The sequence below is a fragment of the Erigeron canadensis genome, chromosome 1 (genome assembly GCF_010389155.1).
Source record: "Erigeron canadensis isolate Cc75 chromosome 1, C_canadensis_v1, whole genome shotgun sequence".
Classification (NCBI taxonomy): domain Eukaryota; kingdom Viridiplantae; phylum Streptophyta; class Magnoliopsida; order Asterales; family Asteraceae; genus Erigeron; species Erigeron canadensis.
Genome location: NC_057761.1, coordinates 51,181,324 through 51,316,604, shown reverse-complemented (window position 1 = coordinate 51,316,604; position 135,281 = coordinate 51,181,324). Strand labels below are relative to the sequence as shown.

Here is a 135,281-nt window from a genome sequence, read left to right as displayed (position 1 = left end):
TCTTGTAGGACTAATGTTAACACGTGGATTAATAAAAGGAGACGTTGATCAACCAATAATTCGGACCATGTGACTGGTGACCTTGTAGGACTAGTTGTTAGCATGGTTACTTAGGAGTTTGGACCCAAATAAGGCCCAAGCAAGAGTAGTGTAGTTACAGATAACAGATCTACTACAAAACCATATCTGCTATTTGTTTTGTATACTTGAATTCCTTTGTATATTATACTTATAAAAGAACATACATAATTTGGTTAGAAAGTGTATCATTAAGACCGGAACTAACTAATTACCCGACTGAGATTAATACACGAATGCTTGCAACTTGGAAGATGTCAACCCTAAAGCTAAAAGGTAAACTAACAGAGTAACAGGCCAGAAATCATGACTCTGTCTCTGTTGTATTAAAATAAAATAAAAAATAAAAAAAACTCTTAATATACTTGAAATATCGTTATTTTAAAAGACATAAGCCTTGCATTCCCGGCTGGCTAAAGGTTATTTACAACAATTGTCTCCAGTGAGACTGATTTTCTCAACCAAACTTACAACCTCTTGTTTCTCAACAATTGGCTCGGTTCAAACAATGTTACAAGGAGGCAGGACTTGTCTAGTACTCGATCGGAGTGACATGTCGAGTTTGAACACCACGCATCTCGCACTCTTAAGTAATTAATCGAATTGCCTAACTAGTTTTTTTAACAACATTACCGAGTAACTACTTACCAAAAACTATATGCATTTTCAAACTTGCCCACTTAAAAAGAAAAGCTGTAAAGCATTCTGTGATAGATTAGGATTGTAATGTATCCTGTTGTTTTCATGTGTGAAAATAGAAGTAGAAAAGGTGTCAAATTTGTTGTCAATTTTTGAATGGCAAACAGATCTTACTTAGTACGCACACTACAGAAGTCTCCCATTAGAGAATGAGAAATGGACTGAGGGCTCTACGCCTCTACCACCAAAACGATTTTAAGTATTCGACACCACATAACACCTTACTATACAATGGTGAAGTTTTGCACGTATGCTAGATTACTAGATGTAGACCATGAGTCGTTACAGATAATTCAGGGAAAACCGAGAGACTTGTCACTTCAAAAAATCAAACTCAAAAACTATACAAAAAACTTGAGATACATCTACCAGTTGAGCTGACTTCATTTGCTCTATCACCGAATAAATATGGAATCCATTGCCATTGTGGGTGATTAGACCATATCAATGCACATGAACCAAACCTAGTGGACCATGTATATTATCCTAATAATTGTTATTTCTTTCAGTTCAATCTCATCATGATATATGCAACTTCAATATTTCAAATGGGACCTTTTTGTAAAGTGAAAATTCAATTATGCTTTCTATTTCATGTAGCCAAGTTAATTAACTAGCATATATATATATATGGTAAAGTTATTTTGAAAACTTTTTTTTGCGAGAACCTTTGAAAACAAATCAAGCCCAACCGATGATTGTTCTTTACATGAAAATTGTTTTTTAATTGTTTTCTGAATAACTTATGTTTAATTTTGAAGTTTATAATTGTGTGGAGTATGGATTATCATCCGTTATACAATTATGTGGAGATTTGGATTCTTGATCACATGTGCACGAATATTGTTATGATCACATCTATGCAAGTCGATCACATGTAATCATAGCAATATTCGTGCATATGTGATCAAGAATCCAAATCTTTGTATAACGGATCATAATCCATGCCTCCACACAATTATAAACTTCAAAATTACACATAAGTTATTCAGAAAACAATCAAAAAACAATTTTCATGTAAAGAATAATTATCGGTTGGGCTTGATTTGAAAAGTTCTCAAAGGTTCTCGCAAAAAAATTGAAGTATATATATATCTAGGGTAAAGATCCTGGAAGAAGGTGTCTTAAGGAGAGAAGGTCCTATGAACCAATCAGAACGCGACATGTGTCAAAATGAAAAAATGCGCGGTGGCATTTTGGTAAATAAATCAAAATTTTCTGAAGTGATCAACCTGGGTTCCGATCAGCTTGGGTCTGGGTCAGCTTGGGTTCTGATCAGCTTGGTTGGTCAGCTTGGTCAGCCTGGGTTCTGATCAGTTTGGGTCTGGGTCAGCTTGGTTGGTCAGCATAATCAGTTTGGTCAGCTTGGGTTTGGGTCAGGTTGAGTCAGGTTGGGGTCTGTTCAGGTTGGGTCAGCTTGACACAATTTACACATAATCTACACAAATGTAGATTATGGGTTTTGGGTCAGCTTGGGTTCTGGGTTGGGTCAGCTTGGGTCAGGTTTGGGTCAGCTTGGGTTCTGATTAGCTTGGTTGGTCAGCATGATCAGTTTGGTCAGATTGGGGTCAGAGTCTGATTGGGTCAGGTTGGGTCAGCTTAGTTAGCTTGGGTTGGGTCAGGTTGACACAATATACACAAATGTAGATTATAGGTTTTGGGTTAGCTTGGGGTCAGATTGGGTCAGCTTGGGGTTGGGTTGGGTCAGCTTGGGGTCTGGTTCAGGTTGGATCAGATTGGGTCAGCTTGGTTAGCTTGGGTTGGGTCAGCTTGACACAATCTACACAAATGTAGATTAATCTACACAAATGTAGATAATGGGTTTTGGATCAGCTTGGGGTTGGGTTGGGTCAGCTTGGGGTCTGGGTCAGGTTGGGTCAGCTTGGTTAGCTTGGGTTGGGCCAGCTTGACACAAAACTACACATAATCTACATAAATGTAGATCCCAAGCTGACCCAGATTCCAGGTTGACCAAGCTGACCCATAACCCAGGCTGATCAATTTGACCCAACAAAGTTGACCAAGCTGACTAACCAAGTTGATCAGAACCTAAGCTGACCCAGAACCCAAACTGACCAACCAAGATGACCAAGCTTACCCAACCAAGCTGACAAACCAAGCTGATCATAACCCAAGCTGACCCAGACCCAGGCTGACAAAAGTTTGATTTATTTACAAAAATGTCACCGCGTTTTTTTTTAAATCCACATGTCACGTTCCGATTGGTTCATAAGACCTTCTCTCCCTTCTCTCCTTAAGTCACCTTCTTATTTGGTCTCTCTCCTATATATATATATATATATATATATATAGGGACAATCAAATAAGAACAGTTTTAAAATAAGAACGGTGAGAACACCTTAGAATTATCATTTTGATGCATTAAAAGTCCATAAAACTGACATAGTGCATAACTAATTATCATTATTTAAGTGTTTAACAACACATTGATTCATCAAAATCGAAAAAATCACGTTTTTTGTTGGATGCATCATTTTGATGAATATGCATCCAAGATGGATGCACAAAACAAATAACATGATTATTTCGATTTTGACGGATGAATGTGTTGTTAATCACTTAAATAATGATAATTAGTTATGCACTATGTTAGTTTTATGGACTTTTAATGTATAAAAATGATGTTTTTAAGGTGTTCTCACCGTTTTTATTTTAAGAGTGTTCTTACTGGAGTGTTACCCTATATATATAAATATATATATATAGTGGTCGTAAAAAACCTATCAAATTGTCATTGTGGTTTAAGAAAAGGCACTGGGTAACACCAGGTCAACGGTCAACCCCACCAGGGTATTAGCGGCGACGTTGCCGCTAATAGTGGGACCCCCGACAACCTGCAACGATGACAACGATGATGACTGACAAACCACGTGCCATGTCACCACTATTTGCGACGACGTCGCGAATAGTGGGCCCCCCACCGACTGACAAACCAGGAAAGTCTCGGGAATGGTTATTTGTCATACTTGATAGGATAAAATGATGCCATACTTGATAGGATAAAATGATGGCAGCCATCGTTTTCAAACACTATATGTAGTCGTTGTTTTCATAACGCAAATTGTATCTTTCCTTTTCAAGCGTATTGTGTCTTTCGTTTTCAGACATTACTTTTTCCTTTTCATAGCCGCTGGCAATTTCGTTTTCATAGTTGCTGGTATATTGATGTATGTTTATATATATATATATGTTATGAATATAGATATAGATATTATACATATGTGTAAATATATATATATATATATATATAGTATGGACACCATCAATAATTAATGAACTAGATGTTTACTTGAATTGTTTTAGATGGATAGTTTGGAGGATATTTGGGCAAACCCAGAAAACGTACGTATTGAAGTGCCGGATAATGTGTTTGAGCAACCTGATGCAGACGGTGAATTTGAATGTGAAGCTAGGGACTTTGAAACCGATGAGGTGTTCTGTTCCGTTGAAGAATTGACGGAGTGGGCTCAAAGAACAGCAATGGATTTGGGTTATGTTTTAGTCATACGGCGGACGAACAAAAACTCAAAAGAGGTGGTCAATAAAGTGACACTTATATGTCACCACGGTGGAGCGCGTGATGCAAGGTTAATTGGGCCACCCAAACGGTCCAGTAAGATAGGTTGTCCCTTCACTTTAATAGGCCGCCCTGGGCGTGATGGTGGTTGGAGGGTAACTGTCAAGGACTGGAGACACAATCATGATCCAACTACCGATCTGCAAGGGAATGCGTACGCGAGACGGATGACGGATGAAGAAAAGGAATATGTGGGGAACCAATCGGATCGCGGTTTGTACCCACATCAGATCTTGGTAAACCTCAAACTTGAATTTTCGGGAAACCTGACTCGGAAATGAGACATTACCAACTTCCTGAAATCGAGACGGAGGTCGGGCCAAGCAGGGCGTACTCCAATGCAGGTACAAACATCAAATTAGTGATTATGTACTACGTTGTTGGAAGTGACTTATTTACTATATCTTGTTCACTTTTCGCAGGTTATGTTCTCACTGTTGCAGGAGAAAAGGTACTTTTACCAGTTCACCACAAATAACAAAAATGGACGTTTGGAGAACCTGTTTTTCATTCATCCAACATCAATGACCCTATGGCGCGCATTCCCCTGGGTTATTGAAATAGACTCCACGTACAAAACCAACATCTACAACATGCCGCTAGTTGAGATCGTCGGCGTGACTTCAACGGGCAAGACCTTCAGTTTAGCATGTGCGTTTATCGTAAACGAGCAGGAGGCGAATTATTAATGGGTGTTACGATGTCTCAAGTCCACCCTTGCTGAAAGCTTTGCCGTTCGTGTCGTTCTTACTGACAGGGAGCTGGCCCTGATGAGAGCTTTGAAGGTTGTTATGCCGGAAGCGAAACACCTGTTGTGTAGGTACCACATATGGCAAAACATAATCAAGCACTGCGAACCGGCATTGCAAATGAAGAAAGATGTTAACATTGACAGGCTTAACGACCGGTGGAAAAAAGTCTATCAATCTCAGACTTTTGATGAGTTTAAGTCACACAAGAAGGAGTTAAAGAATAAACTTGCAGCTTTCCCAGGCGTCTACAAGTACCTGACTGATAATTGGTTGTCCTGTACCGAGAGCAGTTTGTGTCCTGTTCGGTCAATGAACACCTCAACTACCAAAACCACACCACAAACAGAGTCGAGGCCGAGCACCACCTACTGAAGGAAGAATTGAGGGGGAAATGCACATTTACTAGAATCCTGCAATGTGTTGATTCTGTCCTGATCGGTCAAGAGACAGAGATAAGGGGCCAACTGGGGTACAACAACGGGACCCGGAAGGGGAGTCATAATTACAACTGTATGAAGGACCTGTTGGGAAAGGTTTCACATAAAGCTTTAGACATCATGGCTGGTGAAATTGTACGCTTAGACAAAGTCCTTAAAAGACATGTAAAAAAATGCGGGTGCAAGGTTCAGTCAAGTTGCGGGCTACTATGTGCCTGCAAGATTGCCGAGTACATGCAGCGCGGTTAGTATGTTTTATTACTTTTTTTTTCCATCAAAAGGACATAATTTTGTATACTTATTGATATCAAAAAAATGTAGGGACTCGTATTCAGCCTCATGTGATAGACCCGTTTTGGAGAAAGCTTGACTTAACACCGTGGACATGCGTAGAAGACGAAGACGATGAAGACGATGTCCATAAAGTCGTCGATGGTCTTACGAATTTCTTGGATTAGCAACCCAAGGCCCAAAAGAAACATTGGTTGTCAAAGATTAAAGACATGTTTAAGCCCGGTAAGACACAAGTGAAAGATCCTCTTGTTCAAAAGAGCACACGCGGAAGACCTGTCGGGTCGAAACAAAAGCCGCCAAAGGTATACAAAATACATCATAAATTTTTCTATCTGATTCAAGAAATACATCATATATAACTACCTCAGTTTAGGTAATTGATTCTTACTAATGGTGTAGGTGCCGGATCTCAACAAAAACCCACCTGGGCTTCGAAAATCCAAGTCTAGTCGACCGAGGGAAAACAAGGTGCCCGATTTGAACAAACCCCCACCTGCGCAGCCCGCCAGACAAAGTGAGTACCCCCCACCACATCACGGTTCGACAACACACATGATTATTTTGATGACCTAAATGGTGCGCGACACAGTATGTACGAGCCGTCTCAGTCCTGTCGTTATCCCGAGAAACGAAACTTGTTCGGGGAGCAGTCCCACCCCGAGGTAGAGTGGGTCAAGGATAATCCTGACTTTTTTGGAAACCTGCACCCATATCCAGGTCTTGATGATATATATACATTCGGGGAGCCGTCCCAATCCTACGGGGTCGGGGAAACACCATATGTGACACAAAAATTATATGGCTTCGGGGAAACGTCCCAATCCCATTGGCTCAACTATGACCAACCGTATTCCAACTTAGTTGATGACTTCTTCGGGGCACCACCGACACAACCTAACTATAAACCCATATATGAAACAACGCAAGAGCAGGTGTCAGATCCAGAGTCAGAGGCACAATCCTCGGCCAGTTGGGTTGGGTATGTTGTGGAACCGTATAACGCCAGTCTTTCCAAAAATTACGATTGGGTACTAGATGAGCTACCATCGTACTTACGCCCGTATGTTGTAGGCGCACAAAATGTCAAAGGAGATGGTAATTGTAGATTTCGAGCTACCGCTGTTGCTTTGGGGCTAGATGAGGAGATGGGTGCAGAGTGGGTTCGTATGCAGATGCTCGCGGAGTATGAATCTGACCTCGATGGGTATATGCGAATGTTTGGGCAAACTGAGGGCACCCGCATGTTGTCGGCGCTGCGAACATCTTATTGTGGAAGAAGCCGTCCCAGAGATCATTGGATGAGTAAAGTGTGGTTCCATATCCTCCTGGACTATAAGCTAGGTATAATAATCAACTGCATAAGCCTACGTGACCCCCGCACAGTATTCCCGATGCATCACGGCTTGGATCAACTATTATTCCAGCAACCGATAATTATTGCTCTCATAAATGGTGAAACCCATTTTGTTGCAGTGCAATTAGCAGGCGACTACCCAATGGCTTACAAGAATCCAGAGTGGGATTTCCACGCAACCGGCCCTGCACGTTGACTAGCATCAATATTCGCGAATCAAGAACAAGCGTATCAAAATTGGATGTATGCAAACATACCAAGAGTACCACCTGGGCCTCCTATAGTAATAAATGATTAAATTCGTTCGATGTTGTATATAGGTTGTATGTTTGTGTATTTTTTTGTTGTATATATTTTTTATGTTCGAGTTTTCGTTGTTTCAAAACAAGTTTACAATCATTAATTTTTTTGTAAAGTTGATACCCATCGTATTTTTATAAGCCGCATCGGATCATATTTTTATAATATTTTTTTTATCAACAAAGGTATACAAACATAAAAAATACAAATGATCAGATCACGCAAATTAAGATTATAAAAGAAAATCGAACTTCAGTTAAACCATGAATACAAACATAAACGAACAAGTTCGTAAAAATTAAAAACTAATCACTTTCACTATCACTATCAGTACCCAACCGCTGTGTGGGGGCCCGTGACGTGCCTGGCCCAGCCTGGGATGATGACGTGCTAGGCCCGACCTGGAATGATGCCTAGCTCCAAGGGCTAACCTGGGCGAACATATCACTCACGTTAAAGGACGGTGACTGCTGGGCAGGGAGAGGTTGCTCTATATCCTCTGGGAGGGGGACATTCAGTCCACGTGTTCCCCTAACGACACGCCCAACCACACGAGTATGTCCCGATCGGGTCCCTAAAGCATCCACAAATGTCTGCGTAGGCAGGGTATTGGGCACTTGGGAAAGTCTATGGTGGGTATCAACAAGCCGCTCCTGTACCACATGAACAAAAAATTACAAAAAACTACCAATTAGTTATACTTAATAGAAAATTACAAAAAATTACGAATTTAAGTGTTGTGCGAGAACTTACATAAATGGGCATAGCTGCGTTCTGCACCGTCCCATCTCGTCTCGTGTGGGCCCGCAAATAGAACTCAGGCGGCTCCTCACGTCACCCATCGTTATCTTCCTGTATATACATTAATCAAAGTTATATATATGTATGTGTATCTCTCTATAGATATATGTATACATATGTGGATATAAATATTTACGTATAACTTACAGCGTAACGCCATTCACGCTGAGCGTATGACTGCCGACCGTGAATACTGACAATATTATCTTGTTGCTGCCTGTTAGTCGTGTTTCTTTAGGCAACAATCATCCGGGGCTCGCTGGTCCAGTAACGCAGTAGATAACTCCAGACCTGTGGAGGCATTCCATACGGCGGTTGACCCTCCAATTCTGCCAGCCTCTGTGACCCACCCCTGTCGGTGAACCAAGTCTTCTTGAATTTTGATTTTTTGTCCCTGTAGATCTTCAGGGCATCCTGACGAATCATCTTGGTCATGGCCTCTCGTAAGGGGTGAGTATCTGGGTGATCTAGATAGGGTTCCAAGTAGAACCGTCTCTGCAATTTTGTAGTAATAGTTAGCATCAACCCTATTTTTTTAATGACGTATTTAAATTGTAAAAAATAATGTTTTATACCATAAGCCATTTAGTAAGTCCATCCTTGATGGGCTGGGGCACCTGATCCCATGACTCGTAATTATGTGGGACGGTAGCGACATAGGTCCCCAAATAGCTCTTGTCTCATTTGGCGTGGTCCCCGATGGCCTGCCATCTACTAAGATCGTTATTAAGCATAAGAGAGATACGACGTCCGGAATTCTGAAACTCCCGCTCCAGATCATTGTTAACAGCGGCAGCTCTCCCTGTGCTAATACCTGCAAAACAAAATAAAATAACAAATATATCTACATATATAATATATTTATATGCTTAATACATCAATATATACTTACCACCCGTACGCCTACAACCCCATTCAGGATTCCACCCCCAATTTGGAGGGTCATTGCCACCATCTCCGCCGTGAATGGCAGCCAATTTAACCTACATCAGTATACACAACTTATAAAATAATATAAACAATCATAAATGTCAAAAAAAAAGGCGCAAATTAAATTAACATATTTTGAACACAAAATTGTTTTTCAAACTTATTATACCTAAAATGACCACATTTTTCCAACTTATTTTTCAAACCTTCTTTTCTAACATTAATACTAACCTAATAACAACTATATTAACAATTACAATCATACTAACAAGTGTTTTCTAACATAATACTAACAATCATATTAACAATAACCATAAATTTTCTAACAATCATATAATTTTTAACTATAATAATATAACATTTTAAACAATAATTCTAACTACCAATAATTCCTAAAAATCAATTAATTTCAATAATCATATCATTTCTAACTATAATAACATAATCTTTCTAACAATCATATTCTACAAAGTTTTTACAATCAAACTAACAAACATATATTTCCTAACTATAATACTATAACATTTCTATAACTGATACTTTCTAACATATATTTTCTAACACTTGTTTTTTAACATATATTTTCTAACATGTATTTTCTATAACAAACATATATTTTATAACATTAAACTATAACATTTCTATAACTAATATTTTCTAACACATATTTTCTAATATTTATTTTCTATAACTAATAATTTCTATAACAAACTAATATTTGATAACATTTTTATATATTAAAATAAAAACAACAATTTAAAGGGTAAATGAGTGTTACCTCGTCTGAACACTGGTTCACCGAAAAAATGAGTAGTCGAAAAATGCAATCTGTCAGTGGGACCCACTATTTGCGACGACGTCACCGCTAATAGTGGGTGGTGGGGCTATTCTTTGCCTGGTCGTGTTACACGCTTCGTAAGAAAATCATCCAATTAATTGACTTGGCCCGTTTTCATGTTACACATTATTACCACATGACGTCATGACATCGATCTAATGTCGATAGATTCAAACGATTTGCCGCGTCATCATATTTGACTAGTAATTTTGAAAGTCATATCATTACCAAAAAGTTGTACTTTTACAAGTCATGCCCTGATGGCATATCACTAGTAATCACTAGTAATCAAAGTTGTAAAATCTTATATGAATTTACTACTAATTAAGCAATCATGGTGAACAACAAACAGTTTATAAGGTTGTTTAGTAAATTGTATTCGAAAGGTAAATTACAAGTTTCAAAGGCGTATTGTATGGGAATTAAACGTATTGTGATATTCTTATGTTTTGAGTGGAAAAGTCAAAAACATATTCCTTCCATTTGTATTTAAATGACTTAGCTTGACTTTTAATTTGGAGTTTTCTCCATGTTTGACTGTAAATTTTTTATTGGTTTTGTATATATAATAATTGATTAAAAGTTTTAGGGTTAAATATTTGGAGATATATGTAACTTTTATAATTTTTTTATTGTGTGAAAAAAAAACTTTCATTCGGTTTATTGTATGTAATTAACTTGCAAAATTAAACAAATCGTGTAAATAACATGCTAAATGTTGATGTCGAGGTCACTCATTGTGTCACTTCTCATATGCCAAATGGTGCCGCGTCAACATATTTTTACACTAATTGTTCAATTTTGTAAATTGATTAATGAACATATTTTTCACACAATTAGGAAAGTGTAAAACCTAGTTGGTTTATATGTCACAACGTATTGTGTAATATGAACAAATGTAAAATATTTATGGTTAAGTTTTTATAAAAAGGGTACAAAGTGTGTCTCACACTCTCACCCTCATTGCTAACCGACGCCATCCACCGAAGTGGCCGTTTCAACGACATCACCTGACCAGCATTTGTTAGTTTTAACCAACGCTTGTCGAATGAGCGATTTTAGAGCCTAAACTCAATTTTATATCTTCATGACTCATGAGTATTACTGTATTAGGTGTTTGGAGATTCTATAAATTTGGAAACACGTATCTACAACTACAAGGGTACGGGGTAGGGGTAGGGGTAGGGGTACCCTACGTATTGTAAATTCAAGAGACTGATGAAAATGACGGCCCAACTATCAAATTTTTAGGGCCATGAGTGTTGCAAGACCCATTTAGCAGGAGATATACTTTTCATGAGCACCACTGTGGTCCACTGGATATGTTATATTAAAAGTTTAGGGACCTTGATTCTTGAATACCAAAGTTTAGAAGAAGTCATATGGCTCTTGATCCTAAGCTATCCACGAGTTACTCATATGTTTTAACTTAGAGGAATATTGGACGAATTCTATAAAATTTTTGTTTATTCCATCATGATAGGTAATTAAGTTCTTAAAATTAAGTACTTTCACAAAGTAAATTTTCTTGCATTTTTTTGAAAGGCAAAATTTTTCTGATATATTTTGAAAAAAAAAAATAATCTATGTTATATATTCTTTAAATATATATAGTTTGAGGTTGGGTATTATAAAACAAGTATTAAAAAAAACAAATAAGACAAGATCTTGATCATTAGATCATAGTTAAATTGATGCACGATGATTTTCATAATGCACGGTGATCTTCAATGAAGAGAGACCTGTTGTTTTATTTGTTTTACTTTAATACTTGTTTTATTTAATCTAAAACCTATATAGGTTAGAGACTTTAGATGAAAGTTGTTTAAAGAGAAAACGAAAAAAAAGTTTTTACCTTATAAACAAAAACTTGACATGTAATTTTTTTTTTAAAAAATGCAGTGACATTTGGCTAATTTTACTTACTTTCAAATGTATAAATCAGTGCATTCTGATTTTGATAACTAGATTTCACCTGTGTAAGTTATACAACATATACATATATAAGATTGGTTCTGAATAAGAATAACTTCTAGTCATTACTCATGTGTACATTGAATCCTCAAATTAACATCTAATCTATACTTTAAAAGTTATAGCCTTTCTATTTTTGAAAATATTAAAAGTTATTATATGCGATATGACATAAATCAATATTTTCTTTATTTGCTAATTTAAATATCACCATTAATATACCTAAAGTATACTTAATGACATAAATTACACCATCAGTCTCTCAAATATTAAAATAACTACATTGACCATTATATTAATTACATTTACATCAATAGCTTACGCTACCCTACGTTACCATCACCAGTCATCGTCGCCGCCGTATTACGCGAACCCTATGATAGTACTCACAATGTTGATAGTATTATTCTCAAAATCAAATGCATATATTTACACATGTACAAGTAAATAAAAAATGTCCACAACAATATTATCGCGTCACTTTTTAAAATGCCACCGTATTTTTTTTATAATGCTACATGTTAGGTTTTGGTTAGGTAAAAATTTTATATAATTTGGAATTTTATATATACAGAGTAATTTATATAGTTATAAAATTTTATATGGATAACTTTGCGAAATTCATATTTTATCAAAAATTACTTAAAATAATTTTCTTCAAAACTATACATGGATTTGGAAGACCGTGAATATAAAAAAAATTAACTAATATAAATTTTATTGAGCAATTTTTTAGTTTTTCTAATATATTTCTTGGATTTTATTATGTAGTGTATCTGTATTTTATTTATATTTTTTTATGTTTGATTTTACTATATAGACAAACAAACTTGGATAAACATCGAAATTTAACACAATTGTCTTTCACTAATACTGTATTAAGTTTAAAGTTTAGTACCGGCCAAATGTGTTTAGCTTATGCGCAATGATCAATTGATTAATTTACCCACAATGTTGAAAGTTGAATATCATAGGGGATAAATTATAATAATGCACACTCAATCATATTGTATATCTGGGTGTGAAAAAAATATTAACCACATGCCACACCTAATTTGTATGATAGTATATGATATTAAATTATTGTACCATTTGACAAAATGTGGAGTATTTCTTTTAGCGCCTTCTAATTATTTATTTATACAGTGTGAAATAAGTACAATATTATTAATTAAGAATCATACAAGCCATGCATAATTTACATGCTAACAAAATGATGAAAAGATGGTATAATAAACAGAGTTAGAGAAAAGGGTGAGAAGAAAGAAATTAAATACATTGTGATTTTGTGTTTCCATGTTATGAGGCCGCTACTTCACGTTTTTTAATAAAACGAGATATATCACCCGGGCGTTGCCCCGAGAGATATTATATTTATTGTATTTCATACGAGGTAAAATTTATAACATGTTTTTAGAAACATTATATAGTTTGAATAACTGAGTTGATATTGATCTTTTAATAAATAAGCTATTATTAAGCAAAGAAATTTGGCAATATAAATCATAAACTAAAATAAATCTAAAACTAATAAGTATTACAAATTAATAGTCGGAAATGATTACGTGTATATATCTGAAGCGTACCTACTACTGTTACTTATAGTTTACTTATATAGAACGTAATAGTTTACGTCTAATAAGATGAGATAATCTTAAAAATGTAACAAACTAAGAAAAATGAAACTCCGTAATATACAATTAAAATAAGTCATCTTTGGAAACAATTTAAAAGATCAAACAAAACATAAGGGCCAAAACAAACTAAATATGTTCGGCCTAAAATTAAAAAACTAAAAGTGGACCCAGATAAAAATAAAGTTGGGCTGTTAGTCAAGCCCAAATTTAAAAAACTAAAAACAGACCCAAATGAAATGAATGGCCCATTAAGAAAATGAAACCAGGCCAAAAAAAATAAAAGTGGCCCGATACTATTCTTTACACGCAAACCAAAGATTTGTTTTTAATATATATACTAATTTGCTAGTTATTGCATTAAGTATGCCATGTCACCACGTGATTATTTGGGATTGTGGTCTGTGGTGTGACTGGTGTCCGTGTGGATGGGATACATTTGGCTATGATAAACCAAGAAAAAATTGTACGTATAAACACCGATCTTCGTGATTTTACAAATTTTTCAAGCAAAGTTTGTATAAACACCACTTACTTCGAAACTGTTCGTATCCATACAAAATTTTCTATAAGCCTTTCGATAAACCAACAGGCAACGGGGATGGAATAAAAATGGGCTAATCTTTATCTTAAAAACGGGTTCATTTGTTATGGGATGATGGGCTGTGATGGAAAAACTGATTTAACAAATTATAGGACTCTATACTTAATTAATTAAATAAACAAGGAAAAATTGGGGAGGAAAAAGGAAATTGTTATACATTCATTTCTTTTTCGTGGCATTATAGGAAAATATTTTTAGTTTTTTTTTTCTTCCTGTGAATCCTTCCAAAAATCATACGAATTTTGCTTAATAGCTTATATCTTAGAATTTCGCCATGTACCAAAAAGGTAGATCGTTCTTTTAGGCCCTTGCCAACAGTGCGTCGACGGCCTCGTCGACCCACCCGTCTATGAGGAAGCTATTGGGAGCGATCTTGTCGATGGGGTTGTCATAGATGACCGTCGGTGGGTGGATGAGAGTCGACAAAAAGGAGAGCATGCGTGTGGATCAGCAGCAACGTTGAGTTTTTTTTCTTTTAAATGGCTAAAACTAATAAAATTTAAAAAATTACCTTATTTAATCCACCGCGTATTCAACCATTCTCATTCATTTCATTTCATTAAAAAATTATATAAAATCGCACACTTTTTCAAAAACAAATTACCATCTCCTAAACTAAACACGTCGACTTTCGACAAAGATTCAACTTCATACATTCGTAAGTATACTATAGATCCTGAAATGTTGAACACATTTCTTGCTTTTTTTAGAAGATGAAGAAAGGGAAGCCTAACATTGAATAGATCCCATCAAACGTATCTTGTACGCTTGTGTGATTTTGCACAACATGATCATTGAATATAACACTTGTGCAATCAATCTTTTAGATTTGGAGTTAATTCCACCTACAAGGCCAATACGTACGTGGAAGGAATAAGTTGGAACACAGACACAATTACGTATGATGAAGGAGTTACGTGATAAAACAATGCACAATTGTCTTTGAGGCATTCTAGTCGAACACATTTAAAACTTACCAAAAAATCAATGTGAATGTTGAATTAGTTATTTCCCAATAATGTAAGACTTCTTTTTTTAAATGTAATGTGTTTTTTAAATGTTCATTGTAACGTAGTTTATATTAATGTAATGGTTAATTTTAAATTAAAGTAAGTTTTATTTATTTTAAGTGAATATAAAATAAAAATAAAATACGTTAAGGAAGAGATGAAAAAGAAGTGTTATTGGTAATGGGTATGGAAGAGGTTAATAAGAAAAAAAAATTGATGTAACAATAAAAAAAAAATGAGGAATAGCCTCTACTGAGAATGGCCTTAGAACGTCTCTTTGAATTATTACTAATCAAACCTACACAAACATTCATATATATACAACTCAATTACCATACTGTTGTAGAAAACATATTGTCATTTGGATAGGCTATGTTGTCGTATTTTACTATTCATGATGGCAAACTCGTTATTATGTTCAAACTTTTGGGCCATATAAATATAGAACAACACATATAAGCAAGTTTAGCTACCAAACAAAAATATATTTCCAATTCATGAAATCGATTTATACGTATTTGATTATCTACCTTTTAATTTGTCTTTAAACATTAAGAAAAAATGTAACTGTTCAGTGTCGTCTTCTGTGGGTTTTGAGCCCCAACACCTCGATGGTGTATAGGGGAGGTTAAGATGTAGGCAGACCTTACCTCAACCTAAGTAGAGAGGCTGTTTTCAGTTTCTACTGAAATGGTAAAAAAAGCCCTCTAACCTTTGCATAGGATAAGGATCGAACTCATGACCTCTGTCTCGAGAGGCAAGGGTGTTTACCACTGATCCAACCATACTGCTTTGTCTTTAAACATTAAGAGCTTGTATTATTCTTCTAAAAAAATCATTAAAAGGGTTTTTTTTTATAAAGTTAGTTTCGATTCAGATGTGCTGGAGACAATTTTAACCAACAAATCGTTGGACTTCCACTCCCTACTCATGGAAAATACCTTGAGATGAGAAACCCAAGACTTAAACCCGACACCTTGGGGAAAACTCACCTCCGGGACCCACATAGTGGATTTAGAAGATAACCCTGATCAATCTACCTAAATGGAGTTGGTTAGTAATTGTTGTTTTAACCCAACAAAATTCATGATTAAATTATCTATAATATACTCGTATAAATTTACACTTCGCCAAAATTAATGTTTGAAAAATTGTTATTACATGTTCTAATTCAACAACAGATTCTTATTGTTGGTTGTTTATATATTCGACAAAGACTATTCAACACAAATTTTATACATATAATTTGTTGTTAACAAAAACCAAACATGACAAATTAACGCAGCGAAGCGCGGGCTATAATTCTGTTTTCGTCCAAAAAGGCTTCTCACGCTTTCGGGTACCCACATTTTCATGAACGAGTTTCAGGCGCGTAGCCCACCTTCCATCCATGCGCATCAGGAGCAAGTGGAGCCTTTTTGGTGAAATTTTCGTAATTTTGTTCGTTATATATCCGATTATGGGCGGACGTATACTTCACATATTTGAAAAGCAAAGTTAATTTTCAGATTTGGAAAATTAATGATGATTAATCTACAATATGGTTGTTGGGTGTTTTCACTGTATGTGTTATATTTGAAAAGCAAAGTTTTTAGATTTGAAAAATCTCCTACAATATTGGTTGTTGGGTGTTTTCATCGCTGTATATGTAATGTAGCATCAGTTAAAAAGTGATCGATCATCCATGACTTTAGATCACGAGTGTACATATATTGTGGCATTCATGCACAAATAAAACCATCTCCCATACTAACCATATATAGAAGAGTTCTGTGAGTCAATTTTTTGATCAAAGAAATTAATATATATACTTCTCAAGGAGCCAAATATTGATAATTATATCATTTTTCATTTGGTCGATACGATTAAAATATTCAATTTGGTCGATACGATTAAAATATTCAAACCCGTGGGGTCAATGATTTCAATCTGACAACTAACTACTTCTCCCTTTAGCTAAAGCAAAAGATTTGTTTAATATTTTCTAGTTGCCATAAGAGACTTCAACTGCTTGTCTGCTATATCTTATATGATGACATGCGATGGCTCTATTTTTTAGTTATATACTCGAAAAATACTAGTTTATTCAAAGTAATATATATAATCAGCAAACCGTAAAATATTGGCATGCTACTTCTGCAAATACAATACAATAGTTACATATATTCATGCACAAAATCTCATAACAATAAATATATTCATGTTAAATTAGTAATAAAAACAATACCATGAATACGAAATACTTAGCACATCATCCAAAATATTGTTTGATATCTCATACGTACCAAAAAGAAAACATATAACATCTTATTATTTCATAATTTGTTCAAGATATACTTAATAAATAATAATATAATCTTTACGCATATGTTTTAAGCAACCGCGACAGAATTAAGAGGTTTGGGATGACGAAAAGATTTCATCGGACTCGGAAAATACCAGCCTTTAGGCTTTGAACTCCCCGGGACTAATCCGTTACCACCTCCAACCGCCACGGATCGCGTTCTCAACATCATTGGAGAGTTATTCGTATCTTCAATTTTAGAATTCGTCAAACCAAAATCGTTACCACTTCCAACCGCTACTGACCTATTCCTCGTCATCATAGGACTATTATTATTATTTACATCTTTAGTAGTAGTATCAAAGTTGTTCTTTACAGCTTTTTTCTCTATTATATCGTGTTGATGTGTATCGGGCTTTTTACTCTTTTGAAGCATAAACATAGACCGAAAACTTATTTTACTACTTTTGTGAACCTTTTGTGGCACATGATCAACCACTACTGGCTGCTTATCACTACTAATTTCGGCCGCAACAACATGAGCTACGACGTTACCGTGATGATGTAGCTCATTAATATTGACTTGGTTTCCAACATACCTAGATCTTGACCTTAGAAAAGGAATTGCAACAGATCTTGATTTCCTTAAAACGGGATCCGATTGATCTAGAGGATTATTAGTTGTCGATGATGATCCATTCTGAGAAGATGAGGTGGTGAAATCATGACGGCTGCCTCCACGAGAGAACGAAAAGAGAGAAAACGACGAAGAGGACGAAGAAGACGACGAGGAAGCTGATTCGAGAGGAGGTGGGCAAGACGGACAAGGCAAAGCAACCGCACAATTAGGGCAAAGTGTAACTAGACGATCACGTAGACATTTAGGACATATACCGCTTTTTCGACGTCTAGATGGATGCTTAGAACACTTGTATATTTGTGCTTCATCAACAAACTCCATATATGGCCGAGTGTTTTTTTATTGCTGTTTTTGTTGTTGGATTTGTTGTAACGGCTTTTTGATTTGGTCCCTAGAAATTATATATGTGATGGATGATGTGAATATATGAGGGTTGGAGGTAGTTATATAGGAATTTGGTGGTGATATTTTAGAGTTGTAGGAGATCGTGGTTATTTTATTATACTCGATCCGTATTATTATAGATGGAAAATGATATCAAAAGTGAGCAACGTTTGGTGGACCAAATATTTTAAATAGCGTGTTAAATGGTTTTTTGTTGATGGTAAAGTTGGTTAAGGTATGTGATTAATTTGTTTCAATATTTACATGTGATGGTACTCTGTTTATGATTTTAGTGTTTTTATAATCTAAGATACTAAAATGATTATCTAATCTTTATAGTATAAACATATATATATATATATATACTGTATATATTTGGTCTAAATATCAATCGTACGTTCATTTAGAGATTTTAATTTTAGTAAACCAGATTTTGCTTAAATAAGGTATACAAACGAAATTTATACATTCACATTAACCAATCATAAAAGAAGAGAAGCTGAAGCAAGTAGAAAAAATAAGTATGCATGTGAGCTTTGTTTGGTTCATATGAGTTTTTTCTTTAAACTCTTTTTTATAAATATGCTTTTCATTCTTTAATTTCTCAACCAAATTACAATGATGCACCAATTTAGAAAAAGTGAATTAATTATAATATGTTACCCACATAATACGGTGGTGATGGCGACGACGATTAGTGTAGGTTGGTGTAAATGTATTTGTGTAAAGATAATAGTAAGAATATTCTAAAAAATAAGGGCTAAGATATAAATTAGTAAGATAATGTTGAGAGTGTAAATTAGTTCATTAATGAAAATTGGGTAATGTATTACGGAGTATGACTCCTTCCAACAAAGGGGTTTATTATGAGCAATTGAGTCATTTTCGAACTAATTCTTGTATAATTGTTTCTAAAAATAAAAGGATGTATAAGTTTTATATAATAATAAAGATAAAGGTTAAATTATTATTATTTTTTAATGACGTTTAAAATTTTATCTTTTATTATAGCAAAATCACAGTTGCTCCAATAACTTATCGACCAATCACATCTCTTGATTTCTTCATGTTGACTTTTGTTTTCAATTTTGACATTAATTTATACTTTTTTGTTTTTCATCACAAATTTACAGTTTTTACCCACTAATTTTAATATAATAAATAAAGAATAATAGTTAATATATATCTAATTAAAATAGTAATTAATATATATCTAATTGAATATTAGCTAATATATATCTAATAAAATAATAGCTAATATATATCCTAATATTACTTTCTATCTCATAAACACAAAAATAAAATAAATAAAATTTAATGTTTATATATTAAGAATTTAAAAGTAATTGTACTATAATCCTTTTTTGAAGTTTTTTTTAGAATTTTCATGACACATATAAAATAACAAAGTATGTAAAAATATCATCTTTATAGAAAACACATATAATATTATCATATTCTAATCCACATATTTAAGATATGTTTCATCTCTGAATAAAATATTATTTCTTTATAGTGCAAAATAAAAATGTAATACGCCATGTATAACAATAAAACAAATAAAATGACATTGACCTGTTATAATTTTTTAATATTTAAATATCGTCAAGAATTTTACGGTCTACAACTTTGATAGATGTATTATGATTTTGTATAATTCAAATATCAATAACTATATCATAGTAAACAGCTTCGATAAACATACTTTTAATTAAAATAAAGTTCAAAGTTTTACATATGGATCAATTTTTTATTGCTAAAAATTTTAAACTAAACTTTAAAATATAATAAATTAATATCTAATATCAGTAATTTTATAAACTCCACTAAAATCTAGTTAAAAGATTACTATTAAAAAACAAGTACAAGGCAAATAAAGATTAAATTATAATCAAATCCACACCCATATCGTTTGATAATAACCGTAGGTGAACTAAGAATGAAAAATAAAACATATGCAATAACTATATATATTCAAAAAAAATTTCTTTAATAATAAAAATATTAATTTTGTTAACAGTTGTTATTAACAAATCCTTAAAATAATTTATCATAGTTATATATTGTCAAGGACTTAGAAATTAAATGCACACTTACAAGTAAGAAGATATAAACAGTTCATCCACGCTTTTGATGATGTAATTTTATTTAAATTTGACATAAAATGTGTGGAAATTTGTACTTAAAGTTATCACGTACGTCACTCTTATTGCGTATGTTCTTTCACATTGAAGTATAGAGACAACGAGATATGTCACCCGGGCGTTGCCCGGAGAAACATTTCATACATTATATGCGATAACATGTTAAAAATTGATATCGACCTGTTTAACATTTTTGATATAAATATTCTCATACGTACTTGTACTTTTGAGGCTGAAAAAATTGTTTTAACTAATCGTATAAATATATAAAATTGACGAAGTGAATAAAATAATATTTGAAAAGTATATGTATATAAAAATTAAAATTAAATAGATATATATGTATTTGGTAAGAGATGTTTACAAAATAATCAATTATATATATTTATATGTCATATACAAAAAGTCAAAAAAGAAAGTAATTAAAAGGTACAAAAATTAATGAATTATGTAAGTAAAAAATACGGCAGCATGTTTCGAATCCCTAACCTCAAAGTCAAAAGCAACCATTTCAACCAACCTACCAAAGTAGCTTGTTGTTAATAGTTTGTGTAGGTATATTATATATATGAAACAAAGTAGTAAACAATTAAAAAAAAAACTGGCACGCAAAACGCTGCAGGGATTTTAGTATATATACTAATAACATTTCTACATATTTGGGTTCACGTTTGCTAGTGCGTGATCAAAATATGGGTCAGCCGGAGAGAAAATAAAGACCGACTCAAACAAGCCGAGACCAATTCAAACTGAAATGTATTGGTCCGATTCACGGTTCTTGAATTTGTGAAAAACCCGGTCTTGGGTCCCGTTCATTCCCAACCACTTTAAACCTGTAAAACCGTTACCCCGCATGCAAGTATACCACGTTGTTCAGGAATAATTTTGACTTTCAGTTTTTTAAGAATAGAAGATATACACTGTTCCTTTCTTCAGATATTAATAAGCTCTTTAGGCTTAAAAATAGTGATCTTTTCCAAAGTTTCAAGAACTTAAGGGGTGTTTGGTAGGAGGGAATCATGAAAAATGAAAATGTAATAGAGAATGAAAATAGTGAGAAAGAAAATGAGTATTTGGAAAGGGAATGGATTCCGTTGTTTGGTACCCACAGAGAATGAATATATATAAAAAATAAAATTTTAAATAATAATACATTTATTACATATAACATCTTCAAAAAAAAAATAATTTTTTGTTCCATTCTCACCCATTTTCCACAATGTGTAGAGAATGGAGAGAATGGAATTAATTTCCTTTTCTCTATTCTCATTCCCTTTCTTCGTCGTAAACAAACAAGGGAAGTCTTTCCCATTCCCTTTCTCCCCTTTCCATTCCATCATACCAAAAACCCCTTTAAATTCTTAAATATTCAAATCGCTTCTGGCTGCAAAAGTTCCATTTTTGCTACTTTGTTCTTCACGACATCATACGTACTAACTTCCTAAGTTGTTAAAAAAAAATGTGTTAAAAAAAAAAGTTTCTTAATTGATCGATGTCTTGTTTTTTAACCCGGTCTGTTACCGAACCTAAACAAAACTGCACCGGAAATACATGTTCCGGTTTATGGTCCTCAATCCTAGGCCATTTTTGTTTTTCGTTTTTGAGCTCGATCATTATCACTTCTTAAGTGCACATACGCAATTAAAATCGTCCATATCATCATATGTGAATTGGATAGATCTTGATCCACCCGTTCCATTATTATAGACTTATAGTATCTAAAATGAAAGTTGTAAATTATAGACTTAATAATAGCTCAATTTCAACTCGTTAAAAAGACTAAAATATCCTCGTGTGAAATACACATGAAGGGACTAATAGAACTACATAAATGTCCGTTAGGATGTGGGGTATGTGATAATACAAAAAATCACCATAGAGGTATGTGATGATACGGAAAAATGAACGAGGTGAAACTTGAAAAAATGGCATACTCCAAAGGTATGTAATGAAACTAACTCTCTATATATACATAGTAGCATAGTACCTGCGTAATCCGATGGCGGTGGTGACAACGACGGTGTGATGATGGCATGGCCGGCTTAGATGGTGGCCAAAGTGGCTGACTGGCCGAGATCCGATTTTTAAAGGGGTCCAATTTTTTCATTTTTAATGTTATATATATTAAAAGTTATGCAGTCATATATGTAATTAACTAAGTCCATTATAAATTCTAACAATAATATAAAATTAATGCATAATTTAACCTGCATACAAGAAGCTAGTTATATACTTTTGTGGATAGTAAAAAGGTCATTCAGTACGTTATCTCATAACTGAACAGTCAAGCCATCATGACATTGTCATTTGATTGTGTACCTATTTTTTACGACATAAGTAGTCGTTTTTCTCATTTATTGTAAACAATACATGTATATATATGAGGTATGGGGAATATGTAGTTGTCACGTACCTAAGTTTATGTATAAAACTCACACATTTTAATTTTTTAATTCATAAAAACATAGAGCTCAATCATTTATTTATTATTATACAAAAAATGTTTAAAAAATTAGTATGTTATGTGTTTTATACCTAAGTTTAGGTACATAACAATCACATATATTCACTTTTCTCATATATTATTTAAGAAAAAAATAGCATAACAGTTTTTTACTTATCGTTTTTCTAAGATTTTTCATATTATTTTGAATATATTGAAATTTATTTATGTTTTAGATTTAGATTTTAGATTTTTTTAAAATAATCTTATATTGTTAATTTTAAACCTCAGATTTAATTATTAAATTATTAATCGCCCCACAGAATAATTTTTGATTGTTAGTTTATTTAATATAATTTGTTATATTTTGCTTATCAGGCCTTTTTTTTTCTCGGACTAAGTCCATAAATCCTTAGAGACGACACTGGATGGTGGGGGTGACATTGATTGATGTTTAATAATGAAATAAAAATAATTGATGTAAAGAATTAATAAAGATATTTTAAAAAAAAATAAAAGACTGATATTGTAATCTAATCATTAGAATTATTTTAGACAATCTCCCATGTAACTTTCAACAGCAGACTATCCTTTTAAAAGTAGATTATATATATATATATATACATATATATATAAAAAAAATATACATATAACAAGGTCCTAACTTCACTTCTAAATAAATATGAACCCTTAGATAGGTTCCATCTAGAGCCATTAGATTATATTTAATTATTTCATCTTTTATTAATGACAGTATTAATACTTATACTTTATATGAATTATCAAAATATATCCTTCTTAGTTATTATGATATGCCATAAATAATAGATAAAAATTATCTATAATATAATTAAAAGAGGAGGTTAGGGGTACACTTGGCACCCCTAATCCCTCTCCTTTAGCCTAATACTTTCTCCTTATTAATCCTTTATTTTTTAATATTTATTTAATAAATGGCAGACCTTTAATAAAAAAATTATTATTATTATTATTATTATTATTATTATTATTATTATTATTATTATTATTATTATTATTATTATACACCACCTAGAAAAACCCTCACATATTCTCAACCAAAAAGGAAAACCTATGGCCAAAAAACAAAAACATACGATCGACTACTAAAAAGGTTTTTTATTTATATACTTTGCTTATATTTAATCGTTATTATTGATATTTAACATTAAATTCTTATGTTATTGTTATTATTATTTCTTTTAATTTAGTTTGTTTTTCATTATAGGTTCATTATGGTTTCTTCTTCAACAACAAAAAATAAGACCACAATAGTTTGTCTTGAAGATCTTAAGCCAACACATGTTTACCATCATCTACGACTCCGTGTTGTGCATGTATGGACTGTTTTGGAGTGAAACAACCGGAAGAAAATCAAAACGTTCTAGATGGTCTTTGTTGATGAATCGGTTTGTATTTTTCAAATTATATATTGAACACTTTTTGTTTCTCTTTTTGTTGAAATTTTAGTTTCTCCATTTTGTTGAGCTTAACTCTAAATCGTTTAGTCAAATTATTGTTTGTGTTTGTATTAAGTCTAGATATAATAAACTGCAATTTTTTTTATTTAACTAAAGTTGGAAGGGAAAAAAAAAAGATAAACTGAAATCAATATTTGTATTGATTTAATTTTCATATGTTTCTTTTTTAACTTTCGTATTTAATAAGTTCGTCAAACAGGGTTGTAAACACAAGTTGTGTATATAAAATAGGGATTAGTTTCCTGAAATGTAATTATCTTTGACCGAATGTCTATAGTAGGAAAAAACTAAAGTTATGTGTATTGTATGTAAGCAACTTGAAAAAATGTTTATTGTATGTAAGAAAACATACGTGACAACCATATACAGGTGCCACTTGTCAGATTGTAATTTGTTGAAACGAAATTCTTACATACAATAAACATTATTTCAAAGTTGTTTACATACAATACACACAGCTTTAGTTATTTCCTACTATAAACATTCGTTCAAAGTTTCTTACATTCGAGAGAATTAATCCCTATAAAATATTGAGACAAGATCACATGGTACAAAACTTAAACATCGCATTTACTTACCGTTACACTTGCAATGTCACATATATCTCAGGGTAGGGGACTGCTAAGGGCCATTCATCGATCTATAATATAATGTCATTATATGATGTGTAGCCTCTCATATTGCTCTACTTTATGATTCAATCTTGTATGTAGGATGTCTCGCTTTTGAGAAATAATAAAAAGAATATATAAACTTGCATACTATTTAAATTTTTTTTGACAGCATATGAACTTACATATACTTATTATATTATGTTGCTATTATAAATATTTAAATTTTCACATACAATATATATCAGATAATAATGTACTGTATACATATATAATGTGATGCAAATTAAAGTAACATATAGATTTGAAATTGTATGCATGGTTGTTAAAACTTAAATATAACCTAACAAGACGCACGTAAAATGAAAAATCCATATATGTATGATATGTGTGAATAAGAAATTAGTCGGTAATTAACAATACAAACTAGATCCTGCCTCCGGTTGATCTCAATTTTCATGTGACTATAACAACGTGTTCTTTTTTTTATTATCTGAAAATTGGATATATGTAAAATGACACAATACTAATCTAACAGCTATGTCGTGTTCTTTTCATAATTTAGCATAAAATGCGGCAAACAAAATGAATAATATTGATTAATGATAAGATAATATTATCATACTTGTGAATTGTAACCAAACAAAATAGCTTTACTTCCAAATCCATGCATATTCCACCCATCCAATCTGCCTGTCCAGAAATTGCATATATTAAAGATGTTTTCGGTTTGTTATAACAATTACTTTTAAATTATAAAAAGATTAAATGATTAAAAGAAATAGGAAACGTGCTTTCTTAATATATTGATTTAATAATAATGTATCAATCAGTTATACTCAGGTCTACAATAAAATAAAAAAACATGGTTTCAGAAGTTTACTATAGCTGTCAAAATGGGTTGTCTTCATCGGTAGTTGGGTACCGTTCGATTATTACACACAACATATTCTTTTCTTATTTATCAAATATTCATAAATTATTTTAAAGAAAATTTTCTAGTCATGATTTTTTTTTAATGCTATAGTTAATATGTGAATGTAAAGACAATTTTTATATATAAAAGGATCATATTTTAAAAATATTTATACTATATATTAAAAAAATTTGGGAAAGAATTAATTCTCTAAACTAATCAACCTGAAAATCCTTCTAATTACAAGATCATGACATGTGGCATGATCAAAAGTTGAGATTAAGTAAAAGAATTAATGGAACTCAAATGTCAAGTTTTGAAATTAACTTTTTTCTTAAAAATTTTTACTCTATAAAACACCATTTTTAGCAAAATCCGAGTTAAAAACTTATAGCAATCTGTCATAATTAAAACAAATATACTTAAATTAAAAAATTGTTAGCATAAATTGATTATTAGACGGTCTATCCTAGGTAATTGGTGTGGAGTTTTTTTTTTATAATATATAAAAAATTTTCTAAAAGGTTTTAGTTAAGTACCTAGAACGACAAGCTATTTTAGTTCATTGTAGAACTATATACCGAGAATCTTTATATGAGATTTTTGTTATTGCGTTCTCTCGGGTTCTACTCTTCTATGTTCTAACTCATGAAGTTACAATATCGTTTTTAATTGTAATTGGTTTGCTATTATTAATTGTGCAAGCTGTTAGAGTATAACTTTTACTATGTTTTTGATTTATATCAAAATGATGCATACCATTTGTAATGTTATCCAACTTATTTATTTTTATTTATAATTTTATAATGTTAAAGGCATGACATATATTATATTAAGACGTTTTATAATAATTGTTACATATATATAGTTGGCATATAGTTTTTGATAAAACTAAAACTACACTTAATATATTTATAATTATTTTAACTAGAAACAATGTAGAATCTCTTAAAAGAAACCCACGATCACGCGCGGGATCTTTCTAGTTCAACAATGAAATCCTACAGTGGGTCAGTGGCAAAGTTGTTTTGCTCTTCTAGAAAGGGTGATGTCAAACAGTACTCACTACTTCCTTCATGTACACTGTACAGTATATATTCCCACCTTCCGTCCGATATCGCCCACCTTATCCCAACCAAGCTTTTTTTGGTATCTCGACTACACCTACAATTTGCAGCAATAGTCGCTGCAAATAATGTGGGCCTCTTGTCTGTAATGACAAATCTGACAAGAAATAGCGGAGCCCCTGTCAGTAATCGCTGCAAATAGTTGGATATGGACAAAAACACCATTCTTTACAGCGATAATCGCTGCAAATAGTCTGTTCTAATTACTAAAAGTCTGGTCGGGATACTAGCCGCCTATATATATTTGAGTAATTTCCCAATGCCATTTTTCATTATATGAATAATTCCGTGCTTCTTTAAAATTTGTATTCCAAAACTATATAAAATTAAAATATCTCTCCCAATACAAGTTTTTCATTTTTTCTCAATATCTTTATTTCCACTTTCCAGACAAAAAGAAAAAAACCCCGCATAGTTACATTTTGAGTTTGTGGTATTTAATTTAATAGCATCTATCTATTATGACTAGTATACTAACAATATATATTATATATTATTTGGAAAGCAAAGAATGAGAAGGTTTTTCAAGATGAGATTATTTGTAGTGACAAAATTTTCATTGATATTAAAACGTTTGATTTCTTGTGGTATAGAAGTAGGTTAAAGAAAGAAACAATTAGTTGGGAGGATTGGAGTCGATTCAATGTAATCTAATCCATGGGGGGCTTAGGCATAGGGCAAAGTAGACGACCGTCTGATATCCGATTTTTTAAGGGCTCATATTTTTAAATTTCATATATACATATATGTATAAAAATTATATTTTATATACTTTCTATATCTTTATTAATAAACTATTAGCATTTGGATTGGTGATTAAAACTTTAGGTACAAACATATTTTGGTTTTTAGATCCCCAAGTCAAATTCGTTGTTTTTAGCTTAGAGGTTTTTCTTTAAGCTCGTCCTAGACATAAGTTTCCTTAGAGCCGGCCCTGATCTAATCCTCCATTTGTAACCTTGGATCATTTCGCAAATGCGGAATGATTTTTTGTTGATGTAATAGAAACTTACTTTCCGGGAAAAAAAAAATATATCCAATTCAGACTTTACACACTTACAAATTCAGCATAATTTTGGAAGTAAAATGTTTAAGGTCATATTTAATGAAGTTATAAAACGGGTAATCATGACTGAATTTAAACCAAAGTCAATGCCTCAATGGTTAAATCTATAATAAAATTACCATAAAAAACTATGACTTTTATATTATGTATGGTGTCAATTATTTTAATGTATAACATAGCCATTTTGTAATTGTTAAAAAATGACACACCAATATCAGATTTTTGTATAGTAAATTAAAATCATAAGTATTTTATGTAAATATGTTTTCTTTTTCCTCTTTTGTTTGAAATCAGAGTAACAAACACTCAAAAAGAAAAAAGAGAGAGTAAAAAAATGTTACTAGTAATAAGAGAAGAAGAGATAATGTTAATTTTATATACCTTTAAATGAAAAGCATAGTTTTGGAATACAAATTTTAAAGAAGCATAAAATTATCCGAATAATGAAAAAGTGGCATAGTTTGGAAAATTACTCTATATATTTTCATCTATTCATTACAAACACGCATGTTAAATTTTTACCAACTTATTTGTAATATTAGCTTTTATCTAATTTCTCCTGGAATTAAAGATTTCTTCTGGTGGATGTTTTATATAAAAGGTTCAAATATTATTCCCAACCACCATTTTAAGGGAAGCTAGGTTGTGTATTTCATTTTGGAATATGAGAAACAATTGGTATCTTCATGTCCGTTTCTAGGCTCTTTCCTAATAAAGTTATAGCGAAACATTAACTAAAAAGATGTCTAAAACACGAACCTATAAAAGCTAGAGGGGCGACGACGGTCACATAGACCCAAAACAAACACCTAAATCAATGTATCGACTCTGGGAGCTCTAATAGAATTATTGATTGATGAAAAGGTCACATTTCTTAGATGGACATGGCATCCGAATTTGATATGCCATACGCCCATACTCATTAAAATATCTGTATGCTTTCTCTTTATATATATAATTTAGCGAATAAACTTTTTGTTTTTTTCTTTTATTACTGTAGAGATTTTATTAAAATGTTATCTTTGAAAAAAACTCAATCGGTAGATTAAAAGTTACGTAAATCGATAAACGTGAGAAGATTTTGGATCCACTCATTTCAACTTTCAAGCTACCTTTGTCTTTTGATCATGGCACAATAGTACAGTACTATTTTTAGTTCCAGGACTTTTATGGTTGATCGCCACTTGATCTACATTCTTAGTGAGGCCCAATAGTACTTATAAGTTAATGGTTGGGCTAGAATTGGACAAAATATCTCTGCGAATCTTATCCCTAAAAGGCTTTATGTATTGTTTCATGATTATTTGGTTCTCAATCGGAAAGAGTACCAAGCCCAATATAGCTAAATATAAACCATTTTGTATTTTGGAATTTTGGACACAATATTTAGATTAAACTAAACAAGTATACTAAATTGATGTGCTAGTTTATATATTAAAAATGTGATTCAGTTCAACCTTAGGTTATCTCGAATGTTAAGGACACCCCAGATGGTACATCATATCCTTACAAATCCTTTAAAATCGTTACAACTCTTTGTAAACCCTTCAAATTTTATAACTTTACTTCAAACCAAACAAACATCATTAAATAAAGTGAAGGACATACCCTTAAGTTAGGCGAAAAGATATACATCAGTAGTGGATGTTAACAATAATTACTTTTACAAAAAAAATGCGATCTTTTTAGGTCAAAGTAATAACAACAGTCCGTAATGTCACAATGTGTGATGGCTCTGCCATGGCCACAACAGCGTTGGTTTACGGAACAATTCTTTTATTAAGTATTATGCGGGTATAATATATGTCAGTGTACGGGATTCCTATTATTAATGTTTATGGGGAGTGATAAAATGTGCTATATATATGAAAGATACCGGCCGTGGATACATGTTCATGTTCTTAGGATAATAGCTAAAATAACTACAACCACCATAAATAAATACATGTTAAGATAAATAAAAGAACTACAACCATACATACTGATGGATCGAATGCCCGAAAATGACCATGTACGTTACCAGATGGCTCTTCTTCCTCAATCAGTCCGAATAAACGTAGGTAGACATGAATACAACCAAGAGTGGAATATGATTCATGAGACCTCAAGCAACAAAAAGCAATTAATTTAGTGACCTTTTTTTTTCCATCTAATTGTTGTTTTGGGTTTAGGGGATTACAGTCCCAATTTTATTCTTGTCTTTGTTCTTACTTTAGCTTCTTCTTAATTTTTTTGTTAAATTTTTTACCGGCGTTAAAAGAGAAAAATTAAAATGTACCGATCGACAGATTAAGGTTTCATTCTAGTATTTGACCTTTTTAACAAATCGTCATAATCCACATGCAATTCTTTAAAATTATAATCACTGAGACTATTCATCATTATTATATATATGTACCACATTATTGAAACAAGGTGGATACAAAAGAACTATACAACAATATAAAGATCGATCACACACGTCCTGTGATGATGTATATATATTGTAGCCAAATAATTAACAGTAAAAGAATTAATTTATAAGCATCTTGTTTAGCTAGCTGGCCTAATTAACCTTAATTAAATATTTAAATGTGTGCTTTTATGAGATTATAATTGTGGTTTTAGGTCATGAAGATATCGTTAATTGAGGACTAATACCGGCCTCTTTGGCATATATGGACACCTGGAAGGGAGAGTTTAATTTGGACTTGTATAGAGAATAAATTCAGCTCAGATCGACTGCTAGATATTTTAATGGCTGCATTTGCGTTCAATCAGGGCTCCACATATCGGACCCACGACCTTCTAATCAACTTGGTCCGGTCCTCTTTTGGTGTGAGCATGAAAAGGAAGCATATATAATAGAGACGACGACTTGGAATATAAAATAAGGAGGTGATCGAGAGTAGACTAATTAAACGGGTCATGTCTTGTGTGCTTTGTGGGTTGTGGCCCAGGTCCTTTTCAAACCTCTCTAATTAAGTCATGCATCTTTTCTAAACCCAAAACGGAATATATAGTCAAGTCTTTGATTATAAATTTAGGGGAAGTGATAATTCTATAACAATACATGCTTTATAACAGTTGTACACTGTGCAATATAATATGTACGTTTGTTGTAGATGGTTAAAATTGATGTAATTTGGTTATAATCGATCTGTAAGTAATATAGTGAAGTTTTTGATTATTTACGATTGATTGTTTGTAATTGCTTTTTTCATGAGTTTGTGATTAATCTTTAAGTAAATTATTTACGTAACCTTTGCTCATATGAAATCGAGTTAGTTTTTGGTCTATGAAAATTTTGTCCGAGATAACATATAGTTTTTTGATTAAAAACCAAACTAATATTCATTTTCTCAAAAGAAAATGTATAATTAGGTAGAAGTGCATAATTTGACATACAATAATAAACTGAACTATAACAATATGTTGCAATATAAAATACATATTAGAGAGCTTAGAATCATCTTTTAGAGTACTTTTGAGAGAGAATAATATAAAGAAATACCAAATAAGAAACACCAAAAGAATAATGTGCCACCTCAAGTTCTTGGCACATACATGTAAATTACAACTATCCATCTCACCATCCACCCAATGATTATACGAGTAGTATATATGAATATGAATTTATTGAGAAATCCCCACTGGAAAACCTCAAAGAATATGTAAAGGTATTACAGTATACTCCAAAAAGTATTTTGTATTTTAACAATTAAGTATGTATTGTATTATGAAATATCAAATATAATTACTTACGAGTAATATTTAAATTTCAAACTATTTAAACGAGTGTGGTTATAATAGTTAGAATCTGCTATTAAACTATAAAAACAGAACTACATTATCTTCAATTGATTATATTTAGTAATTTATTCTTTAGCCTAACATGGTAAATGTATGACATAGAATTTGTATTTCGGGTGTGAAATAGTGCTTTACGAAAGTATAATTTCATCCTTTTTTAATATAAATATCATTTAAATAATATAAATAAACCTGGCTTATAATGTTTCAATCATTATTAACTTATTTTTATTATAAAAAAAATATTACCAAATGTTCTAGTGACAAATAGAGGTGAAAGTTTCTACACTCAAGTTTAGGTGTCTGACAACTACATACTCTTTAACCTCATTTATACTATATTATAAAAAAATAACATCCATTGTTGAAAGTTACATGGAGGAAATTGTTTAATACTGAGTAAATTACACTATCAGTACTTTATCTTTTAAATTATCTCTATTAATTCTTTACAACATTTACTTTTAAATCAATTATTTACATCACTCGATATCGTCTCTACCACCACAATCCCCCCCCCCCCCCCCCCCCCCGTCCTCGCTATGGCCATTGCCGTATTGCAAGGGTACCGAACTAGTATTTCGTATTGCAAGGGTACCGAACTAGTATTTTGTATACATATATGTGTATACCATAATTGATACAATATAATTTTTGATCACATTCATTACAAGAATATTGTAATTGCAAATTTAATACGTATTAGCTATCTATATTACACCCAAAAGGAAATAAAAAGGTGCACCTAGGCATGGTTTGGGCTTCGAAGTTAGGTTTCATATTTCATTTCATTATTTTATATATTTGAGCGGATAATAGGCAACCACCCTTCACTTTCATTCCTCACTTTTTTTTCCAAATTCCTACACATTATATTCATAGCCTTCTAAAAAGTCTAAAAACCTCCTCTTCTTCATTTCTTTCTTTCTTACATTTTCCACCACTTTCAAACTGGCGATACATAATCAAGAAACTACTCTCCCTGGGGATATCCAACCAAAAAGCAGAAGGATTATGGTAAGTCTTTTTTTTCTTTTTGTCACACTTAAGTACCTAGTACTATAAACTAGTTACACTTGTTTCAATATTGTTGTTTTTTTTGTTTGAAAACCATGTGTTATATATAGAAAATGGCATGTAGATGTTAGGAATCATGTCACACTGACAACATTACATGGACTGATATGATAATAACAATGCAGGGTGCAGGAGGACTTGTTGAAGAAGAAAATAAATGGCCACCATGGTTGAAGCCTTTATTGAGTGAAAGTTTCTTTATTCAATGCAAATTACATGCTTATTCACATAAGTCAGAATGTAATATGTATTGCTTGGATTGTATCAATGGTCCTTTGTGTTCTATTTGTCTCAATCACCATCAGGACCACCGTGCCATTCAGGTAAACAATAATACTAATAATAATTAGAAATTTCATCCAAACTTTTTTTTCTTCGCATTAGTCTATTTTGAATTCAAAAATCTTGAAATGGGTATATATAAATCATGCTTTTTATTAAATAAATCTGGGTTTTGTTTATATTTGGTTATGATCATCTGGGTGTTTATCAAGTTTGAATCTTTCGTTGTTTTTGGTTACAATTTTTGAAAATATAGTTATATGTTCCCCTGTTTTGTAAACAGGTGGTTTCAGTATTTATTGAAAATAAAGATAAAAATTAAAAATGTATGGGTTTTACATGGGTTCTCATGAAGTTTGAACTTTTAGTTGGTTTTCTGACCGATTAGAAAAGAATTGGTCTTCCTTTGAATTCACAAAAGCGGCTTTTTTGAACTTTCTTAATATTTTTATTAAAAGTAAAATTGAAAATGAATATAATCATTTGGGATTCCAATCAAGTTTGAATTTCTAGTTGATTTTGTTCAGCATTTTTAAAATGTTTGTTCAATGTTCATGTGTTGTACATGTTTGCAAATAATTAGAAAATAGTGTTTATAACTGAAAAAACTGACTATGAAACAGACACAAATATCACTCCCTTTTAAAGCAAAATCTGTTTTATAAACACCAACTTAATCTTTCTTGATGTTTATTGAAATACAAAATGTGGGTTCATAATTTTGTCATATGGGTTCTTTAACTTCTTATCAAGTTACACTTTTGTTTTTTGTTGTTGTTTTCTTGAACATTTTTGAAAACTTTGTTTATGTAAATAGAAACTTTAACATATCTTGATAATTAATTACAATGTTGTAACTTATGATATGCAGATTAGGAGGTCATCATATCATGATGTGATAAGAGTTTCTGAAATCCAAAAGTTTTTGGACATAACTTCAGTACAAACATATGTAATCAATAGTGCAAAAGTTGTGTTTTTGAATGAAAGGCCACAACCAAGGCCAGGAAAAGGTGTTACAAATACTTGTGAAGTATGTGATCGTAGCCTTCTTGATTCTTTCAGATTCTGTTCACTTGGATGCAAGGTAATATAATACTATTTCAACAATTTTTTTACTATGCTATGAATTTCATTTATTTTTTTTGTGAAAATGATGAAATTTGTTTTTAATTGGTTCACCTACTCTTAGTTGACTTTAGATGGTTACTTGTAGGCTTATTAATGGTGATCACTGACCATTTTTTCAGGTGTGTTTGGAATTTGTTTATTTAAAATGTTTATTATTGGTTTTAATGTGACATAGAAGGAAGTTTGAAAGTGTTTTACCCAATGGTCTTTGTATGAGTGGTAATCTATGTTCTCGCAACATGGTTGTGAGTTTAAGTCTCGTTATATATATGATTTATCTATTTAGGATTAGTAATTTGATCATTTGAAAATGAAAAAAAAGTAAAGATTGAAGGTCTTATCCAATCTGTTTATATGATTTGCAGATGAAACAAACATGTTTGAATGATGAGTTTAAGAGTTGCTTATTTTGAAATGTTTATCTGATTAATGTTTTACATTGGTCATGGCTTGTGATTGTAGTTAGGTCGAATATGATTTTTTTGTTTTCAACTTTCAACCATCATATTATATTTGGGTGGGATTTTTTGTAGATGATCACAAATTTGACTTTATGATGAGTGGAAATGGGAATGGGAATATGGACATTGAATGAATGATTGATTATTTGAAGTTCAATGGAAAAACACAAATGGGATTCTTATTCTTTCACATTATACATAAAAAAAAATTTGTATATATGGTTTCTTAATCAATGAGTACATGGACTGAAACAGATTGTTGGGACATCAAAGAATTTTGAAAAGAAAAGGAAGATTTCGTCGGACAACAAGCATTTGATGATGGCAGTGTCGGATTCTGAGGATTCTTACAACAGTGGCAACCATCTTCGGCGTCGGATCAACCACAATATCACTACAATTCATAGCTTTACTCCATCAACGCCACCTCCAACCGCTGCGAGCTTCAGAACAGCCAAGAGGAGAAAGGGCATTCCCCATAGAGCACCAATGGGAGGACTAATTATAGAATGCTAATTAAGTCCCTTAGACTTTTACCTAATTACCCTTTGATTCCTATCAAATGCATACATCCACTCACATTCCCAAACACAAGTGCTCTTTCACCTTCAAAAGCCTGTGTGGGGAACCCCTTCCGTTGTACAAAGAAGCAGCTTATAGGATATAGTTATGGAACACAAATTAAACTATTGGAATAGAAGGGCACATTGGGAAAAAACAAAAATAATAAGCTTTGAAAATGTTAAATATTTGGTTCATAGAATAAGGTTTAGTTTTCATTGTGAAAAATGTAAGAATTATGCTATTGTACATTTATGAAATATATGAAAAGTGTGGGGCCTATAATGGATATAATCAATTCTGGATGTACTTGTAGTCAATTTATGTCTATCTTCAATTGGTAACTAGTGTTAGTTGGTTGGTTGGTTTTTGGTGCTAATCTTGATGGAACATCATGGTATCATAACATTTTTAATCCATGGCACTAATTACTAAAAATATTGATTGTTATATTTTAGATGTCTAGGTTTTGTTTGTCTTTTTTTAAGATACATTTCAATTCAAACATAATGTGAGTGTTCTTTTATGGTGTTTTCATAGAAAATATAATTCTTTATGGTCCGAACTTTATAGCAATTAACATGATTTGCTCTAATTCTCTTTTGATAAATGCTTTTTGGCTTAAATTTTTATGTTTAAAAATTAAAACCTTTTACTTTTTGATAAACTATATATAGGGTTTTGATCATTTGAAAACTAAAATTTTCCTGAAAACTAGAAAACTGTCAAAACACACTGTGATCTGAATGTGTTTTTCGAAAACACATTGTGTTAAGTTCATATCACAGTGTGTTTGAACAATTTTCCGATTTACAACACTATCAAAAACACACCGTGATTTAAAACTTAACACAACGTATTTTAGGTTACACAATAAAAACACATTGTGTTTTATAAAAACACATTGTGTTAAATTTAGATCACAGTATGTTTTGGTCAGTTTTCTAGTTTTCATAAAAAATTTAGTTTTCAAATGAATATTCACATTATATATAAATACTTAATGTAAATATCGAATGAAACCTGTCTCACTATTTAGCGTCATCGGAGACTTGATTTTTTTTAAGTGGAATTGGCATATCTGACCTTTTTAGATTGTCAGGTAATTTATAGTGTAAAACTTAATAACTTAATTAGTTAGGTTGGAAACATTGTTTAGAACTCTTTCCATTCAACGAGATATTTACAAATTTGTTTGAGCGTGCTTAGATGTGTGTAATAATAACAAGTACAATCACTTCTATTGAGTTTAAGAGTTAAAGGGACCCTCAATGCCATGGTATTTTATATTCTGGATTTTTAAGTACTCGAATAATAAGAATAGTCACGTTGATATTTTTAAGAGATATTTGAGTTTGAATATTACCTTATAAATATCCCGAAATGACCAATGTAAATATCTAGAAAACATTTAGAAAAATTGATTTTAGGTCACATATAGAGGACTACGTGTCTGTCGGAGGACATGACCAATGAGAGATTATCTAGTACTAGGTGTCTAGGTTTAGTTTAGTGGTTTTGTGAGGTTTGTTAGAGGATTAGGATTAGTTTAGTTAGACGACCGAAGTTACTTTGTCTGTAGTTTGATTAGAAATCGTTAACTTTCTTGGGCCCATCAAGCGCCATAAATTATTAGTCAAGTCCTTTTTATATGTATGTTTGTCTTGGTTATTTTCATACCACATGTTTGAGATTCTTGTAGGACATTTTGTTTATTATGTTTATACATTTTTATGTTGTTTAATATGTTCAATATGGTTGTTATTGTAAATGTATTGTTGAACATGTGTTAAGGTATTGTTAGGTTGCATGTTTGTTACCTTCTCTGCTCTCAAGGTAGTCGGACTTAGCATAAGGGTATATCCTCTTATGATGTCCTCGGCCAACAGGTATGGTATCTAAACAATTAACACTTTTTGACTTTTAACTCTTTGTGCCCGGAGATTCTTATGGAAACAATCTCTATATCTTTGGGTAGAGGTAAGACCGTCTACAACTCACCTCTCCAATTTTATATGTATTGTCGAACATGTGCTAAGGTATTGTTAGGTAGCATGTTTGCTACTCTTCTTTGTTCTCAAGATAGCCGGACTCAGCATACAGGTATATCCTCTTATGATGTCACCGGCTGACAGATATGGTATCTAAACACTTTACACTTTCCGACTTTTAACTCTTTGTGCCAAGAGGTCCTTATGGAAACAGTCTCTTTATCTTTGGGTAGAGGTAAGACCGTCTACAACTCACCTCTCCCATATCCCGTTCAGATATTGTGTCCTGTTATTGTTGTATTAGTTCACATATACTCGAATTATATTAAAGACTTGATTTTTCACGAGTATCGTAAACAAAATTTGTCATAACAAAATTTTCATGAGATGACAAATTAAGTTTTGAATCTATATGAATGATCATATCAAAATAATGATAGTACCGGACTATTGGTATCCTAAATTTTTGTAGTGGTCCGGCCTGTTGGTAAACTTAATCACCTATCGATGCAACTAGTACAACCTCTAACCACAAACTGCCTCTTATATACTCGTAGTTTTTAAGTTACACATAACAAAATGTTGACGTCTTTGTATTATTTGTTTGCTATTATTATGAAAAACTTTCCAAGCCTAAAATCTAGTCGCTCAAATATCGCAAAAGTCACCACATTAATTTCTTAATGTAAGAACTTAAGAACGTTTATCATTTTTCTAATTAACCAAAGCAATCATTTCAAACAAGGCCGGTTTAGAAGGTGTACAAAGTGGACGACGGGCCGAGACCCGATTTTATAGGGGCCTGATTCTTTTTATTTTTACTTATGTAAAAAATATATATATAATTAACTTAGCTCATAATTACAAATCATAACAAGTAACCAAAAACTAAACCATATAATTTAATTTACATAAAAAAAAACCCACGTACACATCTTTTTAGAGATGAAAAAAAGTTACTCGTATATATTTCAATCCTGGAATGTTGTCGCAACCTATTCTAATGTCCTTGTAAACCTAGACTACTCTTCATTAAAGTAACAATATAAAATACTATTACATCTTTTAATTTAATGTATACAGTATATAAGTGCATCCAAATTATATGTATGAATGTATTCAACTATAATTTTTTTTTGTTCTGTTAAATATAATTTGTAAAATGATATATATTTTTGAAGATTAACTTAATAATCCTCATAAAACTATTAAGTGATAACATATGGATTCTACTAAATCTTTTTTTTTATTTCTTGATTTTTTCATATGTCATTGAAAATAACTTTTGTTATGTTTATTAATATACTATAACTTTTTTTCGTCATTTTATAAAAATAATTTATGTACAATAGAACCTCTATAAGTTTATACTCGATAACTTAACAACCTTAGTAAAATTAGTAATATGAATCGTTGCGTCTAACTTAGGGGTCATTTTTCTGGCTCGTCCGAGGTCTATAAATTCTCAGGGACGACACTGATTTCAAACATTTATATAATATATGGGTGGCTATCAAATGAGAACCAAATTAAAATGAGAACACTTAAAAACTACATTTTGATGCATTAAAAGTCCATAAAACTGACATAGTGCATAACTAATTATCATTATTTAAGTGTTTAGCAACACATTGATCCGTCAAAATAAAAAAAATCACGTTTTTTGTTGGATGCATCATTCTGATGAATATGCATCCAAAATGGATGCACAAAACAAAAAACGTGATTTTTTCGATTTTGACGGATCAATGTGTTATTAATTAAACACTTAAATAATGATGATTAGTTATGCATTATGTTGGTTTTATGGACTTTTAATGCATCAAAATGATGTTTTTAAATGTTCTCGCCGTTCTTATTTTAAAAGTGTTCTCGCCGTTATTATGTGATAGAAATCTAATGAGAAAGTACCTTAAGGATAGAATGGAGAGAATGTTCGTTTATGATTTTTTTTTTTTAACTTGTTTTTATTAACTTTTTTCAGAGGGCGTGACTGGTAAGTTATACGTGAAGTCTCTCAGTATATGGTGGAGCCATGACGGCTAAAGGCGAAACACCGATCACCCCCTATAACCTATCACCCTCTATAACCTATCACTCCTACCAGCTATCCCTTATTAATTTCCTTAAAGGCGAAACCCGTATCATACCCTTACATTTATAACTCACTGACTCGGGTTAGAAGTTTTTTTTTTTTTACGGATTGTGTTAATTAAAGAAAGAATGGAAAAAGTGAATAAATGAAAAAAAATAAAATCAAAAATTTGGACCTTCTCTCCTTAAGAATCTTCTTTCTGGATCTCTACCTATATATATATATATGTTTGACGGGTAACACTCCGGTGAGAACACTTTTAAAATAAGAACGGTGAGAACACTTAAAAATATCATTTTGATGCATTAAAAGTCCATAAAACTAACATAATGCATAACTAATTATCATCATTTAAGTGTTTAACAACACATTGATTCGTCAAATTCGAAAAAATCACGTTTTTTGTTTTGTGCTGATATCTTGGATGCATATTCATCAAAATGATGCATCCAACAAAACACGTGATTTTTTCGATTTTGACAAATCAATGTGTTGTTAAACACTTAGATAATGATAATTAGTTATGCACCATGTTAGTTTTATGGACTTGTAATGCATCAAAATATAGTTTTTAAGTGTTCTTATTTGTTTTCATTTTAATTTGGTTCACATTTGATAGACACCCTATGTTTGACTATCTATATTTGTGTCAGAGGAACATTATTTCAAACTTAGAGCATCCCAATGGTTTAATTTCAATACCTTTTTTTTTTTTAAAAAATGTGTAAAAGTTTTTTTTGAAAAAGTCTTATACTCCAATGGTAAAAACCTTTTTAAAACTTAAAGTTAAATAAAATATATTTATCTACTACAAAAATAGGTTTCTTACATAACCTATATGTTGATAGAAATTAAGTTTTTCATCAATTTTTTTTTATCTTACAAATTATATTTTAATTAATTTCAAGCTTTTAAAAGTTTTTTTTCCATTGGAGTACAAAACTCTTCTTAGAAAAGCTCTTACATCTTTTTATAAAAAAACTATTGAAATTAAACCATTGGGGATACTTGAAATTTAATAGTTTTGATTAAATCAGTATATTCATGATGATATTATTGTAAAAAAATGACAATGTCTAGGGCTAGTGAAAAGAAAAATAAGTGATTGATGATACAAGTTCCATCCTTCACGTCATATCAAAGTGACTTCTTAGTTTTGGTGGAAGAAAAGAAACAATGTCAAGACATCCTTAATCCAATACTTTATGCTAGACTATAGATTAGACCATAATCAAGTTAAAGGGCTTCTTTGTAGATGATGCCAATTTTAATTAATGAATTGCAAAACCAAGTATTTTCTTCCTGTATATACTAAAGTCGAATGAATTGAATGTCTCTCAAGATTACCCTCTTTCATATATGATTATTTAGTTTTATGAAAAGAAATTACATAATGATACACTCGAAAGAAACCATGAACGCAAAGGTCCATTAGAAGTGGGGAATGACTTGTTTATCTACGGATCGATAACTTTAACTTTGGCAACATGTTGATTGGCTACTTTCTATGGCTCCAATATCATCCTCCTCTATTATAGTTTTTAAAAAACATAACCCCACCCCCTTCTTGTCATTATTATATGTACTTGTTAAGATTTCCATCATTACGCCTACATATTATTGGTCGAGATGATAAACACACTCTCGTGAAACACAGGTTAGAAAGTTCTATGTGCAAATCTACTCAAGATCATTGATGGCATGACGCAAGTGTATTCTCTTGTAATACATGAGAACACTTGATGATTAAGATTGTTCCATTTTCATCGAGGCCGTCTTATGTATTTTAATTGTCATATGTCATGATCACAAAATAATCTAGGGTCGAGAGTTTAGCTTGTATGATAAATCTTATCGAATCGTCACAACAAAACCTAACACAAAACATAAACAAACCACAAGCACTAAAAGACCTCCGCGAGTTTTCAACTTGATTAGAAACGTATACCAATAATTTACCATAAACACGTCAATTATCTTCTCATAGCTTGAGGTTACCTTTACATGTTAGGCATAATACAAAGGACCAAAAAAGGTAATTGTTACAATAAATGGGCAAGACATACAAAATATTCTATTACCTTCTTTGAACTTGCCGTTCAATTTCCACCTCAAACCATATAAAATATTTACAAGTGGCCATGCTTTAAGTGGGTTTTGGGTCCCATTTCATAATCAAATAAGACTAAGCCATGATGTCATTAGTAAGTCTTATCTCCAATAATTATTAATTATAAAGGCAAAAAGAGAAGCCCATTTCATGCCCATTCCATGACATGGTTATCAATTATTAACATTATTATATATATTTTTTGGAAAATGATTAATCCTCTTAATAGATTAGTCTAAAGTTCCTCCTAATTTTTAGATGAGGACGTGTGAAAAAATTAGGGGGTAAGATTAGGAAAGAGAATTAGTGGTATCCACAGGTCACAAGCTAAAGTTATTAGAAGGATTTTTAGGCTATTTTTTTAGGAGGATAAATCATTTTTCATATTTTTTACTCATACATTTACACAAATATCTTTTAGTATGTGAAACGGTAAAGTATTAATCATACAGAGTGACATGTATTATTGTCAGTTAGAATAGACTGACTTTTATGTACTAAGTCCCAATTTTTTTAAATTTTTTTTAAAATAACGTTGTTATTAGTTCATCCTACAATGAGACAATAATTACGAATGTTTTTGATAATAACATGCATTAATATTGTCTTTTACTTAGTTTTGACAACTCAGTTTGTTAACATATAGTTATCGATCATTTTGACAAAATATCACAGAAATTAGATATTGTATGATATGTATATGAAGCTGTTATGGACCTAACTTAGGTGAAAAACTTCTCACATATCAATATTTTAATATTTTAAATAAATGTTTACCCTCATGATTTGTATGGTTTAAAAAGGTATGTGAGGGGTTTTCACCAAACTTAGGTGTCTAACAGCCTCATATTCCCTTCCCCATATATATATGTGTATATATATAAGGGAAAAAGGAATATAAGGTTGTCCGGCACCTAAGCTTGGGTGTGGAACTCCTCACATACTAATATTTTATTATTTATTGTTTAATGAATAAATGCATGGGCCCCCATGTTTTTTATGGATTAAAAAAACAATATGTGAGTATTCCACACTTAAGTTTAGATACCCGACAACCTTATATTACCATCCCCCTATATATATATTAAATTCAAATCACAATATATTTTGGCCAGTTTTATAGTTTTTACGAAAATTTTAGTTTTTAATAATCACAACCCATGTAAATATACAAGCACAAATGTAGATACACATTATATAGAAACAAGATATGTTATTGACTAGTTAGCTCTTAAACATCTTAGTATTGGTATTATATTATGTATTTGTAATAGTTTAGTTTATTAAATATGGTAACCTACAACAATCTGGTGGTCAAAAATGTAGGAAATGGTTTTAATATGGAATATATAGCTTGAATTTCAAGCTATATTTCCTACACTAGATATTGTATACGAGTTTTAACTTGGTTGTTTCCCCCTCCATATGTGAAGGGGGTGTTGAACTATGATTTGGATATTATATAAAACGAATTTTAATTTGTTACATGTGAATTGTGAAACCTTATAGGTTAATGTGATTAATTTTTGATCACATGCTTTGTGCCAGCATGAAAGACTAGATTAGCTGACAAATAAGTAGCGCATAGATTGTCACACCACAATGTTAGAGTAGTATGTATTGGAATGCTTTCTTACATGGTGATCTTAAGGAAACAGTGTATCTATAACAATTATCAGGTTTTGTTGACAGGTCAAAACCTGATTATGTGTGTTTATTGCACAAATCATTGTACGATCTAAAGCAAGCATCGAGAACATGGTTTCATCGGCTCTCTCAGGCTCTTTATCGCATCAGTTTTAGGGGATCCAAAACCGATCCCTCACTTTTTATCTATTGTGCTCTGATACCATGTGAAACCTTATAGGTTGATGTATTGAATTATTGTATGAATAATGAGATTACATAAGGCCATATATATAGGCTAATCTAAACTTGTTTACCAAGTATTACAATGATATTAGGAAACTATATATATCTAAGATATGAAAACTAATATATATTCTAATATGAATAACCAGAGTAATTAACATTTGGATCAAAACTTTTACCAATTTCAATACCTTGCATTTAATTTGTGTCTTGAGATCGAGTTACTAAAAAGAAATGAATAAACCATTTTTTGGGTTCATTAGATTATTTGTATGTTTGGCAAGGGAATTTTAAGGGTTTTTTAGGGGCTATGGGATTGGGCTTAAAAAAAAAACTCTTGTAGTAAAAAACAACCTTGTTTGGTTAATAAGGCTTGGGCTTTTATTTTGAAAAAAAAAAGCCCCAACTAGCTTAAAAATAAAAACCCTTTGCTATGAGCGTTTAAAAAAAAAGCCCCATCCCATAATGATTGAAATTACCCATATAACCCCAACAACTTGAGTCACGTTCCAGGTTAGGTTTTTCCAAACCTATTTCTTTATCCATGATCCATTACAAACTTCTCTTGTTGTCTACTTTTGCTCTTCAACTGGTACGTAAATACCTTTTTCTTATAATTTGAATTGATTATTATAAGTGTTTGAACCTTATATCTGCATTATAGATTGATACATTCACTGTTTTTGTTAAGAATTTATGTGTTAAGTATCTCTTACTTATAAATTAATAATAACTATTGAGCAATTGGAAAGAATTTAGGATAAACGAATAGCAATAAAGGTTGTTTTCCAAGGCTACATAACCATGTTTGTAGTCTTGCTATGCCATTAATTAATAGTATAATTGGTTGCCTTTATCTTCCCCATTCTAATTGACAATATGATGTGTTTTGTATTAGGATATGGTGTATACTCCTTAAAACCTTTCCCATAAATCCAATTAATTAAGATTTCTTTGAGACCGGTTGCTCATGTGCAATTTTTGCTTTTTAACTAGTAATGACTGTATATACATTTGATCTGTATACTTTATAGTTATATATATATATATATATGATAAATGTGCAAGTTCTTCAACATGACTGCATTATAAGAATATAATTAACGTAGGTGGCTAGCAATAGAATGTGATAAGTCTAGCTAGATAGATGCAAGATAGATACACCAACTGCATGTACAGCCCATTGATGTGGAGTTTAAAACTAGTTCATCAATGCCTGAAACATAGTGATTGATAAAGGGTATCCATTTAGACAAGGATATATGATTCCATATTCCAAGACAGGATACCATCTATCTCAATTCGAAAATGAACCACCAGCTAACATGCAAGAAGCTTTCAACCGTTCTCATTCATCTCTTTGAAGTTGTATTGAAAGATCATTTGGAGTCTTGAAGAAACGATGGAAAATAATCAAAGGAATGCCACAATTTAGTGTGCAAACTCAAATTGACGTTATTATTGCAACATTTGCTTTGCATAACTACATTCGTAACAATTCTAAAGATGATATGTTGTTTAGTAGGTTAGAGCAACATCCAAATTTTATACCACAAGATGACCTTCATGATGTTCATGGTCATTACGCAAACATTGGAGAATCTTCTGACGGAGCATCTAACATGATGAAGCAAATCCGCAATTAAATTGCTACTTTAATTTGGAATGCACGAGGTCGATAAATTAGTAGGAGTATGCCATGCCACTTTTTTTTTTAATATAAACTTATGTAATGTTACATACTACTAAGACATTGTTGTGTATATGTGTAAGTATGTTTAGAAAGTATGTATGTATGTATCTTTAGAAAGTCTTGATATTTAGTGTACAAAATTTTATCATCCAGGTGTAAAGTTATTATAGTAAGCTCTTTGCATACCTATCTTTATATATCATATATATGTAGCTAATGAAGTTATGTATGCATCATATATGTATGCTTTATGTATGGAATTGAACAACTTATGATATATATTGCTACATTGTTTTATTAATGTGTATACGTATGAAATTGAAAGTATTTTAACTACTTTTGTTTCTTATTAATGTTTTTTAATAAAATAAAATTATAAGCCCATAAATGTAATTATACATTTTTTAGCTTCATTTTATACCTTGTTTACCAAACAGGATTCTATAATTAAAAGCTTTAATTTTACAGCCCCAGCTTCCAGCTCCAGCCCCCAGTTTAAGCTCCAACCCATTATTCCAGCCCCAGCTTTTAGCTCCAGCTATTTTTACCAAACATATACTATGTGCGCAGTTGTGGAAGAGTTGATGTTAATGGGTGATGTATCTTTATCAAATTTGAACTATGACACACCCGCCTATATATAGAGCTACATGTAGATATAATATGTACAAATTTGAAGGGTTTTTATTTTATTTTTTCAATCATTATTGTGGCTACGTTATATCATTTGTTTTGATATGCTTCGGTATTTAATACTCGCAACAATTAGAGTTTTCGATATAGAGTTAACCAACAAATTACTTTTGTTTATTACGTCAAGCAACACCCAACGTAACACAACAACAACAACAAAAAAAGAAAAAAAAAAAAAAAAAAAAAAGTAATCTCTTTTAGTAGTACCGATAAATTAAATATCATCTTTAATTAAGGTGACATGATCCAAGTATATAATGTATGTACGCAAAAAGGATGTAACCAATACAACACCAAAACTAAGCTTGACACCTATCATTTTATCATAATCAAATAATTGTCATGCTATAAATATATTTCATCTATCTAGATTCTAGAGTATTAGTTTCGGACACATTTGGACCCACTTCTTCTATTAAACTGAGGACCCACATGGGAAAATTAAGAGAGATGTGTATGTGAATGAGGATTTCCTAAAGTTATAATACTAATTTGAGTCAAGTTAGAAGAATCATGACCCTTGGATTAAAATCAAAGACCAAGATTCAATGATCATCATTGAATCTTGACCTTTGATTTTAATCCAAGGGTCATGATTCTTCTAACTTGATCTATCAAATTGTTTGAACTTGAGGAAATCTCCTTCCTGTGTATGTAAAGAAAGAATTGGAGGCCGAGTCAATGAACAATATTGACCTAACCTTGTTAAGTGTTAACATCAAAAAACATGTACCACGGCTACACGGTCGGCTAGCCATCAATATGATATGAACATATGATCTACGTACGGTGGTTGTTTAATTTGACCAACCGTTTCACCAGCCATTAACTGTATCACTTTTCAAGATATATTTGTTTTATGTGACAAGATGTCACACACTTATTGTATGTCTCTAATAAGATTTCAATCAATAACTAACTAGTTGGCTAGAGGGATTAAAGATGTATTTGGTACCATTAGACTGCATTAGCATTAGTGTTGTAAATGAGCCTAGATGTATCTGTACCTAAACTTGGCTTGATGGCTCACAAGCTTATATTGGTTTCGAGTTAATTAATTGATCTTTTCTTCCAATGTAGAGTGTGTTTGCCAAATATGGCATCGAGGATATATGTTGTTGTTATATATCTTTGCTTAACTTATGTTATTTATTTCCAATGATTGAATTAATAATGATCGAGCTATATATATGTTTGACACATTTATTAAGAATGGGAAAATTGGTGAGATTGAAGTCGATAAGAAGCATAAGATGATGATGTTTGAATGTGACATGAGTATTCTCAGGCTTTATGGCAAAATAGTACGTGAAAACCACTAGTTATTACATCATCACTACATTAAACACATTTTTTTCAATATATCAATCATAGAAAACTGAATCCACAACACCCGAAGTACTAGCCACAATTCCTACATAAGAGCAACCCCCAATGGTGTATATGTGGCCGATATGATCACACCCACAACATCGAGATTCCCGGTGTGATGTGGTGGTTGATGTCATGGGTACTAGGTGATGGCCGATGTGGCGCACATTGGGAACTTAATACTTAACTAGCTATAGTACCCGCGCGTTGTCGCGGGATACGCTTTCTACACGAAAAAAGTAAAATCATAACCATGTGAAAGTTATTTAATGAAAACATGAGAATCCCAAAATTCAATGTCAAGAAAATAAAAACGAAAACTTTGATGTGGGGCAAAATTTAAAAACACTATGTATATAAAAAGACGAATAAATTAGTCAAAACCAAATGTTTAAAAGTAAAATCGTAACCAGGTGAAAGTTATTTGATGAAAACATGAGAATCCAAAAATTTAATATCAAGAAAATAAAATCGAAAACTTTAATGTGGGGCAAAAGTTGAAAAATAGAAAACTTGTACAGTTGTACGTTCCACACATAACGTACTTGTACGTTCATATAGCTTTTTAGTATATTATAAATGAGAATCCAAACATTTAGTGTCAAGAAAATAAAAATGAAAACTTTGATGTGAGACAAATTTAAAAACGTTATATATAAAAAAAATGGATGAAAATAGTTAAAACCAAATGTTTAAAAAGTAAAATCGTAACCATATGAAAGTTATTTGATGAAAACATGAGTACCCAAAAATTCAGTGTCAAAAAAATAAAAACGAAAACTTTAATATAGGGCAAAAGTTAAATAATAGAAAGTTTAGGAGGTTAAAATGAAAAATGGTAAAACTTATTATGTTGCTATAAGAGCTTGTACATTCTACGCATAACGTTAAAGCTTGTACATTCCATGCATAAAGTACTTAAAAGAAAATAATCAAAAACCAAATGTTTAAAAGTAAACCCGTAACTACGTGAAAGTTGTTTGATGAAAACATGAGAACCTAAAAATTTAGTGTCACGAAAAGTCGAAAATAAAAGCGAAAACTTTGATGTGGGGTAAAAAAGTTAAAAAATTGAAATTTTAAAACAAAATTTGGTTAAGTTGTAAGGGGTTAAAACGAAATTTGGTTGAAAATAGTATGTGCTTTAAAGGCTTGTACATTTCACAAATAAAATACTTGTACATGTGCATAGGTTTTTAGTATATATATAATAGGGTGATTTTTTTTCCCCCCCTTTTTCTTATCAAAATTACTTTATGACAATCTTAAAGAGGCATGGTTTAATTATGGTGGTTTAATAACCCATATGGCCATATCAAACTATGGGCCAACTTGATCTGAATAGAGAAACTTAAGTTTGGGCCATGTAATTATGTTGACATTGCATTGAACTATTGTTTGGTACCTAGTTTTTAATATATTGTAACTTGTGAGCGCTTTTAAACTTATGTCTAGTAAATTGAACTTTCATTATACAAAATCATTATACGGATGAAAAAACTTAATCTTATAAAGCTCCAAAAAAATAAGCTCCTTTCATAGATTAGGAAGAAAATTTAACCAATACTAACCGCATACCTAATAAATCTTTATGTATGTACCGACCGCTATGTAATTTTACCACTTTCAGCAATACTGACTAGTTTGATCAAGAATATTTAATTCACAAATTATTTAAGATTTTTACATATTGAAAACCTAAATAATACTATATTATATATACTCTTTGTTAAAGTTTATAAAGTATTTTCTTAAAACAATAAAAAGTTCATCCAAGTCCACAATAAATAAATAAAAATAAAAATCATATAAATTTCATTATCCACTGCTAATACTAAAGAGAGGGAAAATCTTGTTCCAAGTAGATTTCTTGAAAACAAAAGAAAATAAAAATGGCAGCAATGGAATCAGTAGCAATCTCATTCTCACATCTTTCATATTCTTCAAATCCATCATTACTATCACCTGCTTCAACAAGATCAAGTCTTTCATTTCCCCTTTCCACCACAAAACTTTCCCAACAATCTTATCCCCATCTTTTGTCCATTTCAAGAAAATTTCAAGTATTCTCCTCATCAGCAATTCAACAAGATGTTTTGGTACAACAAGAAACACAGAATAATGCCCAGATACAAAAAACCCTTTTTGTTCTTAATCTTCCATGGACTTACTCTGTTGATGAACTCAAGAATCTTTTTGGTGAATGTGGGACTGTTGTAGATGCTGAGGTGGTTGTTTAACTACATTTCATTTTAATATCTACCTATACATATACTATGTTTATATATATATATATCCCACCCACATATGTTTATGTGTTTAATTCAATAGTTGTTTGCAACAAATTGCTAAATTTTAATATTACGATAATTTAATTTCTATAGATGTTGCTGGTTTTAGTTAAAAAGGAATGATTTTTTAGGCCTTTTTTTAGCAGTTTAGGGGGATGTTTGGGATTGCGTTTTGAAAGTGATTACCTTATAAAAGAAGTAGATAATTCTTGTAGTGTTTGGATGCAGTATTACTGATTCCCTATCACCTAGTGGATTTTAGTGTTAAGGAGGTATATATATTAGCCTGGACAAAGAAAACTGATTATGTTTGTATACTTGTTCGGGTTTGCTAATGTGATGAATGTTTGAAAATCTATTTAGGTTGAGTTCCAAGTCTATTGTATGACTTAGAACATTTCTATTGTGTGTATCCAACTTACAAAAATGTTGTTGTTATCTGTATCCGGTGGTCCTTATATTGACGTGACATCCATATAAGCTGTATCGTTGGATGCATACAGTAAAAATTATTTGTAAGCTCGGTGCACACAGTTGTAGCAATTAAATTCGGATACACACTATCGAGTTAAGGCTAATAGTTGATACATTTCCAGGCACTCAATCCATTGCTACTTAATTACTTAACTGATTATCTGATTCTCACACTTTAGCTAAAAATTATCGAACCTTTAGACTGCAGCAACTACCTTTAAAACACAAGGCCAAACACCTCGTTAGTGTAAGATTTTGGGTTGATTTAGTTTGGAATGTCGCTCTTGTTGACAGATTATAAAGAGGAAAAAGGATGGAAAGAGTCGAGGGTATGCATTTGTTACAATGGCTTCCACTGAAGAGGCACTTTCAGTAATTGAAAAATATGATTCTCATGTATGTTCTCCTTTTCCCCTTTCAAACTTGTTGCATTATTCCATGATTTGAGTATTATTCGTTCAATATAATTCGAATCTATAGCAAGATGCATCAGGTGTTAAAGGGTGACTTCTAATTCGATTGCTAATGTATATACCATTGAGCTTGTCAAGAGGGAAAATGGATTCATTTGTTCTTGCCTAAAATAATAGTATATGCAGTTGAATATCAGATAATCAACACCCAAACAACACTTATAGCATCTTAAGAATGTTTAACTTTTTTATTAGCTGATGATGCAATTTGAAGACACATTTATTAAATAACGTTCTGTTCTGTGCAGGAATTAATGGGTAGGATTATCCGGGTAGAATTTGCAAAAGATAGTAAGAAGTCTTCACCTCCACCTTTTACTCCTGGTGAGAAACGGTATAAACTATACGTGTCAAATCTAGCATGGAGAGTAAGAAGTAATCATCTTAAAGAGTTCTTTGGTGCCGACTTCAACCCTGTATCCACCAGGGTTGTTTTTGAAAGTCCTGAAGGAAGATCTGCAGGATATGGATTTGTGACTTTTGCTTCTAAAGAAGAAGCAGAATCTGCTATTTCCGCCCTAAACGGAAAGGTAATTGTTTTTTGCCTGAAAATAAAACTTCGTTTACTCAATTCCGGACAAAATATTAAATCAAATAACCCATCAATAGTGACAAACTAAGATGTATTTTGAAGGGGAAACAATGGTTAGAATACTATACCACAAGAAACATGTATCCCACAATGTTAAATGTTATCAAAACAACAATTTAATGCTATATAAAGCATTTGCAATACTTCTAGTTGGATAAATAAACTTGAATTGTTTTTTCATAATGCAAGAATTTATTTAATGTGAATGCAGGAGTTGCTAGGAAGGTCAATAGCTGTATCATTCAGCGAGAGAAGTGAAGATACTAGCAAAACCGATAAAGAGAACACTTCTATCGAACAACCTGCCCAAGCATAGTTTGCTGAAATCCGAGTTGGCAACTAGTTTTTGGCAGTGATAACATATAAAAAAGCATAGTTTGCTGAAATCAAATGGATAAAGAGATTGTTTCGTCAATGTAACATATATCATGAATCCAGTTCATTTTTTAAAACTCATCCATCTATTATTATATTTCAATTTCTAAGTGAATGATGTACATCTGCGTACACAAGATATTGAAATGAATATTTCAGTCATGTTGCCTCCGGAAATAATCTATGGAAACTGAGTTATATCTTAATGTACATCAATGAATGAAGACTATATGACCTTTGTGTCGGTAATAATAAAGAAATACAACAATGAACCAAATCGAGCCAAAAGATGCTTCAAATCTAGCAAAACAAACAATTTTCTATTACCAAAACTTAAACTTAATGCCATTATAATCTGTCAATGCGGCAGCAACACATACTACAAAAGCATACACAATCAAGATAAGCAGCGCTATGAGTGGCGGCACAAATAGGGTATCCATTGATAAATTGACTAACCCTGTTAGTAAATTTGCCTGCAAAAAATTGGCATGAAGAGGAAATCAAAATTGTTTTTCCTTTAATATTCATATGTATAATTTTAAAGATGAAAATCAGGTGCCATTCTTCTTACCACAATGAAGAAAGCGAGTAAGTTTCTGTTGATTGCTTGTTCCAGCAGTGATACCTTACCACCAGGTATATAATCTGAGAGCATCAGTATCGCCAACATCTGCAAATTTTATAACTTCAAATATTAAGAACATTGATCCACATTGCAATGATAATACTACAGACGTGAGAATTACCTCTAGGTTTGTTGCTAATATCAAGGTAACATATGTCAAATTGCACTGCAAAAAAAAAAAATATCATGTTATTATCTGACCACTTTATAAGTATGCAATAAAATTGCAGTCCGAATCACATCTTTCTGATAAAAATATATATAGGCATAAAGATGGCTATATCATATGACAAAAAAGACAAACCATTCTACGTGAAGGTCTTTCAACATAACGGTCCAGAAGCAATGTCAAGAACCTGGGCAGATGAGTGGACAGTCACTATTAACAAACAAATGAATGCCAAAAATTATAAATTTTGCTTATAGGTATAAACTTACATACCAGAAAAATATAAATAGAACCCAAACTCGCTTCCTTGCCCAATTATTAGTTCTCAGATTGGCATTCTTCTCAAACAAAAGATTGTTGCCTAACCAAACACCAATCAGATGCAGACCCCAATACCCTGAAAATAGAATGGCCATAAATTGTCTAAAGCACTAAAAGTTGTTTTTACTTGAATAAAATAAGAGCAAGTTTACCAAAAAAATAAGAGCAAGTTGCATAAAAAGGTAACGTACATCATGCACATTTCTATTTTAGACAACAGACTTCATTTTAACCAAAAAAGTTGAATTTTCAAAAGATATTTTTACAGTAATCTTGTAAGTTGCCCGTGTCTAGAGATCACATCAGCATGAAGCCAGAAAAACTCAACATTGCATCACTTACAGACATATCAGTTACTATATCGGTAATATTTTACTGTAAAACTAGGTCAGATTACCTCGATATCAAACTTTTTGAAAGCTGTTTACCTTGATTTGAAACTTTTAAAGTTCATTACTTATTTATTGATGAAAACAAAGTTCGGTTCACAAAATCGAAGATACTCTAATTAATGTACATAACATTTTTATGCAGATTTTCCTAAAGTTAACAAGCATCCAGAAAAATATATCCTGAACTGACCACAAATCAATTCATAAAATTATCTTACCAAATATGCTGTAAATTCCTTCTTTGTTTTGGCTAATAATGTCTGTTCCCCTTTCTGGAGAGAGCAGATACGCATTCAACCCGCGCATCAGGCAAACTTGGTAACCTAAAAATTCAGAAAATGTAAGATGAAAGCATAAAAGTAAGAGAATAATTTCTATAGACATAAAAAATAAGAAAACTATGTGAACTGAATCGCACCTATCAGTACTGATGAGCCTACAAGCCCACAATACTTTGGAGATACGTTAATAACTGATGTCAAGACTGCTACACCAGCAAGTGTGAAAAAAAAATTCCAGTGAACACCATATTCTCCCACATGAACCTATGAACAGAAAGATTGTGAACCAAATCAACAAACGAAGTAGAATATTTACAATATATATTGGCCTTTTTATATTATAGTTAAGATCATTTACCTGATAGTCCACACCAGTTGTGAAGACAAATCTAGCGAAGCCTAGAACCAGTAGTGGGCTAGTAGAGGACAGCGCACTTTTCAAACCCCTAAACAAAAAAAGTAGTCATGAAAATAGAATATTCTGATGACTATGACAACACACGTAATTATCAAAGCGGAATAACAAGGTCATGCATGTGCTCATTTTTTGGAAACATGTTTGAAACATATGCCTTGTATAACATAAACAAACAGCAAACAGGACATTTGTACAAACTAAAACAACTCACATTGTTGAAATACCCCGAGCTTGACGTGAAACAAAGGAATTTGCGAAGACAAATGCACCTACTCCGAGGTCCATCTAATGGTGACCAGATAATAGAGACACAAATCAGCATAACGTCACACTAAAGAGTATAACAAACTAGCTTTTCAGTAAATAAAATAATGTTATATAGGCAGGCAAAAATTATTACCAAACTAGTGCCATAAATCTCGGTTTTAGCATATCTTCTAGGAAATATTTTGAAGTCAACGGCCAAAATACAAATGCATGTGATAAGCATCTACACCAGAGCTTTAGAACTTAGAAATAATATATTTCAGAGCACCAAAGGTAGTTAAATAACAAATAAATTTAATCTTAAGACTACCATAGTAACCCTGTAGGATGAGATATATGCCCTAAAGGAATGAACCCCTTCTTCCAGTTTCCAAGAAGATCCATGTCTGTATGGGATGGTAAATATAGACAAGAATTTGTCAGATAAAGATGCTTTAAAAGCTCACTGGTCAACGATTTAAGGTGAAGAGATCGTCATAATGAACATGATTTAGACAATAAATTGCATTTATATTAACATAGCAGTCACATCTTACCTCTTTACTGTGACAGCAAAAATAAGCACCAATGTAAACAAAAATCCATTTATATATGACCAATCTGCTAGAACCTGCCAATATAAAATTCATTGCATATTCCGACAACTATGTTGCTGATTAATACAGAGTACAACACAGTTTATAAATATGAAACTAAAGAAAAAACTTTTTAATAATAATGGGGGTGGACTGTTAATTTGTATTCAGTTATATCTGGAGAAAGAAAATGTGGTGTTTTTCATAGAACTGAAGATACTTACTGTACATAACAAAGTTAACGGAAGAACAATGGAGAGGAAATCTACTATCATTGAGATGATGTAAACCCTTTGATTTTTTGAAGCAACTGTTAGCAAATCTTTTTTCTTTGACGAGGTTTCATTGGTAACATGATCTGGAGATGCAAATGATCGTTAATCCATTTGAAAATATTGAATCTGCCAGGGGCTTCTGCACAAAGTGAATTTTCCTTTTTTACTGAAAGGTGGAGAAACTAATGCCAATACTAGAGAACTATTTCCATTTATTTAGACTTAGCGGATCCATATTCACCAAATAGTAGTTTTATTAAAGAAGTAAGCAGACCACATATCATGCATTTAACAACATATATAGCTCTACCATCAAGCAGGCACCCAATAAATTAGCAATGAGATTAAAACTTCACGCTAAGTCGTATTTAATGCCAATTCCTTAGTTATTACAAGTGCAAGAGTATCTTCTTACAGAATCTTGTTATTATTATATTATTATGGACTGCAACAAATTTGTCACTAATATATTATTAGTTATTCGGGTCTCCTTACTTAGGAACATTGCGACTCTTGTGCATATCCCTGACCCAACTTCAAAAGCTACCGAGTACATAGCTTCTCTCTTTACTAAACAGAACATAAAAAACGTTTTGTGCTAGGAAAAAAGGTGCTTTCGATTGTGTGGCAGGGTGTATGTTCTGGAGATGGAGATCTTTACCTACATCAAGGTCCTTCATCTCTCTCCATCGTGTTTAGCTTGTTTCACCACTTGCTCACATGAGTTCAGGTTGTTTTTCTTTTTCTTTTCTTTTTTACTCGACGGAAATGGATATGCTAGAAAAAATCTCTATTTAATTGGTGAATGATTGCAGACTTTATCTGTCGCTGAGCTTTTTACCTGTTCGTTGACTCGAAATAGAGACAGTTCCAATCAAGGTTGCAATCATTAGAAGTATTTATGCAAAAGTTCTTGGGTACAACATTGGACAAGTCTCAAACAAGCTTGGCTTCCCAGAAAAGACATTGTTAAGACATCATGTTGGTGCAATAGAATCAAAAAATGCTAGTGAAGATGTGAATATGACTCTTTGCTTAAGACCACCAAAAGCAGGTGAGAGCTTGCAAGACATACACCTACAGAAATAATTGGAGGAGTTTCTCCAAGAAGAGCAGATGGGTGAATGTAGACTGAATTAGGTAAGTTATTAAATGAAAAGACAAAAGGCCAAATGGACATGAGCTTTATGAAAGGCGAGCTTTATGGAAATATGTGAACTCACTGGATAACAGGCATATCAATGGAATGAATAGGATACTCTGGGAAATGAAGATGATTGAAAATTGATGATTTTGCATTAGTAGAGCTCTGTTGTCAATTGATATTTACTGGTATTAATTCTATGGAGGCTGTGAGACTGTTAGGGGGAGGCAATGTAGGACACTTCTGGATGCTGATTTTCAATTGTTTGTCAATCCATGCAACTCGCTTTTTGAACCCATCAACGACTTTCAACCCATCAAGGACTTCTGGGTCCTTTGTCCTCTCCATCTGTTCCTTCAATCGCTTTTTCTCATCAGGAAGCTCACACTCGTATAGAAAGTTATATCTTTTTTTGAACCCATCTACATCAAGGGCTCCACATAAAAAATTCAAAACGAGGGTCACAGATAACCTTTTTAAGAGGCTGAATGACTTCTCTAATTCTACCAACGGGCTTTTTGCTGCTGATCTCCATTGGCCTATTTATGTGCTCTCGTTTACCCTTCCTCTCTAACTTAGGCTTCTGATTAATTACATGTGACCCATCTAAACGTGCCTTTTGCAACTCCTCAAATGCAACGTTGGCAAACACCCCATATACCTCATTCTTCCCATCATCGTCAGAAGCCGATTCTGCTTCCTCGTCATCGTCATCGCTAATGTCGTCAAATTTGATCTTGCTGGAAGTAGGCATATCATCACTGAACCGATTCATCATAACAAGAATAATAATATCTTGTTCCACCTTCAGCTCTTCAAGTTCAGCCTCAGTTAACCTGTCCACAGACTTTTCCTCCACCTCGCTCATAATGATTTTCATTTTCACGACTTACATCATCGTTAGTACAAACTTTTTCTTTTACATCTGTCAGGTTCTCAGAACCAATTACTTCACCATTGTGAGCAGAACTCTCATAACCTTACTTCTTGAGTTACTCCCATAATGGATAGTTTCTCAACAGCTTTTTTGCCCTCACCAATAATGTAGTAAATGCCTTTTTTGATTTCCTTCATTTTGGTAACAAAATCCTTCAAGCTGGTCAATTCATGACCACTCTTTGTTGAATGGTATTAGAGTAAATCAGCCAACTTGAACCTCTTATGACTATCCTAGTGGACTCCCAATTTCCAATTCTTGGAAGAGGCTTCACAGAATTTATTAAAGTCTTCCTTGTTCTCTGCGATCTCATTCAACGTTACAATGCATTTGTCGACAAGATTCTTCCTGATGACTTTTAAGAATCTTGTTCTGCTGAAGCATCTCACAAGAGATGTTGAGTGTGCAAGTCATTGGAGTCCACAACACCCTTAACAAATTCAAGCCATTGTTCATCATCATTGTTCAGTAGTCACAATGATTTTTTTAACAACCATATAAGCGGAATAGAAACCACTTGCAAACAGCCCCATCATGGGTAACTATAGCAAAACCATCAACTTCAGGCACAACTAACAGGAAATCGGTGGTCCGTGGCATCGTATACCCAAAACTATCAGCATCTCCGGCCCCAATCCTAAAATCAAGTTCAATACTCTGGAGATTACCACATGGCATCTCCGTGGTGATTCAGGTGTCTGGAGCACCCATCAGATCAATAAGGTTTTCACTCCCATTATCAATCTTAACCAAGTTCACAGCTCCGTCATCAGTGCCAGTATAGTAGCTACCTTTTACCCGACTACATGCAAGATTGATCTTATTAGCAAACACCTTAAAGAGCAAAGCCCTATGACGTGAAAGTCCACAATTAATACAACCAAGGAAAAGTATGATAGTTTTCAAAGTGTTCCGTTGTTCACAACTTCTAGTAGTCCACCTTCTATACATTTCCTCGCCAGCACTAACAGAACCAGCCCTTTGAACTACAACAATTTAGCAATTCTCTGGATCAGCCTATTCATAATCTAAATTGTTCCTATAACTTGGAATTCCAATGATTATTTGATCCCCTTTCTTCGAGATGTTTCCCTATTTTTTCCACTGAACTATACAGCCAACCTTGTTTTCATTCAATTACAACACTAACCAGCAATCTTTTCTTAGTGTTGATCACAACGATTTCCTCATCCATTGTTCTACCTACTAAAATTCAACCCGATTTCCAATCAATGGAGCTAATAAATGTCCGAGTAGTACTTTATACTTTCTTCCGGAAAGATTTTTGTCCCCAAAATCACATAAAAAATATACAATCTCATCACAAAATCTGAATTCCGTAATTGTATCACTACTAACATTGACAATCATATACTGAATTACTGATTTAAATCACCCAATTTATCCTTAAAAAACCAAGAATCTACGAACATTAATAACATCCAATTCTTTTCCTTCTTTAACTCCTTTTTTCTAATTCCCTAACATCATCATCATCGTCATCATCAACCTCAATTTCATCACTACTTCGCTCAATTTCATCACTGTCCCGTTCAGGCATTCATCAAACATCTCATGTGCATCAACCACATTTTCAGATTCCATTTCAGCTTTAGTAACAGTTAAAGTGTTAAACACAACCCACTACTCTTTAACATCTTTATTCAAGAAAGAAAGTTCAGTTTCTTGGTTTGTACTTTTCATCTTGAATAGTCATCCCATCTCATATCAATCAATGCCTTCCCACTGTTCTGCTGGTAAAGTTGATACCAATGTAATGCTTTGCCTTCAAATTTCAGAACAGCATACCTCACCTTACAATTTTCAGGTTTTTCATCAATCAAAAAGAATTGCTCACACCTGTATTTCCATCCTTCAACATCATACCCATTAAACTTTGGGCACCACTCGATGTTATCTTCAGTTTTATGCACCATCAAACCCTGTGTTTCCCATCTTGAAAATGTTGCTTGGACTTGGTCTAATACTCTAATGTTGATTGTACACGTTCGAATGCCCTCTTAAATACATCCATTCGATGTACTTCAATTAGTGTTCCAAAGTGTTCCCGAAATTTTTTTATTGGAAATCAAGAGTTGGCCGGAGAACCAGTGGCTCTGATTCCAATGTTAGGGGAGAAAATATATCAGAGAGAAGAAGCGACAATTGTCTATCAAATCAAGTTTAACATTCTATTTGTGTCTTAGTTACATTCATAGATCAGAGTTAACGGATATAACCTCCTAACAACCTGTGTAACGGACTTTTAACAATTGTTACACTTTGACCCTTCAATTATTAAGTACTTGTTAAACCAATACCGATACCATCTAGCTACTATCTAACATGTAACAGAAACCTGTCAATGGTTCTCTAGTTGTGCCATGATGCTAGTCGATTCGTTTAGGAAACATAGAAAGCGGTGGAAGAGTTGTTAAAGGTGTGTTGGATGGGGGAGCACATACGGACATTGGTCTCCACACTTCATCAAGTATGCCATTTTCTAATGTTAAACCCTAGCAAGATAGATAAAGCCTAAAGGTGGAGTATTTTACAGGATACTTCTTGAGGTTATTAGGTAGTTGGTCAAATGTGCCGTTGTCACCAAATAGGGAGGTCCAAAATGAGGAATGGAGGTGCCTCAATGCAATAATCTATGATTCAAGAGTATGAGGCTTCAAATTTCTGAAAGATATAACTCCGAACAATTACTAACTGTGATGGTCTTAGTGTGTCCAAGAGCCTGAGTCGACACTAGAAATCAAGATTCAAGACCAAGAATGTACATACATCTTTGAAGCACCATGAAGGATACACTAAAAAGAGGTATGTCTTAGTGTGTCCAAGAGCCCGAGTCTAGCCTAGAAATCAAGACTATGGATATACATACATCTTTGAAGCGTCTTGAAGTGTACACTAAAAAGAGGAATGTAAGGGATAAAAACTGGATCCAAACCACACTTTCTTATATGGTCATCTTGCAATCTTGAGTCTAACAAACCTTAATGATGAGAAAGGGTTTTGAGTTTAACCACCGTAATGATTAACGGACAAGTCTGAGTCAAAGTATAAAGTGGCTATCAGCTCCATTCTTCAATATCAAAGGCCAGCAGATGGTAGGGTAGTGTAATTACCGTCTGATAAGATTAATGATTGCATTTTGCATATTAATCTTTGTGTATACCCGACATATAGTACATACCGTTGGAAATCATAGTATACTTATTACTTACGTTTCATGGTTGAACGAAGATACAAATTTGTGTTTGAACTTTAAAGGCCATTTTATCAAGGTGTTATTTTAAATTTGCAAGTTCAGGTTTTTACTTACCAAACAAGACCATAATTAAAAGCAGCATGGTTGGATCAGTGGTAAACACCCTTGCCTCTGGAGACAGAGGTCATGGGTTCGATCCTCATCCCATGCAAAGGTTGGAGGGCCTTTTCTACCATTTAGGTAGAAACTGGAAGCAGCCTCTCTACTTTGCTAGAGGTAAGGTCTGCCTACATCTTAACCTCCCCCATACACCGTCGAGGTATTGGGGCTCAAAACCCGCGGAAGGCGGCACTGAGCAGTTACTTAAACAAGACCATAATTTCTAAACTTAAACTACAAGTTTGGCTCCGAGATAAAGGTATCACTGAATTTCCAATATATTCTCACACTCAAAAACTATTTTGCAGTAGGGAATTTTTACAGTGATTTTTGTACCTATTTTGCAGATACCAATAGTATGTCTCAGCAGAATAAGCATCTGAAATAACCAAATGCAGGTATTATATTAATTTTATTTGAAAAAAAAAAGAGAAAAATAATGTGTATATATATAGATCAAACGTACAGGGAATAATGCAGAAAGTACAAAGAGCTCAAGCACAGAAGATCCAGTTAGGTTGCTCACAAATCTGATGAACATTACACATAGAATATATAATCAATTCAACTGATATAAATAGAAACAGATATATATAAGGGAAAAGAGAAGGAAAGTACTGTTCTTTCAAGTGTTTGTTTGGATTGAGAGACTTGATTGAAGAATCCATTGAAAAGTGACAAATGTCAAAACCAGAATTTTATCCCTAAACTGTTACTCGCATTATTATACATATAGCAGCAAAAACTTTCAAACAGAACATGGGTTTTGTCGTCTTAATCATTACGGGTTGAATCAAAGAAAAAAAAAAGCGAAACCGACGGGTTAACCGGTACTCGAAATGATAAGGGTTTGACCGGGTTTGGGATGAGATGATAGTTTTTTTCTTAGGTCTCTTTTTCCGTGTCAACTAGGCTGTTTGTTTACGTGATACGGCAATGACAATGGCAATGGTATCCAATCCCGGCAAAGCCGGGGTACTGGGGAGGTATGATGTAGATAGACCTGACCTCTACTCAAAGGTAGAGAGATTACTTCTAGATCCACCAAGGTGGAAGGGACCTCCGGCCCAAGAATGATAAAAAAAATATAGTTAGATCCACCGGAGTGGGGCCTTTAACCCGAAGGGAATAATCTCGATCTCGATCTCAAACTCTCAATCTCAAAAACCCTGATCTCGATCTCAAAAATGCTCAGTCTTCGATCTAAGGATCCAGGAAAAAGAGCCGTTAGGGAAGGAGAGAGCAGAGGGTAGAGAGAGAGAGAGTAGAGAGAGAAACCCTAATTGGGATGATTCTTGTTTGTTTACGTGATATGATTTTAATATATTTATACTACTATATAAAGCAAACTGTCATTCCCCTTTACGTAATTAAGAACCTGAAATGACCATATTACCCTTCTTTTTTATTCACTAATTTAAACATCTTTACCTATATACCTATAATACCCTTAATAAAATAAATTACAACATAGATTCTCTAATCCTTAAATAACCATATTAACCCTTACCGCCGCACATCATCGCCACAATTGTTGCAGCGACACCTTTGTCGTTACCACCATCACCGCTGTATCGCGCGGGCACCCCGTCTCGTTTTTTTTTTATAGATATATTGACATATAAATATATCTTTTTAGTATTCATGTGACACTCTATTTGGCACGTCGTCATTTGTCTACTTAGACATTTGTTTATTTTATCAATTTTAAATAGCAAATAAAAAACCTAAATATAAGATTAGAACTTATGATCTTTAACTTTTAATATTATGCACAAAACACTTGATCTAACTTAATATTTGTTTATTTTTTGCAAACTACGGTAGATATTGAGTGAATAATAAAAATAATTATAAGACATTGATAATATAATTATCTTTAATATAATATAAAACTAGATTATATTGGTAATTTTATTTAATATTTTACTATCCGGTTATATTATCAATGTTATATTAGATATTTACTTTATTCATTTCACATACATATTTTTGATATTTGTTTTTATATTCAATTTTAAATTTTCTCTTCATCTTTATATTTTCTTTTTCCTCCTTTTTTCCGTTCTATATTCAACTTTATGTGTGTTCTTTTCAAATTTTACATGCATAATAAAAGTATAATATCATTAAAAAACCTTTTAGTTATTATTATTATATAACTTTTATTAATTGTCTTCAAATAATATTACTCAAATCATTATATTTGTAATCAATTTAATGTAATGTGTATATTACCATGCATCGCATGGGACATAATCTAGTTCTAATAAAGTTATAAAAGCCTGATTTTTAATAAAATAGTAAAAAAATTTAAGTTAAATATATATTTTACCACTTTTATATTAATTACATCACTCGACGTCGCCATCATAACCAGTCGCCGCCACTAGATTACCGTCGCCGCTTTACAACCGGATTGTGCGGGTGCGTGCTGGTACAATTCAATGATTTATATCCATATACTATTTACCGTATCAAGTTACAAACTCAAATATATATCATAAACCAAATCAACACAACAGCAGACTAATCGAGTAGCTAGCCCAAATAATTTAGAAATACAATTCTTATACTGCATGTAAATCCAAGAATTTTCCCTCAGCCATTTCAATATAAGCTTTTTAGCAAAATTGAAGTCTAGAAAATTACAGCATAAGTTGTGAAAGGGGTGAAGATTTTTATGGTAAACTAATTTTATTGTCATTTTGGATCCAAAATCTACCTACTGTAAATGATCCCAACGTATAACAATGAACTATATCTCAATTGAAACACTTACATTTAGATCCATAAATGATACACTTTGAAGTTTATCTCACAGTATACTCGATTAAAACACAGGAAATTAAGACAAGAAAAATAGTATCTAATTCTTAAATGTTCCTAACTAGTCTACAAACTTTCTATATATGAACCAAAATTTTGTGTATATAAGAATGCAGTCATCTGATATCATCTAACCATATAGTATAGGTTGCTTGATTGAAACTTCCTCATGATATCAGTGAAAATCATATGAAGTTATCGATCAGATGGCAAAAGTCTCGCCCAACGCGTGGACAAGTTGTGTATTTTGAAGTCTTTTACGTACTCATCACACTTTGTTTACATTACTAGAAGTCGATACCTCCCCAAATCCGGTACTCCCAGATGAAGTTCTAGTTTTGTATTCTCCAATCTCGGTGCAACTTCGTGTCATATTATGTCCATGAATGAGTTTTGCCCGTATGTGTTCAGGCAATCTTAATGTAAACCGATCTTCATCTTCACTTGTCTTTCTGTTTTTAGTAATTGAATGTCCTGTTGAGTTGCTTCTAGCAAAACTCTCTTTTCTTTTTACTTCTTCCCTATCTTGTCGATCCATTTCAATTGTTAAGTGCTTCCTCTTGCTGCTAATTTCTTCTTTAGTATCACAATTATTATTGTTCCTATCATTTTCGTCTCTAATATTTATAGTAAACGTGTCTTCAAGCATCTCGTTTTCTTGAATCTCATGCATAGATGTACTATTTTGTGACAATGGAGATTTCTCTGGTGAGTTAACAGGCGTTTCAAGGCCACATCGACAAAAGGGACATGATTTATGTGACTCGAGCCAAAGATCAATGCAATCTTGATGGAACACGTGATAACATTTTGTTAAAAGCCGAAGAACATTATCATCCTCAAACTCACACAAACATATAGCACACTCTAATCCATATGTCTCGCGTCTAAACTCTTTAACATTGGAGTAAAGAAAGGTAGGAAAAGTACTTATAATTGTAGGGTCTAGTCCAGGGGGTGGTGCACCCCCTGTACCAGCTATATGTGTCCCAGAAGGGTTATGACGGGAATTCCAAGTGTAAAACACGTTTTGCATGAAACACCTGCAAAAGTATATCGTGAAGAAGCCAATAAAGAATATAACGAGAATAATAGTGGTTAAAATGATGGTAACTGGAGGGGAGGCATGAGGTTCCGTTGGGTGCCCAATGCTTGCGGGTTCTGTCGTCATTGACTGAGTAACGTGGTGGTTGTAAGTTGGCCGGAGATCTAATGTTCCGGCCTGTAAGAGAAAAACAAGCAAAACAATGTGAATTAAGTGAAACGTGACTATAGTCTATGAAATTTTTGGTTTGCATGTTGCATAGTTTGTGGGACAAAAAGGAGATGGAGAGTGAGAAGCTGAAATATATTTGGTAAGAAGGGTGATGTGAGGTTACTTTCCCTCTCTAATTATAGGGTGTACATCCAGCCATTGAACGAGTCATATGAGAAATGTGTGTTAGATAACCATCAAAAGTAGAGTGTTTCAAAGTTGTGACATTTGGCATTTGTAGCCATAAGTTTTTGGTAAGCAGACTAAAAAATTTGTTCTTTTTTCCCTAAAGAAATTTATAAATATTTTGTATTTCTATAATTTGAATAAATTTTATGCAACTAAATGACAATGTCGAATTCAAAAAATAAAAAAGAAAGAAAAAGGAATATGATAGATCCCAACTGAAAATATTTGATCTCTAAGAAAAGAGTTATATGAAAAGAAGAAAAGCTCTACAAACACTTATGTAATAAGTCGTCGTAGATATACAACTTACAATGACCATCAGCTGAAATTTAACACTTCAAGCGTGATAAAGTGTTCTTTTCCTTATTTCATAATTAAAAGACATTAAAATTTAGATTTGAAGATTGCAAAAATAATCAAAGAATCAAAAGTAGATGAGTCATATCTACTGAAGCAAGTCCTTTATATTGTACTCAAAGGTAACAAAAAGAAAAATGAAAGCATTCAGAACCAGTTAATCCATACAAAGGAAAAAAAAGGAAAAAAAAGGAAAGAAAACAAGCACAACTGCATAATCTAACTGTGACCAGTACTTATTCAATGTCATCAATCCAGTCTCCATAGATACGGCTAATTTTATCTGGGCCTTTCCACTTTTGAAATCTCTGCCCAGTCCTTGGAATAACACCGGGCAGTCGAGAAGGAACTCCAACATGGTAACCGTCTGAATGAGCCAGTGATTGACCACCAGCTACTACACTCTCAATAGGCGTCTTTGAAGGCATGATTCCTTGCTTGTTTGGGTCCATTGAAGTAGGAGAATCTTTAGCATCTATATCAACAAGCCCACCACCATATCGATGCAGTTCTGCCAAAGGAAGCATTATAATCCATATATTGGAAGGCTTATAAGTAATATATACATACATATACCAAGACATCACTAAAACTTTGTGTACGACATTTGGAAGAAAATACGTGTTATACAACTTAAAATGGATCCTTCAGGCTTCAGGAATAGGGACGGTGGTATTTAGTTATTTACTATGAAGTATCACAGATAGTCCTGCTCACATTTTGAAAGAAACCCATGTTTGACTTTCGCAAGTCCACTGTGCAGTTTGTGTATATCTAAATTTGGTATGCATTAAAACTCGTATAATACATTGAATCATGTAATACCCAGCAGTAAACACAATATATGTTAATAGCATAATGACCTTCAGTAGAAAAAATAGAACTAAAATAATAGTAGTATCTGCATCGACGTTGTCTTTTAATAGTCATGTATGGATTGTCTAGGCATTAGATCATGCAATATACAAGTAGTAGACTAGTACAGACACAGCTTGGTTATAATATAAACTGCATATTACGCATGGCAAATTACATTATTAGATAGAAAATGATAGGACTAAAATAACAGAACTACTCATATTGAGACTGACTTTGAAAGTCAAAGATCACCTTTATGTATGGAGGAAAAACATAAGCCGAAAATAATAATCCCATAGAGAAATGTATTCTATCATGTTACTTTTAATTCATAAGTCAAGCTACAAGTTAAAGTGATGAACTCACCAAATGACCTAAGAATGCAACCAGGTCACGTAAACCAGGATCTGAAGACTATTTTAAGCTCTGTAAGATTTTCCGAAGCTCCAGGGCTTGTATACACAGTGAGGCTTAATTGAACTCCTCTAGTAAAAATGTTTTGTAGCATATACACTTACCTTGACTAAAAACTTGGATAGTTGGATACTCCTCCATAAAAAGGTAAGTACATTAACTGTTTCATTGTATATAAGATGTCTAAACTACCCAATAATCATAATATAAAGAGCTTCAGTTTCAATACTTTTACTTGAAACATATGGATCTTTGTTATAGTTTATCTCCAATGGATTTGTGTCAGTGTTGCAAATATCGGCCATCTCGGCCGATATATCGGATGTCGGCCCTTCACTGATACGAAAAATGAGTTATCGCGTCCAGTTATCGTTTTGGTCAAATTTCGGTCAATCTCGGAACTTATCGGCCATTTCGGTCCTTTTCGGTCAACAAAAAAAGTTGACTTTTTTATTAAAAAAAAAAAAGAAGGTTAAAATAAGATTTTAGGGTTTCTGGCTTCCATTCTCATTCACTGCTTTCAGCCTCTCACACACCAAACCCCCACCTCGCTATTCCCCACCCCTGGCCTACCTGTAGCTGTGATTTCCGGCGATTCCAGTCGCCGACGGATCCACCGCTAGCCAATCCACCTCTGGCAACAGCTATTTATGCTCCAGTAAGTATGTTACTTTCTTTTTTTTTTTTTTTTTAAGTTAATTATCAATTAATTATTTATTATTTGAGTTCATCTTCAACAATTCTTTATGTTGAGTTGTAATTAGTTAAGTAATTTCTTTATTCTATACTTTCTTTATTTTCCTTTTTTTATAATTTCAAGTTGTAAACTTGTAATTACTTTTTATTACTTCATATTCCAGTTGCAATAAGCCAATAACTTACCTTTGTAGTGTCTTACTTTTCAATTTGCATTACACATTGTATATATTGTAAATTTTAGAAAAATTCCTTTACAATTTAGGGTACCCGATATATCCCCGATATTTCCTACTTATCACTTATCGGGGGTTGACCAATAATAAACCGATAACCGATATCTACAACCTTGATTTGAGTTATACTTAAAGGTGCCGCAAGGTGCATTTGAATGTCTATAACCTCTCGTATTTAAAATTCTTCGCTAATAAAACTATTATTCATTTTGGAGAAACTTACCCGACAAGACCCATATATTAACCTTTTTTGACCCACTACACAAGCTGTCAATTTTACCTTCTCTGATACAATAGGAGACCTCCTTTAAAGTGAAGTACCATTGATAACTTGCTTTGATGACAATGGGAAAATAGGCAAATATAGCCAAAGAGGGACTACTGATACAAACAAAGATCTTTCTATCCTGCTTAGATATCTACTATAACTTCAAAAACACGGTAACACCCAAGACATAGTCAAAAGATATATGTCAATGACGTTAGACTATTACCTATACCATTGGGCTTAATTGTTATTACAAATGAAGAAGACATGCCCCCCTAATCAATTGAAGAATACTACTTGCTAAGATCTATTTTCAAAGGCTATCATACAAAAGAACACACAAAAGTACCTTAATAAAGATAGATTCCCTAAAATGAATAAAAAAACATAAAAATGGTGGTTCATGATGAACATGAAAACATGCAAACTTCAGCAGCAACATTCCAACTATTATTTGTTGTACCAATTTATTCAACAATATATACTTTAATCCATAACCAACAGGGTGTTTAAAACAGATTCTAGGTTAGTACTTTTTACGGGCAAAGAAAACAATAACTTTAAAATGAATTTATGGAAAGAAAACAATACCTGCAGCTCCATGAGCAAAATGGCACTTGGTTCCAAACGGGCAATAGCCCGTTTGTTCCCACTTGTTACATATCCTTGTTTTCCAATTTGATGGCTTTAACATGGAATTAGCTCCCGCCGCTTCTGCTCCAACACCGCCAACACCTCCTCCACTGCCAGCAACAACACCCCCTGCAATAGCACCTACTCCTCCACCGCCGCTGCTGCCACCGCCACCACCAGTAGCTCCAGCACCGCCATACCCACCACCAGAACCAGGTCCTAAACTAATCACAACACTTTCACGAGCTTTCGATTGCTCATCATGCAGAAACGTGCAATTATCACCGTAAGGACAGCCCTCATCAGTATAAAACTTTTTACAATGTCGCCCTTTATATGATCTTTGACTATCCACAGTAAAGCTAGCAGACCCTAAAGACGGAATTTGAAACTCTTCTCGTGGTTCACTTGAAACCGCTCTATCTTCCTCATGAGCCGCAACAATTTCTTGCCAGTTAGGCGGCGGTCTTCTCAATTCCTCAATACTATGAGCAAAATTACAGTTTGTAACATACGGGCAAGTCCCTGCCCGAAATTTACAACATAACTTAGTCTTAAAAAACATTTTCCCAATCGCCTTTGACCTGCTAGTAGCCTGTGCATCACCACCCTGCCCGTTTCTTTTCTTATTCGGTGGTTCACTTCCTGATCTGGTTTGTGACTGTCTCCCATCATAATTCGAATTAGAAGTAGTATCGACTGACGCTTCCCTATTCCAATCTCCATATTCATCCTCTGTGGCCCATACTGGCTGGTCCCCCCAAAAATCATTACCACCACCGTTTCTTGAACCTCCGGTGACTATTTGAACAACATTTCCACTTTCCCTACCGTAATCCATTACAATATTTCTTTCCAAATGCAAATAAAAGGCAAAGCCTTAATCTGTTTTAATCTAGAGTTAATTCTAACGGTAAAAAATAAAACCCCAAGTTACAAAGTTCCAAACTTTACACACAACAAAGTTTTTATTGCAAGAAATGGATAAAATTTGACCTAAATAACAACAATATCTATAAAAAAAAAAAAATACAAACAAAACCTAAAGGATAAATTAGTCAAATTATTAAAAAGTTACAATCTTTACTGCCTAAACAGATCTAGGGACTAAATTCTTGAACATAACATAGTTAATTTGACTTATAAGAGAAATTATGATATGGGTAAGAAAGATATTACCAAATGAAAGCAGTTATTTGATGAATATACTGAAATTAAACATAAAAGAAATGATTATAAGATATGGGTTGGATTAATTAAGGATTTGTGCGTGTGCGCGAGTGTAGTGACATTTTGTGTATGAACTTGGGAGATTGGGAAAAAGGTTGTGACATGAACACCAGAGGTACCAGTTACATATGATTTTGATAGAGATACAATTTGGTACCTTGAAGATTTGATTTCGTACACTTTGGTACCTGTAGAATTAGTGTATAGATTTATAATTTTATATATAGCACAAGCACGTGAATTGTATGATTATTGAATATTGATTAACCGACATCAAATGTTCCAATGGCAAAAAATAAATCATATTTTCGTACTACCGGAGATCACAAGTTTGGAGTTTTGTTTTAAACATGTTTAATAGCGGGTAAGAAAATAACTGATTTGTCACGGAGAAAACCCAGTTTAACTATTTCAATGAGCTAAATTTTAATTTACTTTTAACTTTTAAAAAAAAAAAACTTGAGATAGAAGATTCTCTTTTGTGTACAATAGAATAAATTTGTGTCCTATGGTGAGTTCGTGACCATGACTTTTAAAAACATGCTTCAACTCTAGTGAATTAATTCAAAAATCTTAAGGTTTTCTTTTCTAAGTTTGAGTTTTAGCTTAATGGTTAAAAGACCATTCCTTCTTACATGAGGTCTTGTGGTCAAGTCTTGGAAAGACATATAAATTAAGTCTCTTTATGAGGGCTTGGTTTGGGTATACCCAGGTTCAAGTCTGAGGGGGCAGGGTTTACCCCTATTAATCATCGTGTCTTCAGGCGGGTTAGTAGGGGGTTTTCCCTCATCGGGTATTGAAATAGGCAATTCTACTTCGAGGGAGCTCTTTAGCGCGGACCCGGTTAAGACAACGTATACTAGACCTTCCGTTGTCAAATCGCGACACGAAGTTTTCAACGAAATTCATCTTAAAAAAAAAAAAAAATGTTTCTCTTCTTTTTAGCAATGGGATAGGAATATGGTAAGGATTGAACTTTCACCCTTACTTGAACTCACTACTATTTTTTTTTTTTAATATTAATAAAAAGAAAATGGTATTCTTACAACACATTTTAGCCATCTACAACAATACCTGTATCATGCAGTTGTATTCTGTGCATAAAAATCTATACATTCGTTATAGATGCAAAATCTGTTGTAGATATATCATCATGTAATTATCTTCTTATTAAAAAAATAAGGACGTGAATAATATCACCGGCCCTATTAAGACACAAGGACGTGAATAATTTCATGTATTTGAGATTGCAAACTTTCAACATGATTTTCGTATTTCTATTAAATAAATATTTACTTGACATGCCAACATTTCTAGCAAACAAATATACTGACACAACATTAATAAACAAAAAGTAATCACAATACTGAAAAAATGAACAATGAACAGACATAACCTAATATGATGATTGACCTTATATAAATATATATATGATATTTGATGTGCCTAACTTTGGAGCAAACCTATCTCTGATAGGGTAGCTTTTAAATAAATGGCAATGAAACAATTTTGTTGTTTCTTTAATTTTTAACTTTAAAAAAATGTTGTGTAGATCCATTTGTAGTAATAGAATATGAGTCATATTATATTACAAAACAAGCACAGAGCAAACTTCTTCTGCCATTCAAAATAAAAATATGATTTTCACCAAAGGTGAAACATCAAACATCAAGCCGGCCTCTATCATCCTATCAAACCAAATCTTTTGCAGTCTCTTTTGGATTAGTCCTTGTATTTCTAATCACTTTGCTTATGATTTCTTTTGCACCGCCCTTATTTGAAACCCTTTTAGCATTCCCCTCGGTTATAATCTTATCATATTTTGGCAAGGTCTTGATCACTTGATCGCCGATCACGGGAGGTCTTGAACATCCAACAACAACCATCTATAGTTATAAATAACGAAGTTATATATTTTATGACTAATTAATCATTAAATTAAGTTGTTTCCAATGTCTACAAGACTACAAGCAATCACTTGCTATACCTTCTTGGTTTCTAGTTCCGGGGGAGAGCGTTTTTTCCGATAGAAGTTTGGCAACGGCAATGCCTTGAACATCGGGTTTTCCTTTGGTGCATTCTTCGTCTTATTTACTTCCTGCTTCATTAAGTTGTTCCCATTGCGTGTTACCTTTCAAGTATGATGATAAAAATATACATATACACGTTAATGTTCATGGTGAAGTGGTGAAGTGTCTTTTGTATCTTACATGATGAAAGACGACAGGATTCTTATAATCAGATGATTGATTTGACTACATGCATTGTAAAGCAAGATTGAAACCAAGATCTCAAATTTGAAATTTTATGATTTAACTTTACATTCATTTGATATAGAGAATTCGCCACAACCCAACACAAAATTGAAGAAAGAAAATATCAAAAGAATGCTCGCCGTGATAAATTCACATACCTCTCTGTTCTTATCATCCTTTGCATTGGCCCGAATTGGCTTTGAACTTGTTTTACTCAATGAGGTTCCGGTTCCCTTGGAATTTAAAGTCCTTAAACATGTACATCACAAATTTTCTACTATGAAGCTTACAATTCTTTAGATCAGCTTGTATAATTACTTAATTGGCTATATATGAGCCATATGGAGAGCAAGCTTACTTGGGATTAAAACTAGAGGATTTGGAAAGAATTGGTTTCGGTTCCTTGAAATCCATTGATTCTCTCCTTGCTCTAGTCATTCTTTTTTCCGTTGCTAGATTAAATGGCCGGGGAAGCGTTACATTATTATTTGTTTTAGGTACGGGCTTTCTTGTTTTCTTTTGTGAATCAATCTTGTTGCTTTCACCTTCTTGTTCTGTAATTGCATTTGTGGTGTGATCTTCACCTCTAGTTTCTTCAACAACATCAATAACCCTCTTCTGATCTTCTTCATGCCCAAGTTTTCCTTTGGAATATTTCTCGATGTCATTTTCCATTTCTACTTTCAAAAGACAGGAAACAGTGATTAAACAAACACACCCTGGTACCTACTTCTATTCTGATACTCTAATAAGATTTAAAACGAGATATATAGTAAGATGAGGCCCGAGTGATAGTTGTTTTACCTTCATCGTTGATTCTTGTCTCCTCCATCCTGCCCTCAATAATGTTGATACTTAAAACGGAAAAGTGTGGATTCCCGGGTAGTATTTGTTACTTTTTAAATTTATGGACTTTGATTTTTGAGGGAAAAATTAATGTTCTCTAGTAGTCTAGTTTATAGTAATTTATAGTAGTTTAATCTAACGGAAGGGTGTGCCGGCATGTCATTATGGAGCCATCGACTACACTAGCTACAATATTAAAACGTAGATGCCCTTTATATATATGCTCCGTTGATGAAATAAGGTTAATTTCATTGCCGTCCCTATTATAGAAGACAAGGAGCTAGGGAACAAAATATATATTAATTAGTTCTTGATTAAACGGATAATGTTCATATGTGATTGGATGATCATATCATATATGATGTTTCTTTGATTAATTGTTGAAGATCTAAAACATCCCTATTTATGTAAGGACTTGATATAGGTGCTACAAAATTTGTTATATATGCAAATGCTTTACATTATTTACTTATATAATATGTTGTATATATAATGTCTAGAAATTCTAGAGGTGACAAACAAGTATTTACAAACAAACTTTATAAACTCATGTGGGTCAATTAAACAAGGGGATAAAATGAAGAGGTAAAAAGTAAAGATAATTCTATTCATTTTGGTCCATATGAGTTTGTAAATCTTTATTTGTTACTCTAGGGTTTCTCACGTATTATATAACGTGGTAGATTCATTAAATCTTACTAGAATGAAGGCCTGTGCGTTGCACGGTTGGGCTTCACAGGTTTTTTTGTACGTTTGTAAGATTGTCTTATTTTGAGGTTTTTTATTGTTAAGTTCGAGTTTGATGTCGGTGTGCGTGTTGATGAGCTGAGGTTGTTGAAATAGAATGAAGGTGATGGAATGTACATATCCAAAAACATGAGTGATGATGATCTCTGATATATGATGGTTTCAAATTGGGTAATTAGATGTATTCTTGTTTCTTGCTTTTAGTTAATATTTGTGAATGATCCAACAATTAATGTGTCATTTACACATTAGATTCATTAAATCTTACTAGAGTGAAGGCCGTTGGACGTGGTTACAAAGGGTCACATAGTTGGACGTGTTATAACAACAATTTGCTAGTCAATCGGATTCTTTCTCCTTATTCTTAAATTTTTCCAAGTAAAAAGTGAGTTTCGTGTCTATAGATTTACATACAAAAGTATTAAAGTTGAATGATTTTCTGAAAGAGGAACCCTGCATTTTACTTAACCTAAGATAGTCTCGGTCAAAATATGTTGGAAAGACGATGATGTTTCTCTACAAGCCTTGTTCAACTTAAGTAGCTATAATTTTTTTATTTTAACCCTAAACATAAAACATAGACCCAATCAAATGCATATATAGATGGGTTGATATTGGCGACCTCTACAAATAGCTATTATGCATGTTTTAGTTACCTATACCAGCTCTTTTGTATATACCCAGGGCTTTGATAGCTTAATTAATGTCTTGACATCTTGAAAAAGTAAATAAAGGATACAATAAAGCAATTCGAAAGTTGTCAAGAACTGCTTAAAAAGAGAAGGGATTGTCTCGGATATTGAAACAATACCATAAACTTCCAAGACCGAAGACACTCCTTTAGTGTATCCAATTAATGCAACGGTCCCAAATGAATAATAAAATGAGAGGGAAAATAAACATGTAACCAATAGCAAGAGTTGTTACATAGTTCAAATAGGTACGTAAAAAAAAAAATTAAAAAGATACCATGTTGATATGTGCTTGTTCAAACTCCCAAAAAAACACAATTACCGCTCATCTAGTTTAGATTAAAAGGACCAGTGATATAGATCAAATTAATCATTCGGGTATGGGTTTATCCCTTAAAGGTCAAATGGGTCAAAGGGAAAACAGTTTAGCTGCATGGAAATCAGGTCAAGTGGGTTAAAGATCACCTAAATTGGTTTTTTCATGATTGTTATCTTCTAACTAAACTGGTTTACGTAATCAAATGTAATGAGTTATGTATAAAACAAATTAACAAAAGTTTAACTGTCAATGCAACCCAACTGGACCCATACAATAAAACCACTTATTTCAATCTAAGTCGGATTATGTCATATTTTCATGCCTATATTTCCACCTCTAGCAGGATTTATCAAGTCAACCGCTTTGGAACATGTTTCGGCCTCTAATTTATCTAATAAACATCAACATTTATAAGGCCATTTGCTTATTATGTTAGTACATTTGTAAGGTCCATTTTTGCACATTTTGGCACTTTCATTTACATGCATTTAAACAAATATAAATGTCTATGCAGTTTAAGTACCATTATGTAGGACAAAAATGTGTATTTCTATAAGCCTTGGAATTCAGGTTTATTCAAAAATCAGAAAGCAGTTTACAGAATTGCAAACTATGATCAAAAGAATAATAAATTTCTTAGCTTAATTTAGATGAGAAGTGAAACTTCCAAACTATGTAATTTGAAGAGAAATTAGTTTATCTTGTAATCTTAAATACATTATATGCTATACAAAGTTCATAAAATGACTTGATAATATATTTGTAGGCCAATACTTAAATGTCATCCCTTTTGAAGCACTTATGGTCGCATCTGACGTGTCCTCTGAAGCCATGACTGCACTGTATCCTCCTTGCTTGCTAGAACAGAATGTGTTGATACCTGAGTTAGAAAAGGTGACTACAATATGAAAAGATGAATGCAATAATTAAATCATAATGAAACCCATCATTGCCATCTTTGCACCTACGAAAATCAAGTTGCATGATAAAACGAAAGAATACTATCAAGCGAAAACAATGTCCCAGATAATTTATGCAATATGACTAAAATGCCCCTACTCTTTTTTTACATTTTGGGTTTTTCTTTCTTATTCACTAATTTAATTATCTCCATTAATATACCTAAAATACACTTAATGTAATAAATTTTACCACGACTCCTTCAAGTCTAAAAAAAACTACACTAACCACTATACTAATTACATTTACACCATAAGTCGCCGCCGCCACCGTCGCCGCATTGCGCGAGCACCATGCTAGTTTATATATTAAATAAATCAATTAAACAACTAATAAAACCACAACACTCCATCTTATATATAGTTATAAACTATAGGAAAATGCTAAAGGAAGCACTTAGGGATTCACTTAACGTGCATAAAAAGGTTGTACATTTCCATATTAAATGTCGGTACCCTGAATTTTATGGTAAGTGTACAACTAATTAATGCACATTAACGAAAGCCCTTAGGGTTTTGTTTAGCAAAACCCTAAACTATATACTCCGTAAAATATTAAATCATTATTTATTAATATCATTAATTAATTACTCTAATAAAAACCTTATAGTAAAGAAACGTAATTAACCCTATTAAGTACACATCGATAAAGACGTAAAAAATGTGCTAAGTTTTTCACCACCATCATAGAACTTTTAGATGTATAGAGTGAAGCCCCGTACGATGCACGACCGGGTAAGTCGATGTGTTTGCATCTTGGCTAAAGATTTGTCCTCTATAGATTAATACTTAATAGCCTTCAATACCCTCATAAATTAAGTGCTAAAGAACATTCTTTCATTCATCTTTAGTATGTATAGAGGTAAAGCCAGTGCGATGCACGGCGTGCATAACAGTATATTCGTTTCGTGTCACATCGTACCAATGTTGGTATAAATAGTTTGTTCAATTCCTTTAAAAGTTGTGACCATTGCAACAACAAAACATAGGAGCTGTTATGTGCCATGAGTATGTTTATATGCACAAAAGTATGGAAAGCAAGAGAAAGCTACTTGAATATAACATTTGAAAACATAAATCCAACATGTAAGTGCTTTTGAATCATATGATATAACTTGGTTTGCAAGATACAAATATATGATAAATCACTAAAGCTACTAAAATCAATTTTGCAAGATACAAAAAAATATATAAATGAAAATTCTAAGAAGAATAAACTGCTTCTGAATCATATGACATAACTTGGTTTATGTGGTGAGTGACCTTGACACAATTCGGTCACCCATTTTTGTTGTCAGAAACTCCAACATGTAACTATGTAAGTGCATCCTCCAAAGCCTCTGCCTGTATATCAATCATTGCAGAAATAACCTTATATTGCATTTTTTACTTTCAATCAAATTATCACATGTATAAATCCACTCTGCTTTTAAACTAAGCACATCATACTCAATTACAAAGCACTTAACGATATATAGTAAAAACCTATCCCTTATAGCCTAAATAATCAGTTTTCCAAAATTTAAATCACTCACAAATCAAGTAAAACTCTGCATACATAATTCTTGCAGTGACCATTCCCCATGATATCACCAATCTAATTCTACCAACCAAGTTAGTCAAATGAACCTCTACCATCAATACTTGTTGCCCATTAAGCTTTTCCATTAATATCTAAAACTTATGTTTAACAGAAAGCAAGGGTTGTATGAATGCCAGTCAAAATGGATATCATATAATTCATGTTGATCTGAAACACTTATTGTCTAACATTTAAAAAACGTACTCGTATATAGATAATTAGTTTGGCAAATATGATCCGCAAATTTCATTTCATGAACAATTTAGCTCATTAGATACAATGACTTGGGATGCTTTGTGGATTCATGTACCTTTGGGCGACGTTTGACCCGTTTAACCCATGCGACTCCCATGCTTCGATCCAAGTGACCATGGCATCAGCCAACTTGTTGAAGTAGTCATCAACCTTGCCGAGCTTAGCCTTGACCTACTTCGAGAGCTCTTTATAGCAGCTATGAACAGTGGTATACTCTTTTGCAAGGGTAGCAACCTGGAAGAACAGGATCAATTTTCCCTGCCAGTAAATACCCTTGTATTTCTATTTCAGGTTCACAATTGGGTTGCTAGCCTTGTTGTGCCAGATGTATGGTATACTGGTCTTCATGTCTAATCCAAGGTGGTCACAGATAACCTATTAAAAGGATAAATTAAAGGCCCGTGAGTGAAACTCTATGTTAGAGGTGGCAAAATGAGATTACACAAATGTATGCACTAAAGATAGACTCAGTGATTTTCATCCCATTTCACCCAACCCATTTGATATGCTTCACTTTTAGATAAATTTGGTAATAAAATATTTGACACACCTGTGATAAATCACCACCCAAATCAGCCTATTCATACATAAATAGGTCAAGTGCACTATAATTTGTGCAGGGAGTGCACATCTTGGAGAAGAACGCTATACCTTAATGCACTAGGTCGCCCACATGTCGTTGTATCGTCCAATTGGCAGACCATCACCCATGAGACCAAAGTACATTGTTAGGCTATCATTGTCAGTTTTGTCATAAGATATCAGAATAACTACAATAGTATGATTAAAACTGTGTCCATCAGTAGAGTATATAAGAGTCTCTAATTGCATATAAAAGACTCTGAATTTGTGGAAACCTATACATAGGCAAGTCAAGATCATCTTATCTATATAACTGTCATCTAGCCATGAAGATGTATAAAAAGGTATGAGATCAACAGCTAAAACTCCAATCGTCATAGAATTGGTATAGTTAAAAGGGAAGATCACATACAGTAGCTATTGATAGAAATTAAGAACCAATCGACAGCAGCTGAAAAGTTAGATTGGGCACAAAACACACAACAGCTAAATAATATGCTTGAAACTCACAAAACAAAAATGACACAATTGAAAAATTAGATTGGGCAATCATAGATGAACTTCCAAAAGCATAACCACTATGTATAAACCCGTTTTCCCTTGCATGTATGACACGTATGTATAGAACTGTTTACCATTGCATGTATATTTATAACTAAAACCAATTTTATCAAATTTACAACAACCAATCCTCAATGAAAAAATCCCAAAAATCATAAGTTTAAAATCTATTACAAAAATCAAAACATACCTTAGTTACATCACATCATATCCTTCCAAAACTAAGAATAGATAAAGCAATTGAAGGTCGATAACTTGTCCATCATATCCAAATGAAAGTTGGACTTTATCAGTGGTAAATTTCATCAGAATCAAATTTAACAATACCTTAAGCGAAACATTCACTGAAAATCTCAATACCAGAATTATTTATAAATAAATACCTTGGAATTAGCATCATCATCATCTATCAAGACCTCCTAAAAAGTAAGCCTGCAAAAAAAAATGAACATCAATCATCAATCAATAATAGAAAAATAAAATCAAGAAAGAATAAAAATAATTTTGAAAGGAGATTCAAGAAGCCCAACCATGTGTACATTAAAAGATGATTGTAGTTAAATAAACTTCAATCAAACTTTAATGAGGTAAAACTATCCTGAAGAGTTAATGGATCGGAGATATGGCCCTTTAGTCTACCACAACATGGGAGTTTTTGCCCGAATTACCTTTAATGGCTATTTAAAAACACTGATAAATATTTTGCCCGAATTACCTTTAATGGTAAATATCACACTACAAATTTTACATGCCTTAATTGAATGATTTAGAAGTTGGAATTTTAAAAGTAAATAAAATCATTAAAGATAGATGATTGAAATGAGTTCGAAGATGGAATCGTAAGTGGGATGTAAGTTTCTTCCACTCTTCCACTCCCAGGACATTGCACTTTACACCTTAATATTAATTAATACAACTCATTCATACCTCTTTCGTTTAGTAATTGCATTAAACCAGAATTGGACTTGCCATATATCAGCAATGAATGAATTCTAATTGGTTGAATACTTACCATTGCACAAAAATAGTTGAAAAGTGACCTCAATAACTCCATGACGCTTGGAGGATGAATTACATGAATTAATGATTAAAACAGTAAAACTCCAATTAAGATTGAAACTTCGATCTATCTTTATTACCACACCATTTACAGCAAAGTCATTATATTCCTCATTACTAAAGTAGATCATTAAGTACTCCTATTAATGGAGAGCTTAAGGATCATGCATCCAAGTTTAAATTATTATCATATAAATATATATATATATATATATATATATACACTCCATCTTACATAGTTTAAATAAACTATATACTCCGTAATATTAAATCATTACTTCTTAATATCATTAAGTACCTTAATAAAAACCTTATAATAAAGAAAAGTAATTAGCCCTATTAAATACACATTGTTAAAGGGTCAAGAATGCGCTAATTTTTCCACCACCATCATAGAACTTTTAGATATATATGGATGATACCAACAGCAGATTCTCTATATACGTGATTTATAAGTTCTAAGGTCCTCCCCAAAAAATTTAATTAGGGCTACTATGGCTTTAAGCCTTTGAGTACAACTAGACTTTTTGTTTATTTGTAGTATGTTCCTACTTTTAGTATTTTGTAATATTATAGTTAAAATACATTGTTGCTATTATTGTATTCTTATATTTTGGATTTCGAAGATGTATAAATTATTTATTTTCAACAAATTTTTGCAACAATAATTATTTATAATGCAACGCATACGTTTAATTTAGTGTATTATATAAAATTTTAAATAAGAGATAATTTGATTTCAAATCTTATATTGTTTTAAAAATACATGGAATATAATATATATAGATTATGTAATTGTGTATTTCATATTTTGATTTTAGTTAGATTTAGAATAGAATTAATTATAATGTATGAATAATAACTTAAAAAATTGTTGTTTGACTTTTCTTAATGTGTGATAAACGTTTATTAATATCAAGATATAAATTGAGGAGATATAATAGTATCTATTTTAATCTAGCGTGGAGACCTTAGTGCTTAAACAAAATGCTAAAAATTTTATAATGTAATATAAAAGTTTAGATAATACATTATGTGCATTTTTCTTTTACTATAATTTGATGTTGTAAAGAACATTTTTTTAATTATCGCTATATAATTATGTATTATACATCTAGTTTAATTATTTTGACTTTACTCAACAACAATTACACATACATATATATACACGAGATTGGTACTCGCGCAATACGGCGACGGTGACGGTAACGGGTGGTGATAGTGGCGGTGGAAGTAACGATGTGGTTATTAATCTAAAAGTAATTGACGTAAATGGTAGTGTAGTTATTTTATGGTTAATTAAGAAATATATCTTTTGTAAATAACTTTATTAAGAATATTATAGAGATATTAGGTGAAAATATTTAAAATAATAAAGGAAATAGATAGTTTTGATTAATATGGGTGTAAAATATATTAGAGATATATTGGGTAGATTTAGTGTGTGAGTTAGAAATGTGTTGAAAATTAAGAGTATTTTAGATATTTTAAAGGTAAAGAGTTGAAAAGGAAAGAAGATAGTTTATTTATTAATATAGTAGATATAGATAGATTTAATTATTAACACTTCACAACGACAATAATAACTAAAATTATCTATTTAATTCAAACTTAACTACAATTTGGCGATGCTAGTAGTCTGTAGGGATGGCAACGGGCCGGGTATGGTCCGGGTTTTAGTAATCCCAGACCCGATTAAAATTCCTCGTCCCAAACCCGGACCCAACGGGTCCTCATTTACCAACTAACCATCGGGTAACGGGCTTCCCCGCGGGTAATAGGGATTTTGTTAACATGCTAATCAAACCATGTACAACTGGAACTTTTACATTCCTGAAGAAACATAAAGTCATGGCATTCATTGAGGTTTGACATCTCTACAAGAGTTTATGAAGTATAAATATAAGATATTGTATGTCTTTGTTTTTGTGATCCATGAACTATCATACAACAATTATAGCTAAGTTTTTGTTAGGTTTATTAACATTGACCATATTTACTTGGAGTATTTTTTACAAATGACACATTTTTGACATGTATACATATTACATAATAATTATATTTATAGTTTCCAATATTTATCTAATATAAACGGGCTGGTATATGGATTCGGGTATATGGGCCGGGTATGCGGGTTTTCATTTAAATCCGTCCCCGGGAAAAAAGATAAAACCACCCCATACCTAGCCCTAGACCCGCATACCTAGACCCAAACCCGGACCACAAATGTCGGGTTTCGGGTATCCCCATTAGATGCGGGTTTTTTTGCCATCTCTAGTAGTCTGGTGCACCATTAGCTCTACAAACCACAAGGCTCTAATGGATCATATACTAGATTTTTATCCCGCGAAAAACACAGGTAGGTTTTTAAAAATCAATTTTAGTAAATTGATAATAAAAAATTATATTTGACAAAATAAAATAATTAGTTTAGAAGTTTAAAATATTAGATAAAAACTAATTACTAAGACATATTAATAACATAATTAGTCTATATCTATAGAAAATGTGTGTTATAGAGGTGTGTATGTGATTTTCATGCAAAGATAGATATCTTAAAGGGAAAAGTATCTCGGTGTGTATGTAACTTGTGACCAGTTACTATTGTATGAAAGAAACTTTAGTTGGGTTCATTGTATGTAAGTAACCTGCTAAAACTGAATGAATCGTGTAAGAAATCAACATGGCAGCACCAGGCATATGATACATGGCCCAATGAGAGACCTCCACATCAGCTTGTTTACACGATTCATTCAGTTCTAACATGTTACTTACATACAATGAACCCGACTAAAGTTTCTTTCATACAATAGTAGCTGGTCACAAGTTACATACACACCCAGATACTTTTCCCTATCTTAAAAGTAGACATTAGATAATATAGTTCAAAAATCGAGATTCATTAAAAATATTAGATAAAAACTACAATTACTAAGACATACTAATAACATAATTAGTAAATAGGGTTGCAAATGTATATTCATCATCAATACAATTATATATATTTTTGTCCCGCAGAAAAACCGTGGTTTAGTTTAGTAATATTATCCTAAACAAATTGGATAAGAATTAAGTAAGATCATTACATTTAATTAAATATTGGGAGAAATTAAAGAATTGTTAAGGAAATTTATTTGCAAAATTAATATCAATAACAAAAAATGTAAAAAGGTTGTGTTAAAGACGGATTTTCTAAATATTAAATATTTATTCACAAAGTTAATATCAATTACATTTTGAATACCAATGAAAACATATTTGTTTTAAACTCTTTGCGAATCCCAATTTTTACATTTTTATATTTATTAGATTTTTATTGAAATAATTTAAAACACTTCAATAGTTCAATGACAAGTTATATGAAAGCTTGATACAAATAGAAACTCAATGATTAAATCTTTGTGGTGAATGAACCATCAGTATTAATCCAAATCAAATTACAAAGTATATCAGACAACACCCATATTTAAGCCCCTATATGTAAACTCCCGAATCTAAAACCCCCCATTTAAACACTCACATCTAAACCTCGCATCTAAGTCTTAACTTCTGACCTCCTATATCTAAATCCCAATGACCAGTGCTTATCAATCACAACCTTCTAAGGCCTATCCTTAATTTACTGTCAATTCCAAAACTGTTGAAAATCATATTATATATACATAGTGAAATGATAGACCAAACTTTTAATTTTACTAAAACACATTGGCCTCCTATAATTAACTACCACAATGTAAATTTGGCCAAACTCCCATGACATAACTCTTATAAATATCAACGACACGATCGATACAATTGTTAGTAAGAAAGTGCAAATCCGTTTTTGTTGAGCATGTACAGCTAGCTATCCTATCAACTCGTGAGGATGACCAACACTTCTTGCCGGGTAGCATGCACTATAATTTGCTTGGATCCATATCACAGCCACTAAATACCAAGATTTCCAGCATCCATGAAATTAACAAATAGGTATCAGAAAGTTGCAATTCCACCAAAAATCCTATGCTACACCAAAATTTCCTGCTCCTGAAAGGTCTGCCACGAGTCCTGATCAGTGGCAATGAGGATGGCTGAAACAATATTGGTAGCATGAGCCATTGAAGCCTCCAAGAGAACCTGCAATAGCTGAACCAGCCTCCACGAGTCCTGATCTCGATAATGTATGTAGCCTCAATAGTTGCATACGTGTAATGATCACTTGGCTGCAAGAGGGAAGAAAACATGACAAACATGTAACATTTTAGCTTCATTCATAAAAAATAAGATATCAATATCATTCTCAAAATTGGAATCGACATGCACCTTACCTGTCGACACCCTGTATTTAATGTAATCATACCTGCATAAACACAATCGAACTTTGAAATACACCAATAACATAAAATGACCAGGAAATTCAGTTCTAAGAATAAAATCTTGAAAACCTACGCATTTCAAAATTTCGCCCTATGGGATTTAGAGCTACAGACACACAAAAATATATGATTATATAAAACTTAAAAAAAAACTGTAATTTAGATAGATGATAAAAGAGAAATTACATGATTAAAAGTAACATAAAAACAAATTTCATTCATTTGAACCACTTTTTTAAGGTGATTAATTATAGTCTTCAATTGAACCTTTCATGAGGATATAAATGAAAATCCTGAATAATAAAAAGAAAATTACCGAACTTGGGTTAAATCATAACTATTGCATCAGGTTCTTACATGTACTCCAATAATTTATAGGCAAGGCTAGAGGTTAAATCAGCATCACGTGGTCATAAGAGAACAGTTCATTAGTTTGGAGTTTCAGAAGAGTTGTTTTAATAAAGGTCAATGACATATGAATATACGGCTACACATAATAACTATAACATGGATTAGGCATTCTGAATCAGCTAAAAAATTAAATTAACTAAAAAGAATCACCACAAAAGAAGTGATACACACCTTGGCAGCTTCGTGGCGGGAGCAGCTTGTGTAGATGGAAACTACATAATTTAATTTGATAAATTAACTAACAAATCTAACAACCTATATATGATCAAAGAAAAATCATCACATTTAACAGTTGATGCATGAGTTTGCATTAGCCAGGTAACTCTGAAAATGCAACGTGGTAGTCATCATGGCTTTAGGTCATAATGGTAATTAACAACCTATATACTTACCATCACATTTAACAGTTGATGCATGAGTTTGCATCAGCCAGAAACTTTTCGACCCGATACCTAACCCACTGGACCTGCCCATTTTGACACCTCCAGAAGTAATGATCGAGGTAATCATAATCAACAAAAACCATCAGCAACCACTTTAAAGTATCTCTCATATATATATATATATATATATATATATATATATATATATATATATATATATATTTCTTTCACACATATTATCAAATACCTTAGATGCATCAATTCTACAATATATATTATGAAATAAATAAATAAATCGAACATACTGAGTTATTATTTGTGCTTAGGTCTTATGTGAGCTAGTTTATACATCCAATACCTATTTTTGATCCATTTATTAAACGTGCAAAACAGAACAATAATATAAAGAAAATATAATTAGTATAAATAAAAATTCAATCCATAAAACAACAAAGAAATATATACCTTCTTGTTATTTGCAGCATTTAGTGTCAATGCTTTATTTTGAACAACAAAGAAAGACCATAGTTTGCAAAAGAGTTATTATACCTTCTTGTTTTCGGCTGCTTAACAGGACGTTGAGGAAATTGTTTGCCCTCTAGCGGTCGGAGAGTGACCAGGTTGCCAATATCACCAAGTCCACAACGGCTTTTATTTTTTCCGGCCACAGGAGCGACCAGGTTCTTCTACTTCGCCACACCCACTGCTTCACATTCACAAATTCAATCTTTTATTCGAGAAACTTCTAAGTGACAAAATACAAAAAACCCATTTATAGATATATGATAGTTAATCAATAAAACATACATCTAATATCAATTACGCAAATCCAGTTTTAAAATTCACATCATTTAACCGAACTATAGATCTAAATTGAAAAAATATTGAAATAATTAAACCCCACAAGAAATTCAATACCTTCAATCAGAATATTCATTATACAGTACCTTCAACGCCATAGATCTAAACTCAATCGTCATTCCTTCGGCGTATGCAATATGATCAAGAAAAGTCGAATAGATTTATATATACATGATAGATTCATATATATATATATATACCTTGATATTAGCAGCAGCGGCCTTAACATATGCAGCTCTACATCTCTACAAAAATATATCCCCTACAACAACAAAAATATATCCCTTGCAAAATCAAGTCAATAAATCTTCAAGCTTTCCTAAATTAAAATCAATTTTATAAACCCAATTTCTTCACCAAGATGAGAAAGTTATATAGATTTGGAATCTGTGTTGTATTATTTTTAAGTGAGAGAAGGAGAAAAAAGGCATGATTGAAAAATGAAATAAAGAAATGACAACTCTGATCTTTTATTCTCCCTCCACTCTTCTTTTCACTTTCAAAATTTAAAATTTAAAAGACCCGCCCAATTAACCTCATATCTATATTACACACACTTTTACACTGTGAAATACACACAAAATTCATCAGCGATGATGTCATACATCCAATGTGGCGAAGCTCCTTGCTTGACAACTCAGCTTTTGCGTATACCGGAGCAACCCTCTTTTAGTATGTAAAAAGGGATATTTGAAGCTACCCGCCAAAGTTTCGTCAACATTAATGTTTTATATTATTTTTTGTATGTAGTAATTTAATGTTTTATATTTTATTACTATAATAATTTATCTTTTTGTGAATTAATGTATGTGTAATAATATAATATTTATATTTTATTAACATGTTTTTTTAAAATTATTTCGTTTAATTATATACTCATATGTCTTTTATTTTAGGGAGGATATTCTTTCAAGTTTCCGTTAAGTTGGGAAAAATCTTGATTATTGAGTTTTAATCAAAGATTAAAATTTAAAAATCATTTATGAATTTTGATCTTTGATTAAATTATAATGCTTAAATTTAATTTAACTTGACTTCTCAAGTCGAAACTATCTTCACCCTCTATTTTATATAATAAAAGATGATATAGAATGTAATTGGTTGATATGTTGGCTTAAAAACATTGATGTGAAACTGATAATAAGAATACTGATGCAATTGATATGAGCATTGCATGTAGTGGTCGTGTTATGAGATGATCACTAGTCTTCAATGGCTAAAAGCCTAGTATCCAGCTAATACGATCATTTATCATTAACAATTTAAATGCCAAATATATTTGCAAATTGTAACTAATGCCATTTTCATATATCTCCTTCATACCTTACGCATACGGGCATGACTTCTTCTTATCTTTTTATACGCTACATATATCAATGAATCGGATATTGTTCGAATGTTCTCATATCTTTTTTTTTTGTGAAGTTCGAATGTTCTCATATTTATATCAATATATATCAATTTATTTTTTATCATTCATATCCAAATCTATATTGCATTTAATATGCATGTTAAACAAATATACACATATACATTTATTTATATTAGTAATAAATTAAAATAAAAATAACAAATTTAATTTAATTAATTCGAGAAAATGGATGGCTTACATAGATTACAAATTTTCATCTATATCCATTTTATTAATCAATCATATCGGCTACACATTTAATATTTATCCACTTAACGTTATTCATATCCACCAATATCGGATTTACCATTATCCTCCTTATATATATACCTCATAGTAGATGATCATTTTTGCAACTTTGACAAGACAAATTAACGTACCGTTTATATAAATCATGGGTGTGCCTCTATTTATAAGTACTATCTTGTGTCTTTTCACGATTCATATAAATTTTCTTGCAGCAGGTAATTTTAATTTTCTTCAATCTACATTTGGACTGTTGAACCCATCGTATATATAACTCAAATAATACTCATAATTATTAGTTTATAATACGAGTAACACTTATGTATGTATTTGTTCTTCTTGCAAATATTCTCAGATGGTGCTGGCATTGGATTGAACTATGGACTAAATGGAGACAACCTCCCTTCTCCACCGCAAGTCATATCACTTGTAAAATCAAGAAACATTGGACAAGTTCGTATTTTTGACCCCAATCACGACGTTCTTAGCGCGCTACAAGGCTCAGGAGTCCAATTGATTCTTGGAACACTTGATGCCGACATCCCAAATCTAGCAAATGATATCAACTTTGCTAACGCATGGGTGCAAAACAACATTGTCCCATTTTCCGGGGTCTCAATTCGTTGTATTTCTGTTGGTAACGAAGTAGCTGGCGATAATCTGATTAATTTTGTGCTACCTGCCATCAAGAATCTTAATGCAGCTTTACAGTCCATCAATCTTGGCCAAATTCCAGTGACCACAACCATTGGGGGTTACTTACTAGCCAGTTCATACCCTCCTTCAAGTGGTGCATTTGCACCTAATGTACAGCCCGCGATGCAGAATATCGCGGGTTTTTTGGCCAGCAATGGCTGGCCTATCTTGGTCACTATGTACCCATATTTTGCGTACGTCAGTGACCCAGCTGATATCAATTTACAATATGCATTATTAAATTCTAGTGATGTTTTCGTGCGAGATGGAGATTTGGGGTACACAAATTTGTTCGATGCCATGGTTGATTCGGTGTATGCGGCCTTGGAGAAAGTCAATGGAGGCAATGTGGAGGTGGTGATATGCGAGAGTGGGTGGCCGTCGAACGGGAATGGGGATTTTACGTCCACGACTTACGCTCAAACGTATAATCAAAACCTTGTGAATCATGTGTTGAACTCGGGTACACCAAAGAGACCAGACGCGAGATTGGAGACTTACATTTTTGCTATTTTTAACGAGGACCTTAAGGCTCCAGGAGTTGAGCAAAATTTTGGGTTGTACTACCCGGATATGACTGAAGTATATCATATTGATTTTTGATTACTAACTAGCTAGCTTAGTTGCGGAATAATTTATACTTAATCTATATCTCAGTTTATTAATAAGAAAGAAAAATCAGAAATCTCTATTTTTTTTTATCTTTATTATTATTTTTATTATTTCTTTATATATATTAAAAAAATACAACCAACCTAACCACTTATTGACCAATTATAATTCTCCAATTTTAAGATTAAACATTGGAAACATTATTATTAATCTAATTAAAAATTAAAACCTATGTATTTTACACGGGAATATATCTATATAGGTTTTGTGTATCAAAATCTATAAAACATGATAATGTCATATAATAATTCATATGAAGTTAAATTATTGAATATTATTCTTTATCATACTCAGCAATAGAATTCAATGAATTTATTAAATAATAATTTAATACATTAACATAATTTCTATTTATCAATAACTGGATGTGTAATGATTTAGGTTTTGGATTCAAATCCTTTTATGAAATGTTCCAATAAGAGACATATTGAGTATATATGAAGAGACGTATTGTTAAATCCAAAATAAAAGAAAAAAAATCCATTAACATATATATTACAAAAATTATAATTTATATTAAAACGGTTTAAACGGAAGCAATAGTTGTGTATCTAAATCTAATTAAAATTTTTAATATAACTCAATCTTTCGTAACTTCATTTTACACTTAAATTATTAATGCATAAAATTAATATACTCAATAGATAAATTATACAATATAATATTGGATAACCGTTACATTTACAATTATCCAATATTGTATGTATATATCTTCATTTCATAAGTAAACTTGTTTATCCAATAATAAATTACTAATATACTACTATTACATATTATTTTAACATTGACATTTATTATTTCATTAAAAGATAAACATTTGTTATTTTACTATTATTTGTTATTAATTTGTTGGTTTGGCTCAAACATATAATCAACACCTTGTGAATCATGTGTTGAACTCGAGTACACCAAAGAAACCCGAAAAGAATGTCGATATTTGTTGTTTGTAACGAGGATTTTAAGAATTCGGGAATTGAGCAAAACCGTTAGAAATTAACATGATAGTTTTAATATGTCTCAAAAAGTTGTAAAGGAAGGCGGAGGGGAGGTATCCGCGATCCGAGTACATATGAGTGAAGTATATCATATTAATTTTAATTAGTATGAGTATTTGATTAAGTATGGATCTTAATCTTAATATATATTATAAAACAGTTGAACTAATGACTTATTAACCAATCACATTGCTCGATTTCATCAAATTAACTTTTGATGATGTCATAATTTAGATAAACTACAAATAAAAAATCCTAATAATCATTATCCAAATATATTATTATATTATTATTTATATTAATATGTAAAAAAAAGTCTCATTAATTTACACATTTTTGTTTTTCATCAATTATTTACATTTTTTAGCCCTGAATACTTAATTTATATTTATTTTTAACCATCAACTTGAGAGAATTTTTTAAAATTTACAATCATTTAATTAAATAAAAAAATTTTCAACATATGAAATATTTTTTACAAAAAATTATTTCAAAACCTAATAACTTATTAACAAATATTATATTAGATTTTTATAATTATAAATATTAATATTTAGTTTATTATTTGATATAAATACAATGTGACCTCTAGATACATATCCCAAACACGATTTACAACAATGGGTTACTTAAATCCTAAATCCAAATCAATATAAACTCCATTCAAGATTCATTCTATCCCTCAATCAAAAAGGTGCATAATTTTCTCCTTTTTTATATATTAGTTTTGCATATTAATCTTTAAATTTATAGTTGTCACTCAAATCAAGAGTTTTAATTGTTATCAAATAATATAAAAACAATCCTAATTGTTATCATATTATCATAGAATAAGTGATTGAAAATAAACATATGTGTGTTATAGACGCGCAGCATGATTAAATACATATACGTGAATGTCAAGTACAAGATCACAAATATGTTTATATCTTTTATTCTTAATTATCTTTCATAATAATATCACATTATGAGTACAACTGGTTTCAAAATATTCTATAATGGAGAAATTATTATACATAACATGTGGCTTATGGAATGACTACGACAAACAATTTCATCAATATGTCGAGGCTAATAATGACAGTAACAAACATATGATTATTGTACTACAACTTGCAAAATATAACACTTAGAACCGTATTTTTCAAAATTATAAGTTTTTATGACTTAAATGTATGAACATCTAATATTGATAATATCGTAAATCTCGTGTCCAGTGTTGGACACGGGTCTTAAATCTAGTAATGTAACTATATATATATGGATCGAGTACGAGTATTTCTCTTTTATTGGCAAATAATTTATCTACACACATTTTTGTCCATAATGAATTAAACACTAACAAAAAACTAACTCTTAATTGGCGAAATGTACGTCTTGATATCACTTCGCTAGATGCATATTGATCCTAGCTAATTATAGGTCGAAAAACATAAAATTATTAAAAGGAAATTAAAGGTCATTTTCTTTGTAATATTAGTTGCCAAAAAGCTCAACAAACAAAGTTGTGTTTTACAAGCAACTAATCTTTTCTATTTCATCTAATCTTATCTACTCCAAGATTTTGTCGTACACAAACTATCGCTATATAAGTATGTCACCTTTGTAATCCTCATATATAAAAACTGTTTGAAATTCAACGTATACGTGCATACATTATTATTAATTGAGAGGTAATATATCTACAAGTACTACTTTTAGTCATCTACAACAACTAATACAAGCATTATACAGTTATACACTGTGCAGTAAATAAATAAATACAGTTATTATAGATGGCTAAAAAATGATGTAGATATATCACTCTCCTTATTAATTCATACGTTGTTGGACTTGTACATATCAAACAAATTACATATATTTCAAAGAAACAACCCGTCTAGCTAGCTAGCAGTACAAAGATTCGGAATTTAATCAGCTTAAACGTAAGTTTTTAACTAGATCGAAAACAAGAATCTGTTTCCATATAATTCGAAAGCTTCCTATTGTTAAATCTTTCAAAGAGAATCATAATAATCTTCGATACTAGCTTGAAAGACGTCGTTAGGCTGATGAGCGTTCTCGAGAATGTTTATGACTTCGTTGTTTGTGAGTCCTTTGGGAGACATAATTGGGAGCAAGCCAGGAAGGTGATTTTCGATAAAGAAGTTATCATTCAAATTTTTACAGTCAGTAAATGTTTCAGGAATTAGCTCAACTTCATCATCTCCGTAACTCCCCATCAAACTTCCACCATTAATAGAATTACTAATTTCACAATGTGGTTCCGAGACAACCTGCTGGTTATACTTCGCCCAATCTTCAGACGAACTCATTGAATACTGGCTAATCATTTCGTTAGAAAGTAACGACTCGTCGTATTCCTTGAAATCACATAAGAAAGATGGTTTGACCACATTTGGTAAGGTGTTTGTGCTTATGATTTGCAAAATGTTATTTACCAGTTGATCGTTAATGGTAGCCAATGGGCTCATAATGGTTGGAATTCTAAATGGGAAGTTAGAAGATGAAGTGGTGAGCTTTGAAATCGCATCAATAAAGAATCCAAGATTAGGAACTGGTTTATGAGTTATTGGGTCAATTCCGGCCTTGATAAACTTCTTTCGGACATGTGTATTCCAGTAATTCTTGATTTCGTTATCAGTCCTTCCCGGAAGTTGTGATGCAATTTTTGACCACCTACACAAGTTTTTAGGAAATGTAAATATAAAATCCATGTTTAAGAGTACCATATGTACGTAAAAGAGTCGACATATATTCTCTAATTAATTTATGTACTATTACACTGATACGTGTGGAAAATTTATATATTCATATATAGTACTAAAGTTACTTGAAAAATTTACATTACTTTGACATAAAAGGTTTCTTAATGACAAAGTGCATTGAAAATTGAAAGAATGTGAAGAAAAAAAGACGTACTTATTTCCAAGGACAGAGTGGAGGTTAATGATGAGATTCTCTTCTTCTTCGGTAAACTTTCCTCTTTTGATATCAGGATTAAGATAATTAATCCATCTCAATCTACAACTCTTTCCGCACCTATTCAAGCCAGCACGTTTGGGTAAAGCTCGCCAACTATCGTGGCCATGTTCCTGAATGTAACGTACAAGAAGCGCGTCTTCTTCAGGAGTCCATGGTCCTTTCTTCAATTCGCTACTAGTACTCTCACTGCAACAAGGAGGCCTAACCATCTCTTCAGGTTAAATGTAATTTGCGGATATTAATTAATTTGCGTTTCTTTATATATGGAAATGAGTGACGTGTTATAACAATGTTATTCAACTTAACTGTATTTGTTATTTGGATTACTATATAAAAATGCTGATTTTGTGCACCAAAAGAAGGAACAGTAGAAGTTGCTTAGCAACCATCTTGGAGTTTCCACTTGTCTTTTCTTTTTTTTCCTTTTTTTGAAGTATTTTATTGTTATTTTGTATGAAGTAATAGGCTAATAGCCATGCAAATTTTCTACGTTCATAGTTTGCGTGAAAGCAAGTTAAATTTAGATAAAACTTTATCGTATATATATTTGTCATTCGATCGTTAATATACGTACTCTAATATGCATGTTATTCGAGCTTAATGTACAATTATTGTACATTTACCTTTAATTAGTTGGTATATCTGAAATTAATAAACGGAAAATGATTGATCCTCCTAAAACTTTAGCCTAATAATCCTCCTAATGCCACAACATTTTGACATGTGTAATCCACTCATTATCTTTCAGACATCACCCCTCTTGATTTTTCCATGTGGCTTCATCATATGATTAGGAGGATAATTAGGTTGATCTATTAGGAGGATTTATCATTACTTTAAATAAACAAACAGATAATTAAAAGCAGTCCAAATCTTTTTCTTTTTGAAAGAAAAAATTAAAAGTAGTGATCTTCATTCGTATAGACGAATAACAAGATTCTAAAAGATTTCAAATTAAACGCCTTAAAGCGCGTCAAGTCTTAACTTAAGATTTAGCTAGAAACCACACAAAATACGTACGTAGTACTGCAGTAAATGCCTAAGGTACGTAAGCACATTGACTGGTGTAGTCAAATTTATATATACTTTGTGTGATTCAATTAACTTTCAACTACTCTATAGTAATACACATATAAGTTGTATTAGAAATATAAGGTAAAAGAAATTGTAAAAGTAGTCACACCGGAGATTCAACCTCGATCCAGTCTTTGACGAAAGTGGTCAAACCTCGACACATTACACGCAAGGTACCAAAATATAACAAGCTTCTGTATGAGAACCCATCTAAAAAAACATACAAGGATCCAAACTTCACTTCTACATAAAAGAATTGCATAGGCACCCAATTAAATAATTAATTAATAAGCTACTCTCTACAAACCGTGAAAGTTTGTAAACTAAACTTGTTGCTAGCTAGTTTTTAATCAAATTTGGTGTGGGCGCGCGCCTTTAATTTAATTTAAAGAAAAACTGATCATTAGTAATAAAATTTTGTAAACCCTTATAATATCATGAGATACTATGTAGTAGTTGCGCGCCTTTTATCTAGATTAATTTGTAAACATATATTTGCGATGTAAAATATGTTGTGGGAATATATATTTGAGGTTGTGTTAATTAATTAGTTGAATAAATTACATATATTATAACAGGGAACATAGTGGTTTGTATGATGGTAAACTACGCTACCTCTATTCAAAGAAAACAAATGTCAACCAAACTTTTACCAAATCTTAAAATAATGACCTCATTTTTTATATCCATTTTACCAAAACTAGCTAGCTAGTGGATGTTTGTTTCTAGTCAAAAATACTTCTTTATATATATTTAGAGATATACTCGTACTATACAATTAGTATAATTTCACCTATACTATCAACCAATGGTTTTCGTAGATTCGATTGTATGTTTCAGCACGTAGACTGAAAACACCACGCGTCCCATGACTTAATTTTCGTCTATGAAGGTAATTCATCAGGACTCAAGGATAACTACGTTCAACACATACATATATGGAATGCCATTTGTATGGCAATCAAAGTTAATGCTATATATAATATGAGAAAATTAAGTAAGGTTGGGGTGTATGTTAGATGCCTAAGCTCTAATGTACAACTTTTCACATACTAATTAATTTTATAACATATTATATAAATAACTGGTCTTCATGTTTTTTATGGATTAAAAAATTAAGATGTATTAGGTTCTACACTCAAATTTGGGTGTGTAACAGCCGCATATTCCCTAGCCTCATATAATATATATATGTATATGTATGTCTATGTCTACTTGTTTCATACATTTTGCAACAACGAGACAAAGTACCCGCGCATTGCGGTGGTTAGATAGTAGGGGTGATAGGTCTTAGAGTATGATAAACAATATGAGGTGGTAGGTCATAGAGTATGATAGCCAAATGCCTTAGTCGTCCAGGCTCCGCCCTCGGATTTAAAAATTCGTTAAAAGTATAACGAATGACATATCTAATTAATGAAAGGGCATAAAATTTTAAGAACACTCATATAATTATTATAATTTATCGATGTACGGTTTTTGAGATAAAATATTTTGAATGAATTAAAGGAATAAATTGATTTATGGAGGAGAGTGAAAAATGAGTGGCTGTGATTTGAGGAAAGAAAAAAAATGAGTAGTTGGGATTTAGTATTAATGTTAAAATTTGAAAAGTTGAAAGTTTAAAAATGGATTTGTTTTATAATATAGTAAGTATAGATATTATATAAACTATAAAAGTTCATTAAAAGGTTGTTCAAGAGGCCAAGAACCTTGCGAAGATCTTCAAAATGTTTGTTGTCAGTCTAGAGAAGATCTTGAAAATCTAATTTTGATCCTAAAGATCTATGTACATGGATTTCATTGAAACCGTTTGATAAATAGCCTATACGGCTATACGTACGTACACCATAGAGTTGCATTGTCAACTGTTAGATATCTAGAAGATGCTTTGACTTGGAACTGGCCGGCACCAACAATCCAAAATAAAGGAGAATTTTGGTTCTTTGTAACTTAATTAAGAGACAACATATCTTTTTTATCTTAAGATCGATAACAATAATCACGTACATGCTCTCTCTCTCTCCCTCTTTCTCTCTCTATATATATAACTTCATCTTCAATAAATATTTCCAGTAACGATATCAAAACCCCGTCGGTTCGATTTTCAATATTTATTTAATAACAGCTCACACGGTTTCGTATTTTCAGGATTTTACTCATGCCTGGAAAAGACTACAGAATTATTAATGAAACTAAACTACAACAATAAACCGTTCAAGAAAAAGAAAAACTACGACACACTACAACAAAAATTTCATTTATTCATACTTACTTTAAAGAGATGTGAAGAAATCTCTTAATTTATTCACGCTTAAAAATATTTAAAAAGTATACACATATAAAAGTGTGAAAATTTTTAAAAAATTATAATTTTTTTACACTTATATATGTGGACAGAAAAAATGCACAACTAAAAATGTGAAAAAATGTTAAATATATTCACACTTAAAGTGTGAAAGTCAAATTGTAACACCTAATTTTTTCACACCATTCTTGTGTGATAAATTTGGTGTTACAAATTAATCCTTACACGTTTAAGTTTAAACAATTGATATAGTTTTACACACTTGTAAGTGTGAGTTTTTTTTTCCAAATATATAAGTTTGTAAGAGGTATGATTTTTTTAATTTCTCTAAATCTTTTATATAAGAATACTTTTTAATCATTTTTAAATATGAACAAATTAAGAAATTTCTTCACATTTTTTTAAAATAAGTGTGAATAAATAACATTTTTATTGCAGTGACGAGAAAATAATCTCCTAGCTGGTCAAGGTGAATCAGTTTTGTTTTCTTTTAAGGCCTGTGCTTATAAGAAGGGTCTTCTTGGAACTTCTTCAGTACCATATCAGCATCACATAATCCAGGACTCTCCTCAGGACACTCACTGTCTATAAGGACAGCTTCTTCAGAATTTCTTCGCCACATCATCAATTCTTATATATTCTTTTTAATTAACAAAATATCATTCAAATATAATTAAAAAAAACACATTTTATTATTAAACAAACAAATTACATTACTTAAAAATAAAAGACAGCACAAAACTAAAAAAAACATTTCATAAACGTACCGCGGATCCGACATGATCTCGTGATAAAACCCTTATGGGTCTAGGAACAAGTGAACCAGACGCGTCATCGTTTGATTCTTCTTCGTTAAAAAGTTCAAAAACGGCGCCTGCGATCTCTGGATTAAATAGCGTATTCATTTACGTAGGGGTGTTGGTAAAGAAATTGTATTCCTCACTTGCTGATGATGAAGTAGACATTACTTGGGTGGTGTTTAAAATGAAATGTTTATGTGTTAAAATGAAATGAGAGGTTTGTTTGATGAATTGTTTGTGTGTTAAAATGTGAATAAGGTTAGTGTTTAAATAGGAAAATAAATAATGTTACCGTTGGAAAAAAAAAAGTTTTAAACGGCCACAATGGTCCCACAACGGACGTCTTCGAACTTCTTGGGGAAGAACTCGTGATAGGACGCAGACACCGGGACGATCAAGGTTTATACACCGTCCGCATCTTGACATGGAAGGACGCTCCGCAGGACGGTGTATAAACACCGGCCTAAGTGAGGGTACACATTTATGATATATATATATATATATATATATAGACCAACTTTTGTCCACCATATGCATGGAGACATGTACTACCAAAACTTTCTAAGCTTAGTTATTTCACCGCTCTTGAATGGTGAACGTAGGAAAGATTTTTATGAACTATATCAAGTTTTTTTTTTTGGTATAGTAGTAGATCAACAAAATTAATTGCTCTATTAGTTGATAGGATCAACGATTTAACGTTGATTCTTGTATAGTTTGTAATTTTGTATACGTTGTATTATATAATATTGCCCCATTAAGTCTAACTACGGGTGTGTTTGTGAATAAAATTTCAAAAGAAGAAAAGGAAAAGTGTTAGTCCACCGCTCTAGAAAGATTAAAGAAGTTGCAATGAAATCACACATCTTAGGTATAAGTAATTATTAAAAAAAATAAAATTATCTTTTAGCCCATAAATGTAAACATGGTTTGAGTCCGTGCAACCACCATGTAAACTAGCTTGGCAACATTTTTTCTTGCATGATCAACAGACTTGATTGATAATTAACTATTGCATAACAAGGAAGTAAACATGTTTAAAATTTTAATTGAAGCAAGTAATATGCAGTTTTCTGCGGATGATGGCTAACTTTCTAGAAATTCTAGATGCACGTACACGAAAGCCAACTTGATAGAGCTTGAAAATACCAAAACAATGGTATTGTGAAAGGTACATTCCGTAATAAAATGGATTAAGATTTTTCTTCAGTTAAACCAGCATCATAGCTTGGTCACCAATCCCAAAGTGTTATATAACAGATTGGACTGAGAATTAAACAAAATGAAAAGTCAATCTACTTTTTTTTTACTTAATCCTTATTTACCAATAAACTAATTTACCAATAAACTAAAACAAGAATGTTTTAAAACGACATGTATGGTTATAGTTTAATTCTAATTTATGTATAATTATAAAAACTAATTTAATAAAAATAAATTAACTAAAAATACACGTGACAATTGTTATTTCAAAAACATTTCAATACTCTTTTATAGTTTATTGGTAGATATTGATTTTAGATGGATGATGATGTGTAAGGTACGGAGTATTCGCCTTTTCAGTTTAAAATTTAAACCTCATCAAAGAATTTTCCTTCCTCGTGTTAACTCGAGGATATTTCTTTGATGGTAATTTACCAGGTCCGGCCCAATAGAGTATTTGGGCTAGGTCATCGCTAACACTTCCAATTAACTAAGGCCTTCCAAAATTAATGATTAATGGGCTTAAAAGAACATAGGGCAAAAAATGGGTCATTGTTCAAGTATATGTAATTTGCACTTCTGAGTTTCTGTCTCTGTAAGTAATCGGTTTTTAAAATTACTTAAAACCAACTAGTGGATAATTTTTTTTATTGATGAGAATTAAGCACTTTGTTGGTTTTTTTCTTCTGCCTAGAATTAGTCCATTTAATATTAGATCTCACATGATTGTAAGTTGGATAAGTAAATGTTTCTTGAATTTGTTCGTAGTCGTATTTGTGTTCATCTATAATCAAATATTAGACCAATTTTTTTTATTTGTTATTATTTTGCTTTCTTAAGATATTCAATCTGTTTTTATATTAAAATGAATGTTTTAGTTAATATTAAGCACATTTTAGTTTCCTTGTAGTAACTAAGACCTGTATGAGAGGATTCATACGCCTTGGAGATTCAAAACACGAAAAAAGCTTCAAAAATTGATTTCGTTTAGAGTAATTGAAAAGGTTGAGCCGACGCTGATGGTAATGAGTGAAGAAAGTACGCATATTATCCGTTTAAATATCATTGTTAATTCCCAGCTATTTAACAACTAACTAGTCGAGTTTATTTATAAAATATAACTTTTTACAAAAATATAAATATGTAATATTGAATTGTAAACTACACACATTTTGTTCTTATCCGTAAAGCCAGAATATAAAAATTGCACGTCGGTCATCTGCGAAATTTGTCCGTAACAGAAGCATTTCCAGCAGCACGTGGAACATCATGGCTCACTTGTCCACATGAACCTTGGTTTCATCGAATACATTTTCGGAAAAACTCCATTATATTTTATTTATCATTATCATACTAATATATAAGGCTTATATATAAGGCTAACTTCAATACTAAGAACGTTTTTAAGTGTCTTTGAACTGTCACATCATATTCTTATAAATCTTTATACATATTTATAAAATAAAAATATATTATGTGAGGACAAGTAAGAGCATGTCTTAGGTAAGAGCATCCTTAAAATAATACTTAATTTTGAACAAGCTTTAACGGCAAAGATAGTGCAAATATCGTATACTCGTCATCTAAGACGTACAGTAAGATATATCATGATTGTGAGTCTGTCTAACAAAATATACAAAATAGAGTTCGTCAAATTACATAATTTGTAGTTTAATTTACAGGCATTTAATCACATATAGTGATATAACTTCTGCATTATTTTCTTAGTTTAAAAATAAATAAATAAAAAAACACATACACACCATGTTGAACACGTACATATAATTTAACCTTCTGAGTATGAATATTCACCCTTAGAAAAATAAGAACAATGCTACATTTACAATAAATTTTTACTAACAAATAAATACAAATATACAATGGCTTAACATTTGCTTTAAAAAATAAATTTTTAAACTTAAATTGCTTAGAATTGATTTTTGAAAACGACTAATATAAAAATTCTAATGAAAAACACATGCAACATTAAATATAGGATTTAAATGTCAAAAGCCGTTTCATATATCAATGGACCCAAAATTAAACATTTTCCAATTCCACGTCCCAACCGAAAATTGACAATAAGGCTAGAAGGAATAAGGCGTTTTTTGCCTAAAGGGTGCCCAAAAAGCCCCTAGAACCTCCCGGGAACGCCTGTTACACTGTCTTTATGTGTCGGACAATCTTATATTCACTTTTTCCTATATATATATATGAATATAAGTAGTCCGGCATCTAAGATTAGGTGTGGAACCCCTCACATACAAAATTTTTAATATTTCTTGACTAATGAATAAATGTTTGGGCCCCCATGAATTTTATGGATTAAAAAAAAATATGTAAGTGTTTCACACCTAAACTTAGGTAACTAATAGCCTTATATTTTCATCCCCATATATATATATATATATATATATATATATAAATATTAAAACAATAGGAATCCTAGCTTTTTAAGTCATCATCCCTAAATCAAAGTTACGCTTAAATGTTGCCACATGAGATTTATCCTATGTGGCATCTCCATGTTTTTTTTTAATTATCAATCTTTTTTATAGAAAATATAATATAAATTAGAATATAGAAACTATAAAATTGGATATATCGTATATGAAAAACAATATATTTATGGGATTGATCAACATTAATTTGGCAAGAATATTACAAATCCACAAATTCTTACATACCCTATTATTATTATTAATGTTGTTGTTGTTGTTATTATTATTTATTTATTTATATTTTTATTTTTAATAAAATCGTCACTTTGTACGTACATTTACAAATTATATATTACTAAATCCTTATATTTGTTAGAATTGTACGTACGATTACAAATTCATTTGTTATTGATTCCATTTGTATGTATTTAGGATGAATGGTAATATAATCTAATCACATTAGTAATTCTATAAAAAGGGGGTTTTTTTAAGCTTTATTTTGTGTATGTATATAATTGCTATTTAACAAATAATTAAACATTCATCAAGCTCTATGTAGTCAAAAGATTCAATCATCATGATGTGAAAATAATATACTCTACATGAACTAATAGACGATAATAGATGTATTAAAATAGGTTGGTTCAAAGTCCAGACATCTTCACCTAATTCTTGATCATATACTTTGGGCACTCCAATAAATAGAATTTCCGTGTTTCAACTTTACATGTAGGTCTACACTACACTTCATTGTTTTGTTTTATTGACCTAATTTTATGTTGCGGGTATTTGACCAACTATAACAATTCTTTAAAGTATATCTAAAGTCCTCAATGTCAAATTTCAACCTGAATTTAGGTCTATTTGTATGTTAAAACATTATGCATGGATCCACATTACATAATCTATCATCCAAGGATTAGAGGTCACTATATTTTTCATGTTTCATAATATAGTTTATTATTATACTGCTTTAAAACAAATCCGCACATCGTGCGGGTAAAATACCTAGTATATATATATAATACTAACTAATACTAAGCATTGATATTATGATTTGATATATAATTTGTATTAATTAGATGTCTATGAATATTTGTGATGTTAACGATTATTTTTGCTATGTACGAGTTAAGTTTTGTAAGAGCTTTTGTATAGTTAAGGATTTTTTTAAAAATATTAGTCACAACTTTTATATATAAGATACATGTTAACAAGTTTGTTAACAGGTTTTAATATATGCATCTGTTAGTTTTTGTGTCGTGTTCGTGTTTGAAAAAATTTATACAAATAGTTAACAGATCATCTTTGTGTTTGACTTTAAAAGGTTTCATGTAACATGTTATGTCAACCCATCAATCTATGCGCAACGATGACAAATTAATAGTAAAACTTGATGCTTGCGCTGCTAAAACTTAAATTTGGATCTTTTAAACCAAAATGTTATTAGAAGACTCTTATGTCTATGGATACATAAATAAACTAGGAAAACCGATGACAATGCACAAAGGCTTTTGAAGTTGCTTTTATTTAATTTAGAACTATAGTGTTCACACGTTTGCTTCTCATAATTAGGTGCCGGAAGCATTACTCCAAACATATGAATTTGATTTTAAATCTTCTTCCTAAACAATGTAACAAAAAAAAAAGGTATATATCAAATATAAAAACTTCTTCTCTTCTAAACACTATATATGTTTATTTACCTTTACTGTTTATATTCATACTAGTCTTAATAGCCGTGCGCGATGCACGGTTGACGTAATTTATTTTCGAATGCTTGTTGTGCATATTAATAAAAGTTTATACCTATCATTTTTTTTCCTAAAAACTAAATATCAACATATAAATCTATTTTTTTAAGTTAGTATAAATTTAAAATCCAAACACGTTAAATAAGTTGTTTAATAAAATTATTGCTAAAATACACAAAATTATAGTTGAACTGACTTTTTTACACATGTATTGATCTATAATATAATTATGTATCAAAAACTAATAATAACTTACCACTTAAGAGGTAAAATCATATTCATAGATTTTTTGTTTTTTCAATGGACTGGAGAAAAAAAAACCTATAATTGCATGAATAAATATCACATCATGACAGCAAATAGATATTTGGATAAATTAATGGCAGGGTAAATCGTGTACAAACAAAATCTAATATCGACATGCATTAGTTTGTCACAAAATAAAGTTAAAATTATTAATTTAAATCAAATATATGATAATGTATACAAAATAATAATAAAAGGATAAACAGAGATGTGAATGTCAGAGTTTAAAAGTTGCAATTGTTATGACAAAAGCTTATGATGATCTGATACAATTTTAGAATATATAATATTAAGAATTAGTTTCCTATCATGATACATATATCATAAGATTATTATTAACAAATATGTCAAATTGATCTAATAAATACGTACGTGAAAACAATGACATAAATATATAATTAAACAAAAATATTAGGATTAATTTGTATTTTAATAAGGACATGTGTCATTCAAATATCGTGTCACATGTCGTTTAAATAAAGTTTCAATCATGTTTTAGTTTATTAGTAGATTGATGTTAGTAAAGTCGACTTTATTTTTAATATACATATGAGATATGACTTAATATATTTATTTTAATAATTGTGTTTGAAAATTTTTTTTATCATCATAATATATTTAATTAAAAAGTTTTAAGTCTGAATATTTATGTTAACAAATCACCTCTAACCAACAGGTGATTTGGTTTTTGTTTTGCTCGAGTTCAAGTGCTGCTCGTTTCAAGTGGTATGAATAAAGTTTGACTGCACATCAGGGACGCCAAGTAAATTTCAATGTCTGTGTGCAAAATCGAATTTCAAATGTGGAGGCACATATACAAAAAATATATATATTACAATAATTACTATAAGTGTACAAAAAAATATTAATTGTTTATAAGACACGAAATGTTCATATCAAAAGGTAGTTAGAACTTACTATTGATTTCAATCTAGTTGATAATGCCTTTTTTCGAGCCGTCTTTAAAAAAAAATTATTTATCAAACTTTTATAATCAATACTATCTAATAAATCATTCTCAACTCTTATCATTGTCAATCCATTCAACCATTATTGTGACATTGTCAATCGCAATTATGACAACTTAAGTTTCGAAAAACTTCTTTCCACAATTGTCACGATCACTGAAATAGTCAACAACTATCTATATGCAATACATGCATTAGGAAACAAATTCACCCATTTTATACAGAATAATAAATTTTTAATAAATATTTAAATTACATTAATATAAAACTAATAATTTTAAAAAATGGGGTCCGTATTAAAAAATGGGGGCCCGCTTTAAAGTCAGGGCCCTATACGCTAGCCTACATTGTACATGTCAAGATCCCCACTGCTGCACATCTATACAGTAAATTTATATTTCAATCATTCTAAAATCATTATTTTTTTACATATATTTATCTTGATTGTATAACTATTTTAGTAATATTAATTATATATATATATATATGACAATAACTTTTTTTTACCGCATAACAATATCTACTAATTAATTTATATTAGATTAGATGTTAAATTAGATGTTTGTTTAGGCTTGCGAACTTAATCAAGCAGATAAAAGCTCGAGCTTAATTATTAATCGATCTCACTGTATTGTTTAGTTAATTTATAGGTGGAAAAGAGAGAAGAAGGAAAAGAAGTTTTCCTTCCTAATCGCCTCAAAAATGATGGGAAAACTTTTGAAACAAAAAACAACTACACTTTCCTTCTAATCCTCTCCGCTCCTTTTATTTTCACACTTAAAAAAATCTTAAGAATGTATTTTATAATTTTCCCCTCTCATCTCTTTCCGTTAAAAGAGTGATTATCAAACTTGCTAGATTCAAGCTTTTTAACGAGTCGAACTCTAAATAGTAAATACACGAGTATGTTTATTTAAACTCCTACCCTAGAAGTAAGTAGCAACTATATAAGTATATATGGACTCCATAAGATAAATTTTACTGTATTAAAATTACTTTAGGCACATGTTCTATTCACGTTTTCTATAAATAAGAAAACAATAGTTTGATTTTCTTTTATGTTAAATTTATTTTTATTTTATTTTTGTGTATTTAGTAGGAGCAAGGTGCTTCAAAGCTAATCCAGAAAGAAGAATTTTTTCTATTCTTCTTTTCTCTCTTCAAATTTTTTGCTTTCAACTCACTTCTTTTTAGGTTTGTATTTTCTTATAGCAATAATCCTCATTATAATATAATATCGTTATATCTATATAAATATTCTATTTATGTTTTTTGAACAGAAAAAACAGAACAACAAAGATTTATATTAGATGGAACAGGAACAAGAACAGCTTGTGAGATCAGAATCAAATGATGATAATAATATTAAAAAATCATCATCAAAATTTCCCTTAACATTTTTGGAAATGGCGGGTGCATCCGGCGTCGTTTTGTCTTTCGCCATTGGTCTCGCCGGAGTTTACCTAACCCTGCCGGATTCTGATTATAGCTTCCTTAAGCTTCCAAGAAGTCTTGAAGATCTTCATATTCTCAGGTGTAAATATATATATACATATATATATCATCTGTATATATAACATAATCTTTATAATAATCCTCTTATCAATTTTGCATCTTTTTTGTGTTTTAGATAATGGGGTTGTCTCAAAATTTGATGTTGTTACTCGATTTGAATTTTTTTTTCTTTTATTGTGTTCTTATGATCTTGTTGTATTTACATGTTGGTTATTTATGCGATTTGGTTTAGGTTTAATGATTTATATATGGTAATTTATCCTCGATATATGTTTTTTAATCACATGTGAAAAAGTTGTAAAATTTATGTATTTAGGGTTCCCAAAGTTACAATATAGTGAATGGCTTAATGAATGTATTACTTGTAAATTTTGTGTAACCAAATGTGCATAATGGCTTTGACGTTTTGTTAGGATTTTTAGTGACAATTGGGAAGTGATGCAACCCTAATAACCGAAACGAATGACATTGTTTTGTTGTGAGTGGTATTGTCTGGGTGATGCATTTATTAGTCTACATTGAAGATGGCCTAAATACCATGAGTAGTGGTGCTAAGGTTTCTCCTATATAACTATTAACGTCTATCGATCGATTTTAAGGGTTTGTTTGGATCTGCACGATAGCCAGTTTTAGGATTCTTGGGTATTCTTCCTATCTACAATTAATCACTCTCAAATGCACATGCAAGCATGTAACAACCGGAGTTGATGTATGAAAACTGGTCACTAAGGAAATGCAATCTAAAATGCACCTAACTGAAACAAAAGTATACATATATGTCGACTTGTTTGTATTTGACTATTTGTTTCTTTGATAATCTCTTCTTACTAGACATAATCTTCCTAAGTTTTTGTAATAATTATATCACATATAGTCAAATATTCTTCCATTTCCCTGTCATCTCTGTTGGTTTTGTTGATTTATAACTGTTTAATCTAGAAACTTTTTATTCCAAAAATGTTTATTAAAGTAAATATCTTCTTTCTTTCCTTGACTTGTTTCCAGAGACCATCTTGAAAATTATACAAGTGACTACACGATGCAGGTTCTTGTGGGGTATTGCACCGTCTACATCTTTATGCAGACATTTATGATACCAGGAACCGTTTTTATGTCTTTGCTTGCAGGATCCCTTTTTGGGGTCCTAAAAGGTGTAGCTTTGGTAGTCTTTGCCGCCACAGCCGGTGCATCTTCTTGCTACTTCCTATCCAAATTGATAGGGCGGCCCCTTATCTTGTCTCTCTGGCCCGATAAACTTGTATATTTCCAGGATCAGGTGAGAGGCTCAATATGGTTGCTTCAAGTCTTCATTAGTTGTCATCTTTTTCTCTATTAAAAAGTTGTATAATTTTTTTTTTTATTTAGGTGGCAAAAAGGCGAAGTGGACTGCTCAATTATATGCTTTTCTTAAGGGTGACTCCGACGTTGCCAAATACGTTTATTAATGTTGCCTCTCCAATTGTTAATGTGCCGTATCATATTTTCTTCTTGGCAACTTCCATTGGCCTGATTCCCGCAGCTTATGTAACTGTCAGGGTAATTTTTATGTAAACCTTTGTTGCCGCTAAAGTCGTTATCAGTTATAAATTCAAACTTTTTTTGATATATATATATATATATACGGTGACTTTGGAAGTTGATACTGCCCTTCCAATTTACTAGCTCTTGTCCTGTTATTAATGGTGGTTCTTTGTAGTAGGCTTCATATCTAACTTGCTTACATTTGAACAGGCTGGAATAGCTCTTGGTGAACTACGGTCGGTTGGAGATCTGTATGACATACAGTCTATTGGCACCTTATTTCTCATAGGCCTAGTGTCCATTACTCCTACATTGATAAGCAACAAGAACAAACCATAGTGTTTCCTTGTTTCCAGTCCATGACTAGGTAAATTCAGTGTAATTTCAGAACCCTCTTGGTGTCCTGGAAATCTGTACAGATCTAGCGACAATATGGAACTCAGGTTCTCTTTAAGAAGATTTGGTGGTTATCAAGGAACCTCGGGAATACGAAAGGATCCACAGAATGTTTAAAGACTTGTGTTCTTCTGTGGTGATGTTAAATTTAGATCTTTGTGATGCATCTTAGTTTATATGTGAAGACTTTAAATCCTGAAATGTTAAAAACTTCAGCTTTACAATCATAGTTGTGTCAATTTCTGTTTGCATTGATAGAATCACGCCTAAAATATGATGACGACGATGATATGTTGTGTTAATAACCTCATAGGTAGGAAGATCAAAGGTTCTTTCGAGGCTTCAGTTTGAGATAGGTCAGGATCCTAACCAAGATGAAAACACACTTGCTCGAATACACATTAGATATAAAACATCAAGAAACTCTAGGGCTAGTGTCCATTACTCCTACATTGATAAAATCTCAATTCTCAAAGGCTTTCTGTAGGTTTACCATATCCTAGTTATGTTAAAAGATCAACCATAACGATGTTATGTTCAGAACATTTGAGTTAACTAAAACCCTTTACTAATTAGTGATAACAAATCGAGCTTTTCTAAGACCAGTTTTAGACCTAAAAGCCCATTTATACATGGATCAAGTCATCAGAAAACAAGATCCTGCCAGCCATCGAATCATATGGAACTAAATTAGGTTATAAACTTCACTATAAGAATGAATACCAACTGAACCTAAACAAATCAATGCAAACCAGGGGCAAAAAGTAAAAAAAAAGACCACCATGAAAGCTATAAGCCTATAACATCAAATAATTTTATATCTTTCAACATAAGTAATAAAAGAATCCAAAGTGTATACAAACTTTCCTGGCTATAAGATACAATTAGAACACACACTTATCTGAATTTTCTAGGTTTCTTGTTCTTACTATTACTCTGTGGCGTACGGTTTTCTGACTTGCGTTTCATACCTCCACCGCCGCCACCATCACCACCAGTCCTAGTTGCATTTGCTGCAGCCTTTCTAGCGGCAACAGATGGCCTCTTTTCCGAGCGCACTTTTCGCTTCACCACATTTTGACTTCTTGATTCAGACCTGACAGGTTTTGCAATTCTAGTGGCAAACTTCTTTTGGCCACCAGATTTAGTCGCCTGGATTCCTTGGTAAGAAGTGTTGGTGCCAACAGCTGCCTTCTTCGAAGGATTGTAACCGTCTGCGGATGATGGTTCTTTCCGTTTCAATGGGGTTGAGTTTGCTTTCAAGGCATGAGATAACCTCAGCTCCCTGTCTCGAATCTTCAGTTTATGTTTTCTCACGACTGTATTTGCTGCTTCCTGCAATATACAAAAGCAGTTCCATCACTTGTATTTCGAACTTTAGAAAGACTGCATGTTCAAAGTGCCTGTTTTCCCATTAATATCAATAAAATAACAACAAAAAAAATTTATCCAGAAAGTTCCTTCCTTTGTCACTAAAATGGTCGGATTTGGGTTTGGGCTATGTGGTATCTCAAAGAATCAATCCAAATTTCTAGCTAAAAAGGAAAGACGTCAAATAAACTACATATATGTAATTTTATTGCAATTGAACCTCGGAGTTGCTTTATTCATGAAGTTGCATAGTTTTGAAACACTATAGTATGTGCAATCATATTTAATGCGATTATTGAGGAAGAAAAATGTCTGTGAGGTAGCCAAGCCCAAACCCTGCAAGCAAAATCATGTATTTTGACCTGTTCCCGTAATTTTTCTAACCCACCCATTTTGCCAACTTTAGGCATTCTATATGACTGACAAATAATCAAACATACTCTATCAGCTGACCAACATTATTTAAAGCAGGATAAATAGTTAAAAGCAGATGGTTTAAACCAACAATTCCAACTTTTTTGCAACATCAATGGTAGAAATAATAAAGTTTAACTCGAGATCCTCCCAAAAATTAAATATTGCCGTTTTCTTAGAACATCACAATAGAAAAATGTTGCAAATTTAATCAAAAAGTAACAGTTCAGGATAACCCAATTTTGGATGAGTTGGTATATGAGAAATGCTGAAATATCCTTCTAACTGGTGATGAATTAAAGAGTCTTCCAACATGATAAATACTGAATATAAAGCTATGAGATAACTAGATAGATATAAATGTGTATAAATACATATACATACCCTTGTTTGAAACAAAACATAAGCAATTCCCTTTCCCATGCTTGTACCAGGATCTCTGACAACTCGAATTGCCTCGATGCTGTCTTTTAGATTATTGAAACCAGTAAATAGCTGATAAAGTTCTTCATCCTGTATGTTAAACAATGTGTCAGTCTCAGTAAAACAAGTGAGGACTCATTTCTACCTATTTACTTATGAATGGGTTGATATAGTTTATAGACTTCTGATGGATCAAAGGGTTAAAAGATATTTAAAAGCAGAAACAGTTCAGCTCACTGAAAAGCCACCCAAATGTACTTTAAAATGCATGCAACCTCTCCTAAATCGGTTTGCCCCGTCAACCCATACAAAATAACAATTGTCCTTTTAGTCATTACTCAACCCATCAGCTACAACTATTTTGCAACCTTACGTACAAAAGTGACCAACTCAAGCACCACTACGAAAAGATAATAATGAACAACAAATGTACCTTCACATCAAACGGGAGGTTGCCAATAAAAACAGTCCTTTTGCTGTCATAGAGTGGAGCATTCTCACCCTTCAATTTCTTGCGAGGTGGGCAAGCTCTGTCCACATGAATATGATTTCCACCAACCTAGATAGAAGACCGAGCATATAAAACAATTAAAATCCTCAAGATGAGATTACATTCACTAAGTTCCATATGATCAAAAACCAGACAATATATGACACTATGACTTATAACATAGACAAATGATCCATGATATCTGATGTTTTTGGCATAGTTACAGAAAATTCACGCAATAGAAAATACCCCTCCTAAAAATGTAAAGTTATCCGTTTTCATGATATTACTTTTAATCACTAGACTATAAATTATTCTATGCAGCAATACATGAATAGGCAAAAAGTATCATTAAAGATAACCATCTTCACGAACTGAAATCTCCTATACACCAACTTGTACTAACGATATATTGCAAGCTCTTACAAATTTTACAAAATTTATGCAAACAAAGGTGGCTATAAGAAGATCAGAAAACAGACATTGAACTCTACATAAATCAAAATTACCACTGCCATGTTATGAGACAAAGAAGCTTGTGCAGAATCCTCCATCTTAAAAACAATGTACGCATTAACCCTGCATTCACCGACAAATTTGCAATTAATGAACAAAATCATGATCACAAAATTAAAGACGTGAAATGAATTAACTTAACAGATGTATCCAGGTGAAACATGCCAATATACTTCAGCAAAACATTACAACATTTAAAGACATACAAACTCTAAGTTATAATAAAAATAACAGTTTAAAGAAGCTTAAATGTCCTCATACAATGTGCAATTCAGATTGAATAGCAACAAATTCCATGATTATGTTATAACTACTGTAAACTAATTTACATTAACAACACATAAAAAACACAAAACAAGAAATCTATTCTACATGTTTATATATTCAAATAACCTGTCAACAGCATCATTGATTTGCTTTTTGATTATGGCACCTTTCCTCGGAGTCTTGTCCTGTAAAAATTAAAAACAAAAAACTAATCAAACTCCAAAGTTTTAACAAACTAAAATCACATAGATTCAAACAAGCTCAACAAAACTCACATCTAACAAAGGGATAGACCGAATCCGAATCGATTCGATTTCACCAAACTGGCTAAACTCTCTCATCAAAGCCTTCTTTTTAACTTTCAATGGCAAATTGCCAACAAACACAGTTCTCAACAACTTTGCCTCATCATCAAATCCTTCTTTTGCAACAAGCAATTCCTCACCTTTATCCACTTCCTTCCTCTTCACCCCAATTTTCCTTTTACCCTCCTCAACTTCCTTATTTTCCAAATCCACCCCTCCATATTTTCTTTCTTCATACTCTGCTTCAACTTCACTCCTCTTTCTTTTCTTTTTCTTCTTTTCATCAAAGTTCACAACTTTATCACTTTCTAAAACAAACCCATCTTCAATCTTGGATTTCTTAACCTCTGCTTCAATATCTGACCCATCTGACCCAAAATCTTTTGTGGGTATTTTTTCTTTTCTTTTTCTTTTGCTTAATAACTTGTTATCTGCAGATTTTGGGATCTGGGTGTCATTGTTTTGTGGGCTGTCAATGTCTAAATGCAGGATTTCTTGAAGTTGTTTTTGTCGTGATTCTTTTACGGGTTTGGTTGCTCTAAATGGGTTAGAATCTGAAAAGATTGAATCTTTTGGGCTATTTTGGTCGAGATTAAAAAGGGATTTGAAGATATTGTTTGATGAAGCTGGTGTTGAAGGATTATTAGGGTTTTCAGGGTTGGATTCTTTATTTTTTTTGCCCATTTCCTGAAAACAAAAAGTGGTTAAAGATTGAGGGACAGAGATATTAACTTAAACCCTAATTTTTGGGGGGATTGTTTGGTTCGGGTAGGGTGGTAAAATGGGTAAAAGCTATGTGTATTTTGTTCGAATATATCTATCGGTGACTTGCCGAATTAGACTTTCGTTTAAGAAAAGTTTTTTCTTTTTTTGTGTGTTACCTTATTAAAAAGGTTTTAACTTTTAACAATGATACTTCTAAAGACAGTTATTAAAATCTTAAGAAAAAAAAAACGATATTGTTGTATAACTTAGGTGTGTTTGTTTATGACTTAATAAATTAAGTTAATTTTTAATCTATTAAGTCATCAAATGTGTTTGTTTTCTTGACTTAATAAACAAAAAACAACTCCGTTTGATTTAAACCATAAAGACGTTATTTATCCATTTAGTCACTTGATGTTAGATTAAATTTTATTAAAGACTTATTATAAAAAAAATTCATTAAGTTTTTTTTGGCTTTTTCAGAAACTATCTTAAAACATGAGAAAATGAATATTAAAAGTTCTAATCACAACTTATGAAAAGATATGTATATAAATTTATAAATTAAAAACTTCATATAAACTAGAAGCTTTAAAAACATTACTTTAAGTAAAGTTTTTATATCAAAACTTTGTATTTCACATAAAAGCTCAATCTATCTACATCTACTATAAATAATACTATAAATAAGGCTTTTATCTAAACTTTTTTGTAAACAAGCAACTCTCATCCTTTCTTTCAAAAGAAAAAAAAAAGTTTCTAACCAAATTAAACATCTACTGATATAAGCATTTTTATCTAACATATCTATAAATATTTTAATTAAATTTTTTATAATATAGATCACTCAACCATTAAAATAGTTACATTACCCTCATTTTACATGAATTACAATTATATTAATAACCATGTTGTTATCATCATTGTCACCGTATTACACATGCATACGTGTAATATTTAATAAGAGCTAATTGTTCCAGTTTAAAACTTGATTAAGTCTCTCAAAGAGTTATTGAAATTTTTTTATTAAACAATGTTCAACATAAATTTTAACTTAACTAATGAACTTTTTATATAAAAACACAGCATACTCGACTAATAAAAAAAAAAAAGTTTTATTATTCGGGTCATCATGAAAATGCAAGTCATTCTTTAACTAAAATGTACTCATGTACATGGTTGGACCGATATATTTATGATTTTTCTGGCTACCCAAAACATGTAAAAGGATTTGAAACTTGTATAAAGGCCCATAACAATAACAAATAAACCACATTAAAACAAGAATTATACTGTTAATTGATGTTGTGTTTTAGAACGGTCAATTTAAAAGGTTTTTTATTCTACCACATATTAAAGGAAAAAATGTATGTAAAATTAATTTATGCCAAGACCTTTGTTGTAATAATTAATCCACACCTTTAAAAAATAACCACTTTAAAACTAGTTAATCACATCATCTTCAAGCACGTTCATGTTATTAAAAGACGAGTTAATACATACACAACTTAAAAGAATAAATATCTTTTTGTCGGTTTTCTCAAGTATTTAAAGTCCAACCAAATTAATAAATGCTTATCTATGCTATATTATATATAAAATTTTTTTTAAAAAAATGCTTATCTATGCTATATTATAAATAAAAATATTTTTTATAAATATTAAAAATATATAATATTTTCACTTGACAATTAGCATCTCTTGATTATTTTCACATGGCGCACCGTGCTAGTCATCCAATCAAGTTCCAATCAAATTGAATATTCAATTTGGTTTGAAATACACAAAAGATGAGCAACAGTTCGCTGACGTCATCACCGGCACGATCTTCGATATCGACGACGGCGATCATCGGAGGCAACGCTATATCGTCGTCATTAGGCGGCGATGACGTCAACTTCCCAAGCGATTTGATTACCATCCAAGATCGTAAAGATGAGGCTCTTCGAGGTTTTTATTATAAAAAAAACCCCTAATTTTAAACTTCACCATATTTGTTTTTGTGTTTGTATGTGTAGATTTTGGTGATATTAATTTTTACAAAATCTAGTGTATAGAATTTTATAATTGACAGACTAAATGTTGTCTCTAATCATAAGAATAGCAAGTACATAAAGTTGAATAATTTTTTGTAATGAGTTACTACAATATACATGTATCTTGTTATGATAGACATTTATTTCTGTATCCGTCTTGAAATCGTAAGTATTCAAAGTCTAATTATAACGAATTAATGGATTATGTTGTGAATACTAGTAATGTATATTGCAACATTCATACTCAGTTACTAGTTGAGTTAGTTACTTCCACACATTAGAAACCCATTCGTCTACTTATAGTAATGTACAATTCATGAGCTTATACGTAGAAGAAGTTGCAAAAGATGAAATTGTAGCCAAGTTTTATGTTGTTAGTGAATAGTCCTAGCTTTTTTTCTTTGTACGGGGGGATTTTTGAAGAAGAACGTATGTACAAATATTAACTGATTTTGTGTTGCAATACTGCAGCTTTAAAGTCCGAATTGACAGCCGCACTAAACAAGGAAGTTAGAACGTTGGATGAAGATAGTTGGATGTTTGAAGGACCTCGTTCTCGTATTCACCTTATATCAAGACCAGGTGAAAACCCAATCTGTTTGTATTGTTTTTAAGTTACAAAATTTAGATGTCGTCTATAGGCACCAGAGGCGGAGGGGGGCAAAAATAAAAATTTGACCTGAAAATATGATGGCATAATGAGCTAAAAACATACGAGTAATAATTACATAAATATGATAGAAAACTCAAAAATTTTTGGGCTGTCGGTCTGCCCATGTCTGTAGCCCCTGCCACAATACCAAACATATAATTTAACCATGTACCAGAAATACCTTCCAAACTTGGCTGGTCACTTGCTCTTATTACCCCTTTTTAGAATAAATTCCTGGACATAGAAAGGAAATATGCATTCTTGAGGGAATACAGCATTGCTGCTTTAACTATATACAAAGAAAATCATGTCAATTAAGTGTTAAACCACATTCCATTTGGTCAAGTGCCTTAAAAAAGGTTACATGTAAGTAGGCATCTTCCCTTTTAAGTTTTTAATGGTTAAAAAGATTAAAAATTCTACAACTTTCAGGTGGTCTACTAAGCAAGCATGCAGAAACAATGAAGCATAAATTGGCTACCCTGAAAAGGAATCAAAGTGCTTCAATCAAGTAGGAACATTCTCTTCTATAATGGCATATTACAACGCCATTCAACTCGATGTTGAGTCAGTTTGAAGTGTTGCAATTCAAATGGAGCTCAGCAGTTGATACTAGTAGATTATCATGAACTTTTGTACCAGCTTATGAGCACTAGCATTTTTAGCCATGAAACTTGCTAAAAGTGTAGCAATTCCGGATCTGGGTATGGATATTCATGTGATTGATGTATTATACCATTCATTGAATTGAATGTAACATTTGGGAAGTTGAAAAGCTTTGGTGTTTGTTCTTACTTTTTTTTATATGTTTATTATAGTTTAACCTGCATAAATAAGTTTAATCGAACAGATATAAGAAGTCACTGCGTAATGGTGAACTTGCTGCTGTAGTTATCTTCATTGGTTCTAGGAGAATGCTCACCACCAATGCCCAAAAAACACTGGCGAAAATCTGGTTTTATTTCACAAGGTAATGGTCTATGAGAGAATTACCACACAAGCTTAACACGCAGGTCAGGGTCAATTGTTCATCATTTCAAGTATTGCTAAATAGCAATTTCTGAATTAAAGATCTTAAACACATCATGATCCAAGCACGTGGTTTCACTATTGCATATAATCTAGTGAATTTCCATAAATGCATCTTGAGATAGTTGACAGAAGTTAAAGAGAACCAAGTGACATACAAATACTAAATCCCTAATGTTTTACCATCTCCAGGCTAATCAATAAAAAGAAAATCTATACAAGCGGTTAATTTATGTCTATAACCTTTCTCTGCTAGAAATTCAAACATGTATACCCACAGTGATCTTGAAAATAAATCTGTATCACCAACAAGTGATCCGTAGACACTTGCATAAACATGTAAAGCATCCACATCCACAACTGCATCCACATCTGCATCTCAAACATGGAGAGCATTTAGGTAATTTCACATCTGGGCATTTCGGTTTTGGCAACCTGCAACAGCACCAATTCCAATTCAGACGACAGCAGCGAGGTTGCAAACACTCCAGGTCACAACATTTCGGACACCGAGGTTTCGGACAGTCCGGGCAGCTTGGCTTCCCGAATTTTATACAACAGCAATTAGCGGTTGACTTCCCAGATTTTGACTTTTTTGATATTCGGAACTTTTGTTTAATCTTTGTAAGTCGGCTTTTTGTGGTCACGGTTTCCATGTCATATATGAACTTGTAAAGATGACGGATGTAGTCGGGGTAGAGTTCTAAGTTGCAATGCCCACCTCCTTTGATCCATAACGGTTCATATGGGTCCTTGGCCATTTTCCACAGTCGATTCCCGTGTAGCCAGTTTACAACATCGTCATCTGTACCCTGTCAGATTTACATCAAGAAACCAGGCCAATGTCAACTCAGAACACAAATACTAATATATGGAAAAGAAGTATATAAAAGAGTGGTGAGTCCTTCTGGCTTTATCCTCCCTAGAGATAGCGGCAGAAGCTTAATTTTCAGTCAATAATATTTAGATAACGCATTTGTAGTCCAACTTAACACGTGCTGGCAAGAATCATCAATGTCACATGATGAAAAAATTGTGCTTTTTTGTGCAAAACTACCACAGAAAAAACATTAAATTCAAAACTATACAAAAAGGATTTTCGGAGGGGGCCTTATATGATTCTGGAACTCTTAACTTCACATAAATGATAAAGAGTACTGCTATAACCTTCTGCAAACATGCCCACAAATATACCTATGTCATTCATTTACACATTTAACTTCAAAGTCTTTTAACATGTTTGTAAGAGAAACTAGTAGAACGATAAATACATACCCCAAAGGAAACACCAAGAATTTTACCCCTATAGTGAACTGGTTCATAGACGTACATTTATATATTGATATTAGTTGCTCATTTAGCTTTTATAGCTTAGTTTATCAGTCTATTTTTCTGACAATGAAACTAGCTTTAGTTGATTAATAAATAAAAATACTGTCGGTGCACTAACAGGCCCAAATCACTAAATTGAACTTTATATGAAAACTCAAAAGGTACAATTGTACAAAGCAGTTCCTTTAAGATACGAAAGGGGCGAACTTACATGTATCACAAGTGTGGGGGACTTCACCTTCCGGATTTTGTTAACATTCTGCAATTAGGAAAATGGTTAAATAGTTTTCGGTTCATCAACAAGATATACACACAATTTCCCTTCAATCTTAATATCAGATCATTAGAACCTTATTAAGGGTAATAATAAACTAGAGGACTGAAAATCATATTTACCTTGTATATATCAAAGCAAAATCTGCAGTTGACATGACAGACGACACGAAGGCCAGAAAGAATTGCACTGTGTAACACAACACCTCTTAACCTTGGTAATTTTGAAGCCAGGTGTAATGTGGGGCCACTTCCGACCGACTGTCCATAGAGAATCAAGTCTTCCTGGCCAACTCCATACTCTGTTTGAAGGCACTCGTATACGGCCTCAATGTCTGCATATGTATTAAGCTCACTTGGCTGAAAATTACAAAATGAAAACAGATATCTGGATTATTTGAGGAGTCACAAGAAAATTAAACACTTGACTGAAGACGGCTTTTTTTGGACATTTGGTAACACACATGTTTAATTTTGCATATTAATGTCTAATGTGGCGGTCGAGATCTTCTTTAGGGGGAAGTTCGGATGTGTATTTTACAAGTGATTATCTGATATTAAATAAACAGGATCATACGTAATAAGTAGGGTTGTAGACAGTGCTTGCGAAGCTGAAAGGACACTTTTAGTGGAAAAATGAGACCTTTGTGAAATGAACGTGAAAATCTCGAATTAGATTAAAATAAGTGATATGTAGGTAGTTGATTAGATAATCAATTTAGTTGCAGCCAGTATGAAATTGAGTAATTGGCCCTACAGATTCGACGGCTAAGATGACTTCAAGTATTAGTAATCAGATAATCAATCAAAATTCAAATCCAAATACCCACTTAATAAACTACAAAATGATCATATTGGTATTTAAAATCAAGTAGAATTTGCTTAGCTTACAATAATCATGATGTATGCATCTTTTGTTATGCAAGAGTGGTTAATATCATTAGTATTAGACAAAAGACAACAATGAAGATGACTGACTTACCTTGCCAGTTGACGCTCCATAGCCTGAATAATCATATCTGTGAAAGATGACAGCGAGACAGAAAGCATATCATTATCATTCGAATTGTATTCAAATGCCCCTAAAGATCAGCCACTAAAACAATCTTTTTATCCAAAATACATCTAGCCTAAAAGTTCTGAAAAAGCCATGTATTCAGGAAGTAAAAACACATAGCACAAGCAAGAACATTAAAACAATATGACAGTAAAAGAGATGACTGCCAAAGTTGAACCTCCAATATTCAACCAAAAAGAAAAAACTTGTAGCATATAGTACAAACATCACAATCTCTATCAAGATTCATCGGCAATTTATGGACCTTTTTTCTTTACCATTTTCAGGGTAACTGATCAGTAAAAAATGTTCACTTTATATCTTTTAACCAAAGACCTGACTGAATAAAGGTGTAAGGAGCAAATAAAGTTAAGAGCTTTCACTTTTCACCTTTTTTACCATTAATACATTAATCTCTCCACAATATACATTTAACCTACCATTGCCAGGGCATAACCCAAAAGAAAAAAAATTGGATAGATGATTGATGGACAACGGAGCATAGCGGTGACTACACACGAAACATGAAAATAACACGGTATCGTTTTTACATGACACGTAGCTAGCTATTCAGATTATCTACCATAGATATCTTGTAATGATTCTTTACATTTAAGCAAAAATCCTTGAATCATAAAATCCAAATTCGTTTCAATATTATGATAATGAGTAAATATAGGCACCAGAAAAAAAGCACCTAAAATCCAAAACCCATCACATCAAAGAGCACAAGAAGTAAAATCAAATCAATATCATGATCCAAAAAAGTAAATTATTTATTCTGTTCTTTATCTAGTTGTTTCCTATTGTCTTTGAATAGTAAACAACTTACTTATAGGTAGAGATTTTATGCAAATATAGTTCATCTTGGCATTACAACTGCATTTTAAAATTGCAAATAAAAAGAATCTGTGTTGAAATCTAAAACAACAAACAGATATCACAAAATTTGCAATTTAGATGTGACATTCAAACTTATATGTTTTATTTAGGAACACCCAATATACATATTACCAAAAGATCATAGATAAAGATCAAAACTTTATAATAAAATATAATGGAAATAAAAAATAAAAGCCCATTACATTAAGGATCACATAAAGCTAGATAAGATCATCACCAGACACCACCACACACATAAACACTTGCAAAGATTCAAGATATCATTGTTATTATGATATCTTTTGCAAAAGCAAAACAGACAAAAACAGTAAGTAACTAGCAACCTCAAACAAAATTATACAAATGCTGATAATTAAGGGAACATTAATATAAAGAAAAAGTTAGGTAAGAAACATTGAAGATAAAAACTGACCCCATAAGATTGACTCTGAGATTGGCTTTGAGTTGAACAAATAAGTCAAACAGTTGACCCAAATCAGCAGCATTACCATGAGAATACAATAGGGTAAGTCTTGCATATGGATTCTTAAGGTAAAAAGCTACAATCTTGTTCCCTCTTCTAGTTTTTAGAGACAACACATCAACTGAACATCCATCATCAATGCCACCAGCTGCTGATGTCAGTGGCAATAAAGATGACGTGTAAACAGCTGTTAACTTGCCATCTTCTTGTTTCTTTATCTGGTATGTGGCTGGAGATGGTGGAAAGAAGGCAAATTTGGCACTCAAATTAGATATTACACAACCCATCCACCACCACTGTTATAACATAATTATCGTGAATATGCTACTCATGTATATAAGTTTATATATTTTGTAAATACTTTTTTAGGCAAAAAGATTTGTGGGTTTTTTTTAGAAATGGCTAAATATATCTGGGTTTTGATGGGCTTCTTAGATAGGTGAAATGGGTATTGAGTTTAGCTAAAAAGATGACATCTTTACTTGTGTTTTTTTCAAAAATTAAAAAATAAATAAATAAACAAATTAGCCTAAAAGATTTGTGGGTTTTTATGGGTAATATGGAAAATGATTAAATCTAGCTGGGTTTTGAAAGATATGAACTGGGTATCTAATTCTAGCTAAAAAGATGACATTTTTACTTGTAATTTATACTCTCTTTTTTTTCTTTTTTCATTCAAGGCCAAAAGATTCGTGGGTTTTTCTGGGTTTCACTAAAAATGGCTAAATCTAGCTGGGTTTTGAGATTGCTGAATAGGGAGACTGATCTTGGTTAAAAAGATGACATTTTTTTACATGATCTTTTTACAGCTTTTAACCAGAATAAGCAAAAAAGATTTGTGGGTTTTTCTGGGTTTCCAAAAATCTATCTGGGTTTTGAAAGATATGAAGTGGGTATCTGATTTTCAGAATCTTTAACAGAAAAAAGCAAAAAGCCTAATATAATGACATTTTTACAGCTTTTTTTAGAGACAGAAAGAGATGCACGGCGGAGAGAGAGAGGGGTAGGGAGGAGGAAGGTGGTGGTGAAGAAGGAGATGCAACTTTTCAAGAACATGAAGTTGATGACTTCATTGCGTGTCAGTTTTAACAGATTGTGGGGCCCACTTTTACTACCATTTGTATGTCTAAACGACAAATTTATTTTCAACAGTACTATACAAAGACACAAGAGTGTATAAATATTGAATAATGGCACTAGCATACTTTTTACGCATTATTTACTTGTACGATATTATGTATTTTCATGAAAATAAAAATAAAAAATACAACAGATCTAAAACTTGATAATGATATATGATAAATAAATAAATAATTATGATTAAAAAATAAGTAAAAAAAAATAGAATCCATATATTTACATTTAACAATAAGTTTTTAAACATATATTTAAACCTATCAAACTAACTAATTACGTATAATAACTTAGATTTATAAAATGTACAACTTATTTTTTCATCCTTCATTTTGTTGCCTTGGAAATCATGACCATCATGATCTTCAAAAATCTTGTGGTTTTGGTCCTTTTGGACCTTAGAACGTTTGAACGTTAAAGCTTAAAGCCCAAATCTTGTCCCATTTTGTATGACGTGTGAATATCTCAATATTAATAGGATACAGAATTTAATATAATATATTAAATATCTTAGAATACGAGGAGTGGGGCTCAGGAATCCTCACATGGGTCCCCCACACCCACCTAAGGCTTGACACGAAACCTGTTAACACGACATGACACGACATGTTCTTAACAGGTTTCGTGTTTGACCTTAACAGGTTTCGTGTCTTAATAGATCCGGATCTGTTAAGATTCGAGTCTTAACATATCCGGACCTGTTAGGACCTGTTAAGATTATACATATATATAAAATACTACGAATTGATATTATGATTTAATATATGATTTTTATAAGGCAAATGTCCATGAATTTTTATAATATAAGGATTATTATTGTTATATAATAGTTGAGAATTGTAAGAATTTTTGTATCGTTAAGGTTTTTTTTTTAATATTAGTTAAAAATTCTATAAAATATATGTTAATAGGTTTCTTAACAAGTCTTAACAGGTGCACCTGTTAATTTTTGTGTCGTGTTCGTGTTTGAAAAAAATGACACGATTAGTTAACAGGTCGTGTTTGTGTTTCACATTAACAGGTTTGTGTTTTAACAAGTCTGTGTCTTAACAAGTTTCGTGTGACATGTTATGCCAGCCTTACCCCCACCCCACCCAACAAAGAGATGCCAATTTTTTTTTCTTAAAGCGTGACTTCTCTATAGGACTTCCCTTTAATTTTTATTATATGTATTTATATTAACAAAATTTATCAAAAAAAGGAAACTTAAAAAATGTGTGTATATATTTTTATCTCAGATCTCCACCTTTGAGGCTCCCTCTTTTTTCTCCCTCCCCTGTTCAGATCTCCACCGCCACACCTCATTGGAGCCACCACGTGATCAAGAATGTGTGTGTATATATATATATATATTTCTATCTCAGATTTTCGGCTCTCCTTTTTTTCCCTCTCCCTGTTCATATCTCAATCACCACCACCGCCTGACCAGCGCCACACCTTACCGAAATAACCACGAAAACCGGGCAATGTTTCAAATCTCCCCCCTCTTCTTCCTTACTAACTGGCACCGCTGCAAGAATATTCATGTATGTGCCATAATATTTATATAATATGAGAAAAAATATTAAAAAATATATATTTTTTTGTTTGGATCAGTTGCCAACAGTCAAAAATAAGACGGTAGAGATGTTTTACAGGTAGAAGATATGTGTCGGAGGTGGGGGATTTTTTTTCCTTTTGTCGCCCTCCGGCGCAGTGTACCAGGCATATGTGGGGCGACGGCGGGGCAAAAGTCCCCCCCACTCCTCACAGTCTTAGTTCGAGTTCTCAAACTCTTTTATTACAACTTTAACTATAAATATTTTTATCCCATAAAAATTATATCAATGTAATATACGTATAAACACAATTCATTCATACATTTTATATTAATTATTAGTTACATCTATAAAGTCAATTGGTTAAAAGAAAGCTTATGTTATAAAAAAGTTTGGTCATTAGTTAATTATACAAACAAAATTTTTGATGGATTTGTCAATATTCGACCAACCCAAAACTCAAAAAGTTTAGCACCTTTTATATCCTTAATGGGCACCTTTTATATCCTTGATGGGAAGAAAACTTAAAGATGTTAGAGATATTTTTATACTTTGACAAAACTTTGATGTAATTTTAATTGAAAATGGTAAAAATAAAACAAGATGAAAACTTTGTCGGTCTATAACAAATATTTTAATAAACGCGTGACCCAAAATAAAAAAACTTTATAAATAGGTGCCCTCCATATGCATTACCCCTTTGACAATTTATAAATAGTTTTGTTACTAGTAACCTTATATAAAGTCTTTTATATTAAACCTACTTTTGTTAAAACCAACATGTCTGACACGTCAACCTCTCAACTCGTATATTAATTCGATCGACTTTCGTCTGATACAATTGAAATTTCTGACCTAAAATTTGTTGTGGGTCAAGTGAAGGTCGAAGATTTTCAATCAGTCAACCCAATGTAGACTACCCGGGTTGACCCGATTAACAAGTCTGAATTTTGATTAGTTTTGAAGAAAAGTAAATTTCAAGGCATCAAACAAATACCTTATACAAATTCGATCTCCATTAAAAATATCGTATGTGTTAAGTGAGTCTAGTTATTGTACCATTGTAGATGAAAGCAGTGATTGTCTACACCAATGTTTGACTTGGAGCTTGACTCACGTCTAAGACTTTCAATATTATGCATGATTGCCTGAAGGGAAGTGATTAATTCTTCTAACTAAATAGCTTAAAAATTTTCTTAACTATTGAATGGTGTCATGTGAAAAAATCAAGGGGCAAAATTAGGAAAGAAAATCAGTGGATACCACATGTCACATTATTAAAATGTTAGGAGAATTTTTAGGCTATTTAGTTATGAGGATTTATCATTTTCCTTGCCTTAAACAGAATTTCTTTGTCTTATACCTATTCGATTTGGAAAATAATTAATCAACTTAATTAACTCATATGCTTGAAAATCAACTTAAAACTTTAAGAATTTGACATGTAAATTCCACTAGTTATCTTTCATAATCTTCTCCCTTATTTTTTCACATGTCATCATCATATAATTAGGTTAATTTTTAAGTATACAAATTATGTTGATTTATATTATCCATTCGATTTTGTTTGTTGAAATTACCAACATGATTACTTATTCATTGTAGAAGACCACTAACCAATTAGCTCAAGTCTAATAAATTCACTTCAGGGGGGGCATACTAGCATCCAAGACCGATGCCACAGTGCACCGGTTGACTCATAAGTTGGTTTGCTAAGCCAACAACATTGGCGCATCTATTGAGTAATTCCTGTGAAGCGACGAGCGAGTAATGAGGAGTGGATCTTGAATTTCAACCTCAACAACTATAATGCCGTTAAAAATGTATTATTATTATTATTATATTTATTTATTTTTATAAGTATTAATCTGTACTACATTATAAAACATTTGTTCCGTCAAATTTTTTCAACTTTTCAGCCATTCATTTTCATCCCTCTCTTCAAATCTCAACCACTCATTTTTTTTCGCTCTCTTCCATAAATAATTTTATTCCTCTAACAATTCATTCAAAATATTTTATCTCAAAAACCGTACATCGATAAATTATAAAAATTATATGGGTGTTCTTAAAATTTAATGTTTTTTCATTAGAGATGTTATTCAAGAAACTTTCGACTAATTTTTAAATCTGAGGGCGAAGCCCGTACAACTAAGACATTTGACTATCACATTATATGACCAATCACCTCCTATGACACTCTATGACCTATCACCTTTACCATCTCACTGTTACAACACGCAAGTAATTTATCTCGTGAAAGTAAGAAGATGTTGTTGGCATGGATATATCAATTTAGAAATGTTGACGTGGATAAAGGAAATGGGGAAGGATTTAGATTCACATGTAAGATCAAACTATTCATTGTTGTGATGATTTCACTTTAATTTACGGGGATTATGACATATGAATGTAACCACCTATGACAAAATGGTTATGTAATGTAGTAATCTACTCAGGTGGTTATGTAATCTATGCATCTATGTTTTTTTTGTTATACAATGTAAGGACCTTTTTATTTGGGTCAATCAATGTAAGAACATATGTATTTTTTTTTGCTATACTATGTAAGGTCCGTACATACTTTACATAGTATAGCCCAAAAAACACAGGTGCATACATTACATAGTCACCCGAGTAGATCACTACGTTACATAACCATTTTGTCATAGGTTATATTCATATGTCATTATCCCTAATGTATATGTTACCGACATATAATATGACTTAAAACTTTCTTACTGACAAGTAATAAAGATGTGTCTTTTAATAAGTTGGTATACTAAAATTTAACTAAAAGATGTGTCTTTTAATATGTTACCTACATATAATATGACTTAAAACTTTCTTCACAACTATGTGTACTAAGGTTTTGAAAGTCAATTTATTAGGTGCACGACACATGATACGTATTAATACTTCGTACATGTCATCATAGCTACATTTTTTTGGAAACACATAACGTATGAATTACCAGTTAAGCATGAAAGACTTCTATAGTGTATTTCAGATCTTAAAAACATGAGACATGGAAAAAGAACTACTCCGTATATTGTTGGGCTGCATGTCTTTTGATTTTTGAAGCCCATATTCACTCATATAACTTACGTAATTACGTTTCACAAGTTGGGTAATAGTAGCTTCTTCGCTTCTTGGACCATTTCAGCTTAAAGTTCTGCTTGTGATTTTCTCAAAGAGAAATATTAAGAGATCATATTTCAATCCTAAAAATTATTATTATTATTATTATTATTATTATTATTATTATTATTATTATTATTATTATTATTATTATTATATAAATGAAAAAACGAATTTAGAATTATCTTTTTAATCTTATTAACTAGTTTTAATATTATAATAAAAAGAAAAGGAATTAAAAAAAAAATCTTCCACCCATCAATTTGAAAACTTTTTGAAAAACTCTGCTTAAAAAACTCATTGGCGCTTTTTAGCAAATACTAGATTGGTGCCCGCACAATGCAGCGGTAGTAACGGCGACGATAGATGGTGTGGTTATTAACGTAAAAGTAATTTCATTGTGGTCAGAGATTTGATTAATTGTTGCCCGGGATATGAAATGGGGGATGATGTTGATTTTTTTTAAGATAACTTTAGTCACAATCTATAAAATATAAATAAATATGTATTAAGATGGAGGGTAAATGTGTCATTTTAATTTCTTAAAATTAAGGAGGGGGAGAGAGTTTATTTTATAAAGGAGTATAAATAAAAGCTTAATATATTCTTTGACGGGCATTTATGACATCAAATAATATATTTCAACATAAAAAGGTGAGATCGTGCCAATAATACTCTTTACCATATGGTTGAAGTAGGGGTGGGCATGGGGCTAGTGTCGTCCCATACCGGTCCCTGTACGGACGATACTGATCCCGAAATTAACCAAAAGTGGGTATTGATCCCAGTCCCATATAATCGGTACGGGGATTGGTACCGAATCTGTACGAGGCCAGAATTTCGGTACCAAATCCCGACTAGCACCGAATTTTTGGCATATTAACAAAAGTCACATGATTATAACGATTCTTCATATTTGTCTTCTTGTAAAGATATATAACTAAATCCACACTTGGTATACAAAGCTTTATCTGGTTAGTATCAAAATAAGAGTATCCTTTTCTTCTTAAAAAATGATATTGCATATTCTTGATTCAAAGAAGAAAATCAGAAGTAGAAGGCCAAAGCAAATTGTTTACAAGGTGAAAGGTGAGTGACAATGCAAGATATTAGGTACAAATAATTAATGATTATCAGAAGATTCAAGACCATGTTTTATATATAAAGTATACCAATCTTAAAATAGTGTAGCTAAATAATCCAAAACATAAGTACAAACATACACTTTTGGGACTTTTAAACTAGCTTTGGATTTTCGGGAATTTCCCGATACCGGTATCGTTTGGTATCGATCCCACAAATTCTCAAAAGTGGGTACCGGTACCGATCGGGATTCGGTACTATTTTTCGGGACCAAGATCGAGACGGTCCCGAAACGGGATCGGGATTTGAGATTTAGCTCATCCCTAGGTTCAAGAGATGATGAAACATTTCAAGAAAAGAACTTCAAAGAATTGTCATTTAAGAGGTCAAACTTATCACATGTGAGTAAAAACCAATGATAAATCAAACAGTTACACTAACATCGTTCGTTAAAAACTCAAATATGTTACTAATAAATATTCTATCTCATGAACTATAAAAACTTCAACATGTTAAAAAAATGTACTTTGTCCCATCCCAAATGTTTTTTTCCACCCCATTAAATCATCATTCTTACAATTCAAACAAATCCCTTTTATATGTATCTTCTTAGTGAAAAAAACTTTTAAGTGTTAGATTTATTTAAAAAGAGCTTTCTATAAAACTTTTAGAGAAAAAGTCATATGCCAATAAAAAGAAAATTATTATAGGTAACTGTCATTAGTGATATTCTAACACTTTGTGAGTCTATCTTATATAATCACGAAAGTTCATCAAAACTTATTAATATCACACAATACTATAACTTTAAGTTTTTTACGTAATAAGATATAACATAGAAGGTAACAAAAAATTTTTAGTATAAAAGTTATACATCACACAATTATTTACAACATGGTCCGCAATAAATTTATACAATAGTTATACATCACACAATTATCCTCTTAGATCGTTATTCGTTAGTAACTCGACTAATTCTTTATGCTAAATCACTTTATTTACTATGAAAAATAATTCTAAACAACAAGGCCTATTAGCTCAGCTGGTTAGAGCGTCGTGCTAATAACGCGAAGGTCGCAGGTTCGAGACCTGCATGGGCCAACTTTAATTGTTTTTTTAGTTATATTGTTCTTTTTCTTTTTCTTTTTTTTTTTCTTTTCATAATTGCATTGTAACTTTTCTGTCAGCTTCCTTTAAACTTATATCATAATGCCGTGTAAATAAAACACACAATTTGTGAAATGTGTATCTATTTATAATCTATCTATACATCCGCGTACAGTCGTACACATTACAAAAGCAAATACTTATAAAAAATTATGAGTTGGTTCAAACCGGAAATGTATTATTCTTTCATCGGCTGTTTTTCCTTATGACCAGGAAGAAGTAACTCGAACCACATGACTTGAAAAAACAAAAAAAACATTTGACATGGATCGCTTAACTGAACCATAAATCACGAATTAATGATGAACCAAACGAATAATAGGCTAATTATAACTGAATCACAATAAACCAAAACCTTCATCAACCACAATTAGATTACGAACTCATAATTTGTTGGCTGCTTTAATTGCAAAGTTGGATGTAAAAGTAGGTAAACTGGTAAAGCCAAAACTTGATGTCTGTATATAACTTGAAGTTTGATGGGGTAGCGCTTGTTTGGTAGGCGATGAGAGTTGTACATACTCATCTTTTAGACCAAGGGTTTTAGGAAAACTTGATAGTTGATACGCCTGATTTTAAGTACACTTAGAGTTAAATGTATGTAATTGTGTAAACCATTTTGTAGTTTGACTTGCGCCTAGAAACATTGTAATCAAGGCCGGATCTTAGCATGTTCAACATGTGCTTAGGAACAAGTTTCATATTTCTATTATTTATATATGAATAATAATAATAAATCAGTCATTATTTGAGTTGTGTTACTTAATGTTAAAGTGTGATGAATTTTCAGTATGTGAGCGAACTTGCTTGGCGAAGAAGAGTCGGGCGCGCTAGACCCCTCTCTTCTAGCAGAAGTTCTCACGGATTGATTTGTCCCATGGACTTATTCTGATTCTGAATTATCCGTCGCTACGTTGTTCCCAAGTTTTACACCTACATGTACACTACGCTTGTTTTGAAAAAAAAAAATCAAAAGCTTTTATTCTGTATCTTGGTTTTGGCGTAGCGCGAATATTCAATTTGTCATCATATTAGTATGTTTATAATTTTAAAAAGTATATTTTATGATATTTTCTTTTAAATTATTGAACATATTGTTATATATATATATATATATATAGGTGAGTTAGATTAGGGACTCCTTATTTTAGGGACTGTTAGGGACTCGATCTAGACCGTCTATTTTCATCAGATCTAATCACCACTGATCATATCCGGCCATATTCATCTCCGGCGACATCTCCGACGAGACTTACACATGTGTAAGTTGAATAAAAATTATGATTCGGAGCGGGTTTCGCCCTTAAGGATATTCATAAACCAAAGCTGGTGGGGGTGATAGGTCATTGAGAGTGATAGGTCATAGTGTGATAGGTCATAGAGGGTGATAGGTCATAGGGGGTGACCGGTGATGGGTGATCTACCTAAAAAAATTGTATTTAAAACATGTGTAAGTAATTACTTACACATGTGTAAGTCTCGCCGGAGATGGTCGCCGGATCCGGAGGATCATAGTGGTGGTCGAAGATGATCATGGTGGTGGACTGGTGGTGGTGGTGGTCAAAAATGATGGTGGTGGTGGCCGGAGAAGGAGGTAGAAGGAGTCCCTAACAGTCCCTAAAATAAGGAGTCCCTAATTTAACTTTTCTATATCTATAAACCCTTATAAAGGGTATTGGTTTTAAGAAATTAAGCAATTTTTTCATTCCCATAATACCCTTCTTACTTCTATTGTTTTTTACACTTCCTCAAGTATCTACCGAAAGTACCCTTATCAAAAATTTAAACCCACAAAACACATAACATCCTTCTCCTTCGCATTCTTCGATCACCACCACCGCCTTCATTTTATATTGTCCTCATCTTCTAGCCGTTGCAACGCGCGGGTACTATGCTCGTATATATATATATATATGGTTTGCAAATTGCTTAAGTATTGAGTATGACCCATAAAATCTACGGGGCGTCCCTGATTGTAATGAAAATTTTCAGTCAAATGTATTCACGATAACGTATAGTGCTTAAGCTAACTCGTCCTAATTTATAAAGGAAAAAAATGAAAAAACATGGATGCAGCTAGATTGCTTAGCCAACAACCAACTTGAATCACTATCCATCTAGGGAAGGTTAGTAAGTTAACATCATTGCAGTTACAAATAATACTACTACAGTCTACATATGAATCTTAACTCGAAAGTACAGAAAGGCTATAAAACAGATAATATAAAGAGTTAATTGCATGATCTGTCTCGACATGTGGTTAATCCAAATAGACGATTGTTTATTTGGTCCGAGCTTTGCGCTTGGCTAATTGATAGAAAATTAGCAAGTTTTGTATCGTTGAAAGTGTAGATATTAATATTAATCCTTACCCAAAAATATTAAATCACTATCTTATTTAAAATTTGATTTGAGAAAAAACATCAAAAATAATATAGGTAGGCAGCAAGCTAGCTACACTACGTGGGCTGGGTTTTACACTAATGTAGACAGAAGCCTTAGGTCGCGTTTGTTTCACAACGTTTGATGGAATTGAAATTGAATTCCATTCCTTAGTGCGTTTGGTTGTCTAAAGAAGAAGGAATCTCATTCCGTATGAATGTACACATTCCATCATTTGATGGAATCTCCATTGCTTGGGGATGGAGGAAGGAATTTCATTCCTTCCGTTACTTGAGTTCTCAAAAAATCAAAAACATTCCGTCAAATTATATTCCTTCGTATTACAATTCCTTTCAAAAACATTATGTGAACCATGACCTAATGTTTATAGTTTCAATCATATTTATTCTTCTCTTATAACGCTTTCTCATTATTAATTATACTAGAGTGCATACCCGTGCGATGCACGGCTAGGTAAGTGGTCCTGCAATGCACGCATGGGTAAGTGTCTTTGATCGACGGTTTTGGGACCATCCCACATTGACGGCTACTTTAGGTTTTTAGTGTAATATAGTTGGGGAGTGTGTTTATAGCTTCGCCACCAACTTTGGAGTCATTATCAACAATTAACCTTGTTTCATTATAAATCATTGTGACACTTGTATGCAATCATTGTGACACTCGTATGCCATACAGTTGAAATAGGAAAGTGCTATGCATTCTCTAACTATGTTTTGCTTGCATCCTCCGTGTAGCCATACACTCATCCACGTCCTTCCCAGCATAAGTCTCCTGTTCCGCCTCATTTAACCTGAAACATTTCAACAGGAGGAATGCTTGTTATATGTAAATATATAACTTAGGTTGTTATTGTAAATACGTGCCTTACCTTTTCTGTTTCTTTTGTTTGGCCATTTTTGCTGGGGTAAATTTCGATGCAACCCTCTTTAATGCCCTGGATGAAGATGCTCCACCCCTATACACCTTTCACTGGATCCTCTATAGCAACCTCCAATTCCTCGTGCTCCATTCCAAGGAGAATAACACGGGCAGAGTTGAAAGTCTAACACTCTCCATATTGATAGTATGTGTGACTCTTGATCTCAAATGTGTATGCTACCTAGCAGCTGCTCCAAAACAGGTGGTAGCACTGAATCATCAATTAAGTCTTCCTGCTATGCCTAAACCAGGTGGAAAAATCAAATCGCAAACACTCTATATCAATTATAGAAAACCTTATACGCCTCAGGTGTTGCTCTTCTAATATTAATTTGGCAGACCTATTAAGTAATTTCTCAGCAGTCTCACCAAAATGCACCACAATAGTTTGGCCACTTTGCTCACTAACGTTGACTTGGATCCAAAACCTTTTGGCCGTTCAAGCAAGTGTTGATGGCATCTCCCAACGACCCCATAAAGTCACCCTCACCTGACGTCCCCTGTCATAGCCAAACTTTAGCGTTAGATGACACCCCACACCATATAAATTTTCTTACTATACTATTGTTATAACAATATAAATTTGTTGGCTTTAGAAAAGTTAAATTATTTGACTTAAATTATGTTTCGGGTCAACTCAACCCATACAAAAAACATGCCACTTTTGACTTGTTACACAGCTGACCTGACCCACCAAATTTGCCACTTCTTTTTATAATTTTTAAGTTTAAAGACGAACTGAAGGATTACCTCAAGCTTACTTCCATTGGCTAATGTTTGCCAAGGTAGTTTAAATTAGACAATGTGATCTCTAACAACAAAGACACTCCATTTCTATTTGCCACATGTATTCCTTCTCAAAAGGCAAAGGTTCCAATCTCCATAACTGACCAAATGCAGACCCTACACAAAAAATATATAGATATCTATTAAACTAACATGAAATTACAATTACTATAATTACCACTTACCGCAAAGATTTTTATGGCATTTAAAATTGCCAAACATGTGCAACCCCCTGCCACTACTTAACAAATGTACTAAATCTCTCTTTCATCATCTCTATATCTACTCAAGATTAGTAACAAAAGATGGCAGGCAGATAAATTAAAGAAGTAGAAATGAATCATCAATAAAGTGATAAACCCCATCTCATGTAAAGCTCTCACTTCCATGTTATCAATAAAACTCCATAATGGAAGTTCATAATAATACATTTGAAAGTAATAACCATTACCAATAACATTTTTAAATTTCATTACGTTGTCTCTGTTAAGCTTCTTATCGCAAAGAAATTGGGCAACTTTAACTTTGTGAAACTTTAAGTTGTATAAGGCATTGGTCATTTTAGCTCCATTTGAAACCTCCATCAAAAGTTTCCTTCTTTGGGATCTTTTGATCTGGAAAATATTTTTAAAAAATATGTATCTTATAAGGGTTTATAATATATATAAAGCAGAAAACTTTTAGCATTGTTGTAGTGTAAAATGCGAATAAGTAGAAACTGTTATTTTAGTTAAAAATATTTTTTCCTTTTGCCTAAAAGGAAACGGGTCAAACGGGTTAAGAGTCAAGTCAGATGCATTTTAAGCCTAAAACACCTTAACTATCTCATTTTGATAATGATTATCACTTCAATCAATGTATAGCCTTTTCTAGTCATATTAGATTACTAATGAGTTATTATATGATTGAAACTTTGGGTAAAAGGTAAACATGTCAACCTGACCAAAATATAAAATGCAATGACGTGAGTTACCCACCATGACACCATGCACATCTAGAATGGTGAATAGCTCAACATCATTCCTAGATAAATATAGGATAACATACTGGTTATGCCTTCAACGATTAGTCCACTTGTTGTTGCAAGTATCCCGCATTATTTTTAAGGAGTTGAATCGAAGGATGCATATCTGAGTCTAAAAGCCACTTTTCAAGGGATTTTTTAAACCTCATTATTGATAGAAAGGATGATATACTCTTTTGGTGTATTTGTATCTTCATAACTTAAAAATGTATTACGTGTTCAGAAGATACATAAACGACTTCTCATCTAGGTTTGTTTAATTTGCTCACTTATGGAAGGTACTATGCATTACTTATTTAATTCAATTTCATAAAACTGTTCGCTCACTAAACAATATAAATAAACTAAACAAAGCATGCAAGAAGTAATGATATCCTACTGCACATACATCTTACAAAGAAAACTTATAATCTTCACTAATTAGCTTCATTATTAGTATTCAAATAATCTAATTTATGTACATGGCAAATAATCATATAGAACCTGTGGCCTTGCATAGCCCGACTGATGCTGAAAAATTATTCGTTTCATTAAACATGTGTTAACCTATTACCCAACCCACTGATGTTGCTACCTTAAAAGAGAGTATGGACTATCATATGGGTCAAAACTTGTTACCACAAAATGATTTAGTCCACGTATAGTACTAATGTACCTGGATGACAATAATCCCGTTAATTGTTTCAACTCTTGATGCAAATCATTCTCTATGTTCCTATAACAAAAAAAAAAACCACTGTAACCAACATATTTTAAAAAATGAAAACACATTTGAATTTGATTACAAATATAACATAAATGATCATATAGCCATATGTGACACACCCCTATTTTAATGTTGGATCAAATGCAAATTATGTTTGTTTCTTATTCATTTGAATGTCAAGTTTAGGATGGTCATAAGAGTGCTTACCAGTCCCTCTTGTAGCTTGTTGGCCCTCTTAGTATCCACCAATACTTGATAAGCCATCTGCAAGGAGATAAACGTTGAGAAATAGAGAAGTCACAATTATGCTGCCTCATATACAAAGGAAAATAAGAATAAAAACGAACCTTTGATTATAGGAGGGTAAAATCACAATAATGACGTGAAACACTTTTAAATATTTAAAACAAATTTGAGTTTGTAGGAAAAAGAGAAAATGAAAAACTTACAATGCCACCATATTCTGTAGTAATTTGATGAGGTCTAGGTGTAGCGCCTTACCTGTTTTCACAATGCTCCACAAATGCGGTGTAGTTGTATGAATTTGCTGGAAACATGCTTTGGTTTGAGTTACTCATTGGCATCACCATTTCAGTATATGACTAAGAAGAAATACACAACTCCATTTCAGAAGTAGAAAATAACCTTTTGTGTTGTTAAGCTTTTGAATAAAAATTAAAAAGAGAGCATTAAGAAGAAATACATAACTCCATTACAGAAGTAGAAAATAGGTAATGAGATATAGAGAAAATTAAAGAGAGAGTACTACCTGCAAGATTTGAAGGTCTTAGTGAGTTGAAGCATGATATGTTTCTTGGTTGAGAAGGATTCCAGTTCTTCCCAACTGCCTTCTATCACATTGTAGCAATTCAAGGTCGCATCCTACATACATAGCCATGCTGCTTCAGTTTTTGTATACAGAAAATTAATGGTTAAGCAAGTTAATTAATAGTGGTTGGTTTAGATATTATTTGGTAAAGAGAAATCGAGAATTTTGCAAATAACATTTAGTTTGTAGGTAACCAAAACAATCCACTATATTTAGCTTAGTGTATTAAACGAAATATAAAACTTACTTCCTCCATACGAACCACCAAATACACAACCAGGGATGTTTTAGAAGATAAATTATGCTTCAAACTCGTTATAAGAACTGCAAAATCTGCCAACGCTTGCCCTGTATTCATGAAGCCTAGTGCTTATAGTGAATTGTATGATTGATTCCTAAACTGAACTGTCTATTGATCATGGTCTCATTATTATATTATTAATCTAACAAAAAATGTGACTAAAAATTAAATAGAATAGCGATTAATAAAAATGCAGAGTCCAGAAAGAAACTCTCACCTGTTTTGGCGGTATCGTCCGAAAATGATAAGGCAATCAAATCAACCGACCACTTTATGTTTTCTCCAAACCTCTTATGTTCCTACATTGACACAACAATTACATTAAAAAAATGAAAGAAAACAGAATCCACCAGTAAGAAGATAGAATAAACTGATAGAATATTATACAAAACGTATAAAAGCCGCAAAAATAAAACCATAGTCTATAACAACCAAATGACCAAAATAAAAGGAGGAAAACATATAGTTAAGCAGGTACATGAAGCCATGAATGTCACCCATCTCCATCTGCAAAAAGTTGCAATTTGTGAGATATATGCACACAACATACAAATTGCATAAACATGAAAATAATATAAATACATCAAAGAACTAAATAATCTCCAATAAAAGTCAACAATTTGAGTCTCAAACATTTCATCAAACACCTTTAGCATAATCACCAAATAACCAATGAGGCGATACAAGAGAAACTATAATAGTACAATTCAAATTTTAAAAAAAATCGTATTAATGAAAATTATCAACTAAAACTGGTGGAATAAAAACTCATCAAGTAAATGGTAAATCAATGGGAAAGAATATATGAAAAAAGAAAAGATAGAAAGTGGTATGTATATATACATGATTAATGATTTGTCATTTGTTAGGCTGATGGCAGTTTCTTGGTCTCTTTTCCTGCCATGAATACATGATGATAACAAATATGAAATATATAATATAATGCGTATAATGATAAGATTGCATGTTAATATAATGAAACCTTTATGATGTGAAATTGTGAAGACACGAAAGGTTTGATAACCGAAGAGTCCTCATTGATAATGAATTAATGACTCACCATACAATTCCCAAACTTAACCTTTATGTTTTCACTGTAGATGATTAATTCATATACATATACATAGATATACATATATCTATATCTATAGCACTACTAATAACAGTTGCAAAATCTGAAAAGACACTCAATAATTCATAAACCAGGCAATTCAATTACACTAATACATATACGTAATAATAATTCCATTTACTGTAGCACCTCTTTAGAACTAAGATAATCGGAAATTAACATTAACCTCATTAATGTAATCCTTAATTAACATCATAAAGAGGGGCCAAACCTCCTTTAGGCCTTC

General features: G+C 32.1%; 13 protein-coding genes, 2 long non-coding RNA genes and 1 other non-coding gene across 17 annotated transcripts; 7 read left to right on the top strand and 9 right to left on the bottom strand.

Annotated features, from left to right (window-relative positions):
• Positions 1 to 17,554: 17,554 nt before the first annotated feature.
• Positions 17,555 to 18,678, bottom strand: LOC122585109. The gene has a single exon (XM_043757207.1). It carries the CDS (start codon positions 18,546 to 18,548, stop codon positions 17,676 to 17,678), a length of 873 nt encoding a protein of 290 aa, XP_043613142.1. The 5' UTR covers positions 18,549 to 18,678; the 3' UTR covers positions 17,555 to 17,675.
• Positions 18,679 to 33,039: 14,361 nt separating this feature from the next.
• On the top strand, positions 33,040 to 36,019 carry LOC122610679 (protein RGF1 INDUCIBLE TRANSCRIPTION FACTOR 1-like). Its single transcript, XM_043783649.1, has 4 exons — positions 33,040 to 33,226; positions 33,412 to 33,609; positions 34,440 to 34,655; positions 35,416 to 36,019. The coding sequence occupies exons 1-4, from the start codon at positions 33,224 to 33,226 to the stop codon at positions 35,674 to 35,676; spliced, it is 678 nt and encodes a 225-aa protein (XP_043639584.1). The 5' UTR covers positions 33,040 to 33,223; the 3' UTR covers positions 35,677 to 36,019.
• A 13,359-nt stretch (positions 36,020 to 49,378) lies between these two features.
• On the top strand, positions 49,379 to 51,861 carry LOC122605541 (28 kDa ribonucleoprotein, chloroplastic-like). Its single transcript, XM_043778501.1, has 4 exons — positions 49,379 to 49,774; positions 50,606 to 50,707; positions 51,033 to 51,314; positions 51,588 to 51,861. Exons 1-4 carry the CDS (start codon positions 49,439 to 49,441, stop codon positions 51,690 to 51,692), a joined length of 825 nt encoding a protein of 274 aa, XP_043634436.1. The 5' UTR covers positions 49,379 to 49,438; the 3' UTR covers positions 51,693 to 51,861.
• Positions 51,862 to 51,930: 69 nt separating this feature from the next.
• On the bottom strand, positions 51,931 to 61,478 carry LOC122605529 (uncharacterized protein At4g17910). Its single transcript, XM_043778490.1, has 16 exons — positions 61,153 to 61,478; positions 61,001 to 61,064; positions 60,871 to 60,913; positions 55,027 to 55,160; positions 54,764 to 54,837; positions 54,538 to 54,613; positions 54,361 to 54,450; positions 54,172 to 54,245; positions 53,901 to 53,988; positions 53,680 to 53,806; positions 53,480 to 53,584; positions 52,822 to 52,945; positions 52,684 to 52,735; positions 52,501 to 52,545; positions 52,326 to 52,424; positions 51,931 to 52,227 (listed from the first exon to the last, which is right to left on the bottom strand). Exons 1-16 carry the CDS (start codon positions 61,200 to 61,202, stop codon positions 52,075 to 52,077), a joined length of 1,398 nt encoding a protein of 465 aa, XP_043634425.1. The 5' UTR covers positions 61,203 to 61,478; the 3' UTR covers positions 51,931 to 52,074.
• LOC122605550 (rRNA biogenesis protein rrp36-like) lies at positions 56,389 to 57,232 on the bottom strand. Its single transcript, XM_043778511.1, is given in 2 exon segments — positions 56,389 to 56,668; positions 56,670 to 57,232. Coding segments are annotated over 2 exon segments (708 nt in total). The 5' UTR covers positions 57,102 to 57,232; the 3' UTR covers positions 56,389 to 56,392.
• A 2,153-nt stretch (positions 61,479 to 63,631) lies between the features above and the next one.
• LOC122594488 (RING-H2 finger protein ATL29-like) lies at positions 63,632 to 64,534 on the bottom strand. The gene has a single exon (XM_043766939.1). The coding sequence runs from the start codon at positions 64,532 to 64,534 to the stop codon at positions 63,632 to 63,634; it is 903 nt and encodes a 300-aa protein (XP_043622874.1).
• A 686-nt stretch (positions 64,535 to 65,220) lies between these two features.
• Positions 65,221 to 69,598, bottom strand: LOC122582336 (zinc finger CCCH domain-containing protein 56). 2 transcript variants are annotated; one of them, XM_043754717.1, is made up of 2 exons: positions 68,228 to 69,598; positions 65,221 to 65,639 (listed from the first exon to the last, which is right to left on the bottom strand). In XM_043754717.1, exons 1-2 carry the CDS (start codon positions 69,108 to 69,110, stop codon positions 65,401 to 65,403), a joined length of 1,122 nt encoding a protein of 373 aa, XP_043610652.1. In that variant the 5' UTR covers positions 69,111 to 69,598; the 3' UTR covers positions 65,221 to 65,400. The 2 variants fall into 2 exon arrangements, with proteins under 2 accessions (XP_043610652.1, XP_043610644.1); XM_043754709.1 differs by having other exon boundaries at positions 65,221 to 65,675; positions 68,228 to 69,597.
• A 6,945-nt stretch (positions 69,599 to 76,543) lies between these two features.
• LOC122586086 lies at positions 76,544 to 78,207 on the bottom strand. The gene is made up of 3 exons (XR_006321871.1): positions 77,806 to 78,207; positions 77,210 to 77,529; positions 76,544 to 76,661 (listed from the first exon to the last, which is right to left on the bottom strand). It is a non-coding gene; the product is annotated as an uncharacterized LOC122586086 (long non-coding RNA).
• Positions 78,208 to 87,347: 9,140 nt separating this feature from the next.
• LOC122594478 (putative glucan endo-1,3-beta-glucosidase GVI) lies at positions 87,348 to 88,322 on the top strand. Its single transcript, XM_043766927.1, has one exon. It carries the CDS (start codon positions 87,348 to 87,350, stop codon positions 88,320 to 88,322), a length of 975 nt encoding a protein of 324 aa, XP_043622862.1.
• A 3,061-nt stretch (positions 88,323 to 91,383) lies between these two features.
• Positions 91,384 to 92,580, bottom strand: LOC122578083 (transcription factor MYB39-like). The gene is made up of 2 exons (XM_043749955.1): positions 92,309 to 92,580; positions 91,384 to 92,065 (listed from the first exon to the last, which is right to left on the bottom strand). Exons 1-2 carry the CDS (start codon positions 92,578 to 92,580, stop codon positions 91,384 to 91,386), a joined length of 954 nt encoding a protein of 317 aa, XP_043605890.1.
• An 11,697-nt stretch (positions 92,581 to 104,277) lies between these two features.
• LOC122604124 (uncharacterized membrane protein At4g09580-like) lies at positions 104,278 to 106,884 on the top strand. Its single transcript, XM_043777027.1, has 5 exons — positions 104,278 to 104,419; positions 104,506 to 104,759; positions 105,746 to 106,016; positions 106,106 to 106,276; positions 106,472 to 106,884. The coding sequence occupies exons 2-5, from the start codon at positions 104,536 to 104,538 to the stop codon at positions 106,598 to 106,600; spliced, it is 795 nt and encodes a 264-aa protein (XP_043632962.1). The 5' UTR covers positions 104,278 to 104,419; positions 104,506 to 104,535; the 3' UTR covers positions 106,601 to 106,884.
• A 565-nt stretch (positions 106,885 to 107,449) lies between these two features.
• LOC122601842 (RNA-binding protein 34) lies at positions 107,450 to 111,236 on the bottom strand. Its single transcript, XM_043774580.1, has 6 exons — positions 110,414 to 111,236; positions 110,265 to 110,323; positions 109,865 to 109,934; positions 109,299 to 109,424; positions 108,827 to 108,955; positions 107,450 to 107,992 (listed from the first exon to the last, which is right to left on the bottom strand). Exons 1-6 carry the CDS (start codon positions 111,125 to 111,127, stop codon positions 107,555 to 107,557), a joined length of 1,536 nt encoding a protein of 511 aa, XP_043630515.1. The 5' UTR covers positions 111,128 to 111,236; the 3' UTR covers positions 107,450 to 107,554.
• Positions 111,237 to 112,785: 1,549 nt separating this feature from the next.
• Positions 112,786 to 114,630, top strand: LOC122584851 (protein SAMBA). Its single transcript, XM_043756922.1, has 3 exons — positions 112,786 to 113,098; positions 113,656 to 113,766; positions 114,269 to 114,630. Exons 1-3 carry the CDS (start codon positions 112,939 to 112,941, stop codon positions 114,349 to 114,351), a joined length of 354 nt encoding a protein of 117 aa, XP_043612857.1. The 5' UTR covers positions 112,786 to 112,938; the 3' UTR covers positions 114,352 to 114,630.
• A 335-nt stretch (positions 114,631 to 114,965) lies between these two features.
• LOC122585150 (alpha/beta hydrolase domain-containing protein 17C-like) lies at positions 114,966 to 119,940 on the bottom strand. Its single transcript, XM_043757260.1, has 5 exons — positions 118,843 to 119,940; positions 117,453 to 117,489; positions 116,594 to 116,830; positions 116,409 to 116,456; positions 114,966 to 115,677 (listed from the first exon to the last, which is right to left on the bottom strand). The coding sequence occupies exons 1-5, from the start codon at positions 119,178 to 119,180 to the stop codon at positions 115,168 to 115,170; spliced, it is 1,170 nt and encodes a 389-aa protein (XP_043613195.1). The 5' UTR covers positions 119,181 to 119,940; the 3' UTR covers positions 114,966 to 115,167.
• LOC122585151 lies at positions 118,741 to 120,111 on the top strand. The gene is made up of 2 exons (XR_006321664.1): positions 118,741 to 118,961; positions 119,852 to 120,111. It is a non-coding gene; the product is annotated as an uncharacterized LOC122585151 (long non-coding RNA).
• Positions 120,112 to 126,816: 6,705 nt separating this feature from the next.
• Positions 126,817 to 126,890, top strand: TRNAI-AAU. The gene has a single exon. It is a non-coding gene; the product is annotated as a tRNA-Ile (tRNA).
• The last annotated feature ends 8,391 nt before the right edge of the window (positions 126,891 to 135,281 follow it).

Bases quoted from the DNA above. Each gene is read 5' to 3' on its own strand.
- LOC122585109 (XM_043757207.1), bottom strand. From the start codon at position 18,548: ATGGAGTTTGTTGATGAAGCACAAATATACAAGTGTTCTAAGCATCCA.
- LOC122610679 (XM_043783649.1), top strand. The intron at 33,610-34,439 runs GTAAACAATAAT...TATGATATGCAG, and splicing joins AGGACCACCGTGCCATTCAG to ATTAGGAGGTCATCATATCA. The intron at 34,656-35,415 runs GTAATATAATAC...GGACTGAAACAG, and splicing joins TCTGTTCACTTGGATGCAAG to ATTGTTGGGACATCAAAGAA.
- LOC122605541 (XM_043778501.1), top strand. From the start codon at position 49,439: ATGGCAGCAATGGAATCAGTAGCAATCTCATTCTCACATCTTTCATAT. The intron at 50,708-51,032 runs GTATGTTCTCCT...TGTTCTGTGCAG, and splicing joins TTGAAAAATATGATTCTCAT to GAATTAATGGGTAGGATTAT. The intron at 51,315-51,587 runs GTAATTGTTTTT...ATGTGAATGCAG, and splicing joins TTTCCGCCCTAAACGGAAAG to GAGTTGCTAGGAAGGTCAAT.
- LOC122605529 (XM_043778490.1), bottom strand. From the start codon at position 61,202: ATGGATTCTTCAATCAAGTCTCTCAATCCAAACAAACACTTGAAAGAA. The intron at 53,989-54,171 runs GTGAGTTGTTTT...TTTTTTGTTTAG, and splicing joins GCTCGGGGTATTTCAACAAT to GGGTTTGAAAAGTGCGCTGT. The intron at 53,807-53,900 runs GTAAATGATCTT...TTCTGTTCATAG, and splicing joins CAACTGGTGTGGACTATCAG to GTTCATGTGGGAGAATATGG.
- LOC122594488 (XM_043766939.1), bottom strand. From the start codon at position 64,534: ATGACGACAGAACCCGCAAGCATTGGGCACCCAACGGAACCTCATGCC.
- LOC122582336 (XM_043754709.1), bottom strand. From the start codon at position 69,110: ATGGATTACGGTAGGGAAAGTGGAAATGTTGTTCAAATAGTCACCGGA. The intron at 65,676-68,227 runs GTATTGTTTTCT...TTCCTTTGGCAG, and splicing joins TTTTGCTCATGGAGCTGCAG to AACTGCATCGATATGGTGGT.
- LOC122594478 (XM_043766927.1), top strand. From the start codon at position 87,348: ATGTATTTGTTCTTCTTGCAAATATTCTCAGATGGTGCTGGCATTGGA.
- LOC122578083 (XM_043749955.1), bottom strand. From the start codon at position 92,580: ATGGTTAGGCCTCCTTGTTGCAGTGAGAGTACTAGTAGCGAATTGAAG. The intron at 92,066-92,308 runs GTACGTCTTTTT...AAACTTGTGTAG, and splicing joins CACTCTGTCCTTGGAAATAA to GTGGTCAAAAATTGCATCAC.
- LOC122604124 (XM_043777027.1), top strand. From the start codon at position 104,536: ATGGAACAGGAACAAGAACAGCTTGTGAGATCAGAATCAAATGATGAT. The intron at 106,017-106,105 runs GTGAGAGGCTCA...TTTTTTATTTAG, and splicing joins TTGTATATTTCCAGGATCAG to GTGGCAAAAAGGCGAAGTGG. The intron at 106,277-106,471 runs GTAATTTTTATG...ACATTTGAACAG, and splicing joins CAGCTTATGTAACTGTCAGG to GCTGGAATAGCTCTTGGTGA.
- LOC122601842 (XM_043774580.1), bottom strand. From the start codon at position 111,127: ATGGGCAAAAAAAATAAAGAATCCAACCCTGAAAACCCTAATAATCCT. The intron at 110,324-110,413 runs GTGAGTTTTGTT...TAATTTTTACAG, and splicing joins GGTCTATCCCTTTGTTAGAT to GACAAGACTCCGAGGAAAGG. The intron at 108,956-109,298 runs GTACATTTGTTG...TTTAACATACAG, and splicing joins ACCTCCCGTTTGATGTGAAG to GATGAAGAACTTTATCAGCT.
- LOC122584851 (XM_043756922.1), top strand. From the start codon at position 112,939: ATGAGCAACAGTTCGCTGACGTCATCACCGGCACGATCTTCGATATCG. The intron at 113,099-113,655 runs GTTTTTATTATA...GCAATACTGCAG, and splicing joins TAAAGATGAGGCTCTTCGAG to CTTTAAAGTCCGAATTGACA. The intron at 113,767-114,268 runs GTGAAAACCCAA...TACAACTTTCAG, and splicing joins TCACCTTATATCAAGACCAG to GTGGTCTACTAAGCAAGCAT.
- LOC122585150 (XM_043757260.1), bottom strand. From the start codon at position 119,180: ATGGGTTGTGTAATATCTAATTTGAGTGCCAAATTTGCCTTCTTTCCA. The intron at 116,457-116,593 runs GTAAATATGATT...TCCTAATTGCAG, and splicing joins TTTGCTTTGATATATACAAG to AATGTTAACAAAATCCGGAA. The intron at 115,678-116,408 runs GTAAGTTCGCCC...TAAATCTGACAG, and splicing joins CCCCCACACTTGTGATACAT to GGTACAGATGACGATGTTGT.